Source organism: Notamacropus eugenii, chromosome 1 (genome assembly GCF_028372415.1).
Source record: "Notamacropus eugenii isolate mMacEug1 chromosome 1, mMacEug1.pri_v2, whole genome shotgun sequence".
NCBI lineage: Eukaryota > Metazoa > Chordata > Mammalia > Diprotodontia > Macropodidae > Notamacropus > Notamacropus eugenii.
The window spans coordinates 669,621,181-669,765,359 of NC_092872.1; the positions used below are offsets into that span (position 1 = coordinate 669,621,181).

Genomic DNA, 144,179 nt, shown 5'->3' on the forward strand with positions numbered 1-144,179 from the left:
TAACTGGGGAATTAAGCCGGAGTCTTTTTTGAAAGCGCAGAATCATTCTAAATCCAGGTTCTATCAAGTAAATTTACCTCATAGCCATGAGGCAGGGTTACATACAGAATCAGAATCTAGGAACTGGAAGGAATCTCATAGGCCTTCTAGTAAAAGTCATATCTGAACAAGAGTCTTTTCAACAACTTGCCCTTGCCTTGAGAATACTTCCTCTCTCCCTTGCCAGTCTGTCTGTTGTTATTTGTCTGTTTTTCAAAGAGGACCAAGAACATCAGGAGTAATGTGATGATTTGTTTGTGCATTGAGTTTAAGTGAAACAGAGTAGCACAATGTCATCAACCTCACTCTTTCTTCCTGAGACAGGGAAGTCCAGTGACAAGGCAAAATTCAGGATGACTAACAATGGTCTTGAGATGCAGCAGATAACCTTGGAATCTCCAGTGTCTCACCAAGCTCTAAGAATTCCCCATCCCCTGCTATAATTGCCTTCATGGCCATTGGAACATTTTATTTTCATCTGTCCATTCCCCTGGAGAAAATCTTCACATGCTTGTGGGTAGATATCCCCTTAACTCTGGATGCGTTTGAGGCCTGTCAGTTACCCTCAACGTGGTTTAGCCTATCTGCCAAGATGGTTTACCTGGGTATAGTGGATCTGCATGCTAGTTTCTTGAAGCCACAAGCGAAGTAGATAAAAAGCCCTGAAAAGGGATCACCAAGCCCTTGCACCAGAGGTGCTAGTCCTCTTGCACTCTCCATATACCTCTCCAGTCTGTATGCTGTACAGCTGGTAGCTTTCTAGCCTTGCTCTGAAGACCTCAAATGACTGCCAGCACAGACAGCCCATTGCATTTCATACAGTTGTGATTCTCAAATTTGGGGCAGAAAAAGTTCATTATTCAAGGGGGTAATAAATTGCATTCATGTAGAAATTTTATTATTTTATGTAGGTTGTTGAGCAGGGGAGATTTGTTCACTTATAGGGAAGTGAGTAATAGAGCTGTATTGCAACTTCCTATGTGGTATAGATCTGCCTATTGGCACCTAATTTAAAGGATTAAGAATATTACTAAAACCTGGCACTTGGGATCCCATTCATAACTGACTAAGGATGGGGGATTAAGGATGACTTCATTGACTCAGCTTATTATGGTTCAGAAACACTCCTTTTTATTACAAAATTGTTAAAAATTAGTCTCCCCGGCAAAAAATTACTTGGGAGAGATCATGAGAGAGCTGAACACATAGCTAAGATTGCATTAGAAGCTTTTGGGAAACTGGAAATCAAGGGAATGCCCATCAGTTGGGGAATAGCTGAATAAATTATGGTATATGAATGTAATGAAATGCTATTATGCTATAAGAAATGATGAACAGGAAGACTTCAAAGAGGCCTGGAAAGACTTATATGATCTGATGCTGAGTGAAAGGAGCAGAACCAGGAGAACTTTGTACACAGCAACAACCACAGTGTGCAATGAATTTTTCTGGTAGATTTAATGCTTCATTGAAATGCAAGGACTTAAAAAATTCCCAATGGTCTTTTAAGGCAAAATGCCTTCCACATCCAGAAGAAGAACTATGAAATTCAATTGCAGAGTGTAGCAGATCATTTGTGTGTGTGTGTGTATGTGTGTATGTGTGTGTGTTCGTTTGTGTGTGTGCATGTATTATGTTTGGGTTTGTTATATGATTTTTCCCATTTATTTTAATCCTTCTACGCAGCAAGACTATAGTGAAAATGTATTTAATAGGAATGTATGTGTAGAACCTATATAAAATTATATGCTGTCTCAAGGAGGAAGGGGGGCATTAGAGAGGAACGGAGGGGAAAAAATCTAAGTTATATGGTAGTGATTGTAGAACACTGAAAATAAATGAAATTAATTTTAAAAAAGAAGCTTTTGGGGAATAGGAGAGTCTACACACCCCAAATCTACCTAAGTATGATAATGGAAACATTAGCAAGTCATTGAGTAAAAGGATTCTCTTCTTTCCAAGAACCTGGCCTTCTCCAGGTCTTTCCTGTTCTTTCTCTAGAAGACTGAGTCTATCAAATATACAGGACAATCTGAGCAACATGACTTCACTGTATGTAGGAGTCTCTTATCTGAGGACACATGCAGCTGAAATGTGCTTCTGCCCCAAAGCTTTACCAAAGCTATCATTCAAAGTTTCCATTGTGGAAACTATAAAAATGCACAGGCTTTGTTCCCTGCACCCAACTTTCTTTATATGTCAAACTGAGGTAACCACCCTTTTACTGTGAGGACAAAACTTTGCAAACCTCAACCTCTGTATGCCCAGGTACTTCCATTGATTGGGCAAAATCATAAGTGTGAGCATGGCTTCCAATGGGGCACTTACCATACATGTTTACATGATGCAACCCTTTCCTATGTTGTCCTGCTTTATAAGGGGAAAGCACGAAGTTCTAATCAGAACTTCCATCTGTTAATGATAACAATAACTAATTCTGAGACCATTTAGATGGCATAGTCAGATGTTATGGCATTGGAGTCAAGAAGACCTGGATTCAAATGCTGCTTGAGATACAAGGTAGAGATTGCTACGCAAGTCACTTTTACTCAACCTCATTTTCCTCATCTAAACAGTGGTGACAATTATAATAAAAGCATCAAAAGGTGGTTGTATGGATCATCATAGAATAATATGTGATGTACTCCACATACTCTAAGGTACTAGGTACATATTAATTATTATTACTGTATACTTTCTTTAATATGGACAAGAAAACACTATTGGAAGGTGAGTGATGGTTCTATAAGAGGTTTGTGATTTATATCTTCATGCTTTAACCTGGAGATATAAAGCTCATGGTCTGCAGGCCCACAAAACTCCCAAATACTGCTAAAACACATTAAAATATAAATTAGAAATGTTTAATAGAATTAATAAGGTTAAATAAAACATAGATAATGTTTGTTAATTTGTAATTTTCCTAATCACTATGCAGGCTCTCTCTAGATAGATAGATAGATAGATAGATAGATAGATAGATAGATAGATAGATAGATAGATAGATATTAGGAATATATAATATATGTCAGTCAAGAAACATTTTTAAGCACCATAGTTAAGTGCCAGGCATTGTACCAAACCCTAGGGATACAAGGAAAAGCAAAAGATAATCCCTATTCTCAAGGTACTCACAATCTAATGGGGGAGGGAAAATGTAAACAACTCTGTACTAAAATAAAAAATAAATATGGAAGATAAATTGGAAATAATGAAGACATGAAAGTTACTACAATTAAGGGAACTAGAAAAGGCTTCTTGTATAAGGTGAAATTAAAGAAGGGACCAGAAGTAAGTCAGGAAAGCAAGGAGGCAGATATAGGTAGGGGGAACTTTCAATGCAAGTGGGACAGCCAGTGAACATTCCCTGAGTCAGTAGATGAAAGTTTTCATGTAAAGACCAAACAGAGGTCAGAATCAGTGGAAGGCAGTGTACATGATGGCGATTAGATATAAGAAGATTAGGGGAGAGAGAGAGAGAGAGAGAGAGAGAGAGAGAGAGAGAGAGAGAGAGAGAGAGACAGAGAGAGAGAGACAGAGACAGAGACAGAGACAGAGAGACAGAGACAGAGACAGAGACAGAGACAGAGAGAATGTGTGAGACAGAGACAGAGACAGAGACAGAGATAGAGACAGAGAGTTTGTGTGTTTGGGGATGGTAGAAAGTTATGAAGGCCTTTGAAGAGCAAACAAAAAAACTCTCTCTCTCTCTCTCTCTCTCTCTCTCTCTCTCTCTCTCTCTCTATATATATATATATATATATATATATATATATATATATGTATATATATATATATATATATATATATATATATATATGTATATGTTTGATTAAGAATCCCTGGATTTCATTGAATGGGAAGGGAAGAAAAAAAAAATCAGCATTTATTAGGTGTCTATTATGCATCCGACACCACGCTAAGTACTTTAGAATATAATGTCATTTGATTTTCACAACAACCATGTGAAATGAGTACTATTATTTTCCCCATTTTGCATATCAGGAAACCTAGGCTGACAGAGGTTAAGTGACTTGTCCAAGGTGGAACAGCTAGGAAGTTGTATTCTTTCATTTTCAAAGAGTACCACGATATCAGAGAAATGATAACATGAATTGCACTTGACTTTGTTTTGAGTGAGGAAGGTCACCGGTAAATATCTGAAGCTAGATTCAAACACAGATCTTCTTTACTCTAGGTCCAGTGCTCTACCCACTGAACCATCAATTGGGGGATGGGTGTGTGGATTAACATTGTAAAGGCTATAATGAAATTTCACTGACAGGTAGAGGATAGATTGGAGTAGGGAGAGACTTGTAAAAAGGAAATCAACCAGGAGCCTACTCTAATATTCTAGGTGTGAGATGATGATGTGTGAGATGTAATGTCTTAGGAGAGAACGGGCCATATATAAGAAATCTTATGACATTAAAAATGGCAAGCATTGGCAATAGATTGGATATAAAGATTGAGGGTACAGGATCTAATATTGAGAGTAAAGAATGACACTTAGGTTTTTGTAACCATGTGTGACTGGACTGATGGTGATATTCTCAACAGTAATAGAGTAGTTAAGAAAAGGAAATGATTTGTTGGGAAAAATAAAACTCAATTTCACACATTTTGCACTTAAGATGCCTATGTTTCATCCAATTTGTGTTGCATAACAGGCAGCTGGAGATGCAAGACTTCTGAGAGGTTAGGACTAGCTAAGTAGATCTCAGGGTTATCACAATAAAAGTATAATTGAATTCATATGAAGTGATGATACCATCAAGTGAAATTGCATTTGTGTGCATGTATACTTATTTTAAACTCATATTCACAAAAATATGCATATGTGCATGTGTACATAAAATATGTATATGCATGCATATATACAAGACTTGTGGTCAAGATGACTCAACTTCTTGAGTTCCAATCTGGCCTTCAAAAGTCCTTATGTGATCCTAGGGAAGTTACTTAATCCTGTTTGCCTCAGTTTCTTCATCTGTAAAATGAGTTAGAGAAGGAAATGACAAATCACTCCAAAATCTTTTACAAGAAACCCGAAATTTGGTAAAAAAAAAAAAAAATCAGACATGACAGAAACTACTGAAAAACAACACTTTTGTGTATACATGGGAATGTATGCACATCTCTATGTATACACATGCATATTGGTATACACAATGTACATATATTATATGTATATAATGTATGCATAAAATGTATGTGAGCTGAGTGAATGCTTTATGGGTTAAAGATTACCTTGTCTGTTGTTAATTCTTCAGGTTCTTACTTTAAAAAACCAGATTCTTCCTCTCAGCTTGTGGAAACAAATGCAATGACTTTGCCTTTTTATATAATTTTTATTTTGAGAAGTTTTGAGAGATCATAATGTTGGATAAAACATTTAGGCTTTCATTTATTTGATTGTGTGATCTTCCCTCTTTATTATATGATGCATGAAATAGAAGCAGAGTAAGGATTTGGAATATGTGCAAGGGGGAAAGGATGGCAGTCTGCTAGTGCCAGTTTTAAAGGGAGGGCATCAAGGGCTGTAACATTTTATGCTAACTTTAAAAGAATATTATTTTTCAAAGGGCAAGGCATAATGCCTTGGAAACTCTAACCCCTAATGTACATTGATTTTGCCTAAGGAAAAGATATATTGAAGGAAATGGGGTCAAGTGAGTATTCTCTCTCTCTCTCTCTCTCTCTCTCTCTCTCTCTCTCTCTCTCTCTCTCTCTCTCTCTCTCTCTCTCTCTCTCCCTCTCTCCCCCTCACTCCCTCCCTCTGTGTGTGGGTGTGTACATGTTCTCAAACATAGCCTGACAAAGTTATAAACATCAGATTTCTTAGTAGGCAACTAAAAGTTCTGTAACAATTTCTGTAGAACCATATTCTGATGAAATGATATATGGTAAGCTGGATCATGATCACATTTGGATCTATTCCTTTTCTCTTCCCCACTGTGATATCTGAGGCCAAGACTATTTAATAATGCCCAGTTACAAAGGGTTGGGAACATTTGTTCCCATGGCAATGATGAGGAAAAGAAACAAACAAAAAGAATGACAGAGACAGAGTGACCTGGACAGACAGAGATAACAGCAGAGAGAGAGAGAGAGATAGAAACAGAGACTGAGAAAGAGAGAGATAGAGACAGACAGAGACAGTCTGAAAGACAGAGACAATGTCAGAGGGACAGAGACAGGCAGAGTGAATGACTGAATAGTCCAACTCTGCTACCAGTAGGTCCTCCAAAGACTGAAATAACTATGGATTTTAATTCTCTTACTACTCCTAGAATTAAATATGAACCTCAGACACTAGAGAAAGACTATAGAATAGGAGGATGTATTTATTTATGCTTTAGAGTGACCTGGTATATATCATGTTGAATGCCACTTCGTGGCATGCATATGTATAGTATCCTGAAACAGTAGCTCACAGGGAGGACCAAAACAAACAAAAACCTCACCAGACTTTAGTGTATGAGCATATCTGACACTTTATTTGTGAAAGGGGTCACTGTTCCCAACCAGGAAATTGCCAAGGATATGTGAAAATTTTAAATCTTAATTAATCACTGGAAACTTTCATATTCAACTGAATTCAATAAACATCAAAGTATGTACTATGCACTGTACAAGACTATGGGTGATATACCACCAAAAATTAAATGTTTCTTGATCTCAAGGACCCTATAATATACTGAACATAAACATACATACACACATTTAAATATCAAACACATGAATTGTGTGCTCTTATCACAAAGAAAACGTCCATCCACAATGTAGATGTCAACTAAAGCACTAGTGTACCTTGCAATAAATATACGTCACTGGTTATAGAATGCCATTACCACTATTTTGGGGTGGGGCAGGGAGAACGCAAGTACATACTTCGCAGAACCTGGGTCAGTATCAGTATGTTTATCTAGGATGTTCATTTACTTTGGTAGAACTCTAGACTCCCTCTTTCTTTTAAGCTATGTGAGAAAAAAAAGCAAAAAATAGATCCAACTGAAAGAGATACACAAAGAAGCTCATACCTGCTAAAAGGTAACATAGAAAATAAAATAATATTAATACCAAACATATATGCACCTTAAGGTATAACATCTAAATTTTTAATGGGAAAAGGAAAAAAAGAGAAAATACGCAGTAATGTCATACCAATGGAGATCCTCAACTTTCTCCTCTTAGAAATAGATGTCTAACCAAAAAAATAAATAGCAATATAGGAAAAGATGCACAGAAGTTTAGAAAATTTGTATGCGGTAGACCACTGATAAAACTGAATGGGAATTAAAAAAAGGAATATATTCCTTTTCCTCAGCAATAATGACACCTGGCATCATCAACATAATATTTTCATTATCATCATATTCTTTTTCAAGCACAAAGGACAGCAATGAAACAACATGGCACTTACATATGAAACAAATAACCACTTCTTAGGGTAAAAATTTCAAATTCCACTGCAGAAAAATACAAATATTAAATGATTTCCTTTCAGATAATGATGAAATAAAAATTGCATTCAATAAAAGGTCATGAAAAGAGAAATGAAAAATTGATTGAAACCATGTAATCTAATCCTAAATAATATGTAGGTAGGGCAGTAAAGCCAACAATGAGATCCCTAAAAACAAGTTCCAGATATGTTCACAAGTGGATTCTTCAAAATATTTAAATAACAATTAATTCCAATAGTATATGAACTGTTTGGAAAAAATAGGGAAAGAGTCCTACCAAATTCCTAAACCAGGAAGAGCAAAATCAGAAACGGAAAACTATAGACCAATTTCCCTAATGAATATTGATGTAAATGTTTTAAATAAAATACTAGCAGGGAGATTATAGCAATATATCAAAAAGATCACATACCATAACCAGTTGAAATTTATACCAAAGATGGAGGGCTGTGTCATTATTAGCTAAACTATCAGCAAAGTTGAGCATATTAATAGCAAAAAATAACAAAGATAATCATAGGATTATTTCGGCAGATGCCTGAAATGTTTTTGAAAAAATACAGCATTGATTCCTATTAAAAAAAAAAAAAACAGTAGAGAGCATTGGAATAAATAAAGCTTTCCTTAACATGATAAGCAGTATCTATCTAAAACCATGAGCAACCATATTCTGTAATGGGTATAAACTAGATGCCTCCCCAGCAATGTCAACGGTCAAACAAAGATGTTCATTATCATCATTATTATTCAATATTGCACTGGAAATACTAACTATAGCAATAAGAGAAGGAAAGCAAATTGAAGGGATGAGAATAGACAATGGGGAAATAAAACTATCACATTTTGCAGATGATATAGTGGTATACTTTTTTTTTAGAGAATCAATTGAAAAAATGCTTGAAATAATTAGCAACTTTAACAAAGTTTCAGGATATAGATTAAACCCAAATAAATCATCTACATTTTGATATATTACTAACAAAATCTAGCAGAAGGAGATAAAAAGAGGCATTCCTTTCACTGAGCAATACCACTGCTAAATCTGTATTCCAAAGAAATAAAGGAAAAGGACGAAAAGGTACAAAATAATATTCATAGTAACGCTTTTTATGGTGATAATGAATTGGAAATTGAAATCAGTTGGGGAATGACTGAACAAGTTGTGATATATCACAGTGATGGAATATTGGGACATAGGGAAAAAACGAGCAAGATGCTTGTAGAAAAATATATGGAAAGATTTACATAACTGTTGCAAAGTGAAATGAGCAGAACCAGAAGAACGTCATGCCTATTATATAATGAGCAGTTGCGATTAGCTATTCTCAGCAATACCAAGTTCCAAGATAATTCCAAAAGATTTACATTAAAAATGGTTTCCAACTCTAGAGAAATTACTGATGGAGTCTGAATGCAGATTGAAGCATATTATTTTTTTCATGGCTTTTCTTTGGTCTTTGTTTTCTTTCACAACATATGTAAATTTGTTTTGTACAACTGCACATGTATAATATAAATCCACTTGCTTGTTCTCTCAAGGAGGGGAGATAGATGGGCGAGAGGGAGGGAATTTGTGACTTAAAATTTAAAAAAAAATTTTTATTTTAAAACTGTTTTTATTATGTAATTGGAAAAAAATGAAATATATGAAATTAAGTTGCCTGTCACCTTCTATTTGTTCAATGACATCACTTCCTTAGTTAGTCTCTTCAAAGTTATGGAGATTATCGACAAACATTATAATATGACTATAGAACACAGAAATCCAGTGATAAAGTTCCTTTTAATAAGAGATGTCGGCACTACTCTTACATATGTGGGAGACTGAGGGCATATGGTGCTAGATTTGTGGTCAAAACAACCTAGCCTCAATTCTGCCTCTCATACTTATTAGCTTAATGATCTCAAGCCAATCACTTAATTCTAGATAGATAGACAGATAGATAGATAGATAGATAGACAGATATAGATAGATGTAGACATATAGATATAGATATATCTACAGATATCCATATATATACATATACACACACACATATATATATATGTATATATACATATATATATATATATATGTATATACACACACACACACACACACACACACACACACACACACACACACATATATATATCTTAGGCAACTCCTTAAGACTTCTGTACCACTAAGGCATATATAAGAGTTATGGTAATAGTCTCATAGATTTAGAACTGGATGGGACCTTAGAGACAAGCATGCCCAAGTCCCTTCTTTTATAGATGAGGAATTATTGCTCAGGGAAATTAAGTTTCTTTCTCAGAGTAACACAGCTAGTGTCTGATGATTTGGCTTCTCATAGATGGTTTTGCAAACCAGAAACTCAGTATAATGAAATAACAGATTATTTATGTATGATCCATGCATCAGCATGCTGATTCAATCATCTTTGCCTTCTAGAATCCCACTTTTATCTCATTATATTAAAACACCGTAATGCTGTTAGTTTTTGTTTTTGTTTTTACTTGACTGCAAAGAGCAAACTAAATAAAAGTATATGTTATTCAAGTAAGTCTTTAAGTGTTTAGTTAGTTCAGACACTGCCAATGCAGGAGGCTGGAAAAACGCCTCTGCATTTCCCAGCTACAGTACGTTCTTAATCATATTAAGTATTTTTCCCGTAATGCATTTTTTAATTCTTTCAATTTTAAATGTCAAGTCAATTTTTTTTCCCTGAAAGTATACCTTGTTGTGTTCTGTGGTAAGAAAAATTTTCTCTAAAGTAAGTCTAATTTGCATCCAACATAGTTACTTCACTTTGTCACTTTATTTCTGATTTGCATAATCACCTTCCCTAAGAGGGGGATGCTTTTTAAACATAAATTGAGAATTTATTGTGCCATTTTACACACTTATTTCTCTTAATACATGTGGACAATAGTTAAATAAATTAAAAAGGCTAACTCACTGATCAATCAAGAAGGATTTATTAATTTCTACTATATTCTAGACTATGTGCATAGTGTTGGGGATATGAATATTAACAGTAAAAACAATAGAGATCCTGCCTTCTAACAGTTTATAATCTACCAGGGAAGACAGCAAAGACAAGGAAACTGAAAACAGGGAAGAAGGAAGAGGTACTGGGTGAAGACCAAAAAGTACAAAGGTATTGTAGTTTGGGGGAATTAGGAAGAAAAAACATCAGAAGAAGTTCAGCCTCTGAGTGATAAATCATATCTGGCACAGCAGCTAACAAAGCCCATCAACTAAGGCATATGATTTGCTTCAGTAGGATGGAGTAACCAAGCACAGAATGTCAGGGATGCTATGGTAAACTTACATATATTTGGCACAGTTTCTCTGACTAAATTTAAAGAAGAGGGAATAGTTTGTTTCACCATTCAGCTAGAACGAAATAGAACTACCAGAAAAAAGAAGAAATTTGATGGTCAGAATGACAAATTCAATCACAGCAGGAAAGAGATTTGATTCTATCAAAGAATGGTTTGGGAAAGAATCAAGAGTGCTTACCGTATGATGTGACTATCAACCTAGGTCTAATTGCTAACTCCCCTTCCATCACTGTTGCCCTACTTCTTCCTACCTATGCAAGTGCTCTTTCTAGCAGACCTCAAGACTCTACCAAGAATCTACCATGGCCCTCATCCCTGGAAAAAGTTAATTTACTTAGCTTTCTCCTGCTCTGGTTATGAGCAGTCTTGAGAAACTTTTAAAATAGTTAAATAAGATAATACCTTTAAAATGCTTAGCATGGTACCCGGCACACAGTAGGAACCATATAAGTACTTATTTCATTCTTCCCCCTTCCCTTCTTAAGTGATTGAAACATTTTTATCCTAACATATATAGTAGCATTGCTCTTGGAAAGAGCATTTCAATTAACTATCTATGAAAATGACTCTCCTTGTGATAACTCAGAGTATAACTTCATTCTCTACCTATGACTTCCCCAAATGTTTTGTATTCCCCTATTCAAATATGTAGTCCTTCAAAGAAAAAAGTCACAAATTTTCTATTTTATAGATTGCATTTAGGATAGTGTGTGGCAAAAATAACTCTTTTATCTATCTTTATTCCTTTAGTAATGGAGAGATCATAGTAGTATCCAGAAATTAGAAATGAATAAAAGACTTCTAGCTGTAGATCAGTTAAGGCAACAATGCCACAAATAGGAGAATGGTCTCCCAATAGTGGCTAACACAGTATATAACACACATATTAAGACAGACTTCACATATTAAGACAGACATTCATTTTCTTTATTTTACAGATGAAGTTACTAAGGCTCAGCAAATTTAACTGGCTTCTTCAAGGTCATATGACATATGACAGTGCAACTGGAAAGACCTGGAATTAAAAGTCAATATACTACTAATAGCAAAACCCTTGAAAAAGTTAAGGATAAAATATTTGATTATATAATTAACATCAGGATAGGGCAAAGTTTGGGCTCCTTTGTATTCTTAGTATTTAAGAAGATCTTTATGTAGATAAGAAGAAGATGGTGAGGACATTGACACTAAAAGAGAAATATGTGAATTGTATTGGCCATTGGAGTAGAAAGCAAGTTAAGGAAAAGAGAATGTAACTTGTATTGAGAAATGTTTCTAGAGGTTAGATGCTTTGTGGAATATTTAGGAGGCTCCCTGAATATGTTTATCTGTATCAAACCAAACTTACAGCTTAGGGAAGGGGGTGGAAGTTGGAAAAAGGGAAGGTTGCATTACTCCAGTGTTTCTTTTGGTTCCCAGAAAGCCTATCAAACCAAGTGCAATTTGTTTGTGGATTGGGAAAGAGACTTGACTTCATAAGAATTACTATTTCCACCTACTCACTAGGCTTCATTCACAAAGCAGCTGCTAGCAACAGGATATGAGGGGATCTTTGTTACTGGGACATAATAAATAACCTTCATTCTTAAAAGCAAAACAAAAACAAAGGAAATGGTGCAACAAAACTGAAGTCCCAGTTCACAGAGGGCAATGTGATCTTATTTTCTCAAACCAAGCAATCAGTTACTTGAAAGGTGGTATATAAACCATTTCTACGATCCTGCATTAATCTCCTACCGCCCAAAGCCTTATCCACTGAACAACTTTACGTTTTACTGGGAGAAATCCCTAGAGCATAAATAGAAAGATTGATGTGCTCTGCCTTAAAAAAACCAAACAAACATGACAGCCTTTCCTGTAAGTAGTCAGGTTTCAGAAATGCTAGTGTAGAAAATAGGGGCTAATTTCATGAATCCTGTGCCACAAAATGGGGAATACTGGAGTTTCACATGCATTAATGTTTTAGAAATTCGAGGTAAGGAGCTGGGTTTCAGTGGCTTTGCCATTTAGTCAAGTAAATGGACAAGTCTTTTAACTTCTCTGGGTCTCAATTTCCTCATCTTTAAAATTAAATTAAGAAATTAAAATTAAAAGGTTGGGATAAATTATCTTTTCTAGATGCAATAGTATGTAAATATGGGTGGAAAGAGCAATTTGAAGGGGAGGAGAAAGGAGAGGATGGGAAGAGAAGAGTTTGAACCAGCAAAGAAAAACCTGGGTGGAACCCAAAAATAAATGAATATGTCTGAAGAAAATCAGTTAATAGAAGCATATGGAATCAGTCTAAACACTCCCTGGAACATTCAGTAGATAATTAGCCTAGGAAATAGAAGAAAAGTATGGGCTGAGGTTAACAAATAAATATATCCATTACTAAGGAAGACAGAAGGAAATTGAGAGTAGGGCCATGGGGGGATAAAATGTGTTAATGAGGTAAATTGGTGAAATATGTTGTGCCGATATTTATGAAGTCTAAAATCTAGGACTTTCTTGTCTATGGGAAAACACTGGAATCCAGAAGCAAAATGCAGGACCAAGAATCAAGAGTCAGAGACTAGACTGAACCTTGAAAATGAATAGCTGTGTGAATTCAAGAAAATCATTCTAACTCTTTAGGACATTGAATTCTTCCCCCATAAATTGGGATGTCAATTCAAGTTATCTATCAAAACATTAATTGAGAGCTAACCTTGTACCCAGCACCATGTTAGATGCTTTGTTACTCAGGAGTAGAGAGTAAGGTTGGGTAGACAAAGTGGACAAATTTCATGAGCATCAAAAAAAAAAGAAGTCCAACCAGCAAGCCCATATTTATTTTTGTGTTCCTTAGGTATACATACAAAAGAAAATAGAAAAATTGAGATGACTCCATTTCTAATCCAGGATCTTCTCTCTAATTTAAAGCCAAATTTGGCCCCCAAACTACATTTGAAGCCTCATCATATATTAATATCGTTTCTGCACTTTCTACTCTTACCAAACTGCCTTTCACGTATTTCTTCATACACTATATTCTTTCTCCCACCCCTGCTTTGCTCTTATACCTATGTACCTTTTCTAATTTGAGATGACAAGCAAAATAGCCATCAGAATGGCCCCATTCCTGATTTCATGACAATTCCCAGTTCTCATTTCATAATGAAGGAGGATTAAGTCAGTCCCTTATACATGATACAGTGCCTCATGAATTGAATGTGCTCTTGCCTCACCTTTATATCTTGGAAACCCTGGTTTACTTCAAGATTTAACTTAAGTACCGATTTTGACATGACTTATTTGGATAGCCCCCAGACTCCTTGCTAGTAGTTCTTTACTTCCCCAAATCTTCTTCTACCTAGTAATACATATTCTGCATGTTCTTCTATATGGACAAATAAGATCAGATGATAGAACAGAAGTTTTTTTTAAGGGTAATGACTGTTTTCCTTGTGTCTTCATAACCCAAACACCTAGGCATATTTCCCGATACATCAAGCACTTAATAAATCTTTACTGATTGATTGAGGAGTCACTTCCAGACATCATTTTTTCTAGTCATGTGATGTAAATATCAGCTCAATTTATAAAAAAGAAGTGGTGTATTATACATGACAATTCAGTTAGATTAACTTGGACATTGTTGACATACTTCAGTTAAAGGAAATGGGCCAATTTATAAAAAAACAAAGCAATAAAGAAATCTGTTCTGTAGTGAACTTTTGCCCAAAATTAAAATGTCTAACAGTTTCAAACATGCCAGGTACCATATGCCACAGTGACTTCAAATACTGTAGAAATCCGTAACACTTTTTGATGCCAGTGAAATTTAGTATCTTGTACAATATGGTTCTCACTTTATTTAAGCACTAGCTTTCTTTTGTTATAATACTGCCATGGTGAGGTATGCAATTTCTGAGCAATTGTAGGAACATTGGCTTCTGTAATCTATTGAGCAAATGCAAATGTAAGAAACATAGAATGAAACACTAGTGGTCTGGGATAGATGATGAATGCATCCAGCAATGATGCACAATTTATAGATTTTTTAACTGACAATGACATAGAAAGTATCATAAATCAAGTGTAGTAGGTTTGGCTGCAGTTATTGGGGCCACAGTTTGTGCTACTGCCCACATAATGAGAAGCATCATGAGAATTTGGATTCAGAATGCATACTGCTGGAGGATGCTCAGAGGATACAGGGTCTGGGGTGTCCTAATGTTCACTTGCACCAAACATTCCAAAGGACACACTTATCACCCGAAGGAGACTATCATCTCTTTCTTTTATACCATGAGTAATGCCTATCTTGTGTTTCAACTGCATAGTGGGATTCCCCATCAGCCACAGTAATCAGTCCACGGTTGGGTAAGCAGATAATGTTTAGGGCAACTCATCTAGCCTCCATGCCTCACACCAGGCTTTTGATACTGTTATTTGTGAGGGCTTATGGAAAATTATGTCAAAATTTGATTGCCTGGAGAAGTTCTTCAGTGTTGTACATCAATTTTGTGATGGAATGTTTGCCAGGATTCTGGATAGTGCACAATGTTCTTGTGCCTTCCCAGTCACCAGTGGAGTGAAACAGGACTGTGTGCTTGCCCTCCTGTTTTTTAGCATGATGTTTTCAGCCATGATGTCAGATGATTTCAATGGGGATGAACATGGCATCAAGGTCAACTACCATAATGATGGTAAGTTCTTCAAGAGGAAAAGGCTACAAGCCAAGACCAAAGTGTAGGGAGGGTTGGGGCATGATATTCTGTTTGTAGTTGATTCTGCCCTCAATGCAGACTCTGAAGATGAGATGCAACAAAGTATGAATCGATTCTCTTCTGTCTGTGCTAATTTGGGCCTAATAATTAACACCAAAAAACACAGGTGCTCCATCAGCCACCACCACACCATCCATATGTGGAACCACGGGTTATAACAAATGGCGAAGTTTTGAATACTGTGAATAAGTTCACTTACCTTGGTAGTGTACTTTCGAGGGCGATGCACATTGACAATGAAGCTGATGCATGCATTGCCAGAGCTATCTCAGTGTTTGGGAGGCTGCAAAGAAAAGTTTGGGAGAAAAGAGGAATAAGGCTGACTACTGAACTGAAGGACTACAGAACCATTGTGCTGACCTCATTGTTGTATGCCTGTGAAACATGCAGTCTACCAGTGTCATGCCAGGAAACTGAATTGATTCCATTGGAACTGCCATAGGAATTCTGATTGTGAGGATCACCTGGCAGGATAAGGTACTAGAAACTGAAGTCCTTGCTCGAGCTGAACTGCCAAGCATTCCAACTATGCTTCAGAGAGCGCAACACCGATGGGCTGGCCACGTTGTTCAAATGGAAAACGTACACTTGCCAAAAAGACTATTTTGTGGAGAACTCATATGGGGCAGGCAATTACATGGTGGTCAGAAGAAGCTATACAAGGACACTCTCAAGGTCTCTCTCAAGAACTTTAGATTTGATTGTGCAACATGGGAGACACTGGCACAGGACCACTCAGCATGATGTGCCCACATCAGAAAAGGTGCTGTGCTCTATGAGCAAAGCAGAATTGAGACAGCACAAAGGAAACATAGGATGTGCAAATTTGGAGTAATCACTCCACATATTCACACAAACTATCTGTGCCCAACCTGCGGTAGAGCATTCCAAGCTTGTATTGGTCTGATCAGCCATAGTTGAACACACTGAAATTTCACTTTATCCTGGTGATGTCACTTTGGTCCTCTTTAAGAACAAAGGACAACAACTAGAGCCTATCTTAAAGATAGGTGAAAAAAAAAAAACAAAACACTAGCCATATTTGGATATGATTACAGGAATAATGAAAAATACTTCCCAACTTTTTGCAAAACCTTCTCTTCTTGCTAAATGATATCTTAAATTTTTTATTTAGAAATCTTGATAAAAGACAATATGCATTTTAATGTAGTATGACATATTCATTTGTTTCTCTATTTTATTTTTTAATTTATTTATTTTTAGTTTTCAACATTCATTTCCAGTATGTTTTGATTTCCAGATTTTCTTCCCATTTCTCCCCTCACTCCCCATCCTGATATGGCTTGTATTCTGATGATCCATTCCCTCAGTCTGTCCTCCCTTTTATCACTGCCCTTCCTTGTCTCCTTCCCCCTTACTGTCTTGTAGGGCAACATAAATTTCTTTAACCCATTGTCTATATATCTTATTTCCTTGTTGCATGTAAAAACAATTTTTAAGATTTGTTTTAAAAACTGTGGGTTTCAAATTCTCTTCCTTATTCCTTGTCCACCCATCCACACTGAGAAGACAAGCGATTCAATATAGGTTATATACATGTAGTTATGTAAAATACTTCCAAAAAAATCATATTGTGAAAGATTAACTATATTTCCCTCCATCCTATCCCACTTATCCTATTTTCAACTTTGGACCAGTCTCTTTTCAAAAGTGTTTGCGTCTGACTACCCCATCCCCCAATTTGCCCTCCCTTCTATCATTCCCCACTGTCTTATCCTTGTCCCCCTTACTTTCAATTAGGGTATGATACCCAACTGAATTTGTATGTTATTCCCTCCTTAAGTCAAATCTGATGAGTGGACGTTTCACTCATTCCCTCTCACCCACCCTTTCTTCACCTCCATTATGAAACCTTTTTCTTGTCTCTTTTATGTGAGATGATTTCTCTCCTTTTCTCCTTCTCCCAATATATTCCTCTCTCACCCCTTAATTTTATTTTTTCAGATATCATCCCTTCCTATTCAACTTAGAAAACCAAGGCGTTGGTGCTTTTCTCTCTGGCAACTATGTATATATGTAATGGTCAGACAGTTGGATCTGTTTTGTTGATCTGTGATTTATGTATTGCTTATGGTCAGACAGTTGGAAGCCCTGTCTATTAGTCTTTATTTTTCTGCTTGTATTTTCTCTGTTGGTATATGTGATGAAAGAAGACTGTTGATCCCTAAAAATGTATTTAATAGGAATGCATGTGTAGAGCCCATATAAGATTGTATGCCGTCTTGGGGAGGAAGACGGGTGGGAAGGGGAGAAAATTTAAAATGTATGCAAGTAAATGTTGAAAACTAAAAATAAATATTTTAACAAATTTTTAGAAATTGGCAAAAAAAAATATACCGTAATGAATCATTTGTCTCTCCGTTGTTTTTTTTTTTCACTAGAAGAGCAATATAGTTGTCTGTTATTTATCACTACTGGTGGGGGAGGGCAGTGATCTCAGTAATAAAAACCAAGTTAGCATCTGCTACTTTCCTTCCATGGTGACAGTGGAGTGACAGATACTCAGGCAGCCATCAACATTAAAGGAAGGTAGGTGACTGACTGAACAGCATTATAGAAGGAGGAGTAGAGAACACTGGTCCTAAACACACTATGCTATGATCCCCTTTGTGATTATTTGTGTATAAATATACATTAAGATTTAATAGCTTAAAACTGTACTAAGACTTTTGGAACATCATGTATTTACAGGGGGAAAAGCATTTATCAATTCATTGATGAGATGATGATGATCAAAAAAATAAATCAATGAGAAATCATTTTAGGTACTTAAATGTGGCAGGCATTAGTGGGCTGAATGTGTGAGCTGAAAATACAAAAAATGAGACAGTCCCTACATTCAAAGAGTTTACATTATTCTATAGAGGAATACAATACAAATTGAAGAATGACAGCCAGAGAACAGTGTTTTGGTCTGAGAAACCACTGGGATGATGAGATACAGGGAAACATGGAAGATTTTTTTTAAATGTCTTGCTGCACTATCCCAGTACTATATACACCAACAAAATTCAGCGCAAAAATAAATCAAATAAATTCATAACGATACTTTCATGACTGAGGTAATATGTATATTTTCTGGACCATGGATGATGATTCCTAAATGAAGTAGATGTCTTCCTTTCATCGTGCATCTTCAAGCAGAAGCTAGACAACTATGTGTTGGATATGGTATAGTGGCAACTCCTTTTAAGGTATGGGTAAGACTTGAAGATTAGTGAATTGCTTAACTCAAAATTTTGTAATTTTCTGAATGTATTTTAATTTTCTAAAGAAGACATAATTTTTTTCAATCTTGTTGCCTGCCATAATGGAAACAGTTCTTCTCCACTTGGGTAAAATAAACTTAAGTTAATGTGTTAGTTGGTTGGTTGATGGTTGTCCGCTCTTGAAGAGGAACAAAATGGCATCACTGTAATAAAGTGAAGTTTCAATGTATCTGACTGTGTCTGATCAGACCAATACAAGCCTCTACCACAGTGTGGGCACAGATAGTCTGAGTGAATATTTGAGGTGGATACTCTAAATTTGCACATCCTACCTTTCCTTTGTGCTGTCTCAATTCTGCTTTGCTCATAGAGCACAGCACCTTTTCTGATGTGGGCACATCATGCTGAGTGGTCCTGTGCCAGTGTCTCCCATGTTGCACAATCAAATCTAAAGTTCTTGAGAGTGTCCTTGTATAGCTTCTTCTGACCACCATGTAATTGCCTGCCCCATATGAGTTCTCCACAAAATAGTCTTTTTGGCAAGTGTACATTTTCCATTTGAACAATGTGGCCAGCCCATTGGAGTTGTACTCTCTGAAGCAAAGTTGGAATGCTTGGCAGTTTAGCTTGAGCAAGGACTTCAGTTTCTGGTTCCTTATCCTGCCAGGTGATCCTCAGAATCAGAATTCCTATGGCAGTTCCAATGGAATCAATTCAGTTTCCTGGCATGACACTGGTAGACTGCATGTTTCACAGGCATACAACAATGAGGTCAGCACAATGGTTCTGTAGTCCTTCAGTTTGGTAGTCAGCCTTATATCTCTTTTCTCCCAAACTTTTCTTTGCAGCCTCCCAAACACTGAGATAGCTCTGGCAATGCATGCATCAGCTTCATTGTCAATGTGCATCGCCCTCGAAAGTACACTACCAAGGTAAGTGAACTTATTCACAGTATTCAAAACTTCGCCATTTGTTATAACCCATGGTTCCACATATGGAAGGCGTGGTGGTGGCTGATGGAGCATCTGTGTTTTTTGGTGTTAATTATTAGGCCAAAATTAGCACAGACAGCAGAGAATCGATCCATACTTTGTTGCATCTCATCTTCAGAGTCTGCATTGAGGGCGCAATCATCTGCAAACAGAAAATCATGCACCAACCCTCCCTACACTTTGGTCTTGGCTTGTAGCCTTTTCCTCTTGAAGAACTTACCATCATTACGGTACTTGACCTTGATGCCATGTTCATCCTCATTGAAATCATCTGACGTTCGTGGCTGAAAACATCATGCTAAAACACATGAGAGCAAGCACACAGCCCTGTTTTACTCTACTGGTGACTGGGAAGGCACAAGAACATTGTGCACTGTCCAGAAGCCTGGCAAACATGCCATCATGAAATTGATGTACAACACTGATGAACTTCTCCAGGCAACCAAATTTTGACAAAATTTTTCATAAGTGCTCATGCCTAACAGTGTCCAAGGTCTTGGTTAAATTTACAAATGTTGTGTGCAGATCTTTGTTCTGCTCCTGGCATTTCTCTTGGAGTTGTTGGGCAGCAAACACCATATTGACTGTTCCTTGGCCCTTTCTGAAGCCACACTAGCTTTCAAGTACACGACCATCTTCCACATGAAGGATCAGACTATTAAGGACGATTCTAGCAAGAATTTTGCCAGCAATGACTAAGGGAGAAACCAGCCCTGTGATTGTTGCAGGACAATTCATTCCATTTACTTTTGTAGAGATGGACAATGGAGGCAGCCTTGAACTCCCAGAGGATAACTTGTTGCCGTATAACCAGGAAAACTTCAGTTAACTTTTGTATGAGCAATGGTCCCCCACCTTATCACTAATCAATGTGGCTCCATCAGCACTAAGTAGTTGTGATGCAGCATAGGCTTCCAACTTTCCCTGCAAGTTAGCAACAAACTACCCACACTCAGAAAAGAGCTCTAATTTGTTGACATTAATTCTTCTGGTAGTCATTTTGCCTTGGGGTGGCATTTTCAATGAATGTGGATATTTTGCTTTGAAAGAATATGTCTATGATCAGTCCAACACTCTGCAGCAGACATTGCCTTTGTCACTCTCACATCTTGTCTATCTCTTCTCCTTACAATCACATAATCTATTTGATGCTAGTGTTTGCTGCGAGGGTGCATCCATGAAATTTTATTGCATTTAGGTAAACGGAAAACAGTGTTGGTGATGAGAAGATCATGTGATGCACGAGTCTTCAGCAGTAAATGACCATTGCTGTTACTGTTTCCAACTCCATTCCTCCCTAGGACTCCCTGCCAAGTCTGGGAATCTGAACCTACTCTAGTATTAAAGTCTCCCAGCATTATAAGCTTGTACTCTTTTTGCACATTGGTAATAAGGGTCTCTAGGTCTTCATAAAATTTTTCTTTGACCTCATCAGTGTTTGTCATTGTGTGAGCATAGGCACTGACAATGGTGGCATGGCATTTTGCTGCAAGTGGCAATTGCATTGTCATGAGCTTGTCATTCATTCCTTTTGGCAAGCATACCAATTTGCTGACTAGATTAGTTTTGATTGTGAAACCTACACTATCTTCATGGCAATCCACTTCACTGTGATCACTTCAGAAAAATGTGTATCCAGCTCCAACTTCACTAAGCTGGCCTTCATTTGCAAGTCTTCTTTCACTCAGGGCTGCTATTTAGATGTGATATCTGTTGAGTCCTCTTGCAACAAGAGCAGTTCATCATTCAGGTCTCCTGGATTTTGTGTTGTCTGTAAGTTTGCACATGTTCCATATGCCGATAGTGAGAGGAATCATCTTTGCAGATATTTTTGTACATTTTGTATATTTTTCTTTGTGTTTAGACCAGAGTGGGGTTCCCCTCCTGCTGCAGTAATCAGACCAGGGTTGGGTAAGCAGAAAATTTTTAGGGCACCTTTTCTAACCCCCTTCCTCACACGAGGAGGTGAGAAGTGTGATCCTTAAAAGGTTGCTCAGACACTCAGCGACCTGCCGAATCCCACTGCTGCTTCCAGTGAGAAACGACCCTATGGCCTGGGTTGCCTATGTGCAGGGTTGTGACTACAGCTCCCAGTGTATCTGCACCTGCTGCTTCATCACTCGCCTGTTCCCACAGGATTTTGAGATAAAATGGTAAAATAGTATGGGTGATGTCTTTTGATTCCTGTGTAAATTAGGGGAGGAGTACCTGCTTTTCCAGCTCTCTCTTTTAAACTAGCCCCAACGAGGGCAGATTGGGTGCATTAGCATTTTATAAAGGTTTCTCAAAAACATCTAAATCCACAGGCATGTAACTACAATAATAAACAAGTCAGTACAAAATCTTCATAAATGTTGAAACACAATATACTTGGGCATGTTTAAACTACCTAATTGGTGATTTCTTATGCCAATTTCAGGGCAATGCCACAGTTAGCCATCATTTCCATTAGTAAACATTAAGTAACTGTGCTATAAAAATATTAGTTCATCAATAGATTATCTTTCCTGAAGCAAGTGATAAGGGCAATAGTATGAAATACCAGCACACTGATAACTTCTCAGACCTCCACAAACTTAAATGAATTATAATAACACAGCTATTTACATAACTCACATTTTCTATCCTTTTTACTCTATGGCATAATATTGAGGTTTTGTGACTTCTGATAAAGCATTTTAAAGGATCGAAACTATGACTTTGCACCTTGATAAATTATTTTCTGAACAGTGGAGAAGATGTTTCCAAATTGCATTTAGGATTATGACCTGTTTGAAATGTTTTATGATGGTACCTCACAGTAAAATCTTCATTTACCTCCTAATTAGTATTACCCTTCTGAGATTAGTAATAAACTAAAACCAAAGCTGTTTTCCCTAGCAGCACTGCCAAATTCAGATGGCTAATTAAAATGGAACTAGCATCTCAAACAGATGAAGATGCCAATGGAATTCTAAATAAGTTCATATATGGATAAGAAAAGGGATTTGATGAGAAGACATGTAATGGCTATGTGTATTGTCTCTATGTAATATTTTATGGTTTCTAAAGTATATTTAAACATGGATAAAAGCAAGCAAAAAAAGAACCTTTCACAAAGAAAAAAATATATATCATTTGAGTGTATGAAAAAGCAAAATTTCCATATGTAATTCATTCAGGTACTGAGTTTCTAAATTACAAGACACAAACAGAGTTTTGATATGCAGTGTTCAGACCAATCTAGGAGCTATGTTTGCTCAACTTCAGGTTGTTCATTTCAGAGGTATCATTGCATGAAGGTTGTATCATTGTCTGGGTGTCAGAAGATTTAGGTTCTAGTCATGATTCAATCCTGACTTTATAATCACAGCATCTCTGAGCTGGAAGACACTTTAAAAGTCACCTGCACATCTGTACTGATGTGCACTTAAACAAGAATCCTCTGTGCAATGTAAACTGGAAGTGTCCCTCTACTGTTTTTAGATCTTTGTTTAAAGACCCAAAGAAGGAATTTCTTCCTGAGGTAGTCTACTGAAAGCTCTGTGACTTTAGGCAATGGATTTAACTATAGGGAACACCATTCTACTTCCCTATAAATCAGGATACTAGCATATGCACTACCAACCTAACCAGATGACATTTTGTAAATTTTGAAGAGCTATTTAAGTATGAAATACCATTAGAACTGGATTTTCATAGAGAATCTATATCCATCAATTTTATCAGTTCATCTCATGAAAGTCCATTTAAGGTGTAGATTATTTTTAATACTTAATTTTAATTAAGAAGTACAAACTTTGCTGATTTTAAGAAGGTAGCAAGGAGCAGGGATGAGAATCTATCTTTTACCCAAAAGTGACCCCACCTTAGCTACACAGAAATGGTTATGTTCTTGATCTTGCCATCACCCATATAAGTACCACCTTTATCTTCAAGAATTTCCAAATACCCATATGCAACCATATTATGTTTGCTTTTCATATGTCCCTCTAACTTATTTTTTTAAATTTATCCTCCGCACCATGATATCTAATACCTTGACCTCTCCATTTTCTCCCAGGTCATCTCCCCTTCACCAATAATGCTGTCTTATTTTCCCATGTTTACACAGTGGTGTACCAGTTCAACTCTTTACTACTGTCCACTTAAATTTTGGATCCCTTTATCATATTCTAATTGTGCTGGAACAACTCTCACCTTTGCATGACTCCCATCATCTGTAGTATTTTCTCCTACACATATGCCGCTGAAAGGAAGGTGAATAAAATAATACAACCATCCTGACTAGGTTTCCTTCAAATTATTGTTATGCAACCACAACTGGGCCCTTTCTCAGGAAAAGCAATGTGCTCTTCCAACTTTGTTATACCCATAACAACTCAGTCTCTCAAAATTCACAGCCAGGACACTTAATAAAACATTCAATAAACACCTATTAATCACCTATATGAGTCAGAAAATGCAAAGCACTGGAATAGCAAAGAAAGGTCAAAGATAGATCCCGCTCCCAGGGAGCTTGCCCTGTTTGTTTCAGCAGACATAGTAGGCACTTCATGCTTGTTGAATTTTTATTACCATATTAAAGAATGATATCATAGAATTCAGAATTCTTGCAGTGATACCCAATTCTTCTAAGCTCCTGACAATCACATTCTAATACTACATGCATGTTTGAAATAATATAAGTATTTGATTTTTTAGCAAATCATATTCCTAGTATTTATATCTTTCATTTTTTAAAACATTGAAATAAGAAGAAATATGAACAACTATGTTAGAGGAAATATATCAAATCACTTAAAGGGGGAATTAAGATATTCATCTCAGGTATCCCCTACTCTCCTGGTATTGGGGGGCAGAAAACAGGACTTTTTAAAAATTAAAATACTGACATTCTATATGGAATTAGGAGATATACAATTATGCCATACTCTAAGGAAATTTGATTCAGTTGGTGTGATTATACTTTCACTAATGAAGATTGTAACTATTGCATAAAACAATCTAATCCTCTAATGTTGAGAATTGCTGAAAAAATAGAGGCTATCCTTTAGATAATAAACATTCAAACCTAATCTATCATATCATTTTAAAAGATTCTACCAAAGTATACACTTCTCTGGCATAAATTTCTAGACCTTCTATGACTTGAGGGGAAGAAAAAAGGTTTCATCTCTAGAAGGATGACTACCAGGTGATAAATGTTTTTGGCCCCAGCACTGTGATGAATATTGTCTAAGACATATGACAGATGTATGGGAAAAACACATACAGTGAGCATGAGTAGTTATAATATTTCTTGCTTGAGGGATCTTTTCCATGACTAAAGTTAGAGATACCAACTTTTCTCCACTCAACTTTTCTGGAATTCCTAAAGTCATCTTTGATTTTATTCTTATCATTTGACTCCCATAATTACCAGTTTTCCAATGTAAGCATTTTGGGGAATATATTTCTTTAAAAATAACTTAGATTGCCTCAGGTTGCCACCACAATTGTCCAACATACTCTAACTTAATGCATACGCATTTGTTTGTATTGCTTAGCTTGCCACTTCACAAATATTTTCTAATCTGTGACTGTATTTTATGAATCGTTTTATTGCGTCAAACAGCTAATGGAATATCTTTTACTTACAAGGCAGTGCATACATGCTTGAATTGAAGAATATATAAATTAAAGTCTTAAAGTTCAAGTTTTATTTCACCATAGAGATTCCTCTCTTTTCCCAATACTTACTGCATTCATAATCACTAATCAGATTTCTACAGTTGCTTGTTTTTTAATTCTTTCATGTGCTGATTCTTTCTCTTCTTTGTCTTCAGAATGTCAATAGTATTGCTTCCTCTGTGGTTCTTTCTCCTCTTCTTCCTCTTCATCATAGTAATTAATATCTATATTATTACTTCCTTCATCTAGTTAAGTGATGGATCCAAGAATGTAAACTATATTCAAATGCATCATTCTTTACCAAACTACCATTGTTCCACTCTGCCTCCATGAGTTTTCACATCTGCCTTATATTGTATGCAGCTTGAAGGAAATTAGTGTCTGTTCCTCCCATTGGCAGGGCACCTAGCCAAACATTGGGAACAGATTAAATAATTAGAGAATAACATAAAAGCAAAAGACAATGATGATAATGTTGACAAATGTCATTTAGTAATGGATATAATTGCAGGGTTTTTAAACAAGTATGGTAAAGTCAGCATTGTCATGACTTTTAAGGATAGACCTGACCCTGGTATGGGTTACATGTTGTTATAAAATAAATAACTTAAAGCTCACTGAAAAATCAGCAAAAGAAGTTTACTTAGCACTAATATAAAAATGATATTCAATAAGCATACATTACCTGGACATCCTCATTTCCATATGGAAATGTATGGTCAGGATGACAGTTTATGATATAACTTTGGTACTTAACACCAGATCTGAAGGACCCTGATCTTATGTGGGTGACCTTTTCTTTGCCCTAAAGAAACCAGTTTCATATGACCAGCATCTACTAGAAAACTGTGTCCAATTAGTCACAGTTGTAGTTTTGGCTTATTCCTAAGATAATCAGTTACTTGCTTTGCTTCATCTTAGGGGAGAAAAAGCCCCCCAAAAGGACAAAAACAAACAGAAAAGCTAGAATAACTCATGTTGCACTATGGAGGGATAAATCCTTATATACATCAGTCTTTTCACAGTGGTCAGTTTGCAGGTAAATATAATCATATGTGTCTGAGGAGTTAGATTATGTGTAACAGACTCATGTATTTTCCCCTAATCAATGGAGGATCTCAATTTGTACAACTGAAAATAAGAGCCCCAAGCTTCCCAGAATGACCAGGTTTACCTGCAAAATCATATCCATTCATCTTCCCCATTATATTTTTATTTGTTTACAATTCTGACTTAAAAGACCTTAGTTACTTTCTCAATTCTTTGCCACCTTACAAAGCATTTTACCACCTACCAAACAATAAGAGTTTGGTAGTGGCTAGACCTGTATCTCATTGAGTGAAACTTACTGTGTCTGAACTAAGATACTCAATTATGACCATTTCCAGAATACCATATTCAGTTGGGGTAGTATTATCCCAGAAAAGTCAAAGGGGGTCTGCATGCATGATTAGTACAGGTCTTATTGTCTTTTATGAGACAATAAATGTTCATGATTGATGGCCTGTCATAGCACAAGGCCAAAAGGGGGTCATATTTGATTTCTGTTTACTGTAAAGTCTTATGAAGTGAAATGCCTTGTAGATGAGATGTTCTAATTAAATGAATTACATTAAATTCTATAAAGCTCTTTTTGATCTTCCCATTTCGAAATGATCTTTCCTTTCTTGGACCTGGAACAGCACATTCTTCTACTCTTACTCTTAAGCATTTGTATTCTATTTTATAGTGTCTTTATTGTGCAAGCTCAATGAGGGCAGGAATCCTGTGTCATTTGTATTTTAAGTCCTCAAGTACATTTCACAGTACATTGAATATATTAACTGCTTAATAAATGAATTTTACTGAGGGGCAAACACTTTTGTTTAAGCCTTGTTATTGACATTTTCCTATGGTATATCTGACCACGTTTTAGCTTTAGTAAATAGAATATAAAAGACATAGTTTAAAATTTCTTAAATTACTCTGAATCTAGTCATGCCTTTGAATCTTAATTCAAACTATCAGCACATAGTGAATAAGTCAGTGGGTATAAAAGATTAATTTGCATTTTATATAACAATTTATAATTCATAATCTTACATATTGAGAACTTAAAAGGACCTTAGATTTCACTCACCCTAGCCTATTAATTAGACAAATGGGGAAATTGAAGTCCTATAGTTGTAACTGACTGGTCTAAAGACATAGTTACTTATGGAGTAAATGGAAGAAATAGAATTTAAATTCAAATACTTTGATTAAAAATCTCATTGTCTGTCCACTACATGGTTATGCCTTTTTAAAAGTTCTTAAATACTACCAAATACCTTATGCATATTTTCTCCTTTAAATATTCCAAAAGTCCTGTAAAATAAGTTGTCCCAATAACACGTCTTCATGCTTTGGGGACACTTGAAAATATTAGCAAGTTTTTAAAAATAAAATCCAAATTTTCTTCTCTGTCATTTCTACTCTACTCATTTTTTTTCCATTTTTTTCTGGGACCAAGCAGAATAACCTAATCTTATTTCTTCCTCACAAGAGTACTTAAAAATATTTCATATTAGTCATAATTTCCTCCTTCATATTTTTTTATTATCAAAATCTTTCTTAAATTTAGAAATAAACATAATGCTTCTGATCAGTTCTCACCAGATCTGAATCTTGAGGGACCATTACTCCCATAATGATGGAGGTTATTCTTCTCTTAATACAGCCTACAATTACTAGTTATTATTTTTTTTTTTGCTGTTACATGTCTTTTCTTTTTGTGGCAGTACACTATTGAGTACATTGGGCTTGCCATATGCTTTTTTGGATTTTTTACTAAACAAAATGCCACCTAATCATATTATAACATCTCGCTCATGATGTACTTGTAAAGTTGTTTTTTCTTTAATTCAGATGTTTAGAATATAGTAGCTTATGCCACTATATATGGTACAAGGGGGCTGAGGTGAATAGATCACTTTTGTTTCAGTGTTCTGTGCTTCAGTAGATTTAAATTGATCAGATTTAGATACTGACTTACACATGTAGATACTGATCAGGTGTCTTTGCTAAATCTACAAAAAATATAGTTAGGCATTAAGGAGGTTAGGGATCACAGGTCAGAAATGGAGCAAGTCAAAGCTCCTAGTCTGATCAATAGCAGGATTGAACCTATGAGAGGCTGCTATACTCTAGAACAAGAAAGACAGTTTAAATTAATCATTAACACCTTTCATTTTGACATGATCCAAGGTTTTAGCGTACCAAAATCTTTGTATATCTCAACTTTCATCAGGTATATAGTTATATTTTCTAGCTATCTAATTTTAGTATTTTATAAGCCTATTCCATATACCTTTATCCAAAATATTGATAAAAATGTTTAATAGCATTGGGCCATATATAATTCCCTGAACATCTGACTAGAGACCATTTTCTAATTTTACTTGAAAACTTTAATACCTACTCTTTGGGTCTGTGCCTTCTAACAGTACTGAAGCCACAGCACTTTACTATTGTCTAACCTTTATCTGCATGTTTTCTGGGCCACTAACATGATATATTTTGTCAGACATTTTACCAAAATCTAAGTAAATTACTAGTTACTAGGTTATTTTGCCTATTTTGCAGAAGAAGAAAATTAAGCTCACAGAATTGAAGCATGTCATGCAAGGTCACATAATGTGGAAAAAAACATCAGATTCAGGATTCAGTTCCAGGTATTTCAAGACCCAACAAGGTCAATTGGACCCTATGTTCTTTTCATCATATCCTTTAACATGATAATCTTGCCTGTCCATGCAAAGAGGGAGGGGCTGAGTGAGATGATCTGGACTGTTATGATCACATAACAAATGCCATCACAATGTGATCTGTGTCAAGTTCATCTATATGGAACATACCTGAATGTTTTACCTAATCATGTCCTCCCCATAATTAAAGAAGAACATGGAGATACTTGGATCATCTTGGAAATTTCTTTCGAAAAAATTCCTAGTATGAATCAATTTCCTTATCATTTTTCCCTGTCCCCTAATATTCAGACAATTTGTTATAATTATTTAAATTTTGATGGCTTATTAAAACTGAAAAATAAATTTCTATTAATATTTTCTATTATTTTATCTCACCTTGTATAATGATAATTTAAATGGAAAATTTATCCCATTCATTAGTAAGCCCATGTGACCTACTTAAGCCACATGGAAGCTTAAGTTACATGAGTTTGAGTCACATGAAGTCTGTGGTGGGAGGAGTTTGCTGAATGGGTAGGAAGAAGCAGAGCTAGAGCAGAGCTGAGAAGGAATTGATCAGAGCTAGGAAGGATGCAGGCAATCAGGTAGCTGGCTAGTGTGAGTGAAAGGACTTGTTTCTGATTTTAAGGGGACCTGCTTGTGATTTCTTTAATGGAGCTGGTTTGTGGGAAACCTAGATGAAGGAAGGCTTGGGGATAGTGTTGTTCTCTGCAATGTTACTGTGTATAGATTTTTGATGCTACGATGGATTTGGCTTTCTGGTGTCTGAATAAATGTTTTGGTTTTGCTTTCTGTGTGGAGAGTCTGTTGTATTTAGTGATTCAGAATTGTGCTGTGATATTCATGGCCACCGTAGATGCTGTGAATATTATGTTGGTGCTACATTGGTATCTCACGTTTTCCTCTCATTTCCCCTCTCAGAGAGACATTCCATATGAAACATAATATTTTTGGAGAGGGAAAAATACTACAACTTATCAATACATTGAAAAAGTCTGAAAATATGTGCAATACCCATCTTCTTGAGGGGATAAGTGTGGTAATTTCTGTTGATATCTCTTCATTTGAGACCCTCTATCTGTACAATTTTGTTAAATTTATTTTTGTTTTTTTATGTGTAATTCTTTCTATTTACATTGCTGTAGCTACTGTGTATATTGTTTTCTTGGCTCTGCTTACTTTCCTGTGCATCAAATCATATAGATGCTTCCATGTATTCATCAAATATAATTTCTAACGTCACAGTAATCTCATTGAATTCATGTACCTTGATTTGTTTAGCTGTTCCTAAATTGACAGGCATCTACTTTGTTTCCAATTCATAGCTACTACAAGAAGTTCTACTATAAATGTTTTGGAATTTGTATGGATTTTTTAATTCTGATCAATGACTTTTTTGGGATGTTATCTCAGTAATGGAGTCTTTGTTTCAAAAGACATGAATATTTGATTGAAATGTCTTAATTTGCATGATTCCAAATTGCTTTACAAAGTACTATTTCATAGCTCCACTGAAAACACATTAGTATGCCTATCATTCTAAAACACTTCAACATTGACTATTGCCATTTTTTGTCATTTTTGACAATTTCCAGGATGAGAGGTGAACCATTCCAGTTGATTTAATTTACATTTCTCATATTATTAGTCATTTGAAGAATTTTTTCGTATGCTTGTGAATTTTTGAGACGTGTGATCATTTATCTGTTGGGAAATGACAGCTAGTCATATGTATTCATTGTTTATATAACTTAGATACCAAAGCTTATCAGAGGAATTTGATAGAAAGATTTTTAACTATTTGAACACTTCTCTTCTCATCCAAGATGTATTGATGTTGCCTGTGCAAAAGCTTTTCATTTTCACATTCCCTCTTCTGGGATAAACATATTATTATGTTTCTTTAATTACTTGGTTTTTGTCATTTTTTTAAGTGACTCTGTTCCCACTGGCTCTCTCTCTCCATCAGCCATGAGGCCTTTTCTCATTTGATTATCTCCCTTGAAAAAGAAGGACCCTGACATACATAGGAAGATCTGCAGTGCAGGTTCTTTGATCTGCTTTTATAAAAGGAAAACAACTTTTGAGGGGTCAACAATCACTTTAATCAAGCACATACATCATTCACTTAGTTCAGGAAAAAAAGTCAGCACCCTGAACTTCAGAGAATATACAAGGAAATCAAAATCAACAGACATGGTTTCTAACTGTCTGGCACAAGCAATACATACATCATAAATCAACAGACAGACCCAACTGTCTGATCATTACATATATGCATAGTTACTAGAGAAAGAAGCACCAACATCTGGGTTTTCAAAGCAGAGGGCTCCTTAGGAGCTGCCCAGAGTCTTTTCTGGCCAAACAAATACTTCCAAAAAGTAAGACCCAAAGTAAAACCTCACCACAGAGTATTTGTACATTTTTATTAGACCCAGAGGGCATAATAACCTTTGGGAACCAGTGCCTCATTAACAAAATGTCTGGACCTTCCTATAGATCTTCCCTAGTTAAACTCCCCTTAATGAGCAGGTCCATTAATGGGTGGAGAAGATCTTCCCCTTTAGAAGCAAAATTATATTAACAATATGCAAAAATGAATTGTCAATACACCCCTTCATCCCCTTTCCTTCAGATAATCCAATTTATTAGTTTTTAAATTTTTATATCTAATTTCTTGTGCCCCTTCACACACACAAAAAAAGATTTCTCTTATTCTTTGCATTATTCATCTTCTCTTCCATTTTATATCTTTTTTCTTCTGGTTCATGAACCCATGATTGTTTGGTATTCTCTTTTCTCTGTATTTTTCATGCAGTCAGTTTCCAACATATTCACTCTATGTTCTCCCTTCTAATGACTTACTGCCAGTACTTACTCTAAGGATACCCTTTTTCCATTTTGTCTCATTTTCCAAACAATGCTTTTAGAGTTGTCACATAGGGCATTTTCTTATGTTATGGTCTCATTCCTCCATGCCGTTGATCATATGCCCCACCACTTGATTTTTTTTTGGCCTAAAAATCTCCTCCATGTCTATCATCTCCTTCTCTTCCAAATGCCAGTTGATTCCATGGTTTCTAACTCCCCTGCTTCCAAGAAAAGCAGACTTCAAGCACTAAATCTTCTAGGCCCCATCCAGTATATGGACCTCAACTCCCTTCATCTATCTCTGTTTTCTCAAAGAGGCATTAATCAATGGAATTCACTCTCATGTCCAAAGTAAGTTCTGCTTTCTTTCTTTTCCCTTTTCAGTCTTTCCTCCATTCTCTTCACACATTCCCATGTAAGCTCTCTTTCTGAGACCACAGGTCAATATATTCCTTGCTCCTCTCTGTCCTCCTGTTCCCCTTCTCCCCATTTATGTACATTCTGCTGTTGTAGTGTGGTCCCACAAAAGAAGCAGTCACCTGTGGGCCGTGTGTTGTCAGGTTGTATCCACAATACCTTCTGCCTTTTCATTGTGAACAGATTTTCACATTTGTCTCTCTGTCCTTATGTACATTTAGAAAAAGAAAGTGTCTCACTGGTCTCTATCATTTCTCTTGCTGTCTTTCTCTGATGCATTCATTCATTCTTCCTCTATTTCTGCTGTTTGGTGTCTTCCAAAAATCAAACAATCTCTTCAGTTCTAATTTCCAATCTAATTATGTTTCAAATGTTTCTTTCCTATTTACCATCTTTCATCTGTATGGTTCAGCACAGATTTTCAGAACTGCATCCTGAGCATCACTGTTTTTCAGAATACATTCTTCCATTTTCTTCTTGTACAGAATAATCTTGCATTATTCAAATGTCCCTTTTTTTATTTGAAGTCTTTCTCCTGATGGCTTGTAGAACTAGTTGCTTCTGAGTTGTATTCGTAATATATGTCTTGGATTTTGCAGCCTTTTTTTCTGGAGGTGACTAATGTATTCTTTCAATTGGAATATCATTTTCTATGTTCAGAATTTCTGGTCAGTTTTATTCTTTTATTTCCTTCATTGTGGTATTAAAGTTTTTTGTTTTGTCATTTTTAAAACAAATTTTGGTTTTTTTCCCAATGACATGTAAAAATACCTTCTAACCTGCATTTCTTTTAAGTGTGGAGTCCCAAATTCTCTCTTTCCTTCCCTCCCTTTCTCTCTCCTTGAGATGGTAAGCAAATTTATATAGGTTATATATGTGTAATCAAAGAAAATATATATTCTTTTTAGTTATGTTGTAAAATAAAACTCAGAAAAATATTATTCTTTTGAAAAAGGAATGATTTTTTGATTATCTCTATGCATCCTTTCTTGGAGTTCAATGGGTTTTTGTTTACATAGTGAGCATTTTTTCTTTTTTTTTGCTTTTCTTCTAAGTTGTCCTTTACTTCTGTGCAATTGCAGTGCCGATTCTCTCTCTCTCTCTCTTTCTTTCTCTCTCTTGTGAATTTTGCCATTGAAGATTTAAGTTTATCTTTCCTGCTTATTATTTTTTCTTTTCCATTTCTTTATTAAAACAATTTCTTATACATTTCTCAATCTTGTATAGTGTCTACATATATGTGTGTATGATGGGTATATGGAATGTTCTATACATACACATACAATATGCAAATAAATTTATATATGCATATGAACTAAAGATCTACATTCATTCGTGAATTGCAACTAGATATTTACATATTTGGCAATATATTTCCTACTTGTTTGACTTTAGATAAGCCTAATACCTAGCCTCAGTTTCCTCATCAAGAAACTGAGGGATTGGATTTGATGGTAAGGTACCTTTGAGCTCCATTATTATGACTCTAAAACTTAGAAAATCAAGAAATAATCAGATATGATGGAAAGAGTCCTGAGCTTGGATCCCAAGGAATTTCAATAATGTTCTACTTTCTGCCAGATGAGCTGTTATTTGATTAGAGAAATGAAAGAAGCCAAGGATTCTCAGGAGCAAACGTGAAGGATAGTATTCCAGGGATGGAGGAAAATTAGTACAAAAGCAGAGACATAAAATGAAGCATTGTGTGGGAGGAGAAGCAAAAGAGCTTTGGTTGGAGTAAAGAGGTCATGAAAAAGAGAAATGCATGAGTATACTGTCAAGATAGAAAGAGACAAGGTTGTGAACACATTTTAATGATATAAACAGGGGTCTATGTTTGAAGCTATAAGCAATAAGAAGCTACTTGAGCGTATTTAGTGGGGGAAGTGTGGAATGATCTAGCCTTTACCTTATGAAAGTCATGTTGGTAACTGAATGGAAGATGAGGAGGAGTGGGGCAAGACTTTCAGGAGAGAGAAATATTATTTTTGTTTTACAGTTTTGTTGTACATACCTTGTTTTGACGTTAGCTTGATGCCATGGTGTCAATTATACCTTCTGTTATAGTTCTGTCATTTTGGTTCCCTTTGCCATTATTAGAATTCTGAGCACAAGTAAGATCTGCTGGTTATCACATTTTGACACTGGGGTGGACTGTTAGACTTCCTGCCACTTTGTGATCAGTTATGAAATGTAAGTTATATAGTGACTGGCACACATTTTAATAACGTTTTTCTTTGTACTTGGCTGTCCCTTTACCGTTTGGTCCAGTGGAGACTGAAGGCAGAGGAGAATGAAAACTGGTTGGAACAAAATAGAATATTCTGCAAATTTTTCAAGAGTAAAAAAAAATATCAGGGAAGAAACTGATTGCCATGACGTAAAGAGGTATAACGAGATAATTAAGATGATTTTTTAAAAGGGAAATTTAGTTTGAACAACAGGAAAAAAGAAACACCTACTGAAAGTAAAAGCTATTATGCTCTACTATTAAACAATCTTCTAAAGTAAGTGGGAATACACCAAGCTGAAGACAGCTGAGAGTCACCATAAGACTGTGCTATATCAAAGTTCAGTTTCTACAAATCTGGATGGCTGTTGGGGCCTTTTATAACTAAGATTTCTTCAAATTGTGTTCTTTTGCATTTTAGTTTGGAAAATGCACATAGAGCATTCACTGTCTTTTATGTTTTCTGCTGTTTTCTTCCAACCTCACATAGACTGTCTTATTTCCTGTCTTTGTAATTTACCCCATTTAGCAACAATTCCCTCCAAGTGTACACATTAGTATATAATTCTTGGTTTGATAATTTCAGAGGTGAAATCAGTGGTTGTCAGACAAATAAGAGAAAATTTTATAAGGTTATTTTTATGGGCTTAGAAATTCTGAGCACAGGAAAATGAAAGAATAGGTCAGGAAATTCCAAGCTCTCAAGATTTTCCCCCACAAAAGAGATAAAATAGCACCTTAGGGTGAACAAAGTGTGGATAAAAATAAATAAGAATAGGGGCACAACAGAAGTCTTCCTGGGACAATTTGAGATCAGGAGAAAAATCCCAGGACAAGGTTTGGCCCCAGTAAAGAGTAAACAACTCAAGGTAGGGTCCCCTTAAATGTAATGCAGCAAATTCTGGGGTTCATTGATTTGAGAGGCTGCCTTGGTCCCAGTTTTGGGAACTTTCACCCCCAGATAGTGAGGGAATTTGAGTATCTGAGGCTGGGAAGATCAAGGGAACTTCTACTGACAAGGAACACCAGACCCAGCTGTGCTGCAAACAGCAGGGGTGATAATGAACCAACACAGACACAGTGAGTACAGAAGCAGTAGGGTAGAAAGGCCCTGCTTGTGGGCACTTACAGGAAATTGGAGATTTGGTTTTGGTTCCAAGCTAGAGGGGACAACTGAAGATCTGTGGCAAGAGGCACCATGCCTCATACCCCAGGCTAAAGGTGATTGCAAACATTAAGCTATTACCACTAAAATACACAAAGGAGAAATAATCCAGCTGTAGAAAACTATTATGGAATAGAGAAGAGCAGCATTCATCTTCAGAGGAGGATATGACTAAAGAATCCCCCAAAGAGTAACATCAAATGGTCACCTGCCCAAAAAGAATTCATAGAAGATATTAGAAAAGAACTTAATAATTAAATGACAGAGACAGAGGGGAAAAAATAAGAATAATCCAATAAAATAAGAAGATCATGAAAGAAAAGTCAACCAATTAGGACAGGAGATCCAGAATATTAAGGAAGAAAATGACACCTTGAAAATTAGCAACGGGTAAGGTGAAACCAGGGAAATTATAGAAGATCAAGAAATAATTGGACAAAATATGAATAATGAAAAAATAGAAGAGAAAGTGAAACATAAGAAAAAGAACAGATTTGGAGAACAGATCAAGAAGAGAATACATAGAAATAATTGGACTAACTAAAAGTTATGATCCAAAAAAAAAAGAATCTTGATACAATAATACAAGAAATAATTAAAGAAAATTGTCCTGAAATATTATAACAAAGGGAGAAAATAGAAATAGAAAAAAAATCTATCAATCACCACTTAAAAGAGATCCTATTAGGAAAATTCACATAGGAATATCATAGCCAAATTCCAAAAGCCACAGCTCATGGATCAGTTATTAAAAGCAATGAGAAGAAAACAATTTAAATACAATGGCGCCACAATTAGAAATCACATAAGACCTAGAATCGGAGACATTAAAGTACCACAGGTCTTGGAAAACTATATATTGAAGAGCAAAAGAACTGGGGCTCAAGCTGCAAATATCATACTCAGAAAAGTTAATCATAATACTGGATGAGAAAAGTAGACATTTGATCACCTGTCAGACTTTCAAGACTTTGCTAAAAAAACAAAACAAAACCTGAATTTAGAAAATTTGCCATACAAGATCTAAGATAAATATAAGGTACATATCAAAGACTGATTAAAAGGGAGTCAATAAGGACAGAAAATTTATTTTTTTTATATATAAAATGTGTGTCTAAGATTTTATTAATAATTGGGTAGCTTATAATAAAGTTTGGGGTAACCCTGAGTATGATATGTATTTTAAAAGGAAAACCATTTAGGAACAACTAAAAAGAGTAATTATCTACAAATGAGGTATAAGAGGAATTAGATGGGGAAGGAGGGCTGGTAGTTCTGCTACCCTGCTTTCACTGGGAATGGGTTTAAGAGGAAATAATACATCCGTCCATACATACATATGTGTATAGATGTATGTATATACATATACATACATATGTGTGTATGTATGTATTAGAAGAGTATAAAGTATAAACTGAGAAGAAATAAAATGGTTGGGGCATAGGGAATGGAGAGATGACAAAGGAGAGATCTTTGGAGGGGAGAGCAAGGCAATAGTAAAAGGTGGGTTTAGATTTATGAGAATGGGAGGATAGGGGAAGGATCCTTAGAGGGGAGTGGGTAAGTAATTGGAGGGCAAGGTAGTGTATAGAAATAAAGCAGAGGAGGCAGGAGGAATAGGAAAGAAGAGATATGCACAAATATAAAAATACAGATCAGGAGTAGAATTTCTTTGGGAAAGTATATGTCTATAAATGTGTGTATATATGTACATGTATTTACATACATGTACATATATGTATATGTAAGCTATAGAGAAACATATCCACACTTAATTATAACCTCCTGGGTGGGGAGAGAAAATAAAGTAAAAAGTGCACAGTACAAAGGAAAACTTACTGGGAACCAAAGAAAAGATGGACAGTTCTCAACACAAGCTGTATTACTTATCATACAGGCATTCTTGAAATGAAAATGTATTGTTACGTATTTTGAATCCTCTCTTATATTCTGCTATGCACATGACATTTTTTTCTTTCTTTGTATTTAAGTTCCAATATTAAATTTATGACATTTTTTTCTTTATTTTATTCTGTATTTGTGTTCTGGCATTTGAGTCTAAAATACTATTTAAAAAAAGAAATTCTGAGTACAGGATGGTGGACTATCATGTGTCATTAAAGTTTTTTGATCACTGACACATTCATAGTGGACACTCCCCTCCTCCCCACTCATTTTTTAATGACATTCACTTCATAGCTTTAAGATTAATTTGCCTACAAGTTCATATTTTTCATAAACACATATACATGAACACACACACACACACGGATATACACATACACACCTTCTTCCACAATGTGAAGAAAAAGAGGAACTGTTTTCCTATAGTATGATTAAGCTTATGCTGCTTTATTTCTTTCCATTTTAATTTCCTTGGGGTAAAATGCTAACAAAATTGGAAAGCACAAACATTGGGCAAAAAAAGAGAAAAAAATAAAAGAAATTGAATTTCTGGGTTTGCGTGAATCTAGGGTTTAGGAATCATTGATTCTGAAATCTGAAAGAGACCTTAGAGGGCATTTAATCAAACACATATCTCAAGCAATCATTCCCTTCTACCTTGTGTCCAAGTAGATATCCAGCCAATGCTTGATTACCTCCACTTGTGGTAAAATCACAACTTCTTGAAGCAATGTATTTCAATGATAGAAGTCTTGTACCTGTTTAAAACTGATGGTGCAGACTAAAAATCCACTACATTGAAACTTCCTAATTTCTTGCTTTTGTTGACCAAGAAGAGGATGTCTAATTTCTCTCTAATGTGATTTGTTGTTATTTAGTCATGTCAAATTCTTCATTACTTCATTTGGGATTTTATTGGCAAAGATACTGGAGTGATTTGCCATTTCTTTCTCTAGTCCATTTTGCAGAAGAAATGAGACAAACAAGATTACCTAACTTGCTCAGGGTCACATAGCTGGTAAGTGTCTGAAGCCAGATTTGAACTTATAAAGATGAGTCTTGCTCACTCCAGGTCTAGTACTCTATCCACTGTACCACCTAGCTGCCCCTTTCCCATGTAATTACCCATGAAATATTTTGAAATAGTTGCTATATACCAGCTTTTCCTGACAAAATACTTCCTGGAACTTCTTAACGATATGTGTTTGATTTGATTTCAAGTTCCCTCCCTAGGGATTCTGTTAAGAAATAATGCCATTAGAGATATAGACATTTGGATTTCAAAATTTCTCTTGAAAATGAAAAACAAATAATCTTTGAGAGATTTATTTTAAAAATGCAAATCATTCCTCAGTTGATAAATGGTCAAAAGATATGAACAGGAATTTTCAGATGGAAAAAATTAAAGCTGTCTATAGTCATATTAAACATGCATAATCACTGATTAGAGAAATGAAAATTGAAACACGACTAAGGTACCACATCACACCTCACATATTGGCTAACATGACAAAACAGGAAAATGATGAATTTTGGAGATGTGGGAAAATTAAAACACTAATTTATTGTTGGTAGAGTTGTAAACTAATCCAACTATTCTGGAGAGTAATTTTGAACTATGCCCAAAGTGCTTTAAAACTGCGTACATCTTTTTTATCATCACTGCTAGGTATACCACAAAGAGATCATAAAAAAGGGAAAAGGACTAATATTTGAAAAAGAAAACATTTATAGCTGCTTTTTTGTGGTGGCCAAGAATTAGAAACTAAGACTCTGCCAATCAATTGAAGAATGGTTGAATAAGTTGTGGCATATGAATGTAATGGTATATTATTGTTCCATAAGAAATGATGAGCAGGTGGATTTCAGAAAAAACCTAGAAAGACTTCCATGAATGGATGCTGAGTGAAATGTCCCTAACCATGAGAGCATTGTACACAGTAACAGCAGCACTGAGTAATGACCAACTTTGATAGACTTAACTTTTCTCAGTAATACAATGATCTTTGACAGTTCCAAAAGACTCATGATGCAAAATAATGTCTACATCAAGGGAATGAACAATGGAGTCTGAATTCAGATCAAGGCATACTATTTTCTTCCTTTTTTTTTTCTTTCTCCTGTTTTTTTTTTTCTTTTGTTCTTATTCTTCTTTCACAACAAAACTATTGTGGAAATATTTTGAATATGAATGTACATGTATAGCCTATAGCAGATTCCATGCTTTCTTGGGAAAAGGGTGTGGCATGAAGGGGGAAAAATTTGAACTCAAATCTCTCATAAAAGTGAATTTTGTCAACTAAAAATAAATAAATAAATGAATAAATGAATAATTTTTTAAAAGTATGCCATATCATCTACAAAGAGTGGCAGATTTGTTTTCTCATTCCCATTTTTATTCCTTCAATTTCCTTTTCTTGATTTATCCTCATAGTTTGCATTTCTAATGCAATATTTAATAATAGTGATAATGGATGTTCTTGCTTCATGCCCGATATTATTGGGAAAATTTCTATTTTATCCTTATTAAAGATAATGCTTGCAAATGATTGTAGATAGATACCACTTATCAATTTAAGAAAGAGATGATTGATTCCTATGCTTTCAATTGTTTTGAAAATAAATGAGTATTGTATTTTATAAAAGGCTTTTTCTGCATTTATTGATATAATGTTGTGATTTTATTGTTTTTGTTATTGATATGGCCAATTATTCTGATAATTTTCCTAATATTGAACCAAACCTGCATTTATGGAACAAATCTCACCTGATCATAGTGTATGATCCTTGTGAAATATTGTTGGAATCTCCTTATGGTATTTTATTTAAGTTTTTCCATCAATATTTATTAGGGAAATTGGTCTCTGACTTTCTTTCTATTTTGCTTTCCCTGGTTAATGTATAAAAACCATATTTATGTCATGGAATGAATTTTGTAGGACTCTTTCTTTACCCATTTTTTGAATAGTTCATGTAGAACTAGGTTTAATTATTCCTTGAATTCACTTGTAAATCTATCTGATCCAAAAGATTTTTCTCATGGTGTTCATTGATAGCTTATTCAATTTCTTTTTTCTAAAATAAGGTGATTCAACTATTCTATTTCTTCTTCTGTTAACATGGGGAATTCATTTGTTTTGATTATGAATAGACCATCTGTCATGACACCAACAAAAGCCTTGAACACAAGTTGTAACCACTTGCCATGGATGTAGTTGTAGGTATTATCTTCAGGTATAAATTGAACTTCAGAAATATTGGAATCCTTTCACCTCAGTAATTTTGTGTTTCTAGTGTATACCTGCTAGGCAAGTAAACAAGTGGGCAGAATGGCCATTTATTTTTCCTCTCCCATCAATGTGTACACTTAGATTCCCTGGGATTCAATTACCCCTCCATCTGTCACATTCTGATACAGAGGGTAGCATGCTAGACAGACTTCATATCAGGAAGCCTTGAGTTTAAATGCTTCCTCAGACACTTATTAGACTGGGCAAGGCACAGCCTAAGACTGTCTTAGCTTTAGTTTCCTCAGCTGTAAAGAAAATATAATAATAGCATCTGTGCCATAAGGTTGTCGTGACAGTCAAGTGCAATAATATATGTGATGTGTTTTGTAATATTTGAAGTGCTATATAAAATTATTTTTTTACTCCTCTTCCTGCATCCATTACCACACCCTACACACTCACTTGGTGTCCTCTATTCTGGAGAAGGTTTTTTTGTTTTCGTTTATTAGCTTTTGTTTGCTTTTTATACTTACTGAATCTTTCAGTGGAGGAGTGCCTGACAATACCAACAGATAGCTTCCTTACTGCTACTAGCCTCTAGTGATCTCAGAGGTACTATGGTGAAGGCAGTTTCCCTCTGTTCAGGAAAAATGTTAAAATAAATAAATAATGTTTCTTTTCCCTTTGAATGTGGAACCTCAGACAAATTAAACTGGTAAGACAACTATTTTAAACTTTATTCTGAAGTTTTCTTAGTCTCCACCCCCATATTGTATCCAAAGCACTCACTGATGCAGTTTAACAAGTAACTGTTGTTATAAGAGTATAGAATTTAATTTATACTTAGCAAAAAGGAGTTCCAAAGACCCTGGGTTAGCCAGATTCTGAGGAAGACGGGATATCTATCTCTTGCTAGGAGTAATGAAAATATGTTTGCGTATTGGGGGTGGGGGAGTTCTTTGTTGGGTTACAATTAGCCCCTAAACTAGAAGATACCCATTATCTGTTTATTTTTTTAAACTGCCTGCCTTCAAAATCTGTCCCCAGTATACTCAGATAACATTAACCCATTGTCTGTGCCACAAGGTCAGAAAATAATGCCCAATCTGTTCCTTCTCTCCTCATTATTGTCTGCTGATCGAGTCTGACAGTCTCAAGGAGGTCCTTCCTTCCAGCAGCAGCACTGTCACCAGAGACAAGTCCCTGTTTCCTGTCATGGGAGACTGCCACACCTTACCCCCAAAATATTCACAAGTCAGAAGTGATTGAGCAGTAAAAATATCTCCCTCCAGCTTATTCTTTATCCTAACTCCTCTTATCTGTTACCAAAATATGGGAAAAGAGCATAACAGATTCTGAAATTTGCATCATTCAACCTCCACAACAGGTCTTGCATCTGTTCACTTTTCTCCTGACACAAAATCTCTATCTTAATTCATATCCTTAATACCTCTCACTTAGAATATTTAAATATTTTAACTCATATTCCAATCTACTTATATTTTTTTCTTTCAAACTCATCCAAAATGGAGCTATATTAATACTTTTCTAAAGAAATAGACTTAATTATTTCATTAAATGTATCTACTTGTAGATATAGGTAGATTGATATATCTATACATGCATGAATATGTATGCATATATATATGTATATATATATATATACAAATAGATCTTTGAATATACTCTCTAAATAGTCAATAACTTCTGTACATATTATAACCTCCCATCAGAATGTAAGTTCCTGATAGCAAAGATGATTGCATTTTTTGCTTTGCATATCTAATACCATGATGCCTTGCATATTGTAAATGCTTAATAAATTTTTGCTGAATTGAATTGTATTTAATCACTAAAATGAAAGGATATAATGATTAGAGACACTAGGCTACCCAGATCATTACCAATAAAGGCTAAGAAACTGAATGTATGTATGTATCATCTATGTGCACATATATGTATGTATGTGTTGCATACACATGTATATATGTTTTCATGTATATGCAAACATGATTGTGGTTTTTGTTCACATATGTATAAATGCACATATATACATGTATGTTTTGTAAAATACATATGCATGTGTAATATACTTAAATATGCATATTTGTGTATGCTTGCTGATCTAGATCCAGATTCAGATATGGCATTTCTTCCATTATTTCCCTACCTTTCCACTGCCCCCACCTACCTGGAATTAAAATTCAAAACACAATAAGGAACTATCACCTGCAGGAGATATTTTCTGATCCTTCTAATTACTAATGCTCATTCTTTCTAAAAATGACTCTACATTGCCTTAAATATGGTTTGTTTTTTGGTTGCTTGTTGAACTTCAAACTCCAAAAGAACCCAAATGACATCACCATATTGGGGTTAAGGTACCGTGTATCTGACTGTGGCTGATCAGGCCAACATGAACTTAGAAGACTCTACCACACGTTGAGCAGAAATAGTCTACATGAACCTTTGGAGTATAAATGTGTGCATCTCATGTTTCTTCTGAGCTGCTCTGTATATATAATACACACATATACATACATATGTACGTATATTTGTGCATGTAAATATGTGTATATTCACATATAGAATCTGTATACATACTATATTATATATATATATATATATATTGCTGTGTATATGTAATGGTTTACTCTCCTAGTAGATTGTAAGCTCCTGAAAGAATAGACAATCTCAATTTTACTTTGTACTTTACGTATTGTAGATGCTTAATAAAAGACTATTGAATTAAGTTGTATTTAATCTTGTAAAATATAAAGGATGCAATTACTGGAGATATAAGACTTTTCTCATTGTTACCAATAAAGACCATGAAAGTATTTGTTGAAGCAGAAATCATAAAACCCTTGTAAAAGAGGAGACACAGTGGTTACTTTTCTATTTTAAAAATCATAACAAAAAAAGATAGGACAATTAGTCACATATTAATGAGTATCCAAATAAAGGAAGGCAGTATTATTTGGATTAGTAGAAAGCTTAGTAGGTTCACATACCTTCAGTTTTTCCAAAGTCACTGCAATAGAATGGGGATGGTTTGAAAAATGAAATTCTAAAGATTAAAACAATCCATATGAAGAAAATGAGGAATTTTCTAAAAAAAAAAGATCAATGAGAAAGCATAGGAATATGTTCAGCTCCCTAACCCCACCCAATGCACATCTACAAATTTATGCATAGAATGGAAGGGTAGATAATTTATGATGAACATAGTAACAGTGCAATTATAAGAATAGTATAAAGAGAGTTAAAGATGAGAATATACTGTCAAAATCAGAGGAAGCAATTATAAGAATATAGCATTTTAAAACTATTTTGAATGAAAAGAGGAAATTCAATGAAGGAAAGGGACAATTTTTTAGTTTCAATGGAAAGATGATAATAGACAATGGAGAGGAGTCAGAAATATTCGACTTTAATTTGCTTAAATAATCCTTGACCTATATGCCAAAACAAGAACTATTTATTGAGAACTGAAACCCAATATAAGTAAGGAGATAATAAGAGAATACCCAGATGCCACTGGTAAGTTAGAGCAGTTTAAGTTATAAGATGCTGCTTTAACTCTATTTTTTTCACCATATTGATTGGTGTAATTTCTAGTAGTCCATGAATTTGGTTAATTAAATATCAGTCTCTTATATAGCTTTCTTCTAAGATGCGCTGTCCCACCAACCAGTTTTTATGGTTGTAATGCAATACCAGATAGTTTTCAAAATTATTCCTTTTTTACTGTAATTCTAGATGTGGAGAAACAAACCATCCTAATTTGTAGGGCTAGTAATTTTTAGTTTATCTATATGAATTTGAAAAAAATGCATCGTGATTTAAATTATCTCATGATGATTTTATTAGAATTGCTCAGTCTGTAGAATAATTTGTGTAGTATAATAATTTAAAGCTTTTTAAATTGACTAAAAAGATGTAATCCACCCCAATTTTTAGGAGGTTATTTATTTCCATGAAAATTGAAGCATATTTATATATTCCCTTTATGATTTAAGAAATATATCTTGCTTTTTATGTACAAAAATCAACATTTTCTTTATATAACTTCTTTCTCTTTGTTGTTTTCTAAGCAATTGTAAAGATTGATAATGAATTTTGTTGATTTGCTTTCTATTCTGCTAATTTTCTGAAGTCATTTATCATCACGATTTTTTGTTGGTTCACCAGGGTTTTCAAAGTAAACCACCACATTGCTCCCTAACAAGAAACTTATTGTCCTAGCATTACTATTGTCTTTTCAAATATTATCTTTTTTTGGAAAAATCTAATTTTCTACATTTTAAACATTATTCCTGCCCTTAGAAAATTTCTTTGTTGCTTTCAGTTGTTTGCTTTGTATCATTTCATTTAGTTCTGTATTTCATTGAGTAATGTTTGTTTCTACTGAAACAGCAACATGATCTTGTCACTTTTATAGATACTAATTTTATAGGAACTAATACTATGATTTTATTTTATAGATACGAATTATTCTATTTGTTTTTTAATTCTATATTATCCTCCTTTGTCCATGTAAAGCCACATTTTAATAGTTAGAATAATAATTTAATAACAATAAATATGGACATGCTTCATTAGGCTTTAGTGTAATAATTTGTATAAAATATATCTATGAATATTTACTGTTAATTAATTGGTCATTTGGTCTATGACTACCTGCTTTATTGGTATCTGATTTGGTCATCAGGATCATATTTGCCTCAGAAGAAGATTGGTAGAGTACTTTGAGCACAGTTTATGTATCTTATTACCTGCTCTAAAATTGTTGATAGAAGTCATGTATAACATGATCTGGTACATAATTCTCTCCCTACAAAATAAGAATGAAAAAATAATAACATTGAATTGTATCAGTTTCTGGTTTATTTGTTTGTTTTGCTTATTTCCTCTCCAGTTTGAATGATGGTAATACATTAAAGGATCTTATTGATTTGTTTGTGCCTTCAACTTCTCTTGTCCCCAGTACCCCACATAGAACAAGCTCTGAGACATAACAAAAGTGATGGCCAGGCTTCAGAATAAATACTTAAATAATGTCTGATAATGAAAATATTTCCCATTATGGCAAATGTCAAATTTGGCTTGCTCTTGGTTTGTTCTTCAGTTTCTGAAGTTAGCTGTAATTTTTATTGTGTCCTCTCTTCAAGAAACTCAACAAGCTATTGTAAAGAATTGAAAATACTTTTTTTCAAATTTCAAAGAGACATATTCTCTCAGCATTAGAAGTCTCCCCACAGATGCATATAGCAACCCATTTTTAAATTGAGTAGCTGGTGTTCTAGAGTTTCCGTGGACCAAAGATGTACCAACATCTTCCAATATTTTGGGTGATAAATCTTTTGAAAATGAACACAAGTTATCTTACTGGGTAGCAGATCCATAATCAAGGCTTTTTTTTTTTTCTATTTTGATGATACTTGAAAAGTTTACACTCTCCTCACATAGGCAGAACTATTTCAATTACATTAGGAGAGAGATTAGAACGAATCTTTAGAGGAGGATCTAATGAGAGAATATTTGTGAAGCAGTTATCACATTGCCTAGCAGAGAGTAGGTGCTTAATCATTGCTTCTTCCCCCTCTACCCTCCTATCTCACATTCTAATTTTAACAATAAACACAATACACCTCATTAAGTCAATATTAATACCTCATCTTAGTTTCTCTGAAAATTGTATAGTTTTCTTCTAATACCAGGTTTTTTGTAAACTATACTTGGTTCTTTCTCCAAATTCCAGAGAGAAGGAACAGAATGAGTTTGCAGAAATACTCCAGTGCTTAATTTATTACTATTCTCAGTAAAGAAATATTGTTCCTATCTTATCCTAGGCTGACAGCACAGTGGTTCTCCATGCGCCCAATGCCATGACTGATCAGAATGGAAGCTCTGACCTCATCTGTTTTTTGCTGAACTGGACTGGTTTGGCCTTCCCCAGGCAGGCAGTCCCATGCCTCAGGGGTGCCTCATAACAGTGAACTCATTTTATTGGTTTTGCTTACTGCAGCTCAGAACTCCTATTCTCAAATGATCCAATACCCTCAGCATCTTTGGAGAAAAAATATTAAGTACTCAACATCATGCACGGCTACTTGATGATTTTAAATTAGTCATTTTAATCTTTTTCAATTACATGTAAAAATAATTTGACTTTTTAAAAAATTTTCAGTTCCAATTTTTTTCTCTTCTCTCTTTTCCCCACACTGAGAAGGCAAAAAAAGTAGTTTAGGATATTCATGTTCAGTAATGGAAAACATATTTCCATACTAGACATACTGTGAAAAAAATCACGGGACAAGAAAAATACTAAGAAAAATAAAGTTTGAAAATATACTTTGATCTGTATTCACACTCCATCAGTTCTTCATCTTGAGGTAGAAAGCACTTTTCATCATAATTCGTTTGGAATTATCTTTAGATAACTGTATTGCTGAGAATAGTAAGTCATTCATATCATGTGCCTCCTCTTCTTCAGCCATTTACCAATTGACAAGTATCCTTTCAATTTCCAATTCTTTGCCACTGCTAAAAGAGCTCCTTTAAATATTTCTGTACATTTAGGTCATTTTACTTTTGTTTTTATCTCTTTGGGATACAGACTTAGTAGTGGTATTGCTGAATCAAATGGTATGCACAACTGCACTTTAGAAATAGTCCAAAATAGCTGTCCAGAATCGTTGGATCAGTTTACAAATCCAATGGTACGTTACTGCACCAATTTTTCTACATTCCCTCCAGCATTTGTAATTTTTCTTTGCTGCCATATTAACCAGTCTAAATATGAGGCAGTAACTCAGAGTTGTTTTAATTTGCATTACTCCAATCAATAGGACTTTAGAGCATTTTTACATGATTATATAGTTTTGATTTCATCTGTTCAGCCTGTTTACTTTCTCTTACCATCAATCAAAGGGACAATGACTTGTACTCATAAATTTTACTCAGTTTCCTATACACTTGAGAAATAAGGCTTTAATTAGAGAAATCTGATGCAATTTTCGGTATGTTTACTGACTATTTTCCTCCATTCTATTTCCCCTCCTTCTACCTGTCTTTCTCTTTCCTTTCATCCTGTTCATCCTCAAAAGCATTTTGCTTCTAAGTACTTCCTCCCCCAGTCAACAATCCCTTCCATCATACCACCTCTCATCCCCTTCCCCTCCTACTTCCTTGTAGGGTGAGATGGATTTCCATACCCAACTAAGTGTTTTATTCCCTCTTTGAGGAAATAGATGAAGAGAGTAAAGTTCAAAATTGAATGTCATCTTCCTCATCTTCTCTTTCACTGTAAAAGTTCTTTCTTGCCTCTTTGGTGATATAATTGACCCCATTCTACATCTTTTCCCCTTCTCCCAATACATCCCTCTTTCTCATTCCTGAATTTTACTTTTTTATATCATTCCATCATAGTCAACTCGTATATGGGCACCCTGTCTAGGTATATTTATTCTAACTGCCTTAATAGTGATAAAATTCTTAGGAGTTACATGTATCATCTTTCCATGTAGAAATAGAAATAGTTTAACCTTATTGAATTCCTCATGCTTTCTCTTTCTTGTTTATCTTTTAATGATTCTCTTGAGTCTTGTACATGAAACTTACATTTGCTACACAACCCTTGTCTTTTTATCAGGAATGCTTGAAAGTATTCTATTTCATTAAATATTGTTTTTTTTTTTCTCTTAAGGATTATACTCACCTCTGCTGGCTTGTTGATTCTTGGTTCTAATACTAGCTCTTTTGCCCTCCAGAATATCATGTTCTGAACCATCTGATATGTTAATGTAGACACTATTAAATCTTGTGTTATACTGATTGTGATCTTAGGATAATTGAATTGCTTGTTCTGGCTATTACCAATATTTTCTTTTAACCTGGAAACCCTGAAATTTGGTTATAGTATTCCAGACTTTGTTTCATTTTGGAATCTCTTTGAGGATATGATCAGTGGATTCTTACAATTTCTATTACAAATTCTAGTTTCAGAATATCAGGAAAATTTCCTGTGATACTTTCATGAAATATGATGTCTATCATATTTTTTTCAACCATGCCCCTCAGGTTTTTTGATAATGCTTAAATATCTTCCCTTGATCTATTTTCTAGGCAATTGTTTTTCCATGAAATATTTAATATTTTCTTCTATTTTTTTCATTCATATGATTTTCTTTCTTTTTAAATTTATTTTCAGTTTTCAACATTCACTTCCACAAAATGTTGAATTTCACTAGTTTCCATCTGATCCATTCTAATTTTTAAAGAACTATTAAAATGAAGAAGATGGAAGCTAATGACTATATGAGAACTGAGAAATTATAAAGCAAAATCAAAAGAATGAAAAAAATGAAGACTATGTCAAATATCTCATTGGAAAAACAACTGACTTGAAAAACAGGTCCAGGAGAGATAATTTAAAAAGTATTGGTCTACCTGAAAACCATGATCAAAAAACAAGCCTAGACATCATTGTCTAACAAATTATCAAGGAAAACTGTGTTGGGACTGGAAGCTCAATTCTGTGTGGACGGTCTCGGGCGGGTAAAAGTGGGACTTCTAAATCTTAGAGTCTTACGAGGCCCTCCATGAACAGCGGGGGTTCGAGAAGGTCAGACTGAGCTAGCTCGGCTAGCTCGGATATTTCCGCCTCTCCCCTGGAGATACCTGATGGGTGGAGTCTCCCTGCCCTCGAGGTCATCCCGGATTGGAGCACACCTAGTTACCTAACAGCACGGTATTGAGATGCAAACTGTGTGGCTGAAGATTAAGTAGGATTGAGGAAGCCAGAAAGCTCTCTCTTAGCAGTGTGGAGCCAAGAGGACAGTAGGGCTCCGCTTCTTTTCTTTCCTCTCTCCCCTCCCCCTCTCTCCCCGCTTGTACTTCTACTTCCAATCCCTTAAGCTTAGCCTCCTTAGGAAATCTCCCCCTCTCTCCCCGCTTGTACTTCTACTTCCAATCCCTTAAGCTTAGCCTCCTTAGGAAATCTCCCCCTCTTCCTCCTAAGGAAGACCCTCCCCTGCACTTGTAACCTGGACCCTGTAATAAAGCTCAACCCCTGTTCGACTCTGGAACGTCCTTTCTCTCATACGTTTATCCGGTTTGGCCAACCGAAGACCTGGGACAGGTAGGAAAGACTCGGGTAGCCCAATACAGGCCTCTAGGCTTGGCAAAACTGCCCTTGTAGTCTAGAACCAGAGGGTAAAATAGAAATGTCACTGGTTGCCTCTTGAAAGAATGACCCAAAAGGAAAACCCCTAGGAATAATGTAACCAAATTCCAGAGTTCCCAGGTGAAGAAGAACATTTACAACCAGCCAGAAGGAAACAATTCAAGTATTGTGTAAATACAATCAGGATAACACAGAATTGAGCAGCTTCTACACTAAGGTATCGAAGGGCTCAGAATATCATATTCCAGAGGTCAAAGGAGATAGGATTAAAACCAAGAATCACGTACCCAGGAAAACTGAGTATAATATTTCAGGGGAAAATGGAATTTCAATGCAATAGAGGGCTTCAAAGCATTCTTGTTAAAAACACCAGAGCTAAACAGAAAATTTAACTTTAAAATACAAGAACCAAGAAAAACAGGAAAAGGTAAACAGGAAAGAGAAGCCTTAAGGAACTCATTAAAGTTGAACTGTTTACATTCCTACATGGAAAGATATAATTTGTAACTCATGAAACCTTTTTCAGTATTAGGGTAGTTAGAGGGAATATATGTATGTGTAAGCTGTGTATGGGTATGTATGTATGTGTATATTATGTATGTGTAGGTATGTATATGTACATGTGTATATATATATATATATATATATATATGTGTGTATATGGATGTATGTGTACACACACACACACATATAGAGGCCAAATGATGAGCTAAATATGAAGGGAGAATACCTAAAAAAATAAAATTTACTGTTGAATGGAATGTACTAGGAGTAAGAAAAAGGGAGAGATAGAATGTAGCAAACGAACTCACATAAAAGAGGGAAGAAAGAGATTCTACAATGGAGGGGAAAAGGGGGGAGATGAAAGAAAATAATTGAGCCTTACTCTCATGTTATTTGGCTTAAGGAGGGAATAACACACACTCAATTGGATATGGAAATCTATTTTACGCTGCAGGAAGGCAAGGGGGAGGCAATAGGTGATGAAAGATAATAGAAGGGACAGCAAATTGGAGAAAGGGATAATGGAAGCAAACACTATTGGGGGAGGACAAGTCAAGGGAAAGAATGGAATAAATAGAGGGAAGGATAGGACAGAAGGAAATGTGATTAGTCTTTTTCAACATAAATATTATGAAAGAGCTTTGCATTGTTACACATGCATGACCTATATTGAATTACTCTCATCTTCTCCTTGTTCCCCAACATTGTAAAATCTCTTTCTTGCCTCTTTTATGTGAGATGATTTACTACATTTCACCTCTCCATTTCTTTTTCTCCTAGTACATCCTCTCAACACTTAATTTTCTCTTTTTAGATATCTTTCCTTCATATTAAGCTCACCCAATGTCCTCTCTCTCTCTCTCTCCCTCTTCCTCTGTCCTTACATATACATATGCATGCACATACATACATATACATGTATACACATAGATATATACACACATATCTACATATCCATATATACATTTGAATACATACATATATTTCCTCCCACTATCCTAATACTGAGAAAGACTTCATGAGTTACAAATATTATCTTTCCATGTGGAAATGTAAACAGTTCAACTTTAATAAGTCTCTTATGATTTGTATTCCTTGTTTACCTTTTCATTCTCCTATTGATTTTGTATTAGACAGTCAAATTTTCTATTCAACTCTGGTCTTTCCAACAAGAATGCTTGGAGTTCCTCCATTTAATTGAAGTTCGATATTTCCCCTGAGATATCAAATTCAGTTTTGCTGGGTGAGTGATTCTTGGTTTTAATCCTATCTTCTTTGAACTCTGGAATATCATATTCTAACCCCCTTGATCCCTTAGTATAGAAACTGCTAAATCTTGTATTATCCTGCTTGTGTTTCCATAATACTTGAATTGTTCCTTTCTGGCTGCTTGTAATATTTTCTCCTTGACCTGGAAACTCAGGAATTTGGCTACAATATCCCTAGAAGTTTGCCTTTTGGGACTTCTTTCAGGAGGGGATTGGTGGATTCTTTCCATTTCTATTTTACCTTCTGGTTCTAGAATATCAGGGCAGTTTTCCTTGATAATTTCTTGAAAGATGACATCTAGGCTCTTTTTTTGATTATGACTTTTAGGTAGTACAATAATTTTAAAATACCTCTCCTGGATTTATTTTGAGTTCAGTTGTTTTTCCAGTGAGATACTTCAGGCTGTCTTTTTTGTTGTTGTTGTTCTTTTGGTTCTGTTTTAGAATTTTTTGATTTCTCATAAAGTCATTAGCTTCCATTTTTTCCATTCTAATTTTGAAGGACTTATTTTCTTCAGTGAGCTTTTGTACCTCTTTTTCTCTTTAGCCAATTCTGCTTTTTAAGACATTCTTTTTCTCATTGGCTTTTTGAACCTCTTTTGCCATTTGTGATAATCCTAATTTTCAAGTTTTTTTTTTTTATTCAGCAATTTTTTTTGTTTCCTTTAGCAAGCTGGTTACTCATTTTTCATGATTTTCTTGTATTACTCTTATTTTTCTCCCTAATTTTTCCTCTACTTCTCTTACTTGATTTTGAAAATCCTTTTTGAGCTCTTCCATAGCCTGAGATCAATTCATATTTTTGGAAGATTTTGGATACAGGAACTTTGGCTTTGTTGCTTTCTTCTTCTTGTATGTTTTGATCTTCCATGTCACTGATGACATAAGAAAATATATCTTCATCAATTAAGAAAAAATCAATAGTCAATTTCTTTTGCCTTGTTTGAACATTTTTACCAGTCAGTTAGTTGACTTTTGAGGTCTTTGTTTAGTGGAGGGCTCCAGAAGCAGCCTTTGCTTTCAGCAGTGGCTGCTGCCACCCTAGGGTTAGGGTTGAGGCTGTGGCTGGGGCTGGGGCCAGGGCTGGTTCTGTGCTTGGGCCTGAGGTCAGACTAAGCCCCCTTCTCAAGTGAAAGACCCTTTCCACTGACTTTAGAAGCTATTTTTGGCATTTGTGGGTTGAGAAGTCTGGAAACCGCAGCAACTGCCAGTGATTCAGTCCCTTAAGGCTTGCTCCAGCTCTGTCCATGCCCAGAGCATCCCATGAAGAACTGTGCTCAGTTCCAAGCCTGATATGATAGATCTTTTCTGATTTTCCAGATTGTCCTAGGCTAGAAATTTGCTTCAGTCTATCCTTTCTGTGGCTTCTGATGCTCTAGAATTAGTTTAGAGTCATTTTTGCAGGCTTTTTGAAGGGGTTGGTGGGAGAGCTCTAGCAGGTCCCTGCTTGTATGAAGCCATCTTGGCTCTGCTCTTCATTTCTTTGATTTTCTTTTATGGTTTCTTGATATCTCATGCAGTCATCAGCTTCTACTTGCCCAATTCTAATTGCTAAGGGATTATTTTCTTTAGTAAACTTTTGTACCTCTCTTTTCATTTGACCTATTTTTAAGATAGTACTTTTCTTCCATATTTATGCCTCTTTTATGCAGATGTTTTATTTTCCCAATTCTCTCTCTCTCTCTCTCTCTCTCTCTCTCTCTCTCTCTCTCTCTCTCTGATTTTGAAAATTCTTTTTGAACTGGTCAAGGTATTCTTTTGAGGGCTTAAAACCAATTCACATTTTCTTTGAGGCTTTGCATGTACCTATTTTGATTCTGTCATCTTCTTTTCAGTTTGTGTTTTGACTTTCCCTGCCATAACAGTAACTTTTGTTGGTCAGGTTCATTTTTGTTGTTGTTGTTTGCTCATTTTTCCTGTCTTTTCTTGACTTTCACCTTTATGTTAAATTTGGACTTTGCTCTCAGGTTGAAGGAGGCACTGTCCTAAATTTTTAGTTTTCTGTGTTGCAATTTTTACAGCTAGTCCTAGGGATTCTGTAAGTTTTTAGTTCTTCCAGGGAAGTATGCTATAAGGAGAGATGGGGTCACTGTTCTCCTTGTCTGTGTTCTGCTCTGTGAGCAACCACAGAATTCTTTTCTCACCTGAGACTACGGCAAGGGGCCCTGCTCACCTGTGGCCACAAGATAATTTGCCAGTTATTCTCTTCTCTAGGTGTCTGAAATCTGTAATGTTATATAGGGAAGAAAACAGAGTCCTGCAGCCAGTGCCACCTCCTTTGTAATCATTTCTAACCAGTTGTTTGTCTCTCTTACTATCTGTGGGCCAAGAAATGCAAAAACTACTGCTGTGGATAAAGTCACCCACAAGGGGAGGCAATGGCTTGCCAGGGCATGACCTTCACTAGATTGTGTTTCACTTTCACCCCTGTAAGACAGACATTTTCTGCCAACTTTCTAAGTTACTTTGGGCTGGAGAATAATTTAAAAACAATACTTTTGTTGGTTGTGTCCCTTCAGAACTTTTTTAGACATTATTTTAGACTTGTTTATAGGAGAATCTAGGAGACAACAGACAATTCCCTCTCTTTATTCTTCCATCTTGGCTCTGCCATTAGTGATGTTTTCAATAAACATAATGCATCAGATGACTACGTCAATTTAATTTGAGAAAGTTCTCTACTAAACAGCTGTCTTTAATCTACTACATAAGTTTTTTCATCACAATTTCAAAAGGATTGAATGAGATAATATTTGTAAAGTGGTTATCATACTGCCTGGTATATAGTTGATACATGATGAATTCTTCTTCCTTCCTCCCTTTCCACCCTCCATTGCTTTCTAATTTTAAGAAAAAAACAATAATCTTCCTTTAGTCAATTCTATAATTTCATAATTAGTTTACTTAAAAATGACACATTTTCTTTGAATTTCATGTTTATTATGAAATATATTTTAGTATACCTCCAAAACACACTGAGCAGGTAGCAGAATGAGATTCTGAGAAATTCAACAGTGCCCAATATGCTATTGTTTTCAGGAAAACAAAAACTCCCAAAACAAATCTTATTTCTCAGCATGAATCATAATGTGAAGGCTTATAAAAATTAGCCATTCCCTAAAGAAAACTCCTACTGAAGAACGGGTTACAATTATGGATAATGGCAATTTCAGATAAATTATTCTGACATAGAATTATAATTAAAATATCTGTTTAAAATACAGGAGGAATGACATGAAATATGTGTCTTATGAAATTAAAACATTCTCTATTATCCATTATTTATAGCACTCTGTCAGGAGTCAAAATGTTTAATCCTTTTTGTTTATATATGGCTACAATGGGTACCCACACAAATAAACACATACAGAGAGACAGAGAAACAGAAACAGAGACCTACACAGAGAAACAGAGACCTGGAGAGTGATAGATACAAAGAAGGACAGAGATAGACAGACACAAAACCAGGGAATTCAATGAAAATATTCAACAATTTTGAAAAGACTGAAACAAACATTTAATATAAACATCATCTCAATATGGAGGCTTTTAGTTCCTTTTCCATGTTTGATGCCCACTTATTTATACTGTGTCAATTCTTTAACTGGTAATGTTGCAACGTATTATGATGATCAAGTTCAATCAATTCAATGGTCAAGATCATTAGAGTGCTTGAATTCCCTCCATTTCAAGTTATAGCCAATGAAATAATTGGTTCAAGTGCTTGGAATTCAGCAGATGTATTTATTCTCTATTTATTTATTATTTCAGTGACATCAATAATGAGAGATTTGAAATTCCAAAGCTTGGTATCAAAAATTTTAAAGTTTTAGAAAAAACATTTGAAATGTACTAGTTCTGCAGAAGGTCATTCAATTGGAAATTTTTAAATAAATGGGCTAATGATTATATTAACTTCTGTATACACTGATAAAAATGTGAGACAGTCCTTTACCACAAGGGACTTGCTTTCTATCAGAAAAATTACAGGGGACAGAGCCAAGACTACTGAGTGACAGCTCACCCTCAACTAAGTTCTAAGACAAACTCCTTCAGATACCTCTAAAAAAGAGAATCTGAACAAATTTTAGAATGGCAGAAGCCACTAGGAGACAGAGTGTGACAGATTTCCAGACAAGAACAGCTTGGAAGGTTGACAAGAAGGATCTGTGGCATGTAGTTAGAGGAGTACAGAGTGCACAGTGCACAGGCTGTACCAGCGCAGACCCCATCATAGCAAAGCAGAGCAGGAAGCCCTGGGCCATCTGAAGCAGCAGCAGCACTGCAGATTCTCAAACATATCAGCCTAGGACAGCAGTCCAGTGGAAGTGAGCAGGAGAGAAGCACAAAATCCCAGGTTATAGCACCAGCACTCTTGAGACTATCAGCCCTCAGATTGAATGAATGTAAGTCACATACTTGAATTTCCTGGAGCCAGGATGGTGGAGTGATCAGCAAATGCTATCCCCCTCCCCTTTTTGTCCTTGAAAAACACAGAGAATATTTTCCCAGGAAAAATCCTGGAACAGTAGGATGAGCCAAGAGGGTAAACAGCCTCTTAACTACAGAGGCTAGAAAAATTGTAAAGGGGGTTCCCTCTTCCTGTTGCTGAAGGGGACCAGTGCAGGACCAGAGCTATCCCAGAAAACTCCACTTCAGTGAACCAGGAAATGCTTGAGCCTCAGGGGTGTGGAGACTGTAAGTGCCAACACCAGGACCCCAGATGTACCTCACCACAGCCAGGGAACAGGGAAGACACTAGTTCACCAAACACTGAGCCTGCCTGTGCTCAGGAGAGGAGACCTCCTATGGACAGACTACCCCTCCTCCATACTTAACACAGCTAGCTCCAGGGTAACTCTGGGGAAGCTCAGAAAGACTTCACCTGGCCTGTGCTTTGGCACACGAGCCAGCTCAGCACCAGGTAAGCTGCAGCATTCTAGCTTCTACCTGAAAGAACCAGAGTCCACAATACAAAAAGCCTCAAGATATAAGCACAAGAACTATGAGACAGAGCCCTCTGTGCCCCAGAAGCAGAGATCTACTCTAAAAGCCAGGAAGAGGGGAAATCATCACATGCAAGAAGCAAACCAGAAAAGAAAAGACCATAGAAGTTTATTATGGGTATATGGACCAAAACATGAATACTGAAGAGCTGAGCATTGCAACTGTACTCCCATCTGAAACTTCAGAAGGGAATATGAACTGGTCTGAAGCCAAAAGAGCATTCTTGGAAGAGCTCAAGAAGGATTTGAAAAGCTAAATTAGAGAGGTAAAAAATTGGCTAATGATTTTGAAAATGTGAAAAAAGAATTCATAGAAGAATTTAAAGAGAAAATTGGATAAAGAGATAAAGAGATCCAAAACCTAAGTGGAACAATTGGATAAATGAAAAAGGAGATTAAAAGTTAACTGAAGAAAATAATCTATGAAAAATTAGAACTGGGTAAGTAGAAGCTAATGACTCCATGAGAGATCAAGAATCAGTCAAACAGAATCTAAATAATGAAAAAATAGCAGAACATGTGAAATATCTCATTGGAAAATACAACTCACAGGAAAATAGATCTAGGAGAGAAAATCTAAGAAATATTGGTCTACTGGAAATTCATGATGAAAAAATAGCCTGGATGTTATCTTCCAAGAAATCATCAAGGAAAATTGCCCTGAAGTTCTAGATCCAGAGTGAAAAATAGTGATTGAAAGAATCCATCAATCACCTCACGAAAGAAATATCAGAAAAAAGCAAGGAATATAGTTGCCAAATTCCAAAACTATCAAGTAAAGGAGAAAATACTGCAATCAGCCAGAAAGATACAATTCAAATACTGAGGAACTGCAGTCAGGATCAAACAGGACCTTGCAGCTTCTACATTAAAATATTGGAGGGACTGAAATATGATATTTTGTAAGGCAAAGGAGCTTGGAATAAAGCCAAGGAACAGTTACCCAGAAAAATAGGGCATAATATTTCAGGTAAGGAGATGGGCATTAAATGAAATAAGGAATTTCCAGACCTTCCTGATGAAAAGCCTAGAGCTCAATGGAAAATTTACTCTTCAAACATAAGTCTCAAGAGAGGCATAAAAAGGTTAAGAAGGGAAAAAAACAGCTTGTTATTCAATATGGGCAAACTGCTTACATCCCTATAAGGGAAGATGATACTTGTTTATCTTAAGAATTGTATATTTATTATACTATTTAAAAGAGATATACATAGATAGAGGAAGTGGGTTCAAATGAAATGATTTGATGATGAAATGTGATTTAAGTGTGTAAAGTGATTATAAGAGGAGATGTGAAAAGCAGGACGGAGAAAAGATAAATTACATCACAGGAAGAGGCACAAAACATATTGCAGTAGAGGGAAAGAAGGGAGGGAGATAAGGAATGTTTGAGATTTACTCTCATATGATTTAGTTCAAGGAGGGAATAAAAATAATCAGTAAAGTATAGAAATCTAAATGGTCCAATAGGCAGTAGGAGGCGTAAGGGGAAAGAAGAGTGAAGGGAGGTTGAAAGAGAGGGAAGACTAGGAAAGCAAATGGGAAATAAAGGAAGGAGGGATGATAGAAGGGAGGGAAGACTAGGGGATGTGGTGGTAAAAAATTAAAACTCTATTGTGGAGGTAAATGTAGAAGGGAGAGCCAAAAGCATAAACATGGGGAAATAGCATGGAGGGAAAGACATAGATAGTAATAAAAATTGTGAATGTGAATGGGATAAACTCGCTCATAAAACGGAGGTGTATAAAAACCACAATCCAACAATATATTGTTTGAAAGAAACATATTTTGTACACAGAGTAAAGATAAAAGGTTGGAGCAGAATATATTATGCCTCAGCTGATGTAAAAAAAAAAAAAGCAGGAGTAGCAATCCTCATCTCAGACAAAGCAAAAGAAGAGATAGATCTCATCAAAAGATCTCATCACAAGGAAGGAAACTATATCCTGCTAAAAGACACCATAGACAAGGAAGCAATATCATTACTAACGAATATACACCAAGTGTTATGACATCCAGATTCTCAGAGGAGAAGTTAAGGGATTTACAGGAAGAAATAGACAGCAAAACTATACCAGTGGGGGACCTCAACTTCCCCCTGTCTGAACTTGATAAATCAAACCTCAGAATAAACAAGAAGGAAGTGAAGGTAGTGAATAGAACTCTGGATAAGGTAGATATGATAGATCTCTGGAGAAAACTGAATGGAAATAGAAAATAATATACCTTTTTCTCAGTGGTACATGGCATATATACAAAAATTCACCATGTACTAGGGCATAAAACCCTCACAACCCAGTGCAGAAAGGCAGAAATAGATTCTTCTCAGATCATAATGCAATAAATATTAAATGTAATAAAAGGTCACTGGAAAGATAGACCAAAAATTAATTGAAAACTAAATAATCTAATGAAAAATTAATTGGAAACTAATAATCTAAAGAATGAATGGGTAAAACAACATCATAGAAACAATCAATAACTTCATTCAAGAGAATGACAATAATGAGACAAACTACCAAAACTTATGTGATGTTGTGAAAGCAATTCTTGGGGAAATTTTTATGTCATACCTACATGAATAAAACAGAGAAAGAGAAGGTCACTGAATTGTTCCTGCAGATGAAAAAGCTAGGAAAAGGACAAATTGAAAGCCCCCAAGTAAATACCAAATTAGAAATAACTGAAAACCAAAGGGGAGGTTAAGAAAATTGAAATTAAGAAAACTATTGAAGTGATAAATAAAACTGAGTTGGTTTTATGAAAAAAAAAACAGTAAAATTGATAAACCTTTGGTCAATTTGATTTTTTTAAAAAAGAAGAAAATCAAATTACCAATATAAAAAATGAAAAGGGTGAACTCACCTCCAATGAGGAGAAAATCAAAAGAATAATTAGAAATTACTTTGCCCAACTGTATGCCCATAAATTTGACAATCTAAGTGAGATAAGTGAATATTTAAAAAATATATAAATCACCCAGATTAACACAAGAGGAGATTGAACACTTAAATAACCCCATCTCAGAAAAAGAAATTGAACAAGCCATCAATGAACTCCTTAGGAAAAAATGTCCAGGGCCAGATGAATTCAAAAGTGAATTCTATCAAACATTTCAAGTACTGTGTATTCCAATACTATATGGACTATTTGGGAAAATTGGTGAAGCAGTCCTCCCAAATTCTTTTTATGATACACATATGATTGTGATACCTAAACCAGGAAGAGAAAAAAAAGAAAGAAATTTGTAGACCAATTTCTCTAATGAATATAAATGCAAAAGTTTTAAATAAGATATTAGCAAAAAGAATACAGCAACTTATCACAAGAATAATACATTATTTTCAGGTAGGTTTTATACCAGGAATGCGGGACTGGTTCAATAGTAGGAAAACTATCAACCTTATTGATCATATCAACAGCAAAACTAACAGAAAGTGTATGATTATCTCAACAGATGCAGAAAAAGCTTTTGACAAAATGCAACACCCATTCCTATTGAAAAAAAAAAACTGGAGAGCTAGGAGGAATAGGAACTTTCCATAAAATAATAAGCAGTATCTATCTAAAACAATCAGCAAGCTTTATAAGCAATGAGGATAAGTTAGATGCATTTCCAAAATCATTAGGGGTAAAACAAGCATGTCCATTATCACCATTGTTGTTCAATACAGTACTAGAAATGTTAGCTTTAGCAATATGAAGGAAAAGAAATTGAGGAAGTACAATAGGCAAAGAAGAAACTAAGTTATCACTCATTGCAGATGATATGATGATATACTTAGAGAATCCTAGAGAATTAAGTAAAAAAAAAAAAACTACTTGAAATAAAAAACAAGTTTAGCAAAATTGCAGGATACAAAATGAACCCACATAAATCATCTTCATTTCTCTGTATTACTAACAAAGCTCAGTAACTACAGAAAGAAAGAGAAATCCCATTTAATGCTCTGGTAGATGCCATAAAAACACACCTAGGGACTATATGAAAAAAATTACAAAACAGTTTTCACCCAAGTAAAGTCAGATCAAAATGAGTGGAAAAACATCAGTTGATCATGGGTAGGCTGAGCTAATATAATAAAAATGACAATTCTACCTAACTTAATTTACTTATTCAGTGGCATACCAATCAAACTACCAAAAAAATATTTTCTAGAGCTAGAAAAACAATATCAAAATTCATCTGGAAGAACAAAATGTCTAGAATATCAAAGGAATTCATTAAAAGAAATGCTAGGAAGGTGGCCTAACTCTACCAGATATCAAATTGTATTATAAAGCAGTAATCATCAAAACCTTTTGGCACTGGCTAAGAAATACCAGGGTAGACCAGTGGAATAGGTTAGATACTCAAGACACAGTAGTCAATGAATATAGTAATCTACTGTTTGATAAATCCAAGAACCCCAGCTTCTTTGATAAGAACTCACTGAGATAACTTCATAGCAGTGTGTCAGAAACTGGGCATAGAGCAATATCTGACATTGTAGAGAAGATACAAAGAAGATTTTAAAAAGATTTAAGTCCAAATGGATACATGATCTAGGTATAAAAACTGATACTATAAACAAATTAGGGGAGCAAGGAATAGTGTAGTTTTCAGATTTATGGAGACTGGAGAAATTTATGACCAAACAAGAGATAGAGAACATTATGAAGGACGAAATGGATACTTTTGATTATATTAAATTGAAAAAATTTTGCATAAATAAGCCCAATGGGAGCAAGATTAGGGCAAAGTAGAAAACTGGGAAAGAATTTTTGCAACTAGTGTCTGTGATAAAGATCTCATTTAGAAATATATAGAGAACTGAGTCAAATGTACAAGAATACAAATCATTCCTCAACTGATAAAATGGTCTAAGGATATGAACAGGCAGTTTTCAGAGGAAGAAATTAAAGCTATCTATCCTCATATGAAAAAATGTTCTAAATCCCTATTGATTAGAGAGATACAAATAAAAACAGCTCTGAGTTATCACATCACAACTTTCAGTTCGGCTAACATGAGGGAACAGGAAGATGATAAATGCTGGAGAAGATGTGGGAGAGTTAGAATACTAATTCCTTGTTGGTGGAGATGTGAGCTAATATAACCATTCTTGAGAGCAATTTGGAACTATGCCCAAAGGGCCACAAAAACATGCCTACCCTTTTGACCCAGCAATGTCGCTTCTAGGACTGGATCCCAGAGAAATCATAAAAATGGGAAAGGGTACCATATGTACAAAAATATATACCACTCTGTGGTGGCCAAAAACTGGAAATCAAGGGAATGCCCATCAGTTAGGGAAGGGCTACACATGAGATATATGAATGTAATAGAATTCTATTGTGCAACAAGTAATGAGGAACAGGAAGTCTGCAGAGAGGTCTGGAAGGACTTACATGAACTGATTGTGGGTGAAAGGAGCAGAACTAGGACATCATTGTACATAGTAACAATCACAGTGTGTACAGAATTTTCTAGTAGACTTAGCCCTTCACAGCATTGCATGTATCTAAAACATTCCCAAAGGACTTTTGAGGCAAATACCATCCACATTGTGAGAAAGAACTATGGAATTGGAAAGCAGAATGAAGCAGAGTATTTTCTCTTGTGTTCTGTTTTCTTTTGTTTGGGTTTTTCTCATGCTTCCTCCCATTCATTTTTATTCTTCCATGCAACATGAGTAATGTGAAAATGTATTTAATAAGAATGTATGTGTGAAACCTATATAAGATTGCATGCCATCTCAGGGAGGGTGGAGGGAAGGTAGGGAAAGAAAATCTAATACTTATGGAAGTAATTGTAGAAAACTGAAAACAAACAGATTTTAAAAAAGAATAATTACAACATATATACTGATACAGTGGCCAGAAAGACATGTTTTGGGTTGAGAATTTATTGAGTTGTACATATAATACAGCCTTTTCCATAACAATGACAGTATTGATTTGATTACCATTTCAGGACTTAGTTGGGATGGGTGAGTCAGACAGAATGGTGAATTCAACCAATGTGTAAATAGAGAAACTCCAGTTTTCTGTAGAGTGTAGAAGACAAGGAAGATAGTCAGGCAAGGCAGGGGATAAAATACCAGGAATGGAATGTAAAAGATAAATGTGGCCAACTATATCCTGGAACCGTGCAAAAAACTCACACAATTTACTCATAAACACATTGTCAGCCCCAAGGAAGATCTTCAAGTTCACGGAGGATTGTCTCCCAGGTTGTTCATTAGCAAAACAAATAGCAAGGTATAGTCATTCAGACAATGTCAGAGGAAGACTGTATAAAATGGCAAGATGAAAATAGTGATAACCACAGTTACTTTCTTAATCGTCTTGAACTACTTGTATCTTAATTTTTCAAAATTGCCAAAGTAAGTATAATAAACAACTCATTTTCCTTAATTTTTATTTTGATTTTAGGCTGTTTTTCCATTTAAGCACAAGGCTTGACCCTACTATCTGTGTTATTTTACTTTGAAAGTATCCATAATTACAGTTGAATATCTCTAATTAGGATTACTAAGGATTATCCCTGATGGAAAACTGATTTAGCATTGATAAGATGAATAATGATTAGAAAAGTTGTTGTGAATTAAATAATTCCTAGGGTCAAACTTTAGAAATAAGAGCCACAAAACAATGCCTATTAAGCCTTTGGCTTACCTAAACAGATATAACATTGGCAATGTACTAATTTTAACATGCATACCCTAGACTATGTGACATGAGAATAAGACCTTAATTCATGCAGCCTTCTACATATTCTTATAGTATTTTATTTTTCCCCATTACATGTCAAGAAATTTTTATGAACATTTTTTCAAATTTATTTATTTGTTTTCAATTTTCAACAATCACTTTCATAAATTTTAAACTCTCTCTCCTTCCCTTCTCCCTCTTTCCCCAAGATGGCATGTAATCTTATATGAGTTCTACACATACAATCTTATGAAACACATTTTCACATTAGTCATGTTGCACAGAAGAATTAAAATGAGTGGGAGAAAGCATGAGTAAAACTAAACAAAAACAAATATAACAAAAGAGAAAATGGTCTGCTTCATTCTTCATTCTGATTCCATAGTTCTTATCTGAATGTTGATGGCATTTTGCATCATGAGTCCTTTGGAAATACTTTAGATCCTTGCCTTGCTGTGGAGACCTAAGTCTATCAAAAACAGTCCTTGCACACTGTGACTGTTACTATTTGTAATATTCTCTGCTTCTACTCATTTTGTTCAGAATGAGTTCATAAAAGTTTATCTAGGTATTTCTGAAATCCACCTATTCAACGCTTCTTATAAGACGGTTGTAATCCATCATGTTCACATACCACAACTTGCTCAGCCATTCCCCAACTGATGGGCATTCCCTCAATTTCCAGTTCTTTGTCAACACAAAAAGAGCTGCTATAAATATTTTTGTACATGTGGGACCTTTTGCCATTTTTATGATCTCTTTGGTATACACCCCTAGATTCAGTATTGATGGGTCAAAGGGTATACACATTTTTATAGCTCATTAGAAATAGTTCCAAATTGCTCTCCAGAATGGTTGAATCAGCTCACAGCTCCACCAACAATGAATTGGTGTTTCAACTCTCCCACAGCTTCTCCAACATTTATCATTTTCCTGTTTTGTCATGTTAGCCAGCCTGAGAAATATTATGTGGTACCTCAGGGTTGTTTTGATTTGCATCTCTCTGATCAATAATGATTTAGAACATTTTTTCATATGATTATAGACAACTTTAATTTCTTCCTCTGAAAACTGCCTGTTCACATTCTTTGTCCATTTATACGCTGGGAAATGACTTGTATTCTTGTACATTGGACTCAGTTCTCTATATATTTTAGAAATGAGACTTTATCACAGACACTACTTGTAAAAATTCTTTCCCAGTTTTCTGCTTCCTTCCTAATCTTGCTTGTATTGCCTTTGTGTAAAACTTTTCAATTTATTGTAATCAAATTTATCCATTTTGCATTTCATAATATTCTCTCTTTTGTTTGGTTTATGATCTCTTCAGGCGAAGATATGCCAGTGGTATTGCTGGGTCAAAGGATATGCACAGTTGGTTGCCCTTTGGGCATAATTCCAAATTGCTCTGCAGAATGATTGGATCAGTTGACAATTTTACCAACAGCAGATCATTTACCTACTTCCTCTCCCACATTTTTCTCTTTTTATTATATTATCCAATCTGATAGGTGTGAAGTGACATCTCAAAGTTGTTTTATTTTGCATTTCTCTAATGAGAAATGATTTAGAGCACTTCTTCATATGCCTGTTGATAGATTTCATTTTTTCACCTAAAAACTGCTTATCCATATAATTTTACCATTTATCAATTGGGGAATGACGCATAGTCTTATAAATTAGCTCAGTTCTCTATATGTTTGAGAAATAAAGCCTTTATTAGAGACATATGTTGTAAAGATTGTTTCCCAGATTTCACCCTCCTTCTAATCCTAGTTGCATTGCCTTCATTTGTATAAAGGCTTTATAATATAATCAAAACTATACATTTTGAATTTCATATTATTCTCTATCTCTTATTTGATCATGAGTTCTTCCTCTTCCCATAGATCTAACAGGCAAACTATTACTTTGTCTTCTAATTTTCTTATGATAGTCTAAATCATGCATCAATTTTGAGCTCATCTTACTACGCAGTGTGGGATGTCAGTCTCTACCTAGTTTGCATCCTTTTAAGAAACTTGCCTCAATTTTTTTTCAGTTACTATTGCTAACTACATTTCCCTCCAGCCTATGCCCCTCTTCCTCATTTATGCTATCCTTTCTCTCCTTTCCTCCATCCCTCCTCAGAAGTGTTTTACTTCTTACTACCCCCTCCCCCAATCTGCCTTCCCTATTGTGCTACTTTTGTTATCTCTTTCCCTTCCTACTTTTCTTTAGGGTAATGTACTCATTTGACTGTGTATGTTATTATTTCCTGGATCCAGTTTCAATGAGACTAAGGTTCACTCATTGACCCTGAATTCCCCCCTCTTCCCTGTGTAAAAGATTTTTTTTTGCCTTTTTTATGTGAGATAATTTATCCCACTATACCTCTACCTTTCTCTTTCTTCCTATATGTTCCTCTCTCACCCCCTTAATTCTTTTTTATATCATCCCTTCATATTCAATTCACCTTTGCCTCTCTCTGCATTTACTCCTTCTGACTACTCAATAAGGCATTATGAGTTCCAAATATCATCTTCTCATGTAGGAATGCAAAAAGATTAACTGGATTAAATTCCTTCTTCATTCCCTTTCCAATAAACCTTTTTATGCATCTCTTGAATCATAATTTAAAGTCAAATTTTCTATTTTGCTCTGATATTTTAATCAAGAAAGCTTGTAACCCTTTTACATGATTAAATGTCCATTTTTCCCCTGAAAGATTATACATGGTTTTGTTGGATTGGTGATTCTTGGTTGTAATCCTAGCTCTTTTGCCCTCCAGAATATCATACTTCAAGCCCTGTGATTTTTTAACATAGAAACTGCTAAATGTTTTGTTTTGTTATCCTTACTATTGCTACACCATACTTGAATTGTTTCTTTATGGCTACTTGCAATATATACTTCTTGACCTGGGAACTCTGAAATTTACCTATTGTGTTCCTGGTGGTTTTCATTTGGGGCTCTCTTCCATGAAACCATCAGTGGATTTTTTTTTTCAATTTCTATTTTACTCTGTGTTTCTAGAATATTGTCCTTGATAATTTCTTGAAAGATGACATCTTTTTTGCTGTTGTTATGCCTTCCAGGGAGTCCAATATCTTTTAAATTATCTCTCTTAGATTTATTTTCCAGGTCAGTTGATTTTCATATTTCACATCGACTTCCTTTCCCCCCCATTCTTTTGGCTTTTTTTATTGTTTCTTGATTTCTCATAAAGTCATTAGCTTCCACTTGCTCCATTCTAAATTTTAAGGAATTATTTTCTTCACTGAGCTTTTGAATTTCTTCTTCCATTTGGCCAATTCTGTTTCTTAAGGCTTTTTGTACCTCTTTTTCCATTTAACTTAGTCTGTTTTGTAAGCTATTATTTTCTTCAGTATTTTTTTTCTCCTTTACCAAACTGTTGACTCATTTTTTATGATTTTCTTGCATCAGTCTAATTTCTCTCCCCAATTTTTCCTCTAAATTTCTTACTTGATTTTCAAAATCCTTTTTGAACTCTTTCATGACCTGAGACTAATTCATATTTTTCTTGTAGCCTTTGGACGTGGGGCTTGATTTTGTTTTCTTTTGAGTGTGTGTTTTGATCTTCCTTGTCAGCATAGTAACTTTACATAGTCAGTGGCTTTCCTCCCCAACTATTTGCTCATTTTCCCAGCCTATGACTTGACTTTTAACTCTTTGTTAAAGTAAAGCTCTGCTTCCAGGTTGGAGAGCTCACTGTCCTCAGCTTCAGGGATTTTGCGCATCCATTTTCAGGAAACTTCTTAAAATTCTCTAATTTTTCCATTATTTCAAGGTGGTATGATCCAAAGAAAGATGCTTCCTACTTTCCGGGCCTGTGTTATCATCTATGAGCAACAACAATTACTCTTCTGCCCTGGAACTATGAGGAGGGTTCCCCCTCTACTATGGCTACAAATTCTGCTATCCTACTGCTCATTCTTACCCTGAGACTGCCACTCAGAACTGTGACCTGAATCTAAGTGTGGACAAAGCAATAGAATCCTGCCTCAGAACTTTGAAAGGATCCCTATAATCTCCTTTGGACTTGTTACTGAACACCATTACCATCTGTGCACTGAGAGTCCTGGAAGCAGCTTCTGCTACTGCTGCTGTTGATTTAATTCCTCACATGGCCTGCTCTTCATTTTCTGGGGCTGAGGTTGTGCTGGAACAACTTGTGCTGGACTACTCTCTGCTCTCACCAAGGTGCTACAGACCATTTCTGCTCACCTTCCAACTTGCTTTTGGTCTCTGTGGACTAAGAAGTCTGCAAATTGCCTCTGCTACCAGTGATTCAGTCACACTGAGGACGACTGTGGGTTAGCTGGGGCATGGTCTCTGCTGGCAAAGTTTGCACTCCTCTCTCAGCCTTGTGGAACAGACATTTCCTGCTGACCTTCCAAGTTGTCTTGGTCTGGAATTTTGTTTCTGTCCATCTTTTTGTAGATTCTGCTGCTCTACAGTTTGTTTAGAATTATTTTAAAATGTGTATAGAGGTTATGGGGGGAGAGCTCAGGTGAGTCTTTGCCCTTACTGTACCATCTTGATTCTACCTCTTAAGATGATGTTATTTAGACATTCTGTTTCCTCATCTGTTAATCTAGACAACTTATGTTTTTGTAAATATCCATCTATTTCACTCGGATTGTCAGATTTATTGGAATATAATTAGGCAAAATATTTTCTAACAATTGTTTTAATTTTTTTTTCACTGTTGGTGACTTCACCCTTTTCATTTTTGATACTAGGTGTTTGTTTTTCTTTTTTTTAATCAAATTAGCCAATGGCTTCTCTTGTTTGTTTGCTTTTATAAAACCTGTTCCTAGATTTATTCATTAACTCATGAAATTTTTTTTTGAATCTTATTAGTCTCATCTTTGATTCTCAGAATTTTCAATTGGGTGCTAACTGGAAATTTTTAATATGTACTTTTTCTAGTTTTTGTTGTTGTTGTTATATGCCTTATTCATTGATCTATTGTTTTTCCATTTTATTAATGTAAGAATTCAGAGAAAAAAATTTCCCCTTATGTACCACTTTGGTTGAATCCCATACATTTTGGTATGTTGTCTCATTGTCATACTGTCTAATAAAATTTTTGCTTGCTTCTCTGATTTGTTTTTTACATATTTATTCTTTACAATTAGAGTTATTAGTTTCCAATTAATTTTAATCATATTTCTACTGTCCTTTGTTCAATATAATTTATGTTTCATTATGATAATAAAAATATATTTACTACTTCTACGTTTTTCCATTCAATTTTGAGGTTTTTATGTCCTATTACATGATCAATATTTGTGTAGCTATCATGCTGTGGAGGGAAAAAAAAGTACATTCCTTTCCGTTTTCATTCAGTTTTTTCCAAAGATCAGTCATATGTAACTTTTCTAATATTCTATTTATCTCCTTAGTTTATTGCTTGTTTATTTTTGTATGGATTTATTGAGTTCTAAGAGGGATACTTTTGCCGGCTCTTTCTGAAACTCATTTAACTTCTTTAAGAATGTAGATGCTATGTCACTTGGTGCACATATATTTAGTATTAATATTGCTTCATTGTCTAGGGTACCTTTTAGCAAGCTGTACTTTCCTTCCTTATCTCTTCTAACATGTCTGCTTTGATGATAATGATTGCTGCCCCTGCTTTTTTTTTTTCTTTTTTTTACTTCAGTTGAAATATGATAGTTTCTGCTCCAACCCCATTTCTTAACTGCGTGTCTCTCTACTTCAAGTGTGTGTCTTGTAAATGACATATCTTAGGATTCTGGGTTTTTATCCACTCTGCTATCTGCTTCTGTTTTATGGGAGAGTGTATCCCATTCATATTAACAATTATGATCACTATATGTGCATTTGCCTTTATCCTATTCTTCCTTCTATTTATCCTATATCTCCTTTCACCTTTTCCTTCCTCACCAGTGTTTTGCTTCTACCACCTTCTCTGATCTTCCCCCTTTCTGTCACTCAGCACCTTCACTCTTGCTTAATCTCCTCCTCTTCTACTTTCCTGTTGAGTAAGATAGATTTCTATATTCAACTGATTGTGTATATCATTCCATTTTTGAGAAAATACTGAGGAGAGTAAGGTTTAAGTGATGTCTATTACCCCATATCTACATCTCCCTCCACTGTAATGAATCTTAACACTTCTTCATGTGAAATAATTTCCCCCATTCCATCTCCCTCTTCCTCCTGAATCCATTGTGTACCCACTCTTTCTCATCCCTTAATCTTTTATGTCATTCCCTCAAATTCATCTTACACCTGCACACCCTGTCTATGTACATTTCTTCTAGCTGTACTATTAGTGATACAACTTTTAAGAATTACAAGTATCATGTTCCCATGTAGGGAAGTAAATAGTTTTCTTCTATTGAATCTCTCTTGTTTCCTTTTCCCTTTTTAACAATTTATGCTTCTCTTTAGTCTTGAAATTGGAGTTCAAATTTTTGGTTTCATTCTTGTCTTCTTATGAAAACTTGAAATCTCTCTATTTCATTGAATGCCTGTTTTTACCCCTTGATGTATCATACTTAATTTTTTCTGTTAATGGATTCTTGTTTGTAGTCCTACCCATTTGACTTCCAAAATACCACATTCCATGACTTTCAGTGCTTTAATTTTGCAGCTGGCAGATTTTGTGTGATCTTGATTGTGGCTCCTCAATATTTGAATTGTTTCTTCTTGGCCACTTCTAATATCATTTTCTTGATCAGTTATTGTGAAATTTGGCTATACTATTCTTTGGAGCTTTTATCTTTGGGTCTCTTTCTTGAGGTGATCAGTGGATTGTTTTTTTTTTTTAATATAATTTATTTATTTTTCAATTTTTAACATTCACTTCTACAAGAATTTGAAATCAAAATTTGCTCCCCATCTCTCCCCATCCCTACTGCAGGACAACATGAACCCCATCCACCCATTCCTCCAGTCTGTCCTCCTTTATCTTACCCACCCTTCTTCCATCCCGCTTCCCCTCTGTTTTCTTGTAGGGCAAAATAGTTTTCTATACTCCATTGCCTGTATAGCTTAATTTCCAGTTGTATGCTACAACAATTTTTAACATTCATTCTTAAAGCTTTGAGTTCCATATTCTCTCCCTCCCTCCTCAACCACCCTCACTGAGAAAATAAGCAATTCAATATAGGTCATATATGTGTAACAATGCAAAGTATTTCCATAATATTTATGTTGTAAATGACTAACCACATTTCACTCTGTCCTATCCTACCCTTCATTTAATCCATTCTCTCCCTTGACCTGTCCTCCAACAATAGTGTTAGCTTCTGTTCATCCCTTTCCCCAATTTGCTATCCCTTCTATTATCTTCTCTCTCCTATCCCCTTCCCCCTTGCCTTCCTACAGGGTATAATAGATTTCCATATTCAACTGATTGTATGTTACTGCCTCATTAAGCCAAATCCCATGAAAGTAAGGCTCAATTATTTCATTTTATTTCCCTCCTCTTCCCCTCCATGGCAAAAACTCTTTCTTCCCTCTTTTATGTGAGATGATTTCTTACAGTCTACCTCTTCCTTTCTCTCACTCCTACTACATTCCATTCAACAGTAAATTTTTTAGGTATTCTCCCTTCATATTCACCTCACCTTTTGGCCTTTGTTTATGTATGTGTGTGTGTGTGTGTGTGTGTGTGTGTGTATACACATATACAATATCTTTCCATGTAGGAATGTAAACCGTTCAACTTTAATGAATTCCTTAAGGCTTCTCTTTCGTGTTTACTTTTTCCTCTTTCTCTTGATTCTTGTATTTGAAAATTAAATTTTCTATTCAACTCTGGTGTTTTCAACAAGAATTAATAGAAGTCCTCTATTTCATTGAAATTCCCGTTTTTTCCCTGACAAATTATACTCAATTTTGCTGGGCAGATGATTCTTGGTTTCAATCCTATCTCCTTTGACTTCTGGAAAATCATATTCCATTTTATCCCTTAGTGTAGAAACTGCTCAGTCTTGTTTCATCCTAATTGTATTTACACAGTACTCAAATTGTTTTTTTCTGGCTGCTTGTAATATTTTCTCTTTGAACTGGGAACTTTGGCATTTGGCTACAATATTCCTAGGTGTTTTCCTTTTGGGATCTCTTTCAAGAGGTGATCTGTGAATTCTTTCCATTTCTATTTTACCCTTTGTTTCTAGAATAACAGGACAGTTTTCCTTAATAATTTCTTGGAAGATGATGCTTAGGCTGTTTTGATCATGGTTTTCAGGTAGAACGATTATTTTTAAAATATCTCTCCTGGATCTATTTTCCAAGTCAGTTGTTTTTTCCAATGAGATATTTCATATTGTCTTCTATTTTTCATTCTTTTGGATTTGTTTAATAATTTCTTTGTTTGTCATAAAGTCATTAACTTCCATCTGCTCCATTCTAATTTTTAAAGAACTATTTTCTTCAGTGAATTTTGAATCCCCTTTTCCATTTGACCAACTGTGCTTTTTAAAGCATTTTTCTCCTCATTGGCTTTTTGGACCTCTTTCCCATTTGGATTAGTTTACTATTAAAGGTATTGTTTTCTTCAGCATTTTTGGGGGTCTCCTTTAGCAAGCTGACTCACTTTTTATGATTTTCTTGCATTGCTCTCTTTTCTCTTCCCAATTTTTTTCTCCACTTTTCTTACTTGATTTTCAAAATCCTTTCTGAGCTCTTCCATGACCTGAGACTGTTGCATATTTTTTGAGAGGTTTTGGATGTAGAAGCCTTGACTTTGATGTCTTCTTCTGATTGGATGATTTGTTCTTCCTCATCTGAAAGGGTGGAAAAAATACATTTTCACCAAGAAAGTAGTATTCTATAGTCTTCTTTTTTCCCTTTTTTGGGCATTTTTCCCAGTAATTTATTTGACTTTTGAGTCCTTTGTCAAGTGGAGTGTATACTCAAGGGACCTGTAAGTTCTCAGCTCCTCAAAGGTGACAAAATCAAGAAAGAGGAGTTTACTACTCTCTTGGACTGGGGTATTCCTCCTCACCCCAGGACCACCATTCAGGACTGAGACCCAGATAATCCTCTTGATTCCCCCAGGGTCTTTAGACCAAGGGCTCCAAAAGTGGACAGTGCTGCTGCCCTGGGCTTGGGAGTGGAGCCAGATACCACACCCCTCACCCAGGTGAAAGAGCTTTCTCACTGACTTTTGAAGCTGTCTTCATTGTTTGTAGGTTGCTAAATATGGGAAATGCAGCTGTTATCCATGATTTTGTGCCCTGAAGCCTACTCCAGTCCTGTCCTGTGACATGGACAAGACTGGGCTGTGCTGTGCTCTGACCCTGGTGTGATAGACCTTTTCTGTTGGCTTTCCAGGCTGTCTTGGGCTGGAAATCTCTTTCACTTTGTCGTGTTGTAGCTTCTGCTGCTCTATAATTTGTTTAGAGTCATTTTTACAAGTCTTTTGTGTACGATGAGGGGAATTGCTAAAGCCAGTTCATCTTTCTACTCTGCCATCTTGGTCCTGCTGTTCCCCCCATCAGTGGATTCTTTCAATGCCCATTTTGCTCTCTGGTTCTAGAACATCATGATTTGATAATTTCTTGAAAGATGCTGTCCAGATCCTCCTTTTGATCCTGGCTTTCAGATAAACCAATAATTCAGATATCATCCCTCTTAAATCTATTTTCCAGGTCTATTTTCCAGATTTTCCATGAGGTATTTCCATTTTATTTAGTTTTATTATTTTGATTTTGTTTGATTAATTCTTTATTTCTCTTAGATTCATTAGCTTCCATTTCTCCAATTCTAACTTTTAAGGTATCATTTTTCTTAGTAGTTGTTGTACTTTCTTTTCCATTTGGTAAATTGTATTCTTTAAGGAATTAGTTTGTTCAGTGTACTATTGTATCTACTTTTCCATTTGGCCAATTCTACTTTTTTAAGCAATTTTCCAAGTTGTTGACTCTTTTTTTTTCAAAATTGTCTTGCACCATTTTTGTTCTTTTCCTGATTTTCCTTCTACCCTTCTTTTATGATTTTTGGCTCTTTTTTGAGCTCTTCTATAAGTTCTTTCTTGCCTGGAGGCCACTTCCCATTTTTTCTTTGGGGTTTCTACCTTAGTTTTTTTTTTGACATTTTTGTCCTCTTCTGAGTTTGTGTCTTGGTCTTCCTGATCACCATAATACCATTCTATGGTCAGATTCTTTGTTGTTGTTATTTCTTTTATGCTCATCTTTTTAGGGCCATTTTTTTCCTTTTAAATTTAATCTCTCTTCCCCATGGAAGTGGCTCTGTCTCAGGCTTCTTGTATCAGAGGCCAGAGGACCTGGCCATTTACCTGGTGCTCCACTGATGTTGCCTAAAGTCCATGGGGTGACCCTTATATCTGATGTGTTAAGGGAGTGTGTGTGGCAGTGCGGGGGGCTGGTGCTTTTGGAGGCTGGAGAAGTCTGAAAGCTTACTTGATGCTAAGTCAGAGTCCTTGTAGTGTGTCTGACATGTGCTCAGGTCTAGAGGGTATTTGGAGCATTTCTCGATGCCTACACTGAAGCCCATGTGGAGGTCTGGATGCTAAAGGGTGCCTGTTTGCCCTACACTGTCCTGAAGCAAATGGAGGTCTGGCCTACTTTCTTTATGGGCTGAAGGATGCCTGATTGCCCTGAGCTATACTGAATCACAGTGGTCCTAAGAACTGGAGTCTGCAGATTCCGCTGGTTATGATACGACCCACGGGAAGTCCTGGTGTTGGCACTTGACTGCTTCACCACAATGGGGCTCAGGAACTCTGACTACTTTGCTGAGGTAGGGCTTGCTGCTGACTTGCCCAGATGCTTTCTCTTTTGGACTGGGCTCCCTTTTCACCTGAGATGAATTTTTCTTATTGATCTTCCTAGTCTCCAGATTAAAGACTGCTCCATTCTGTCTCTCTACTGTTCCAGGGTTTATTCTGGGGAGCTATTTTATAGTTGTTTGGATGTGAATATGGGACAGCTACAATGATTTACTGCTTACTCTGCCATCTTGGTTCCCAGAAGAATAATGTCCCTTCTGCATATTTATAAGCCCTTCATTAAATCATTAGCTTCTTACAAGGGCTGATACCTTTAAAATGTGGCTAATCATAATTGCCTCCTTGCTTCACAAATGGTCTCCAGGGAGTTCTCCTTCTTTTAAAGTCACAGACAATGTTGTCATGGCTAACTGTTTTCTATAAACATCTTAAACTTGACAAGACTAAAATATACCTCCCCAAAACACGTCCCTTTTCTGAACTTCCCTATCTCATCAAGGACAGAAGGATGTCTTCTAGTCATTCAGGTCTATAGCTTTAGTTTTGTCCTTATCTCATTATCCTTTATCCAAGCAATCCAACCACTTTCTAATTCTTTTTGATCCCACAACACTTCTTAAATCTATTCTCATTAACCTTTTATTGATATATCCATAGCTTCAGTCCAGAACATTATCATCTCAGAACTTGAATATTGCGACTAATTTTTAAATTATATCCATGCCTTAGATCTCTCCTCTATTCTATCCTGAACATAGCTATCAAAGTGAATTTTCAATAGCACAATTCTGAACATATAACTACCTTGCTGAATAAACACTAGTACCTCCCTATTACTTCCATGTTCAAATAAATGATTCTTTACATAATCTGGCAGTTATGACCTGAAAGCTTGCTTATAAACTACCCTGCATGTCTGATATATTATTCCTTTTCTTCCCTCTATGTTCTTGATAGACTGGCCTTTGGGCTTCCTAAGACGTAGAATTCCATTTTCCATTTCTGTGTCTTTATACAAGATACTTCTAGTACCTGGAATTCATTCTTGGTATCCTTAGCTTCCTACAAAGAGCAGTTCAAAATTTATCTTCCATATGTTCCCTTTCCCAAACACCTTGTGATATGACATCTAAGATACCTTGCATTTATTACAGATACACTCTACTTTATATATGCTTAAATATAGAAATGTGGTTTTCCTTGATAACATGGAAGTTCCTTCAGGACAGTGAGTACTTCAGTAAGTCTTTTTATCCCCAGCTTATAAGAGAGTACATGAAATGCAGCATTTAGATGTTATATCAAGTATTTACACTATTTACCATGCAAAGTTCCCATCTATTTTCAATTTGAATGGATAAATAGCCTTTCTTTCCTTGGCTATGGGGGAACTGAAATTAGTAAATTAATATTACAGGAAAGAAAAATTTAACTCAATATGAGGAAAGAAAACCCAACAAATTTTTCGGAAAAATTGAGAAACAACCTTGGACTTTAAATCAGAATACCTGGATTCTTCCATAAAATAGCTAACTTTTTACCTTGATTTAGCATTGTCAAAAGACACATCTTAGAAATGATAATTTTGTTAAAGAAATGACAACAATGAAACAATATTCCAAAATTAGTGGTATGTGGCCAAAGTGGTAATTAGGGGAAAATTTTATCTCTAAACAAATATAGCAATAAAAGAGACAAGATATTGATCAATGAATTGAGAATACAACCAAAAAAAAAGCTACTGAACAAAAGAACAAATAAGCAACATTCATTCCTACTGAAATCATATTTTTTCTCTTACTTGCTCATTTTTCTACCCTATGTCTTGATTTTGAACTTTATATTAAAGTTAGTCTCTGTTCCTGAGGGGGTGTGGATAGAAAGGCACTGTCTCAAGTTTCAGATATTTTCACACTGCTATTTTCAGATATAGTTGTGGCAGTTTGGAAGGTTTTAGTGAATTTCAGGTGGCATGATTTCATGAGTGGTGTTGCCATTTCTTTCGTGTTCTATACTCTGGTCCTTATCATACAGGTATCTCTTCAAATTGTGATCAATACTGTTCCTAAAGTCCCTGATTCCTTGGGACTGAATATTTTACTTCTGCTTAGGAGCCCTTTGCATTTGACACTAGAAGTGATGCTGTTATTCAAGGTCCTTTTTCTCGTTATCAAAAATTATACTACTTCTTAGGGATCTCTCTCCCTCTTGACTAGAAGTCCTCCTCCCTGCCCTTGAAATATGACCTAGAACTTGGTACAGGCAATAGATTTGCCAAACACCATTTGATTCTGCTTCCAGTGCTAGCACAGTAATCTAACCCTGGTAATTTGTTAGGTCCTCTTATTGTCTAAAGTGTGAGGATTCCCTAAATTCATGCTTCTTCTTTTCTTTCACCACCCCTCCTAATCCCATCACTCATGTTCCACTCATATGGGCTTCACGTGTTGTCTTGGGCTAAACAATGTCCCATCTTGACTTTCTTTTGGCTCTGTCACTACAGTTTTTAATTTGAGGTATTTTAAAATTATTTGGAGAGAAATGTAGGGAGAGCTTGGATTATTGCCTCCTCTATTCCCCAGTCTTCTCTTTGTCCCTGGAGGTTCTCTGTTTTTTAAAGAGGCACAGTATTAATAAAATGAATTTAAGGTGGTAAGATCCTTGGTTTCTTGTCCTCCCTCTGCCGCTTACTGGTGTGAAATCTTAGTCAAATCACTATAACTGGCCTATTCTTAGTTTCCTCAAATATAAAATGAGGTCAGATTAGATGATTTGAAGTTTTTTTTAGTTCTCAATTCTTCTAAAAAGTACCTGAATAAAGTATAATTATGTGAAAATAAGTAATGAAATACAGAGAATCCCTTCAGGGTGGTCTCATATTGAAGTAGACTGAAAAAGGAAGAGGAGCTATTATGTGGTCTAGCATGATTAATTATGAATCAAGAACTGTGAGATTTGTTCTTGCTTTGCTTGGCATTTTGGAACTATTTTTTTAAAATTTTGTTTAAAAACCATTCAGATCATTCCACCTCTTGATTAGATATACTGTTTGAGTTCTCAGCATTATATTAGTTCTTTGAGAGACTCAGCCCATTAATTTGGCACTTGGCACAAAGGGACATTGGTTATTTCTTCTATCTCTAATTTCTTATACTAAGATTCCATTAACAGTGGATAACCTTATTTTTTTTCAACTTTGGCTTTTTTACCTACCAGCTGAAACTGAGTCGAGATTTAAAGTCAATGAATATAAAATTTGGGGTTGGGAGCAAAAGATAATTATGGCTTAGGAAGATTCTTGTCGAGTGCATAGAGGGAAAACAACTGGGTAAAAGTTCTCCAACATTTCAGTGGCTTGGCTTAATAGTGAGATGGAAAAGTAAACCCAGCTAGAGCCAGTCTATGTAATTATAAATTAAGGGAAAATTTGATTGTTTTTCCATGCATGAAATATTTAGAAAATTAAGTCTTTTCCTTTTAGTGTAACTATTGACTGTAATTATAGGTAGTAGGCAGTCAGTAACTATAAAATATGGAAGTGCTTTCTATTTCCACTATTTGGTTTATTATTGACAGTTTGCTGGAAGGCTCTAATTTAATGGAATGCAATTTTGTAGAACAATGGAGGAAAAACCATTGCTGGAGAATATTAATGCCTTTTCTATCATGAGACTGAAAAGGCTACTCAAAGAGTGACAAGCTTCAAATAGTTTCTCTACCCTTGTAATTTTAAATTTCAAAGAATTGCTCTATCACTAACTAATCTTTCATAAATGGAAGGGAAAAGACTAAGATTTTATATTGAAATTTATTAAATGTTTAAGTTTCTACAGTCTAGATATGTTCCAAAACTCTTTGATGCAATAAAAGGCAAAAAAGAGTTTATCTGAATTACACATTTGCTTCAAAACTGAATATAAACCAAAGGGAAGATGAATACTAAGAGAAGGTTGATTTTAAGAAATAAAGAACATATAATAGCAATTAGAAGTTAAAAATAGAATTTAGTTAATTAAATCTTGAATGATTCCAAGAATACATTCTTGCACTATCAGTGATTGTATTCATAACAATATTGCTAGCTTTCCAGAAATCAAGTGAATGTTGTGATAAATCATTATATTAGGAATGGTCCTATTGACCAAGAACATTATAATAGGGTTTGGGCTAGAAATCTTCTGGTGAAAAAAAAAGACATCCAAAGTAATCTAGGAACAGAAGATGAAAAGAAATAAGAACAACAGCAAAAATAGAAATTCCTAGATTCATTCTGTCATGCCCCAAGTCAATTGTGATATTTTCAAAGGCAGTATGCGCAAAACAAAGACGGCTGAGTATAAGACAACATGTCTGAATTCAAATTCCAATGGTTGTATATTCTATCAGTGTAATCTTGAGCAAGACTCTTAACCTCTCCAGACTTCAGTGTTAGCATGCATTTAATATATAATAAGATTGTAAAATTTGATTATTGAACCAATTACCTCTATGATCTGTTCCAGCACAAATATGCAAGTCATTTAAAATTTCTGAAACTTAGTTTCATTGTGTCTAAAATGAAGATGTTTGAATTGGTGATCACTGACTCTCTGGCATCTTAATTCCTTAACTTATTGAATTCTTATGTCTTCTATCTCCACTTTGCTTGCAATATCCATTGCCTGTATGTTCTCTCATTCTCTATGCCTTTCTTTGATCTTAGAGGTTAGGTCATTCCTCTTTGAAAAAAGGTTAAAATTATATATAATCAGGATTCTATTTCTTCCTATTTTTGTGTCTTCAGTTTCTTAGTCACCTCTTCTCTTTCAAAGATGTGATTTAATTAATTGTATAATCTCTTTTCTCTTGGCCTACAAATATGTGCATTTCTTCAAGTATTAAAAGTATTATCTTCACCTGGCTAGCCCAAGATTCCTTAGATCTTTATTCCTCCTCTGCTTATGAACTTCTAGAAAGTGCTCACTTTATACTTTTACTAATTTTGGGGGAACATTTTTCAACTTGCTCCTTAAGCACCTACAATTAATTGTCCATTGCACCACTGAACTGAAACTTTCTTCTCAAAGGTCAGCAAAAATGTTCTTAATATTCTTATACAATGGCATTAATTTAGCTTGCAAAATACTAAAGCTTTTTGTGGTATTTGACAATCTTGACTATCTCTTCCCTCTACCTCTATGATACTGGTCTCTTTGGCTTCTTCTTCTGCCCCTCTCTTTTTATTAACTAAAAGTTGATTTCTGATTTTTTTTTTGTTTTGCTTCACATTCATTTATGAATTTACCCTTTACTATATTATATTCTTTACATATTTTTTCTTAAATTAAGCAAAACTAATTATTCAACCAATATATCAGCTTCATGCCTCAAAACATAGTGTTCCTGCTCAACAGCATACACCCTTCAATAAAAAGAGGTATATGAAATTTTTACTCTATCCATTGATATGTCCCTTTGTATCTAAGCCACCTTGTTTCTGTTTGTGCATAAACCTTTCAATTACATGTAATGAATGTTTTTTTTTCCATTTTGTCCTTTGTGATTGCTTTTATTACATTAAGCATTTTCTTACTTACCATAGTTGTGGTATTCATTTTTCTCAATGCTTTATGTGAACTTTTGTATTCAAGTGGTGTATTCATTTGAAACTTATTCTTTTTTATCTGAGAAGATGGTAATTAAAATCTATTATTTGCCAAACTACTTTCCAGTTTTACTAGAATTTTTTTGAAGAATTGAACATTCTTCCCCAAAATATATGCATATCTATATCTAATCTATCTCTAATTTTATATATAGAGAGATATATACACACATATAGAGATACACATACATACATACATATATACACAAATACATACATATCTACATACACACATATGTACATATATATGTACATATATATGCACATATATGTTTCTCTTCTTGCTCCAAAAGTCGGCATATTCCTTAAGATTCTGAACTGGATCCTTTTATCCTGTATGTATACATTCTTTCCCTTGGCAATGTCAGACTCATTAGGTTCAGTTATTTCTTCCATGTGAAAGATCCCCCAAATTCTATTTTCATCCATATACTCTTCCTTAGAATCTAATTAACCTTTTCCAAACGTCTTCTGATTATTTCCACATTTCAAATTTACCGTGTCTAAAATATATATCCTCTTTTCAAATGGCTGTCCCATTTCTCTTGATGGCATCATGATTTCCCCTAGTAATCCAGGTTAGAAACCTTTCCTTTCTTTTCTCTCACTATATACTCTTTCCATAAAGTACTCTATGACATCAGACAATTAAATAGAATTTGTTCCTCCATCTGGCAAATGTTTTGGCCATGTAATTAATACTTTTAAAAAATTTTATTAGATCTATTTATTTTCTTCCTTTCCCCTACTAGATTATCATGTACTGAAGAACATCAGCTAGTTTTTCTTTCCATCATTATTTCCCTTGTGCCTAAAATAGTACCTTTAACTTCACCCACGTGTGTATAGTCATCTTTATCATCAAGATCAATAATAGCTCATTATATTATATATATACATATATGTATATATATATGTATATATACATATATATGTATATGTGTGTCTATGTCTTCTAGTAGCCCTTATATTTTTAACATCATTGTTACTACTTTCCAATGATTATGACACCATGCAGTCAGAAAGGGTATCATGAAGGGTTGTTGGGGTGGGGCAAATAATGTGTCACAAAGAACACATATATCCCTTATCCATCTCACATATATTTTCTAAAAGCTGGGGGAAACAGTGATTAAGACGTTGGACCTGAAGTCAGAAAGATCTAAGTTCAAATCCAACCTCAGACACTTATAGCTTTGTGAATCTAAAAAAATCATTTAAGCTCTGTCTGCTTAAGTTTCCTCATTTCGAAAATGGAGATAAAAAGAGTATCCACCTTCTAGTGTTGTGAGGAAAAACTAGCATTACATATGGAAAATGTTTTGCAAGATGCTAAAATGCTGTATAAGTAATAGCTATTCATTCACATTGCTCACTTAGTCCTACATCTTAAAAATGTTTTGATCTCTAATTTAATATTAAGTATGTCTATATGGTAGAATAGTTAACTCCACATGAGTGTTAATTGTGATTAATAAATCTAATCTGATTCTTTTGTCAAGAATTTGCTTCTCAGAATGATACAAACTAAGAAGGGCTTACTATAATATAAAACTCTAAACTTGTAAACATTTCTGTATTCTGAAAGTCCTTTTCTACAATATAGAATTCTGTGATACATATTCTATAACAAATGGGCATAAGACAGTATTGGTAAAGACAATGTTTTATTCTCTCTAAGTAATTTTTCTAATAACATAAAAGAGAAGAGGGCTTAGAGTCAGGACCTATAATTGTAGCAGTACCTTTCCCATTTCATAGGTGTGTTTTTGTGTTTGTCCTTCATTCCCGAAGAGGACCATGACATCACAATGATGACATGACTTGCAGTTGACTTTGATTTGAGTGAGAGAGGGCTGTACAAGGTCATCAATCTCACTTCCTTACGTGTAAATTTATGGAAATGACTTCATTTTTCTCAGTCCCATTTTCCTTAGTTATTAAATCTAATCATTCTTTTCCTATTTTCTTTACAGGGATATTTTGAGAAAGAAAATATATGATTGTGAAAGTAACATAAAATTAAAAACAATGTATAATTAGAAATTTTCAGTATTTTATTGTTCTTAATATAAAAGTAAAACATGATTTCTGATTTGAAAATCTTACTTTTGCACAGGAAGTTTTTAATAAGGTGACTACCAAATTTTCTGAGTAGCAGAAACACAAATGGCACCATTATGTTGCCATTTATAGTTTATAGTTCAAAGTAAATTTTGTGTTTTTAATGAATAAAATAGGTCTAGTCATGTTATTTCCTTATTCATAAATTAGAACTTGACACACAAAGAGGTTCAGCCATGATATGGTCACATCACATGATAACTTAATTTCAATTTTGATTAGAGATTTCAACCATATGACAAATTTTTGGCTATCTGTATGATGGTGGATCAAATTCTTCTCCAGAAACTACCAGGCAGACCTCATTGTTCTCAATCGCCAAAATATATACCATACTTTGCCACTTTCACAGTTTTTACTCTCACTGTTCCTTGTGCTAGAATACCTTCCTCTGCTCATCTCTACCTGTTGACATTCATTAAAGCAATAGCTCAAATAACATCTTTTCTTGACATATTAAACTCCCTATGTCCCATTTCCTCACCTGTAAAATGTTGGGGTTGACAAAATGTGATGGCAATAAAATTAGGATATTTTATTGTTTTTGTTTTACTGAAAGTGCCTCTAATTAAATAATGTGATTAAGGAGGATCTTTCCCACCCATTGATGGGCCTGCCCATTGTGGGAAGCTTGATTAGGGGACTTGTTTTGCAGGAGGGTCCCACATACCTTTTCTTTTTTCTGTTGAGGCACTGGCTCAGAGCTTTATTCCCTCTGGCTCTAAAAAGTATATAAATACTCTGAGGGTAAGGTTTTACTTTGGGGCTTACTGACTAGAAGTGTTTGCTTAGCCAGATGAGCACTCTAGGAAACCACTAAAGGAGCCCCCTGGCTTTGAAAACTCAGATGTTGATACTTCCCTCCCTGGTAACTATGGTCAGACAGCTGAAGTTGTCTGTTGAATTCAAGCAGAGGAAGCCTTGTCTGGTGATCTTTGATATCTCTGTATTTTCCTTGACTCCCCTGAATTAGGTGAATGATATGTGTGCTTTATTAAAGTGATTGTTAACCCCTTGAAAATTACTTTCCTTTTACGAATGCAGATCTAAGAACCTGTGATAGCAGGCCCCGCTGTGTATGTTGGAGTGCTTAATGTTACACAGAAAGGTTCCTAATATCTCTTACAATCCTTAAAGTGTAATCTAGGATACATTATACTAGTGAATTGCTGCTGTAACAATTTTCTTTCTTGAATATGGTACTTATCTAAAATGATACAGCTGGTTAGTCAATATCCAAGTACTGAGTACTGGTAAAGAGAACTAGGTAAAATGAAAAATCATCAAAATTTGTCTCTTGAAAATGATTACAAAGCACTGAAACAAATTTGGCTTAATCTGAAGTAGATTCATTGAAACAAGTATTAAAGTGGAAAGGAGGAATAAAAAGAGAAGGGATAGCTCAAAAATCCCATGAATGTCTCAATATCTTTTTTGAATTAAATTGGGTACAGTGGTATGGTTAAGAAAGTGTGCATTAATTTTATCTCTCTACATAAACATTGCCCAGAGTAAAAAAATCTCCAAAGGCATAAAACTATGGCCTATTTACTTGGGGCTAGATGAAGTATGGTGATCACATATTGGCTCAGATTGAAATTCATAGACTTCCTAGAATCAGTGGAGAAACTTTCATTGAGATAATTAAATGGAACAAGTAATTAATTCATATTTTTTCCTATTGACCTTCTGGCTAATTTGCTATGACAATTGTCACTATGAATATATGTTTGTATTTCTTTTCAGACTTTGTGAAAGGTGGAAGTTTTTCTTTATTCATTCGATTCCTCTAGGTTGGTTTTTTGATCCTTTATACTTCGAATAATATTATGGTACTAAATTATTTGATTTTAAGAATCATTGCTGCTATACAATAAAAAAAAACATTGTCCATCCAAAGACAAAGTTTCTATACAATATGTAATGTAATGTAACAAAATATATGACAGTGCTTTACTATATATAATATGTGATATGGTAAAATAGAACATAATATGACATGATATAATGTTATATATTATATGTATGTATGTATGTGTACGTATGTTCATGTATGTATGTGTGTATATGTGTGCATGTATACCTGTATGAATGAATCCATGATAACAAGATGGGATATTTCCAAATGTCTAACTTTTTGCCATTGTGTAGGCAACCTATCTAGACCCCTGAATATTTTTTTCCTCTGGGGGTAGACATCTCAAAAATATAGCCAGTGGCTAAAATATGTCAGAAATATTAGTCTGCTTTTTCATTTTTATGCTTCTTTTAAGATAGGTGAGTGAATAATTAATATATAGACAGCAAGAGCATTCATTAACTGACTAGTGTGTTCCAGGCACTGTGCAAATACTAGGAATAAAAATGCAATAAAAAAGATAATCCCTATCTTCAAGGAAGTTATAGTTTAATGAGGAAAGGGAAGATTAAAAAGACGATGGGAAAAGAAGATAAAGACAAGGCTGCTAGAAAAGGAGATAGAAAAATTTAGTGAGTCCAAAGTGGAACCAAGAAAGACAAGAATATTGATGATCTGAGCATTCTATGAAATTATGGCCAAATGCAGGCATTCACCAATCAAAGATAGTCAGAGGAGTGGAGTCATCTTCATGGTGAAAACATATAGTGTTTTTCTTTTAAACGATGAAGACCTTAATCTGGGAACAAAGGTCGAAAATCAAAAACATAGATAAAAGGGTTTACTTTTAGGATTGGCCACTCAACTTAACTTCTCAGGAGACATTGTTACATGAAGAATTTGGGGATGTCAGGATCCCATTTATCCTGGTGACTTTGTAACAGCAACAAAATCACTACTTTCTGAAAATACATGTTTTGTTTTGTTTTTTTAACTTTCATGGAGAAAAGGCCTTAAAATTTCACTATAAAATAACTCTTTTGTTCTCTTAACAGTAACAGGAATATTTTCCTTTCTGGAAGAAGCAAAATACCCCTTATTTCTCCAGAGAAATTTTAACTAAACATAGAGCTTACATTAAAAAGAGAATAATCTACTGTAAACTTATACTAATAACCTGACTGTGGGCTTTCAGTGAGTGTTACATGGCAAGACAATTGTCTTCTTGCAACAAACAGTAGAAGAATAGAATGATTTCACTGTTTAAAAGAAACACTCCATTTTGAATAATATCTATCATATGTCATGTGTGTTCTAAAGTAATAGCAGGAAAAATATAATCAGCTGTTGTTGACTGCAGGTCATTTGGTTTTAATAGCCTTCTGCTACATTTCCCTGTCATGGTATTCATTGTTGGGCATTTTCTAATTCCTTATTCAGATGGATAAAGATATGTATGTATATATGTGTATTATGTATTATACTAAGAATGAAAGCAGCATGTATGCATATATGGAGAAATAAAGAAAAATATATACATATATAATCTTACACATATTATATGCAAGAAAAGTAATTATATTGTATTACATAGACACATATAATATACACATATATAAAATCTTGGGAATTGGGAAGTATATAAAGAGCTACTTAAATGAAAGCCCACTTCAGCTGCATGAAAGAATTGTCATGTTATCTTGCCAGGCTCTTTATTAAAAACTTTGATCTTGCTCTATGTTAGGCTGTTTATTGTGGTCTGCTTTCTGCCTTTGGGGATAGTCATCAGTGGAGCTGTCATTTGGAACAAGATGGGAAAACAGCATAAAGGTGAAAAGAAATGAACCACAGCTATTTCCAATATGGTTTGTCTCAGACAAAGGCCTCCCTCCTGAGTCCTCTCCTTTGCTAGTGTCTCCCGCCTTCATTATTACAAATGCCCTTTGGGCATTTTAGATTAGATATTCTGTTCTACATCTGACCACCATATTTCAGGGACATAGCTCCTTGGGACCACTTCTTATCTGATAATTCATTTAATTTTGTTGATGTAGCAAACAAGAATTGTATCTACAGAAGAGTGAGTCCATTGTTCTGTATCTAGTTTTGTAGAACTTTGATGACAGTTCTATAAGAGTAGAAATAGGATTGTTGGTCAATATACATTCAGTAATTTAAAGTTTATATACATTTCTTATAACACATGTGTTTTACTACTTGCCTACTAAGAATTTTTCTTCTTCAATGGCACAAAACAGATATGTATGTGTATGTGTATGTTTATGTATGTATGTATATATGAGCATTACCAAAAAACATCATGATTTACATATGATAAATGTGAGTAAATTTTTGTTAATTAATTCATTCCTGTATTATATTAAAATAACTTTCAGTATTTATTTTCAGAGACAGAGACAGAAAGAGCCAGAGAGAAAGACCTGGTAAATCATTGTTTTTCTAGAAGTAAAATAATTCCTCAATCAACCAACCCTTGGACACTTTCTGCAAGTTGAGGAGATCTCTTATGCCTGTCTGCTTCTATCTACTAGCAACTGGGGCATACAAATATATCAATCACCCATCTTCTAACAATGATACTAATCAGGGAACTACAGGAACGGGCTATTATCATAAGACACAGTAGGTGTGTTGGTTACATTTGCTGAAATACCTTTTTTTTTGTTCTCTATAAAAATAATCGTTGTTATGAGAGATGGCTCACTGGGTAGGGGAAAATGGAAGGAACATAATCAGAAATGCATGAGATATAAAAAGAAAAGATAACCATAAAATCAAGATATAATTTTAATGAATAATAATGATTGCAGAGCAGGCTATATCAAGTTTTACTAGAGAGTGAATAGATAAAAAGTCACTTGAGTGGATTCCTGTTTAAGTAGTGGAAGAACTAGTTACTTTCTGAGATGTCCTCCAGCCCTAGACTTCTCTGACACCTTAATGCTTCCAGTAAGACAGGAGGATAGTTGTTTATAGCTTTAAAAGCATTTTCACTTGCATTATGTTTATGTCATTTGACTCTAAGAAAAAAATATGAGGGATGCCATCCAGATATTGGTAACCTCATTTGACAGAGGAGGAAATTGATGCTCAGCAGGGTGGATGAGCAAGAGCCTTTTATGTTCCTCTTATATTCAGTTTCATCTCCTGTCTGTGAGTCTTTATAGTGGCTATGCCCTATTCCAGAAAATCCCTCTGCTCTTACGTTTTTTCAGAATTCTCAGTTTCCTTTAAAATTCATCTGAAATGGCACCTTCTAACATGGAGCATTTCATGAAAGACACCCCCCCCCCAGCTATCCAGATAGCTATATTTTCCTTCCCCTAATACACCTTATCTTGTATTTTTGCATGTATGGTGCACACACATACAGAGACATGGGTGTGCATATATATTGTGTGTTTATGTATATACATACATGCACACATATGTGTATGTACCAAAATATGTTTTCTTTTCCCTGAAAGTATATAGGCTGCTTAAAGATGTGAACCAATTTTGTTGGTCTTGTGTGTGTATATATCTATGTATGTATGCATGCATGTATATATATATAGACATTCATATATGTAAAATCTATATGGTCACATATGTGTTTATATAGACAGGTCTATATGTTTACATATGTGTATAAAATGACATGAGCATGTATAAGCATTGTTTATACATACATATGTGCATATACATAGACACATACATAAAGACATATCTCTATCTCTCTGTCTCTATTTCTGAGACAGATACATATATACATAAATATACACATATGTATATATGTATACTTATGTAATGTATATATGTGTGAATGTATATGTGTGTTCATATACACACATAGAACAAATATGTACCTATGTAAGTATGCATACATGTATATATGTACATGCCAAAACATATTTTATGTCCTGAGAATATAACCTCTTTGATATTTTTTCCCTGTTTTTCCTCCAAGTCTAAAAGAGTTTTTGGCAAAGTACATAGCTAATAGATGCTTGCTGTTTGGATATTTAACTGATTGTCAGGCCCATGCCCTTTTTCCATTATTTTCTATTCAAATAACTTCCTAAGTAAGAGATCTAAAGATATTTATAAGTAAGTACCTAATGAGAAGCAAATCTTCAAAAGCATGAGTCACCTATTATGAGTCAAGAAGCACATGAATTCTGTTCTTAACAAGGAATAAAACAAAGAAAACCAAAGCAGTGCCATTTTTTCCCTTTTGAAGGACATAATCTCTTTTTATGTCTTCTTTTGAAAAAAGTTTCTGACACTTCCCCTAAAAAAGCTGAAAACTGAAGAGTAGGGCCTACTCCCACTTTAACTCCTTGGAAAGTAGAATTGGCCAAATGCAAAAGGATGTACAAAAGCTGCCTGAAAAAAATAATTCCTTAAAAATGAGAATTGGGCAAGTGGAAGCTTGAAAAATTGTATGAATGAATTTCTACTTAATGGCAAGTATTCTAAAAATACATTTGGGAGAATATGGAAGAAGAATTGCCTGACTAGAAGAGGAAGAAGATTGAACCCTAGTTCTAGAGTTTCATTAATCTAGGTCCTAATGACAAATCCCACTTAAAAGATAATTTAAGGTAATAAGAGACAAGAACTAGGCTGAAGCTAACTTAGTTTTCACTTCACAAAATGGTGCGTTTGTTATTGTAAGTAATCTAAACCCTTGCGTGCTCAGGGAAAACAAAATACAAACTCATTATCTTCTTCATTTATGCTGGGCAGTGTGGCTAGGACTTTTCACTGTACTAACCTGAAATATTCCTTCTAATCTCCAAATTCCAAAGAATATGTAGCTCACACTATGAGAATAAGTTTTCCTTGAAATGGAATTACGTAAATCATTCCTGTTATAGAACTTTTGGTTGTATGTCTTTCCAAATTTTATCACAATCACTGAACACAAGACTAAGTGAGAGACTCTTGCTTCTAATTGCAGTGTTTATGATAATCATTTAGCGTTTTAAGATTCACAATAAATTTTTCAAATAATATCTCATTTTGTTCTTACAACAATACTGAGTTGCTTGCTATTACTCTCCTCATTTTATAGACAATAAAACTGAGGCAGAAAAGTTTGTGTGATTTGCCCAGGGTCAAACAGTAAGTATCTGAGGAAGTATTTGAGTTCAGGTCTTTCTGACTCCAGTTCTAATGTGTTATTCAATGTACTTCCTAACTCTTCCTCTTACTTACTTATATATTATTTAAAATTTAATTAATTGATTTGTTTTCAGCCATCACTTCCAAAAGTGTTAAATTTTCTCCCCTTCCCTCCATTCCCCCTCTCCAAGATGGCATGCAATATTGTATGAGTTCTACACATACATTCTTATTAAACACATTTTTTCACATTAGTCATATTGCATAGAAGAACTGAAATGAAAGGGAGAAATCTTAAGAAAAAACAAGCCAAACCAAAACATAACACAAGAGAAAATGGTCTGCTTCATTATGTGTTCTGATTCCATAGTTCTTTCTCTGGATGTGGTTGATATTTTACCTCAAGAGCACTTTGGAAATGTTTTAGGTTCTTTCATTGCTGTGAAGGGTTAAGTCTATCAGAAACAGTCCTCACACACTGTGGTTATTACTGTGGCTATTATAATATTCTCATGGTTCTGCTCATTTCACTCAGCATCAGTTCATATATGAATTTGAAGGTTTTCCTGAAGTCCAACTGTTCATCATTTCTTGTAGCCCAATAGTATTACATTACATGCACATACCACAACTTGTTCAATCATTTCCCAATTGATGGACATTCCCTCAGTTTCTAGTTCTTAGCCTAACTCTTCTAAAAAATGAATCTGGGGATGGAATTATTTTGAGGGTAACAGGGACATCAGAATCTTAGCAATGAAGTCTTGCAAACTTTTTCCTAAAAAGATGAATATAAATTTAAGGAGTAGAATGTCAACTTTTTAAATTATTCATGGCATGTTTTTACAGTGAATGAGAAAGAATGAAGGAAATTTATGACATGGAGATCAATAAGAATATTGACCAGTACAAAATTTCTTTGGTATCAATAAGTGTGGTGTTCAGTCTCATGATGTGAGTTCACCTTCTTATTCTGTACCTCATTTGTTCATCCATCCATTCACCCATCCATTAATTCATTGAGCTATCATTGATAATCCTAGTGTCAGACACTCAGAATAGACATAGTGGAAAAAGACTCGAATTTGCACTTAAGTCAGTGCTGGGAATTTCTGATACTTAATTATTTGTAACCTTGGGCAAAACATGTCATTTCTCTCAGTCTCAGTGTCTTCAATGCCTGCATTTTCTTTAGGAATGTTTAAAGGGGTAGAGCCAAGATGGCAAAGAGAAGTGAGGAAGCTGCCTGAGTTCTCCTTAGTTTCACTCAGGACAACATTAAATCAAGCTTCTAAAAGAATTTGGGAGTGACAAAATTCACAGAAATACAAAGTATAACAATTTTCCAGATGAAGAGAACTTAGAAAGAATTCAGGAAAGGCATGTATCACTTGGATAAAAGGAGAGCATAACCCATTGCAGGCAGTGTCTAGGCAAGCCAGTAGAAAGCTTTTAGCCACAACATAGATCAGATACTGAGGGCCCTCTGTCCTGACCTATCGGGCTAATAGCACAGCAAGACAATTGCTAGGCCTCCAGGCCCAGTGCAGAAGGTGAACCAGAACCTAGGGGACAACTTGCATAACTAGGCTGGATCACTCCAGTGTAGTGGACCTTTGAGCACAGGAGACCCATGGTCAGAAAACCAATCACCAGATCCCTGACCTCCAGCATAAGAATTTTGGGACAATGCCTTCTGTGCCCCAAAACAGAGCTCAACTTAAAAAAAAAAATGATCAGATGGATTCACAAACTACTTCTCCCAAATATTTAAGGAACAACTAATTTCAATACTATCTAAACTATTTTGGAAAATAGCCAAAGAAAGAGTCCCACCAAATGCCTTTTACTACACACATATGCTACTTATACCTATACCAGGAAAAACCAGAAGAGAGAAAGAAAATTATAAACCAATTTTCAAAATGAATATTGATGTAAAAATTTTAAGTAAGATATTAGCAAAGAGATTACAGCAATTTATCATCAGAATGATGCCCTATGACCAGGTGAGATTTATCTCAGGAATGCAGGAATCGTTTAATATTAGGAAAACTAAACATAATTGATCACATCAACAACAGAACAGAAATCATATGAGTATCTCAATAGATGCAAAAAAAAAGCTTTTGACAAAATACAGCACCCACTCCTATTACAAACACCAGAGAACATAGAAATAAAGGGAGTATTCCTTAAGATGTTAAGCAGTATCTATCTAAAACCATTAGCAAGCCTTATATGTAACAGGAATAACCTAGAAGCTTTCCCAATAAAATATGGGGTGGAAAAAGGATGCCGCATTGATAATGCATTTTTTTTGCTTATTGTTAATATAATTTTCCTTCTTAATGGGTAGATCTTTCCCACCCATTAATGGGCCTGGGAAGATGTGTAGGAAGGCCCACATCTTTTCTTAATTTTCTAATGAGGCATTGGTTCTCAAGTGTCGTGATGCCCTCTGGCTCTAAAAGGTGTATAAAGACTCCGAGGTCTTACTTTGGGACTTACTGTTTGGAAGTGTTTGTTTGGCCAGAGGAGACTCTGGGAAGCTGCTATGGAGCCCTCTGGTTTTGAAAATACAGATATTGGTGCTTCTTTCTCTGGTGAGTATGTATGTGTGTATGATCAGACAGTTATCTCTCCATCTGTGATGTATGTCAGGCACTTGGAAACCTGTCTGTTGATTTTGATTTCTCTGTATTTTCTCTGAAGTTCAGAGTACTGACTTTTCCCCCTGAACTAAGTGAATGACACATGTGCTTGATTAAAGTGATTGTTGACCCCTTGAAAGTTGCCTTTCCTTTTAGAAAAGCAGATCTAAGAAACTGTGATAGCAGGCCCTCCTGTGTATGTGGGATGCTTTCTGTTACATATGACCATTATCACCACTAGTATTCAATATTGTGCTAGATATGATAACTTTAGCAGTGACAGAAGGAAAAGAAAATGAAAGAATTAGAGCAGGCAATGGGGAAAAAAAGCTATTACTCTTCACAGATGATATGATGGTATACTTAGAGAACCCTAGAGAATCAACTAAAAACTACTTGAAATAATTAACAACTTTAGCAAAATTGCAGGATACAAAATAAAGTCACATATATCATCAACATTTCTGTACATTACTAACAAAGTCAGCAGCAAGAGATAGAAAGAGAAATTTCATTTAAAATAACTGTAGACATTATAAAATGTCTGGGGTCTACCTGCCAAGAAAAACCCATGAATTTTATGAAGATAATTACAAAACACTTTTCATACAAATAGAGTCAGATCTAAACAATTAGAAAAATAATAATTATCCATGAATAGGCCAAGCTAACATAATAAAAATGACAATTCTACCAAAATTAAATTACTTTTTTCAGTGCTATACCAATCAAACTACCAAAAACTTATTTTACAGAGCTAGAAAAATAAAAGCTAAATTCATCTGGAAAAACAAAAGGTCAAGAATATCAAGGGACAGAATGAGAAAAATGCAAAGGAAGGTGGCCTAGCCATACTAGATCTAAAACTATATTATAAAGTAGCAGTCATGTAAAATATCTGGTGCTAGATAAGAAATAGAGTCATGAATCGGTAGGATAATTTTGGTATACATGACACAGTAGTCAATGACTATAATAATCAACTGTTTCATAAACCCAAAGATTCCAGTTTCTTGCATAAAAACTTACTATTGGACAAAATTGCTGGGAAAACTGGAAAATAGTATGGCAAAAACTAGGCATAGATCCACATCTCATACCTCATACCAAGATAAAATCAAAATGAGTACATGATTTAGGCATAAACAGAGATATCATAAGAAATTTAGGAAAGCAAGGAAGAGTAAACCTGTCAGAGTTATTGAGAAGAGAAGAATTTATTTTCATAATTTTTCCCACTTAATAATATTTTGTTTTTTCCTATTATAATATAAAGATAGTTTTCAACATTCACTTTTATAAGATTTTAAGCTACAAATTTTTCTACTTCCCTCTCTCCCCTCTCCCATCCCAAAGATGATAAGCAAACATATATAGACTATACATATATAGTCATGTTAAACATATTTCCACATTAGTCATGTGAAAGAAGAGTCAGAACAAAAGGAAAAAGAAACATGAGAAAGAAAAGAGAGAAAATAGAATGTTTTGTTCTGCATTTGGACACCATAGTTCTTTCTCTAGATGTGGAAAGCATTTTCCATTGGGAATATTTTGGAATTGTCTTAGATCATTATATTAATTAGAAGAACTAAATCTACCAAAGCTGATTGCAGTACAGTGCTGCTGGTACTGTGTACAGTGTTCTGGTTTTACTCATTGCACTCAGCATTAGTTCTGAAAGTCTTTCCAGTTTTTTTTCTTCTAGAGAAATCTACCAACTCATCATTTCTTATAGTACAATAGTATTCCATTACATTTATATAGCATAATTTGTTTAGCTAGTCCCTGATTTTTGGACTTTCCCTAAAATTCCAATTCTTTCTCAACAGCAAAAGAACTGTTATACATATTTTTGTACATGTTATTTGTTTTCCCTTTCTGAATCTCTTTGAAATATAGACCTATTAGTAACATTTCTAGATGAAAGCTAATGCTCTTTTGGGTAAAGTTAAGTCCTTTGGGCATGGTTCCAAATTGTTCTCCAGAATGGTTGGATCAGTTCACAACTCCACCAACAATACATTACTGTTTCAATTTTCCCATATCTTATCGAATCATTTTCAATTTTTGTCACATTAGCTAATTGAATAGATGTGAAGTGGTACCTCAGCACTGTTATAATTTGTGAGTCTCTAATAGATAGAATTTTGAGCATATTTTCATATGACTATAAATAACTTAAATTTCTTCATCTGAAAACTGACTGTTCATATCCTTTCACCATTTATCAACTGGGGAATGACTTGCATTCTTATAAATTTGACTCAGTTCTCCATATATTTTAGAAATGAGGCCTTCCTCAGAATCCATGTCCAAACTCAAGATAGAGAACATTATAAAATGCAAAATGGATAATTTTATTACATTAAATTAAAAAGGTTTTGTACAAACAAACCAATATAACCAAATTTAGAAGGGAAGCAAAAAATTGGGGAAAAAAGTTTTAAAGCCAACATTTTCAAGAAAAGCAGATTCAAATAACTCTGAAATACCACCTCATATCTATCTAATTGGCCAACATTGACAGAAAAGGAAAATGATGAATGTTGAAGAGGATGTGGAAAAATTGGAACACTTGATCTAACCATTCTGGAGAACAATTGGGAACTATGTCCCAAAAGAAACCAAACTGTGGTTTTCTCACACTGCTCCTCCCTGCCCCCTCCCCCCCCAGCAATTCCAATGGTAGGAACTTATCACAAAGAGATCATAGAAAAGGGAAAAGGACCCACATGAAGAAAAACAAATATTATAGCAACTCTTTTTGTGATTGCTGAGAATTAGAAATTAAGGGAATGTACATCAATTGGGCAATGACTGAATAACTTGTGGTACATGAATGTAATGAAGTATTACTTTGCTGTAAGGAATGATGAGCAGGCAGATTTCAGAAAAATCTGGAAAGGTTTACATGAACTGATGCTGAGTGAAGTGATCAGAAGCATGAGAACATTGTATACAGTAAAACCGACAACTTTGTGTGATGATCTACTTCGACAGCGAAGCAATGATCCAAGCAAGACAACTGCAAAAGACTAGTGATGGAAATGCTATCCATGTGCAAAGAACGAAGTATAGAGTCTAAATGCAGATCAAAGAATACTATTTTCACCTTTTTTGGGTTTTTTTGCGTCGTGTTTTTTCCCTTTTGTTCATAGTCTTTTCACATTATTAATGCAGAAATATATTTAATATGATTGTACATGTATACCCTATTTCAAAATTGATTGTTGTCTTGGGGAAGAGGAAAGGAGAAGACTTTGAACTCAAAATTTTAAAAGTCAATATTCAAAACTATATTTACATGTAAATGGAAAAAAATAAAATACTATTAAATGAGTAAAATAATGTGCACACTATTTGTTGGAAAAATATGAAAATTAAAGATAACTTTCATACATGTTGCGTTTTGGCTAAGCTCACAGAGTGGCCTCTTGTAGATAAGCTTAATCTGTGTAACTCTGTGTCCCAAAATGATGATGATTAGATTATATTATCATATATTTAATATATTTTACTAATTTATGGCATAAATATTTAAATGGAATAGTAAGTTCTACATTGTAGATTTTCCATTTCGTGTAGAATCATCTTTTCCTTAAGGACATCCTTATTTTATTCCTCAAATAAAAAATATCATGCAACAATTCAGTGATTCTTCTAGAACAGTCCATATGTTCAATTTTACATGTGCAAGCAGTAACCACGTCTCTTGGGGTTGGGTAAATATTCCTGGGCCCTGTGTTCTTCCAGGGTCCCTCAATAGAAGCTCTAGAGAAACAGAAATACATTTCACAGTTGAGGGTAAAAGGAAAGTCACTTGGTATGGAACTTTTCCTCCTTAGTTGAGATGAATTCTCTCCCTTGCATAAGGAGCTGGGCAGAATTTGCAAGACAACAGAAGAGCCCAGGCTTCTTAAGGTTCCTTTGGAACTCTTCGTACTTTAAGTCTTCTTCAACATTCATTAACCTGTGAGTTGCTTTGGGTGCCCCTGGCTTCCAACTTGGAGATACAAGATCGAAGAGATCAACCCCACTTCAGTTTGCTTGGAAAAAAAGACTGGGAAGACATGAGAAGAGCTCCATATTGTCTGGCAAATTTTCTCTTGTGTATATCTACTTTACTTTCTCTTTGGCTACCGGTTTGGATAAATGCATTTTCTTTGCTTAAAAACAATAAATAAATACTTTATTTTGCCCAGTTCTTCACAGAGAAAAGGGAGGAGGAAGTGGCAAGTATTGTGGCGCTTGCTAAACAATCAAGAATTTTTTCTTAAATTAGATAACTAGTTAAATAGACTCATAGACAGAAACAAAGATAGATAGTAGTATGCCAGGTGCTGAGGGAATATAAAAAATTCAGCTAAGATATAGCAACTGCCCTCATGAAGTTTACTGTTAGGCTCTAGCCTCCTCATTAAGAATTTGAAGCAAGATATTGTTCACAGGGGAAAACAAGTCCGTAGACATCTACTGCCAATATGGAAAGATGAGTTTTGATGTAATCTAAACAATAGAATTTTATAATAATAATAACAATATATTCCCTCCAACTATTCTAATACTGAAAAAGGTCTCATCAGTTACAAATATCATTTTTCCATGTAGGAACATAAACAGTTCAACTTTAATAAGTCACTTATGGTTTCTCTTTCCTGTTTACCTTTTTATGCTTCTCCTGATTCTTGCATTTGAAAGTAAAATTTTCTTTTCACCTCTGATCTTTTCAACAAGAATACTTGGAAGTTCTCTATTCCATTGAAGTTCCTTCCTTCTCCTGAAGCATTATTCTCAGTTTTGCTTGGTAGATGATTATTGATCTTAATCTTATCTCCTTTGACCTCTGGAATATCACATTCCAAGCCATCTGATCCCTTTGTGTAGAAGCTGCTAAGTCCTGTTTTATCCTGGCCAAGGCAATATTTACAGCACTGGCGCTGACTATGAATATGCCTGCATGGTTCTCAATTACAAAATACAAAAATCTCTCTATACAGAAGGCAGAAGAAAAACATTTATTTAGACATCAGAAGGCCAAATTCCAGAACCAGAAAGCAAAATCTGTCACAGTGTCCCAGAAATTAATAAACATGATCACTGCAGGGAGCAAAGCCATTCTCAAGCCTCTGTCTCTGCCAGGACCTTCTCACAAGTAAACATTTATGAGTCTGAGCCTTGCCATGCCTGCCTGCCTATGTCCTCTTTCCTCTCACCCAACTATGTTCACTCTCTTCCTCCCAGTTCTGCTCCACCCTTCCTGTTCCACCTGTTCAGCAAGCTCCTCCCTCCACATGTGACGTAGGCTTCCAGATGATTTAAGCAGATAATACGGGCCTATTAATGAATGAGAAAGATCTTTCCATTTAAATTACTATTATATTTGGCCCCAAGATCTTTCCTATTCATGACATAGGTTAGTGGGGCAATTGTTATTAACAGAACTTTAAGAAGGGTAACAGAAAATAAGCACATAAAACAATATCTTAGGAAACTGGTGTCAACAGAACTTTACAGCAGTATAACAGGGATCACACAAAAGGAGCACATAAAACTATATTTTAGGATGGGGCTTGAGCACAAGTACCCCATCATTTCTCCTCAACAACTGGTGCCCAAAATCTTGGGGTAAGGGATGAAGGTCTCTTCTTCCATAACTACTTTCCACTGGGATTGGATGTTGAGCTGTCCCTTCCCTAACAGGTCCCATTTCAGAGACCAGTTCTTTAGTTGTCATTTGGAGTTTGGTTGACACATCACCATCATGGATAGGGGGTGACATTTGGCTCAAGCCATCAGGCATCTGCAGGTGGAGGGTACTAAGCCTACAGGAAACAAATCTAGCAAACAAGTTTAACAGAAGAAAAGTCAAAAACAAACAAGGAAATAATAACCAGAAGCATGGTAGATATAGGGTCAGCTGTGGTTCTGGAGTCCATGAACCCATTATCATAGCCTCATTCACAGTAAAATATATGAGTTAAAGGTATAATCTGGTAATCATTCTCTCCTGAATAAACAACAGTTACAGTATTATCTTTCTTATGTGCTATAATTTCTACAGCCTTTGGAACATCATCTGGTTTTCATTTTACTCGTACTTTAGCTTCCAATTTTATTTTATCAGTAGAACTCAATCCTTCAGTTCCTCTGTTAGTTATTTCAGAAAGAGGGTCAGTTTTCACAAGGGGTATTGTTTCACAAGGAATGGTAATCACTTGAACTATTCTTTCCTTTTTACAAAACTGTATGAGTTCATCACTTAAATTTTGGAATGTCATAATAATTTCTGGCATGGTGAGGTCCACATGAGCATCTACATGAAAAATTAGTAAACAAAGATATGTCCCATATACCTTTCCATAATTCTTTGTCCCAGATTTGTTTGCCATGAATTTCCCAATTTTGATTTTTCCACATGGACATCCATGTAGCTAACTTATTAGCTACTGCCCATGAATCAGTGAATATATAACACTGTCCTCCTTGTTCTAATAGCTTGGTGTACTGCCATAAGTTCAGCATGTTGACTACTTCCACTTATTCTAGTACTTTCTACGGTCTGCCTAGTGTATGGGTTATAGGCTATTGCTTTCCAATGTCTTTTGTGGCCCAAATATTTTTCTGCCCCATCAGTAAACCATGCATGTCTCTTTTGTTTTTCAGTTAATTAATCATATGCCTCATTCCATTTTACCAAGGATGGCAACAACTCTTGCTTTAGTGTAGAGGGTATATCATTTTCCTCAGTATCTCAGATTCATGAAAAGAAGAAATTCCACTTTTGCCTGTTTCAGATTTATTTTGAATATACAGTTTCCATTTAATTATGCTAGCTTCCTGGCCATGTTCAATTTTGTGAGAAGTTGGATTACTCATTATTCAGGTCATGATCAGGACTCTAGGTCTTACTATTACCTCATGGCCCAGAGTCAGTTGTTCACTCTCTACCATAGCCCTATATGCAGGTAACAACTGCTTTTCAAAAGAGGGATATTGAACTCCAGGTGAAGGGAGTTTCCTAGACTAAAATCCTAAGGGTAAATTTCAGTTTTGTTATTTTTGCCATGAACTCCAAGTGGCATATTCATCCTGTCACTTATAATTCCACCAGCCACTTTGCATAGGATATAAATATGGGCCAATTTTATAACAGCCTTTGCTTTTTCAAAAGCTTTATTCTGTTCAAATCCCCAACCAATTTCATATTTATTCCTAGTTACTTCATATTAAGGTTTCAAAATTTGTCCTCCATATGGTATGTGATGTTGCCAATATCCAAATAAACCTATAAACTTTTAGGCCTCTTTCTTATTGGTGAGGATAAGAAAATCCTGAATCTTTTGTCAGGCTTGCAGGAGAATCTCGTGCAGCCCCTTATTCTATTGTATACCCCAAAATTTTATGATTTGAGCTAGCCCTTGAATCTTTGCAGGGTTAATTTCCCACCCTTTGTTTTCATGTTTAAGTAAAAGCATCAAACTCTTCTCCACTTCTTTTACATTTTTCCCTGTATCATAATATGATTTATGTAGTGGGTAAGCTATACACTAGGTAGCTCTAATTCATCCAAATATTCAGCCAAAATTCTATGACAAATAGTGGGGCTATGCAGATATCCTTTTGTCAATCATGTAAAAGTACATTGTCAGATCTGCCAAGTGAAAGCAAATTGTCCTCATTATTTCAAAGCTATTAGGACAGTAAAGAAAGCACTGGCTAAATCAATAACTGCATACCAAATCCCATGATATTTCTGGATATTTTCTATTAAGGTAATGGTATCATTAACAGCAGCATACAAGGAAGGAGTGACATTATTCATTTGTCTATAATCCACCGTCAGCTTCCATGTCCCATCTGACTTTTGTAGTGGTCAGATAGGATTATTCCATCAAGTGGCTGTAGACATTAAAACTCCTGCCTCAACATATTCTTTTACAGTATTGGTAATATATCTTGTCCACTTGGCACATGATCCTGCTTTAAGGAGATCACTTCAGAAGGTTCAGGTAAAGTGATTGGGTCCATTTTTATTTTACCCACTAAAACTGTATTAATTCATATCTTCCATACCGCAAACTGGTATCTCTTCTTAAGTAAATTTAAAGTCATACATCTCAATATATCTATTCCAATGATGTATTCAGGAATGGGTACAATTGCCACAGTATATTCTTTCTTAGGTAACTGTCTAATTTTCATCATTAGGTTGACTTGTCTGATCTATATTTCAGCTCCTCCCAGTGCTGTGATGGTGATAGGCTTTCCATGTTTAAACTTATCATGATTTCCATAAATAAGGGAGGCTTTCACCCCAGTATCTATTAATGCCCTGTTTACAATATTTGATCCATTTTTCCAACATATGGTCAAATTGATATGAAGTCTGTAATCATGTCTATGTATTTCTTTAACCTGAGTTGAGGTTTGGACAACTTCCTATTCTCTCTGCAGGTGTGGCAAACTTGGATACAAGGGTTCAGGAGAATCTGTAGGGGTAGTTCTTACTTCTCTGTTTTGATTAGTATCAAGTCTCTTTTCTCAGTACGTTCTGTATAGTTCATTAGTTGGAATACCATCTGTGCTTCCAAAATTTATTCTTGATCTCAATGGAGCAGTAAACAGTTTTCTCCTTGTCAATTTATTCTGATTTTGAATCCACTGGCTATTTACTTTTCTCTCTCTAGGAATTTTGTCTTTTCTGCAGTCCCTTAAGTCACTTAACTGTGAAATCTTGTCCAGCACTTCTGAAAAAGGATGCGCTATTTCCCATTATTAGAGTCAAAATCAAGTGCTTGCAAGTAGGAGAAGCCATCTTCACTATTACATTTGCATGGTAAACTGCAAAGGGAGTATAATAGTATGCACATGCATTTCCAATGATTATGGCAGTCTTCAATGCCTCCTCCTTTAAATTTCTTTTACATTTCCTAAGTGAATATCAGGGTCTGTTTCCACTAGGCTGCTTAGTCAGTAGGATACTGCCTACTGCAGCCTTCTTCATCCAAAGCTAACAGATTAGTTGTATTGTTACCTTCTTGCGTATTGTAATCTCTAAAAGTTTGCTGTATAAAAGGATTCTGATTAATAACTATATTTTTTTAAACAGTCCATGTATCTTTAGATAGTCCTCCAGCCCCTTCATCACTAATTTTCACCATCCAAGATATTAACGATTCTCCCATCTTTTGGGTCAATTGATTCAAAATTTTTGTGACCTCCTGCTGAGTAAAATCCTCAATTATTTCCCTAAACATTGTGTTACCTCCTTGGTTCTCCTATTTCTGCCTCACTATTGATCATACTTCTGCCTGACAAACTCCTCCCTCTAAAATTATTTCCCTTCCTTGTTCACTGTGGCAACTAGACTGATTCTGTACAAAGGTCATATGAGTATTTATCTTGTCAGCCTTCAGTTCCTTCTGAGCTGAATGAACAGCATTTCCTTCTGCCTTGAACCCACCAGACTGCTCTCGTAAAGGAGATCCTGAAGGCTGAGAATTCCCATGCAGACTAACTAACTTTTTCCATCTGAATTTTTTTCTTAAGCAGCTTGTCTTTGTTTTTACACATAATATGGTAACCCTTTAATAAGATCCAGCCTCTCTTACTTACCCGTGCCAACTCCTTCCCTGGTCTTATTGGTATTCCTTGCAAACACTTCTCCACATCTCCCTCCTATAACCTTGCTTTCCAGCTCTCACAGGGTCCTGTGCCTTTGGACCATTCTCTGGTTACTAATGAAAAAGTTAATTCTTCCCAACTTGGGACACTAGTTTCTTCCTCTAAATCTTTTCTGCCTCCAAATAGAGATTTTATACCCTCTGATCCTGTTTGTGACACCAAATGTATCACCAAATGTATCACTGATGGTGACTATGTTCTCAGTCACAAAATGTAAAATACTCTCTAAATAGATGGCAGAAGAAAAACATTTATTTAGATATCAAAAAGTTAAATCTCAGAACCAGAAAGCCAAATCTCAGAACCAGAAAGCAAAATCTGTCATGGTGACCAAAAAGTTAATAAATAATATCACTGCAGGGAGCAAAGCCAGCAAAGTTATTCCTAAGCCTCCCCCCTCTCCCCTCTGCCAGGGTTTTTTCCATTTTTTTTTTTATTAATTTTTTTATTTTTTTTAATGTTTAACAATCACTGCCATACAATTGCGATTTTATCCCTCCCCACCCACCCCCCACTACCTCCCTCCCTCCCCACGACTGCATACAATTCTGTATAGATTCTACATATACTTTCCTATTGAGTATATTTTCACTATCGTCATGCTATGTAGTCAGACTAAGATAAATGAAAGAATCCGTATAACAAATCAGAACATGATACACAAACAGATACACATACACAAACATGATCTGCTACATTATGTGAGTGACTTCCATATTTCTCTCTCTGAGTGTGGAAGGCTTTTTGCCTTGAGGTCCACCATTGGGATTTTTTTTTTTTTTTCAGAAGTTCTTGTGTTATTACAAAAATCTAAGTCTACCAGAAAAAACTCTCACACACTGTGGTTGTTGCTGTGCATAAAGTTCTCCTGGTTCTGCTCCTTTTACTCAGCATCAGGTCATATAAGTCCTTCCAGGCCTCTCTGAAGTCTTCTTGTTCATCATTTCTTATGGCACAATAGTACTCCATTACATTCATATACCATAATTTATTCAGCCATTCCCCAATTGATGGACATCCCCTTGACTTCCAGTTTTTGGCAACTACATAGAGTGCTGCTATAAATATTTTTGTACATGTGGGACCCTTTCCCATTTTTATGATCTCTTGGGGATATAGTCCTAGTAGCGATATTGCTGGGTCAAAGGGTATGCACATTTTTGTAGCCCTTTGGGCATAGTTCCAAATTGCTCTCCAGAATGGTTGGATGCGCTCACAGCTCCACCAACAATGAATTAGTGTTCCAACTCTCCCACATCCTCTCCAGCATTTATCATTTTCTTGTTCTGTCATGTTTGCCAATCTTATAGGTGTGATGTGGTACCTCAGAGTTGTTTTGATTTGCATCTCTCTAACCAATAGTGATTTAGAGCATTTTTTCATATGATTATAGATAGCTTTAATTTCTTCCTCTGAAAATTGCCTGTTCATATCCTTTGACCATTTATCAATTGGGGAATGACTTGTATGATTATACATTTGGGTCAGTTCTCTATATATTCTAGAAATGAGGCCTTTATCCCCGAGCTTAGCTGTAAAAATTTTTTCCCAATTTACTACATCCCTCCGGATTTTGGTTGCATTGGGTTTGGTTGTGCAAAAACTTCTCAGTTTAATGTACTCAAAGTTATCCATTTTGCATTTCATAATGCATTCTATCTCTTCTTTAGTAAAGAATTCTTCCCTTCTCCATAGATCTGATAAATACACTATTCCTTGCTTCTCCAGTTTATTCATGGTATCAATCTTTATACCTAAATCATGTACCCATTTGGACTTTATTCTTGTGTACGGTGTCAGGTATGGGTCTATGCCTAATTTCCGCCACACTGTTATCCAGTTTTCCCAGCAATTTTTGTCAAACAATGAGTTCTTATCCCAGAAGCTGGGGTCCTTGGGTTTATCAAACAGAAGGTTGCTATATTCCTTGCCTACTGCATCTTGAGTGCCAAGTCTATTCCACTTGTCTACCTCTCTGTTTCTTAGCCAATACCAAGTGGTTTTGATAATTGCTGCTTTATAGTACAGTTTAAGGTCTGGTAGCGCTAGGCCACCTTCCCAAGCATTTCTTTTCATTAGTCCCTTTGATATTCTGGACCTTTTGTTTTTCCAAATGAATTTTGATATTATTTTATCCAGCTCTAGAAAGTAATTGTCTGATAGTTTAATTGGTATGGCACTAAATAAGTATATTAATTTGGGTAGAATTGTCATTTTTATTATATTAGCATGGCCTACCCATGAGCAACTAATGTTTTTCCACTTACTTAAATCTGAGTTTATTTGTGCAAAAAGTGTCTTGTAATTGTGTTCATATAGTCCCTGGGTTTGTTTTGGCAGGTAGACTCCTAAGTATTTTATACTGTCTACCCTAACTTTAAATGGGATTTCTCTTTCTATCTCTTGCTGTTGAACTTTGTTGCTAATATATAGGAATGCAGAGGATTTGTGTGGGTTTATTTTGTACCCTGCAACTTTGCCAAAGTTGTTTATTAATTCAAGTAATTTTTTACTTGAATCTCTGGGATTCTCTAGGTAAATCATCATATCATCTGCAAAGAGTGATAACTTAGTTTCTTCTTTGGCTATTCTAATTCCTTGAATATCTTTATCTTGTCTAATTGCTACAGCTAACATTTCTAGTACCATATTGAATAATAGTGGTGATAATGGACAACCTTGTTTCACCCCTGATCTTATTGGGAATGCATCTAGCTTATCCCCATTGCATATAATGCTTGCTGAAGGTTTTAGATAGATACTGCTTATTATTTTATGGAAAGTTCCCTTTATTCCTACATTCTCCAATGTTTTTAGTAGGAATGGATGTTGTATTTTGTCAAAAGCTTTTTCTGCATCTATTGAGATAATCATGTGGTTTTTGTTAGCTTTGTTGTTGATGTGGTCGATAATGCTAATAGTTTTCCTAATATTGAACCAGCCCTGTAGTCCTGGTATGAATCCTACCTGATCATAATGTATTAATCTCGTGATTAGATGCTGTATTCGTTTTGCTAAAATCTTATTTAAAATTTTTGCATCTATATTCATTAGGGAAATTGGTCTATAATTTTCTTTCTCTGTTTTGTCTCTTCCTGGTTTGGGTATCAAAACCATATTTGTATCATAGAAAGAATTTGGGAGGACTCCTTCTTCCCCAATTTTCAAGAATAGTGTATGTAGTATTGGAATTAACTGTTCTTTAAATGTTTGATAGAATTCACTTGTGAATCCATCTGGCCCTGGAGATTTTTTCCTAGGGAGTTCATTGATGGCTTGTTCAATTTCTTTTTCTGAGATGGGGTTGTTTAAGTATTCAACTTCCTCTTCTGTTAATCTGGGCAATTTGTATTTTTTAAAATATTCATCCATCTCGTTTAGATTATCGAATTTGTGGGCATAAAGTTGGGCAAAGTAGTTTCTAATTATTGTTTTAATTTCCTCCTCATTGGAGGTGAGTTCACCCCTTTCATTTTTAATGTTAGTAATTTGGTTTTCTTCTTTCTTTTTTTTGATCAGATTAACCAAAGGTTTATCAATTTTATTAGTTTTTTCATAAAACCAACTATTGGTTTTATTTATTAATTCAATAGTTTTCTTTATTTCAATTTTATTAATCTCTCCTTTGGTTTTCAGTATTTCTAATTTGGTATTTACTTGGGGATTTTCAATTTGTTCTTTTTCTAGCTTTTTCAACTGCAAGCCTAAGTCATTGATCTCCTCTTTCTCTATTTTATTTATGTAAGCATTCAGAGATATAAAACTTCCCCTAATAACTGCTTTTGCAGTGTCCCATAAGTTTTGGTACGTTGTCTCTCTATTGTCATTCTCTTGAATGAAGTTGTTGATTGTTTCTATGATTTCTTCTTTAACCCAATCCTTCTTTAGAATTAGATTATTTAGTTTCCAATTGATTTTTGGTTTCTCTTTCCATGGCCTTTTATTACATGTAATTTTTAATGCATTATGATCTGAAAAGGATGCATTGATTATCTCTACCTTTCTGCACTGGATTGTGAGATTTTTATGTCCTAGTACATGGTCAATTTTTGTAAATGTTCCATGTACCGCTGAGAAAAAGGTATATTCCTTTCTATTCCCATTTAATTTTCTCCAAAGATCTATCATATCTACCTTATCCAGAGTTTTATTTACCTCCTTAACCTCTTTCTTGTTTATTTTAAGGTTGGATTTATCTAGTTCAGAGAGGGGGAGGTTGAGGTCCCCCACTAGTATAGTTTTGCTATCAATTTCTTCCTTCAACTCCCCCAACCTCTCCTCTAAGAATCTGGATGCTATACCACTTGGAGCATACATGTTTAGTAATGATATTGCTTCATTGTCTATGGTGCCTTTTAGTAGGATATAGTTTCCATCCTTATCCCTTTTGATTAGATCTATTTCTGCTTTTGCTTTGTCTGAGATTAGGATTGCTACTCCTGCCTTTCTTACATGAGCTGAAGCACAATATATTCTGCTCCATCCTTTGACCTTTATCCTATGTGTATCCCCCCGTTTCAAATGTGTTTCTTGTAAGCAGCATATTGTTGGATTATGGCTTTTAATCCATTCTGCTATCCGTCTCCGTTTTATGGGAGAGTTCATCCCATTCACATTCACAGTTATGATTACAATCTGTGTATTTCCCTCCACCCTCTTTCCCACCATTTATGCTTTTAACTCTCCCGTATCCCTTCCCCTCCTCAATAGTATTCACTTTTCTCCCCCTCCTCCTGCAGCCTTTCCCTCCTTCTTTTAGCCCCCCTCCCTTTTGGTCCCCTTTACTCTTATTGCTTCTTTCCTCCCTTTTAGCCACCCTCCCCTTTCTTCCCCCTTCCCCTCCTACTACCTATATAGCTAGTTAGGATTATCTGCTTAAGGTTATTGTTCCCTCCTTTGAACAAATCAGATGAGAGTGCCTCTCAAACAATGCTCATCTCCCTCCCCTCCTTCCCTCTACTATAGTTTTGTACTTCTTCCTGTGATGTAATTTGCCATTTTCTGCTTCCTCCTTTTCACACCTCCTATTACAATCCCTTCTCATACTTAAATCATATTTTTGCCATGACATCATTTACTTTATGCCCGTTCCCTCTACATATATCCCTTTTATCATAATAGCTGCACAGTTCTCAAGATTAACAGGTAGCATCTTCCCTTACAGGGAGGTAAACAGATTGCCCTAATTGAGTTGCAAGTTTTTGTTTTTGTTTTTTCCCCTCTGTTTACCTTTTTATGATTCTCTGGAGACCTGCATTTGAAGATCAAATTGTCTATTGAGTTCTGGTGTTTTGGTCAGGAAGCTCTGGAAATCCCTTATTTCGTTGAATGACTTTCTCCTTGCCTGAAATGTTATGCTGAACTTTGCTGGGTAGTTGATCCTCGGTTGGAGTCCCAACTCCTTTGCCTTACGGAATATTGGGTTCCAATTCTTTCGATCTTTTAATGTAGAAGCTGCAAGGTCCTGTGTGATCCTGACTGTGTGACCTTGATATTTAAATTGTTTCTTTCTGGCTGCTTGTAGTATTTTCTCCTTCACTTGATAGCTCTGGAATTTGGCAACTATATTTCTTGGGGTTTTGAGTTTGGGATCCCTTTCCGGTGGGGAACGGTGGATTCTTTCGATGACTATTTTGCCCTCTGAGTCTAGTACTTCTGGGCAGTTTTCCTTGATGATTTCCTGGAAGATATTGTCCAGACTCTTTTCTTCATCATGGGTTTCTGGCAGGCCAATAATTCTTAGATTTTCTCTCCTGGATCTATTTTCCAGGTCAGTTGTTTTTCCAATTAAATATTTTAGATTTTCTTCCATCTTTTCATTCTTTAGATTTTGTTTGACTGACTCTTGTTGCCTCATTGAGTCATTAGTTTCTACTTGCCCAATTCTAATCTTGATCGTATTGTTTTCTTCAGTTAGCTTTCGCATCTCCTTTTCCATCTGGCCAATTTTTCCCTTTAAGGAGCTATTTTCTCCATTTAATTTTTGTACTTCTTTTTCCATTCGACCAATTTTCCCAGTTAGGTTTTGGGTTTCCTTTTCCATCTGATCAATTTTCCCTATTAGGTTTTGAGTTTCCTTTTCCGTTTGATTAACTCTTCCTTTTAGGGAATTATTCTCTCCAGTTAATTTTTGAACTTCCTTTTCCATTTCTTCAATTTTCTTTTTCAGATTGATGTTCTCATCAGTGAATTCTTTTTTTATGGTTTTAAAATCATTGGCCAGTTTTTCTTTTATATCCTTCTTCAGACGTTCCAGGTAATCTAGTTGTGCTTGCGAGAAATTCATAGTCCCATCTGAGGTTTCAGATGGAAGTACAGTCTCAGCTCTGACCTCTTTGGTGTTTGTGTTTTGGTCCTTATCCCCATAGAAAGATTCTATGGTTTTTTCACTTTTCGTCTGCTTTTTCCGATTCATGATGTTGGCTGAGTGTTGTAGCTTTTGGTTCTTTCAGTCAGACGATACAGATCTTTTAAGTTGAGTTGATGTTTGTCTAGGCTAAAAGCAGGCTTTTTGTTGTTGTTGTTGTTGTTGTTTCCCAGATCAACCCTGGGTTTAGCTTGATAGGTGTGTGGGAGGTGTGGTCTGGTCTCAGGCTATCTCCTCAGCTGGCCTGAGGCAAAGGCAAGGTCCGGGGGGATGGTGATCCCAGCTTCCCTATTGTCTTCCCTTTTCCCCTGGAGGGCTGGGGCACGCCTAGAGGCTAATGCGTGTTCCCGCCCCTCCTGGGGCTTGTCTCCCGGGCTGAGGCTTGCTTGGGTCTCAGTGCGAATTTTTCTCTGCCCTGGGTCGTCTGTCCCTCCAGACAGCCTCCACCACGGTAGGAAGAATCCCCCTTTGCCACCTCTCCAGCCTCTGGTGTTACGAGACCACTCGCCCCTTTCTGCTGCTCCCACTGATCCAGGATCAATCTGGGGAAGAATTTTATGGTTCCCTCACGGTCATCGGGGGGGAGGGGAGAGCACTTACTGATCACTCCGGCATCCCAGCTTCTGGATGTTCAAGTAGTGAGCCACTGAAGTCCCGTCTTTAGGCTGAAGATTTCAAAGGCTGTTGCGCTGATATCGTTGGCTCGGCCTGGCTTATCTCCTGCTCCGCTGGTCTCGCCCGCCACTCTCGGGCCCCTCGGGTCGCCTCCGCCCTGCCGCGCCGACCGCGCTGCGCTGTGCGCCGGGCTCTTACCCCCGCGGAACAGATCCCTCCCGTGGACCTTCCAGTCCAGCCTGGGCTCCGAATCTGTCAAAGTCCGTCTCCCACTGGATTCTACACCTCCAAAGTCTGGTCAGACTCTCCCCCCAGAAATATCCAAAGGAGTTTTTCCAGGAGCTTAGGTGAGTTGTTGCTTTCACTCCGCCATCTTGGCTCCGCCTCATGCCAGGGTTTTTTCACAAGCAAATACTCACAAGCCTGAGCTTTGTGGTGCCTGCCTGCATCCTCTCTCCTCTGACCAAACTGCACTCATTTCCTCCTGGTTTTGCTACACCTTTCCTTTTCCACCTATAAAGGCTTCCAGGTTATTTAAGCAGATCATGCAGCCTATTCATGTATGAGAAAGCTCTTTCCATTTAAATTACCATTACACCTGGGAATTCTGGAATTTAGCTATAATATTGCTAGGAGTTTTCCTTTTGGTATCTCTTTCAGGAGGTGATCAGTAGATTTTTTTTTCCATTTCTATTTTCCTCTCCGATTTGTAGAATATCAAGGCAGTTTTCTTTGATAAATTCTTTTTTTTTTTTTTTAGGGGGGCTTGAAATTTTATATCTCAATAGAAATTGCCTTACATAGAAAAAAAAACTTTTGTTCCAAATTCAGGTGTGAGGACATAAATATGAAATTATTCAGTGTCAGTTAATATTTATACAAAATATTCCAATTAATACAAGAATCCGTATTAAATCTAGTAAATTCTGGGGCATAAAGTGATTTTTTTCATTTAAAATGTTTTCAAGTAAAAATAATTTTCCCTGTTGAAAATTGTGCTTTTTGAATTTTCAGACAATATAATGAGGAATGTAATTTCCTTAGTGTATTTTGGTTTTTTTGGTCAGGTGATACTTCTTTTTAAAACATTTACAATATGGACCACAACAGAATTTTTTTTTTTGAACATTAACCAACTGAGACACAAATAATATTTATGTTGCTAACTCCACAAGTTCTTGACCTAATTGTCTCCACAGTATTACTAAGAATTAAAGGACCCTAACTTATTGTTGTTGTTCTAAAGTCTTATGCCTAATAGCTTAATTTTAGACTTAACCTCAGATGTTCCGCTATCAATACTCTATAAGTGAATAGATCTAGTATTAAGCTTGCAAACCTTTTGACTATAGGAAATTGCCACCAAGAGTAGGGACATTGCAGGGATACAATATCTCCCCAAAATCATGTCAATTTCAGCAGGAGTACATTGTCCACTTGCATTTTCAGTCAGGCTTAAAGTCTGCCACGTGTCAGTGGGGAAATTGTGTCAGGAGAATCCTACCTCAGCCCAGGCTGAACAGCCTCTCTCCTTCCATTCCCATGAGATCATCTTTTTCAGTTCATACCAGCATCTCTCCAGCTTACTGGCATCATGGATTTGAGGCTCAGATCACCTTGCTTGCTTTCCATACCTGGAGTTAGAAGAACAGTCACTTAATAGTTCTATAGCTTCTAAAAATGAAACCAGGTTTCAAATATGATTATAATTTCACTTTAGCTAAGGAACATCTTTTGAGGCAAGTCTTAAGCGGCTTACATGCCTTTCTACACCCATTCTAGCTCCTGATTAAATAGCAATCATAAAATCAAATTTACCATTAGAATCTTAACTTTTCCATCAATGCCAAATTTTACCCAAAGCCACCTTCCTCTAGGAAACTTAGACTGAAATTCTTTTTCCCAAACTAAAGATGTCGTTGATTTATTCTTAGTAATTAATTCAGTCAATTGTTTTAATACTAATTGCTTTTACCTCACTTTGTAACATGTCCAATTTTTCTCCCCATCACTCCCCTCCCCCAGCTTCCTAATACCTTGCATTCTGATTGCTTCTTCCCTCAATGTACCTTCAGTTGTATCACACCCCACCCTTCCCTTATCCCCATCTTCTCTCTTTTCTTGTAGGGAAAGATATATTTCTATACCCCATTCCCTATATTTCTTATTTCCTGATTATATGCAATAAAAATTCTCAACATCCGTTGCTAATACTTTGAATTCCAACTTCTCTCCCTCCCGCGCTCCCTCCCTAGCCTCACTGAGCAAGCAAGCAATTCAATATAGACTAAATATGTGTCTTTTTGCAAAAGACTTCTATAATAATCATGTTGTGTAATACTAACTATATTGCCCTCTGTCCTACTCTGTCCCTGCTTATTTTTTCCACCACAATTGACGTTGTCCTTCTCAAAAGTGTTTATTTCTAGTGACTCCCTTCTCTCATTTGCCCTCCCTTCTTACATTCCTCTCACCCCACTTGCCTTGTCTCCCACTTTCCTGTGGTGTGATATAAGTTTTCATATCAAATTTAGTGAGCATGTTATTCCCTCCTTCAGTCAGCTATGGAGAAAGTAGCTTCATTTTTCCCCTCTCCCCTTCTCCCTTTTCTCCTCCATTGAACAAGATTTTTCTTATCTCTTTTATGAGTTATAGCCTGCCCTGTTCCGTTTCTCCCTATCTCTTCCCAGTATTTTCCTCCTTCACCCCTTAATTTTTTTTTATTTTATTCTTTTTGTGTGTGTGGATATCATCTCTTCTGATTTAACACACCCTGTACTCTCTATCTATATATGTGTATGTATGTGTGTGTGTGTGTGTGTGTGTGTACGTACAATCTCTCCATCTACCCAAATACTGAGAAAAAGATTCAAGAGTTATGTTTTCTTTCATGTAGTAATGTAAATTGTTCAGCTTTAGAAAGTCTTTTATGATTTTTCTTTCCTGTTTACCTTTTCATGCTTCTCTTGATTCTTGTATTGTGAAGTCAAATTTTCTATACAGATCTGGTCTTTTCTTCAATATGAATGATTGGAAGTCCTCTATATCACTGAATGACCATTTATTCCCTTGAAGTATTATACTCAGATTTGCTGAGTAGGTGATTCTTTGTTTCAATCCCAGTTCCTTTGGCCTCTGAAATATCCCATTCCAAATCCTTCAGTCCCTTAATGTTGAAGCTGCCAGATCCTGTGTTATCCTGATTGTATTTCCACAATACTTAAATTGTTTCTTTTTAGCTGCTTGCAGTATTTTCTCCTTGATCTGGGAACTCTGAAATTTGGCCACAATATTCCTTGGAGTTTCTCTGTTTGGGTCTCTTTCAGGAGGTGATCAGTGGATTCTTTCAATATTTATTTGTCCTCTGATTCTAGAACATCAGGGCAGTTTTCCTGGATAATTTCATGGAAGATAATGCCTAGGCTCTTTTTTTGATCATGACTTTCAGGTAGTCCCATAATTTTTAAACTGTTTCTGCTGGATCTATTTTCCAGGTCAGTTCTTTTTCCAAAGAGATGTTTCACATTATCTTCTATCTTTTCAAATTTTTGGTTTTGTTTACTAACTGCTTGGTTTAACTCACAGTCATTCATTTCCCTGAACTCAATTCTCTCTTTCAACAAATTATTTTGTTCAGTGAGTTTTTGAAACTTCTCCTCCTTTTGGCTGATTCTGTTTTTTAAAGCCTCCTTCTCCTCACTGACTTTTTAGATCTCTTTTTCCAATTGAGTTAGCCTCTTTCCAAAGCTGTTATTTTCCTCAGAATTTTTTTGGTTCTCCTTTAGTAAGCTGCTAACTTGTTTTTTAAGGTCTTCTATTGCTTGAGCTCAGTTTAAGTTCCTTTTGGAGGCCCTGGAGGCAGAGGCTTTGACTTCCTCTGACAGTATGCCTTGTTCTTCCTCATCTGAAAAAATGGGGGGAGACACCTGTTCCCCAAGAAAGTAACCTTCTATGGTCTTATTTTTCCTCTTTTTTGGACATTTTTTCAGCCAGTTACTTGACTTCTGAGTTTCCTCTCCACATCCACCTTGCCTCCTGTTCTGCCAAGCCAGCACTGGGGACTGAGATTCAGATGAGTTGCTCCAAAGCCGTAGGGGCTTTGTGGTGGCAGAGCTGTCACACAGGGTTCAGTTCCCTCAGGGTGTTTACGATGAGACCTTAAGCAATGAATGCAGGCTACTGCCTGCTTTGGGAGCCCCGTCTGCTGCTCCCTCTACTGCTGCCACCTGAGGTGGATGAGTTATGGGGACACTCTGCTTCCTTCTTGGCCAGCCAAAAAGACCCTCCCACTGATCTTTGGCACCTGTGGGTTGAGGGATCTGTGCTGCTGCTGACGATTCTGTCCCTGAAGCCTGCTGGGATCTGCTCCTCTCAGTGCCATGTGGCCAAGGCTGGGCTAGGCTCTACTCTACATCAGGTGGGACAGTCTTTTCCAATAGGTCTTTCAGGTCACTCTGGGATAGAAATCTCCTCCACTCTGTTGTTCTGTGGCTTCTGCTGCTCTAGAATTTTTGAGAGTTCTTCTTTACATGTATTTTATGGGCTGTGGGGTAAGAGCTAGCGTGTGTGTGTCTTTCTACTCTGCCATCTTGGGCACCCCCTGAAAATTTCTTGAAAGATGATGTCTAGGCTCTTTTTTTGATCATGGATTTCAGGTAGCCCAATAATGTTTAAATTATCTCTCCTGGATCCATTTTCCAGGTCAGTTGTATTTCCAATGAGATATTTCTTTTAGTTTATAATTTCTTGATTTCTTACAAAGTCATTAGCTTCCATCTGCTCCATTGTAATTTTAAGAAATTATTTTATTCAGTGAGCTTTTGTACCTCTTTTTCCATTTGGCCCATTCCGCTTTTTAAGGCATTCTTCTTCTCATTAACTTTTTGGACTTCCATTTGGGTTAGTGTAATTTTAAAGGTGTTTTTGTCTTCAGGATTTTTTGGATCTTTTAGCAAGCTATTGCTTCAATTTTTATGATTTTCTTGCATCACTGTCATTTTTCTTCCAAATTTTTCCTCCACTTCCATTACCAGATTTTCAAAATCCATTTTGAGCTCTTCCATAGCCTAAGACCAATTTATATTCATATTTTTCTTGGAGGCTTTGAATGAATAAGCTTTCACTTTGTTTTCTTCTTTTAGTTGTATGTTTTGATCTTTCTCATGACCAATGATGTAAGAAAATATCTCTTCACCAAGGAAGTAAGAATCTACATTCTGTTTCTTTTTCTCCCTTTTGCTCATTTCCCAGGCAAATATTTGACTTTTGAGCTCTTTGTTAAGTGAGGGGCTATAGAAGCAGCTTCCTCTTCAGTATTGGCTGCTGTCACCATGGGGCTGGGGTCACAGCTGAGGGAGGAGCTGCTGCAATGACTGGGGCAGGGGCTGTGCTTGGGACAAGGGCTGGGCCATGCCCCCCTCTTAGCCAGGTGAGAGATTCTTCCCATTGACTTTGGAAGCTGTCTGGTGTTTGTGGGTTGAGAAGTCTGCAATCTGTAGCCACTGCCAGTGAATCAGTTCCCTAAGGCCTGCTCCAGGTCAGTCTGCACTGGCATGGTCCATGTCGCACTGCACTTCACTCCCAGTCTGGTGCAATAGATCCTTCCTCTCTACTTTCCAGGTTTTCTTGGGTTGGTAATTTGCTTCATTTTGTCATTTTGTGGCATCTGCTGCTCTTGACTTTGTTCAGTCATTTTTACAGGCTTTTTGGTGGGTTTGGGGGCAGAGTTCTAGCAAGTCTCTGCTTCTGCTCTGTCATCTTAACTCTGCTCCTCTTCATTGTCTTTTATTGAATGTAATTTTTATTGCATTATGAGTGAGAGAGATAGAGAATTTTCTAGGCACATTTTCCAAGTCAAGGAAGGAAAACAAATGAAGATATATGTTTGCTCCATGTTGCCCACATGCAGTCAGTCAGTGTAGGCAACTATCATTTGTTAAGCACCTACTATGTACTGGGAACTTGCTTAGCACTGGGGATATAAACAAAGGGAAAAAGCAGTCTCTGATTTTAAGGATCATCAGTCAAGCGGTGGAAGCACCATACAAATTGCATTGGACAAGGAAAAATATATATGGAAGAAAATGAAGATAATCAGCAAAAGGGAGGGACTAATATTAAAGGAGTTAGAAAAGATTTCTTAAAGAAGATGGGACTTTAACTGGGACTTGAAAAAATCCAGGGACTTTAGGAATTAGAGATAATAAAGGAGAGAGTTTGAGCCAGGGGGACCAGTAAGTGAAAATGTCTGGAGCAAGGAGATGGAGGATCATGTACAAGGAACAACAATGAGGACAGTGTCACTAGTTCACAGAGTAATTGAGGGGGTGTAAGGTATAAGAGGAATGGAAAGGTAGGAAGAGACCAAATTATGAAGACCTTAAAAAGTCAACGGGAAGATTTCATATTTTATGTTAAATAGAGAATAACTGGAATTGGTGCTGCAGAAGGAATATAAAAACTAATGGCCACAGGCATATTGTTGACAGTGCTGATGAAGCTGAACTCTATCGATTTGAAGAGGCAGATCCCTGGAGACAATAGTTATTACAAGAAAGCATTTGCCTGTGCCTCCCACCTGGCCCCACACATACACACATACACACATGATGAAGGGAATGTACTGAGCAAATACCTCCTTTCCATTATCCACGCAGGTAGCCCTTTTCTTTCCTGGAGTCACAGAAATCATAGCCTGCTATATTTTCCCCGTGCAGATCAACTTCTCTGCTTTCCTTCTTTGTTGAGTGTTCTGTTCACTCTCTCCTTTCATTATAATCCATCCTTCTTGACAGATGAAAACTATTTCAGCTTGCTAGCTTTGGTTATGTGACCATTTGAACAATGCTAGAGATGGGGGTGGGGAAAATAAGCCATGAAGATTTAGTCTAGAATAATTACAATAATTTACCCAGGGCTTGGTTTAGGAGCTAGCCTTTGGGACTAAACTAACTAGGAGATCAATGAGCTTCCACCAGGAAATATGTTTTAAACTAGCCCAAGGTGACAGACAACCAGGATAAGTGAATCAGAGAGAGTCTTATAATCCACTTGGATTCTCCTCTAAACTATATGAGGCTAATAGTATACATCTGGTGCTCAAAATGGGTAGAGTAATACTTGTAGATGATCATATTGCCTGCATTTCCTCCAGGTTCCTCTGTCCCTCACACTTGACTCTCCATTCAATACAAGTGAGCTGCTAAACCTTCATTATAAATGGAGCACTCTCATGCTCCATTACAGGACTAGGACAGTGGCAAGAGAAATTTATTTTGTACTTGGAAAAAGACAGGAAAGAGATAAATGGGAGTCAGGGGAGAAAGCAGATGTGATGTGGACCAATAGAAAGGGGTAACTGGGGCATTTTGACAGCAATCTCTTCTTTACAAGGTCCAGCATTGTGGTTAGAAAGTGAGGCAGCTAGGTAACATGATGGATAAATTGTCAAGGTTGGAATCAGGAAACCTGCATTCAAATCAGGCCTCAAATACGTACTAGCTATATGAGCATGAGTAAATTACTTAATCTCTCAATTCTAATTTACTCCTTTACAACAGTTCTTATTACACAGGGTTATTTTGAAGATAAATAATATACGTAATGTTCTTTACAAACTTGGAAGTTCTGTGTGAAAGCTGTTGCTTTTAATGAACCTTGGCTTTTTGAAAACTGTGCCATCCACCAAAAGATAAGAGATGTCAGTTTGTTTCATCCTAGAAATACTTAAAAGTATTGTTCTGGCCACAAAATATGTTTGCTTTACAAAGATGAACCTAGTTAAATAATATAAGAGACCACATGTGGTAAGACCTCATATATGGCACAAATATTTTATGGTGGTGCACATATCTCCATAAGACAATGAAAGCAGGGATATATTCAAACTGCATGGGTAAACAGTATCACGAAATTATGTAGAAATACTTAGCAATCAGTAAGCACTTTAAGTGACTACTATGTGCTTTGTTTGTTTGTTTGTTTGTTTTTAATATTCAGTCAATCCAATTATGTCTGACTCTTCATGACCTTATGAACCGTAATGTCCAAGGTGTCTTCTTGGCAAAGTTACTGGAGTATTTTGCCATTGCTTTCTCCAGTGCATTAAAGAATAGAAATGCTATTGCCCAGTGTCATACATAAACATCTGAGGCTGAACATCTGGCTACAGACCCTGCACTCTATCCACTGAGCCATAGAGCTGTTCCTTCTGTGAGTAGTAATGTACTCTTTATTTGGAATACAGATATAAAAATGAAACAGTATTTTCCTTCAAGCAGTTTATATGCTGTTGGAGGGATACAGCATATTAATAGGTAAGAAAATATAGCCTATTTTCACAATAACTACAAATTCAATTAAGGAGGGGTAAATGGTACAGTATTAACAGTATGATCAGAAATCATTTCTTTATTTTTGGAGGGGGAGGAGTGAAGACAATTGGTGTTATGTGACTTGCCCAAAGTCAAATAAGTAGTGTCAAGTGTCTGAGACCAGATTTGAACTCAGGTCCTTCTGACTCCAGGGCTAATGGTCTATTCACTGCACCACCTAACTGCCCCAGAAATTGTCTCTTGACAGAGATGGCACTGCTTTGTGGAACCATCCCACAAAGGGAATCAGCAATTTCAAAGTGTGAAGGTTGGAGAAAAAAAAAAAAAGATTGCAGGAGTGAGAACATTTGCATAGGGTGATGGCATATGAAAAGATTTAGAAAAGGTAGGTGGAATGTCATGTATGTCATGAAGGGAATTTAGTTTGCCTGGAAAGAATATATGATAGTAATGTCATATGAATCACCTGAAATAATAGGCTGTATTTAAATTATGAGGAAGTTTCATGTAAGAGTTGGCATTATATTTTAGGAACAAGAGGTAACTACTAATTTTCCTGAAGTGGTCAAGCCTGTGTTTTATGAATATTAATTTGGCAGCTTTGGGGAAGTTGGATGAATTAAGGAAGAGAAAAGATAAAGGAATGCCTGTTAGGAGACTATTACAATAGTCCAGGTAAGAGGAAATAAGGAAAAATGTTTAGAGAAACTGAAGAGGTAGGGAAAAAAGAAGCTGATTTTAAAAGGGAGGATGAATGAGAAAAAGAGTTGAAGATGGGGATGGGAACTTGGATGAATGGAAAGATGGTGGAGTCCTCAACATTAATAGAAACATTTATTTAGGATTAAAGGTATTCAGTTGAGTTGCAGAAGTGTTATACTGGACATTCAGAGAGAGATATCTAGCAGGTAGTTAAAGATTTGTATTTAAAACTGAAGAGAAAAATGAGGTGTTGATATGTACTTCGGTGAGTAATATGAATTTGAATTCATAGGGGTTCATGAAAGAAAATGGAGAAGAGAGATAGAATTTTGATTCAAGCACATGATTAGGAGACATTAAAAAGATAATGATCCTAAATGTGGGGACCTTGGAACTGTATGCATGTAAAGAACAAGAATGCCCAAGGTACATGTGTGGGAGGGTCAACTTACAAAATGCAGCAGTTTCACTCATATCTTCTGCTTCTGTTTAAGTCTTCTGCTACTTATCAGGCATGTCAAGAAATCACTTTTAAGAGTGTAGTTTTTGCTGATATTACTCTTTTTCTGAGGTCACAGTGTCATTGTTGGACAATGTTCCATGGATTCCATGGTGACAAACTATTTGCTGTATGTTGCTCTATTTGACATGCAGTTGTAGAGTTTCTCTGTTTCCATTTGCTGGCTTTCACTGGAGTCTTTAACTTAGATCACCTAATCCTGTAGAAGTCTGTCTAAGAATTGAAGTTGAAGAAAAGGTTGAAACCTGTACTGGAAAAACATATCCTTCAGTTCCTCTCATTCATTTATCTCTATATCAAAGAAATAATAATTGAATACCTATCCTTACCTCAATTATTATTATGTCTAAAGCAACATAGGTGTCTTTGAAGGAGAAAATATGGAAAATGACTTAATATTCCCTTATTGCTTAATACTCCTGCTGTTTCTGCACCAGGTCTTCACTTCTAGATTTGGTACGTGTGAAAATGAGGATTCACATTCCTCAGGCTACAATTGATTTTACGTGTAAACTAAATTATTGTACAGTAGCAGGATTACAAATGAACTACTTAACATAATTATGAAATATAATCATTGCAAAAATAGAATTCATTACTTTGCATGGGTTCAGGAGAATGACTTAAATGAACTTTAGAAATCTTTCCCTGATTGAGGAAGAATGTGAACTTTGATTTTGGTAAAAGTAAACACACACACACACACACACACACACACACACACATACACATACATAGACCTATGTGGGACATTTGCATCATTTTCCTATGCCCATACAAAATGAATAATAAGGTTGCTAGAAGAAGGTATTTAGACCCTAAACTTCTTTCAAAGTCCTTGAACCCCTGGAATTTTTTCTGCTCCCACAGAAAAGCCTACTTTGTCCTCTGAGAGGAAAAAAAATCAAATACTATGCAGGCTGAATGAAAAGAAAAGCCGATTATCTCTGCAGGGGTATGGGAATAATGTGATTTTAAAATACTGTACTGAGTTTACTTACTAAAAGTGGTCTTTAAGTGTGGGTTGCTGGCAAAGACAAGTCTATTCATCTTTTCTCCTTTCAGATATTAACTCTATAAATGACTCTATAATAGTACATGTTCCAAACTACATATATATATAATCAGGTATTGGTCAGGAAAGCAATTGAGTAATTAATACATCAATGAAGACTGTAACTAGTTGATATTCTAAGATAATTTAAATTCTAATAGTAAATATGGTAACAAACTTAAATATGTTTAATGTAACAAAACCATATGAGAAACCAAACTGTAACCCAATGAGAAAATCGATTTAAATAAAAAATAAAGTACTTTCATAAAAAGGAAATGCATTATCTCATTGATTTGGGTTCTCCTTTCAAGTGTTTAGCTTTCCACTCATTTTTGAATCTTTTTGTAGAGATCACTTAATTCAAGTCCATCATTTAATGAATTAAAAAACTGAGGCTCAGGAAGACTAAATGACCTGCTTAATCTGACAAGGCAGCAAGGAGAGCTGATACTTGAAGTCAGAATACTAGTGTCAAGTTTAGAGCTTCTTCGACCTCGCAAAGTTGTCTCTCATACTTGTCCCAACGTTCCACCCTCCAAGAAGCCAGCCAATATACTGTAGAACTTCTGGTATTATTTAACATTTTGTTGATGCCAATAGAATGTTAGAGAGGCAGATTTGCAAGAAACATTTAGTTCAGCAAACAATTATTAAACACCTATTGTATGGAGTACACTGTTAGCATCTAGAGGAAAAACAAAATTTGGATGAAACTAAGTCATTGCTTTCCAAGGTCTTCCATCTGCACTACTAGAATAATAAACCATCACAAATAACCACATTTGACAGTATGGGAAGATGATGATGGTGATAAAGAAGAAGGAGGAGGAGGAAGAGGAGGAGAAAGAGAAAAAGAAGGGGGATGATTAGGAGCAGGTGGTGGTGGGGATGATAATGATGGTATTTAATATATCACCATACCAGTGAGCTACATGATTTCATGATTTTTTAATTATATATGCCTAGTAGAGAAATAAATGCATGTGAAAATAAGATAAAGTGTACTTCGTCCCTATTATCCTATACATACACACATATATACATATATATGTGTGTATGTATATACATATACTTATATATGTACATATGCACACACACACACATATATATATATATATAAAATCTGAAGATTTTCTCAATGACCTGACAAACTGATCCTATATTCCAGTACTTCTCTTTTCAATAACAAAAACAATCAAAAATTATATATTATACACCTGTGAAACAATCTGAAAAAGAACATTAAGTAACAAATAATTGTAAGAGAAGAATGACTTTTCTCAGAACCTGACTCCCAATGAGAAAAAATACAAAATAAGATGAATAAAAATAATAACCATAAAATACCAATTGACATTTATATAATATTTTCAAGTCTGCAAAGCAATTTGCAAAGCAGTCCTGTATTATCAGTAGTTTATGTGTTATTACCCCCTTTTGACAAAGTGCATTGGAGAAATGCAAGGCAGATGTGCGTGATGTAGGATGATACTGGAGACCAGAACTGATTCATGCATTTTTCAGCTTTTCAGGTTTAGAATTGGAAGAGGCTGAGAAAGTTATAGGCCATCTACGAGGGTTGGGGAACCTGCAGCTTTAAGGTCATAAGGGGTCTTCTTTGCTCTCAAGGGCAACCCTTTGATTGAATTTCATTGAAATTCTCTTAATAAAAGAATCTATTCTGTAAAACTTGGACTCAGTCGAAAGGCCATATTCAAGGACCTAGAATTCTATATGTGGCCTTGAGACTGCATGCCCACACCCGATCTAGCCAATAACAAAAGGAGATTCAAATAAACTGTAGCATGGAAAGTATAGTTAATAGAAATATATAATTAATTCAGTTCAGAATACATATGCAACTTCTTTTTCTCTTCTTACCATGCTAGTGCCCAGGTCACCCTTGAGGGAAGATCTGGGACAAAACAGAAACTTTTCAAAATTGTTCTAAGTCTATGGGATATGAATTATATCCTCCTGAATATACTAGGGATAATTATGTTGATTTATATGAGATCTATTGACTGATTTATTGATTGACATCATGAAATCAGAGGGCTGCAGGCAGGTGGTGGATCCTTAAAACCATTTGATCTTTATTGCATTATATTCTCATTAAAGAGAAAACAAATCACTTGAAGAAGAGCACATTTGAGAACTTAGCCTCTGGAGAGAGAGTTTTCCAACTCAAAGTTAAATTCATTCTTTCTGTTTCCAGGAGGGAAAGATTAGGGAAATGTGAGGGGCTGGATGGAAGGCTTGACAGATGGGAATTCCTTTTTGTGACAGAGAAAAGAAACTGTAGTTTTAGTCTAGATAGTGAAAAGAAAAATGGGATTAAGAAATAAATGATAAATTTATTATTAGTCTATAGAAATCAACAGATGAAAATATTTTAATGTCAGTCTCCGTAACCTACAAATCATAATTCTTAAGATTGTTTTATCTCTCATTGGAAGATTTGATTGTCATTTTTCTCCTTTCAATATGGGAAAACTTCATTAATCCATGTGTACATGTGGGGAGATGTAGTAGAAATGGGATATTATCTGTGTCTCCCTTCCTTTGGGGGAATCTAGCTTGAATACTGAAATGTTTTGTTTGTTGGACTTTGCATAAAGATCATGGGAAATGAGAAGTCTCATTATTAGACCTCCAGAGATCACTATTAGTATAGAAACCCAGTCTGGAGAACATCAGACTGTGAGTCATTTGTCATTTCTACTTTCAGGAAAAGGCAAGCTGGGTAAAGTCTTAAGAGTCATATAAACAATATAGACTCCTTTGAATCCATGGGGTTCATTTGTTTGGGTGGAGGTTTATCTTTGTTCCCCCTTATTTACAACACTTTTCCAGCATTATCACATGCTCTTGGATGCTTTCTCCTTTCCAGGTTTTTGTGCCATTTTCTCCTTGTTCTCCTACCTGGTTGACTACTTCTTTTCGTTCTTGTTTTCTCAATCTTCATTCACTTCATACTCAGTAACTGTGGGAAAGGCAAACCTTTTGCATTGGTCCTTTTCTTCCTTACTTTCTAAGTCAGTGATTTCATTAGTTCCCAGGAATTCAATTATCATCTTTAAAGACCCCTTGATCTATATATCTGAGCAATGACTTTCTCTATTGAACTGTATCTCTACATCAAACTTTTTCCCATATCAAACTACCTTTTGGACATTTCCCATAGGCATACCAAACTCAACATGTCCAAAAGAATATTAGTCATGCTACCTAGTTTCCTCCCTTCTTCTGAAATTTTTTTTTTTGAGGACATCACTATCCTCCCAAGCACTCACATTTTCAACCTCAATGCCATTCTCAATTCCTCATTATCATTCACTCATCATATCTGATCAACTTCTACATACTGTATTTTCTAGTTTTATCACAACTCAGCTATGAGTCCCCTTCTGTCTGTTCATGGAGTCACCACCGTAATTCAGGACCTTATCACCTTTTTTCCAAGAACAATGAGTGGAGGGAGTTTTAAAGGAGCCAAGTTAGACTTGATATCAAAAGAAACAACAACAAAAAAATCCTTCCTAATAATTACAGCTGTCTAAAAGCACCATGGTTTATCTCTAAAGGTAACAAATACCCCCTCCTTGGAAGTTTTGAAACAGAGAATAGAAAACTACTTTACAGAACTGCCGTTTCAGCTGAATGCTCACCTTCTACAGAGAACCTTTACAGTACTCCAAGTTACTAGTGTCTTCCTATCTGAGATTACACCAGATGGATACAGCTTGTATGTATCTTTTTACTTATATGTCCTCTTCTCATTAACATGAGAGTTCCTTGTTTCTTGAAGTCAAGAACTACCTCATTTGAACCTAGCATATATGAATCACTTATTCATTTTTCTTTTCACTTATAGATTTATATTTCACAGATAGATTGAATTATATTATTTAATTACTTAGTTAAAGGCTGAATGACCATTTGTCAATATGTTGTGGAGAAGATTTTTGTTTAGGCACTTGTGATGAACTGACCTCTCTAGTCCCAAATCAGAAATTCTGAGAATTAGTGATTATATGAAAATGAGGGAATTGAAATGAATGCCATCTAATACCTCTTCTAGTTCTTGAGTTCTGTGATCCTATTCCAGGCTATTGGCTATAGCAGAAACTTCTTAGCTATCCTAGATTCTTTGTAGTTTCAGTAAAAATCATACAATCTATAAGAAGTCTTTTCAAATATCCTTTATTTTCATTGCCTTCACTCTTTTGATTATTTCCAATTAACTCTGTCTATATCTTGTTTCCACATAGTGATTTTCATGATATCCATTAAACTTTGAACTCCATGAAACCAGGGACTATTTCATTTCATTATGTTCTCAGTACTTAGCACAGTGGCTAAACCATAATAGGTGTTTAATGTTTTTTTCCTAAGTATTAGAGTATTGACTTTCAAAAGAACATAACCAAAAAGATACTTCCTTTGGAAATAAAATTATTACTCATTCAAATCATGTCTTCTCTGTTTTAAATTGGTAAATGTAAGTTATTTAATGCTATGAGACATTTGGGACAGCTAGCTGGCTTAGTGGATAAAGCTGACAGACTTAAGAGTTAGGAATTCTTGTCTTCCTGAGTTCAAATCTGGCCTCACACTTTTATACTAGCTGTGTGACTCTGGGCAAGTCACTTAACCCTGTTTGATTCAGTTTCCTCATCTGTAAAACAAGCTGGAGAAGAACACGGCAAATTACTCCAATATCTTTGCCAAGAAAACCCCAAATGGGTTCACAGAGTAAGAAATGATTGAAAATGACTGAACAACAACAAGAAACAGTTGATAATTTCATATAGCAATATCTACCACAAGTCTTTGCCAAAAGACATCCATGAAAATCATCTATTTGTGTCCCACATGAGTTGCACAGAAAATAGAAATTTTATTTAATAATTGTTGAAATCCTCCACATTGTTACACTTTGATACCCCATGACTTCAGCATAAATTAGATATAGATGTATATGGTAAGAAATATATTGGAAAGCATGAATCATGATGAAATAATGAAAGAGGCCCAAAACTAGCAGACTACTCAGAAACTTCATACCTTTACACAATGGGTTCTTACTCTGAGAAACATTTTGTTAGGTACTATGAGAGCCACAAAGAAAATATATTCGAGTGCCCTTGCCTTAAAAGAGCTTATAAAAAAAAAACAAAACCAAAAACGTGGGTTTTCATGAAAGATTATGATTTTGAGGGGAGTAGAGAAGTATGGTGGTGGTGAAAATTTATGAAAAAAGATTCTTTATTAGAGGAGGATACAACACAAGTTTCTTTTTAAAAAAGTAAAATAAAAAAAAGGATGATCTAATTTGCAAATACTTCCTCTAACAGACTTCCTTTCAAGGAATTATCAATCACAAAAAAAAAAAAAAATGAAGCAAGCTAGTGCTAACAATCTCTGACCTATACTCCTACATCCTATAAACACTTGGATCTTCCATAATCTCCTTATTCTCAGTCTTAAATATTTGGAAAAATAAATATTATCCCTCTGGAAGTTTTTGCAGATGCTTTCTTTTTTTATGGAAATGCTTTGCATGCACAGTACTTTCAATTTTAGCATGAAAATGTAAGATCCATGAATGTCTTTTTGAAGTGAAAATACCCCACATTCCTGCAGCATTTCCCTAAACCTTAAATAGCTATCCACATATTTACAAATATCTATTCCATTATACACACACACACACACACACACAGAGACAGACATTCTCTAAAATACTAATTTTAATGGAATTTGTTGTATTTTGCCTCAACCTTAATTGCTGAACATATCTTTCTCTTTTTCCCTATCCAGAAAGATATCCCTTGCTATAAACATTGTAAATGTAGGAGAAAAAAAGGGCAGTTCATCTAACACATCAACTATGTTGTCCGTTGTATTAATATCCTAAGCCCCATACTTCTTTAAAGGAAAAAAGGAGATTCATTTTTATCAGCTATTCCCAAGAGACAAAATTGACTGCTGAAATTTGAGTGTGCAGTTTCTTTGTAGTTGGTTGTTGTTTTCACCACTTATATTTTTATTTATTATACATCAGTTCATGAAATTGTCCCATATTTCTGTGGATTCTTCATATTTGCTGTTTTTCACAGTGCAACAGCATTCTACTTCTTTCATATGCCGCAATTCATTCAGCATTTCCCAAATGATTGTCATATGTTTATGTTCATGGACAGCTAGGTTGTGCAGTGGATAGGGTGCTGGGCTTGGAGTCAGGAAGACTCATCTTCCTGAGTTCTAATAGCAAACTACTTCAGTGTCTTTGTTTAGAAAGCCCAAAATGAAGTTACAGAGTGAAAACAACTGAAAAACAACTTTATTTTCAGTTATTTGATACTACAAAATGTTTTTCTTTATCTGAATATATTGTTATATATTGATTTTCTCTCTGTGTCCGTGTCTCTGTCACTTTCTCTGTTCCTGTTTGTCTGTTGGTGTCTCTCTCTCTCTCTGTCTCTCTGTCTATCTCTCTGTCTCTCTGTCTATCTCTCTCTCTCTCTCTCTCTCTCTCTCTCTGTCTCTCTCTCTCTCTGTCTCTCTCTCTCTGTGTCTCTCTCTCTCTGTGTCTCTCTCTCTCTGTGTCTCTCTCTGTGTCTCTCTCTCTCTGTGTCTCTCTCTCTCTGTGTCTCTCTCTGTCTCTCTCTGTCTCTGTCTCTGTCTCTCTCTCTCTCTCACTCACTCTCTCATCTCCTGGGTATAGAAGTCTAGCAACAAAACTCTAGGGAAAAGAGTATGGTCATTTAAGTCTTTTTCTTTAATGAAAATAAAATATTTTTAGTAGCCTAAGTTTATTTGTTATTATTCCAGCCCTTCTTTAACTTAAAAAAACAAAACAAAACAAAACAAAACAAAAAAAATCTGTTCCTGAACATAGAAAGTAGAAATGGTTTCCAAGTTTGTTTGGTACTTTCTTTCTCTAATTCTTCATTTATCAATTAGAGGGAGAAAATTCACTCTGTGGCATAGCTAGCTTTTTCTCCCATTTCTTTTTCACCAATGTAACTCACAAATTAGAGTTAGTTTTATTAAGAAGAATCAAAAGATCAGGTGATGCAAGGGTAATGGTAAGTTTCATGAAGTTGGCAGACAGGCCTTATTGAGAATTTAAAGAAAGATAAGTAGGAGACTAACAGAAGACGTGAAAATATCCATAGGCTATAATCTGTATAGATCAAGGGAGTGACATACATCAGTAATATTAAGGATTGAGCAAAATATCTAGAGAACTCAATAAATCCCTACTAAATGAGTTCCTGGCACTTACTATTGTCCATTACCTATTGTACAACCTTATCTTCATAACTCATTTGTTCTGTGATTCTTCACTCTATAACCCAAAAATTCAGGTACTGCTTTTTTTATTGTTATTGCTGCCCTCACCCCATCCTTCAGAACCTTCTTACCCCTGGGCTATTAAATGAGAATTACTCTACTTGCCAGAAGAAGTAACACTGGATTGTATAAGAAAATTCACAATAAATTATCTTCTAGAAATGTGCCCTATTCTCCTAGGGCAAAAGGATAATTTTTTTCTTGTATAAGTAACAAGATCTTGCAGGAGGAATGTTTTTTTATCTTTATCATTTGCATCTATTCTCTTCTTCTTTCCTTATAGCCACCATACAGATTTAGACCCTAATTACCTGTCACCTGGCCTGTTGATGTTTCCTGATTGTAACCTCTGTTTCTGGTATCTCCTTTACAATTTATTTTCCTCATAGATATAAAATAATCTTCCTAAAGCATAGCTCTGCCCATTCCTCTCCTCAAGAAACTTTAGTTACCCCTAGGATGAACTACAAATTCTTCAGTTTGGAATTTTAATCCCTCCAGAATCTTGTTTTCCTAAATCTTTTGAGTTTAATTTCAAATCACTCTCCCATTCAGGAATGTCAGGTTCCACCCAAATTGACCTCTTTTGTTTTTCAGCTTGCTGATGGAAGATGGAATTCCATTTTCAGTTCCATGAATTTACACAAGCAATATTCTAAGTGTGTAATGGAGCAGTTCTTTGCCCCCATCTCTGACAATCCTAACTTCCTTTGAAGTCTAATTTAGATGATAACTCCCACAAGGATGGGTTTTTTTGATGCACCTAGTTCTTTTCTTTCCCTCTCAAATGATGTCTATGTATATGCCTAGACAAATACAAATTGCTTGAAAACTGTTATTTAGTTCTGATTTTGATTTTGTATTCTGTATCTAGGAGAGTATCTTGAACATAATTAGACAATCTTAAGATATTTTTCAAATTTACTAAAGATGCTTTGGATTCATCTCTTGTAAAACGGTGTAATGGCAAGTAAAATAGAATCTTTTGCTGTTTTTATTTTAGTATAATCAAGAAGTGGAGGATCTTTTCCACCCATCTATGGGCCTACTCATTGTGGGAAACTTGATTAGGGGAGTTGTTTGTAGGAAGGTCCCAAGTGCCTTTTGTTTTTTCTATTGTGGCAGGATAAGACACTGAAATCCTTGCTCAAGCTGAACTGTCAAGTATTCAAACTATGCTTCAGAGAGTGCAACAGCAAGGGGCTGGCTATGTTGTTTGAATGCAAAATGTACGCTTGCCAAAAAGACTATTTTATAGAGAACTCACACAGGGCAGGTGATCAAATGGTGGCCAGAAGAAGTGATACAAGGACACTCTCAAGGTCTTTCTCAACAACTTCGGATTTGACTATGCGACATGGGAGACACTGGCACAGGACTGCTCAGCATGTGCCCACATCAGAGAGGGTGTTGCTCTCTTTGAGCAAAGCAGAATTGAGACAGCACAAAGTAAACGCAGGATGTGCAAATTTGGGATATTCACCCTAGATATTCACATGGAATATCTGTGCCCCACCTGTGGTAGAACATTCCAAGTTCCTATTGGTCTGATCAGCCACAGTTGGACACACTAAAATTTCACTTTATCATGGTGATATCATTTTGGTCCTCATCTAAGATGAAGGACTACAACCAACCAACTGGTCAGACAGCTGTACCTATCTGTTGAGTTATGGTCAGACATTTTGGAAACATGTCTGTTGACTTGATTTCTCTGCATTTTCTTTGAGGTTCAAGGTGTTAACTACCCTGGACTAGGTGAATGATGTGCTTTGTTAATGATACGTGTACTTGATTAAAGTGATTGTTAACCCCTCAAAAGTTTCCTTTCCTTTTATGAAGGCAAATCTAAGAATCTGATAGCAGGTATATGCTGGGGTGCTTACTGATACAAATAGTCTTGAGATGGGTGGAAAAGCAAATGGAGAAAAAATTTCAGGTAAGGCAAGTCTTAGGAGATAAGACTTATTAAGTACCTATTATGTGCCAGGCAATTTGCTAAGCACTAGGCATTATGGAGTGCAAAATCATCCAATTTGCAAGGAAAAAATGCTAAGACAGAGCTCTGAGCCATTAAGTATTTGTTAAAGGGACCAGACCACTTCAATGAATGGACCTCATTCTTCATGAACTGAGATGCCCACTTTCCTTAGGGCCTTATGTTTATAGGGCTTGACACCTAGATACTAAAGAAGCAAAGTAAAATACAGCTCTTGGTTGAGATACCTTGCTTTTGACCATCTAGGAAAGACAGAAATGATGCATTATCATGAGTGGTAGCAGGATGGACAAAGCAAAGGTCATCTCTCCTGATTAAGTGGTCATAAGATAGTCCCCTCCTCATGTTGGATAGTAGAGGTTGGTCCAGAGGTACAAAAATAAATAAATTTCATATCACATCAAGATATTTCATTCATGCTGGATTTGGTCATCAGCATTCTTATGGTTAGGCAAGTGAATTTTAGTGAACAGTGAACTCATAGCTTACAAAGTTTAGAGCCTAATATAAGACTCTATCAAACTTTATAAAATTAGTCCTATGCCTAAGATATATAAAATGTTTTCATATATGTAATTCCCATACTCACATTAGTTGACTAAATCCACTAAATATATAATATATTATATTATATATATAATATCTAATAAATATATAATATATAAAAATAAATATATAATATATGCATATATTATATATAATATAAATATATTATAAATGTATAATATATTTTTATTATATATAATACATGCATATATTATAAACATATAATTCATTTATATTATATATATAATATATACATATACTATAATATATAATATATAATACATAACACTACAAGAGTATACACTAGTAAATACTTAAATTATTACCCATGTGAAATACAAGGAACTGATCATTACTGATTGTAATAAAATATGAGTCCAATAAATAATTTATCTCAGGATAAAAGAAAGGCAAAGTACTTTCCGTGATTCAAGTAAATCACAGTCTAATGAGGAAGATAACATGCAAGCAACAATATACAAACAAGCTATACACGGAGTAAGCTGGAGATAGTTATCAGAGGTAATGTGTTGGGATTAAATGTCTAACTAAAAACAGTTTCTAAATATTTCATAGACAACTTAGCCTCCCTTCTTATCAACCGAGAGTGGAATATGGACTTCTTTTTACTTCTATTTGATTGTGTGGTAATAATGATGATAATAGTAATTACAGTAGTAGTGGTTGTGGTATTGATGATGGTGGTGGTAGGTGAAGGAGGAGGAGTAGATGTAGGAAGAAGAGGAGAAGGAAGAGGAGGTAACATTTATATCACACCTATGTCTCAGGCACTGCGTTAAATATCTTAACATTTCTATCTTACTTTATCTTCACATCAACCCTGTTAGATGTATTAATATTATCCCCATTTTACAGTAAAGAACCATGTGACAGAGGTTAACTGACTTGCCCAAGATCACATAGCTAGTAAGTGTCCAAGGCCATATTTGAACTCAGGTCTTCTTGACTCTAGACCCAGCACTCCATGCACTAAATCACTTAGCTATCTCTAAAATAGCATTTTAGGGGGGTGGAGTATGATAGGGGAGGAAAAGTGCCATCCCTTTCCTCTGCTCTGGAGGAAGTCAATTCTGAATTTAGGGTCTTAAGGTCTGTGCTTTGCATTGAAAAGTAGACACATATTCCTAGGCATCAGGTTGGACTCCAATCTGGAAAATTATGCTATCAGCTTTGAATCCCATATTTCGGGAAGAATTTCCCTAGTATTATATCAGTATCTGACATCAAAATAGTGAAGGACTAAAGAATATAGAGTGTTAGATTGAAAAACTATAGTGACACCCTCCCAGTGCCTTCCTTTATAGAAGGCAGACTTGTCAGCTCTCTCTACTCTGTATCTGCTGCTCACCCAGGTTTCAACTCCATGGAACAAGCTACCCCATAGAGTTATCTTTCCCACTGCCGGTTTTCTTACCTCCCTTTGTGATTGCTTTTCCTCATTAGATTATAGCTCCTTAAGGGCAGGGACTGTCTTTTATTCATTCATTCATTCATTCATTCATTCATTCATTCATTCATTCATTCATTTATTTATTTATGGCATTGCTTGTGTCACAGCTCTTACTTCCCTGCCTGGCACATAATAGGTGGTTGATAAATGTTTCTTGGATTGCTGCATATTTTTGAAGAACACAGAGCTCAATACCTAGAGAAATGAATAGAAGGAACTATGAGAACCCAAAAGAAGACCAAAGCAAAGTGTGGACGTTCCCTTCAGAAGTACAAAAACACTAGACCTACTGCAAATTCCAATATCAGGAAGAAAAAGTTAGACAAATAATCAACCAAATAAATGAATGAATGAATGAATTAGTAAATCCAGCATGAAGAGTTATTATGGTAACAGGGATGCCTAAAAAATAGATCTAGAAGAAAATGATGCCCACACAATCCAAAAAAAACCAAAACAAAACAGTAATTTAAAGAAAACCTTACATATAACTTTAAATATAATTCTTGAAAGATATTAAGCAGAAATTTTCAAACAAATTAGGTTTTTTGTGATTTAATACATGACAAAAAAGTCAGAAAAATGGAAAATAAATAAAAGCAACTAAGGAATGATGTGAAAAGACAATTAACAGAACTGACAAGGAGAAGCTAAATGGCACATTGTGGAAGAGTGCTGGGTGGGACTCTGAGTCATATCCACTGAAATTCTGCTTTAGATATTTACTAGATGTGTGAATCTGAGTAAGTCTCTTAACCTCTCACAAACAAATATAGAAAAACACAATTTTGAAACACATTTTTACTGATCACAATTAAATTAATTTATATCTATAAAGAATTTATGAAAATAATTACAGATTAATTGATTAAACAGCTTAATTCTTAAGAATGAGTATCAAAAAAAGAATCAATGAACAAAACTTTAAACAAATTCATTAAAAATAACAAGATTGAAACAATATATCAGAAGTTTGGAGTATAGCTGAAACTGACTTAAGAAGAAACTTTATATTTCTAATCACTTATATCAATAAAAGAGAGGGTGGAAAGGATTAATGATTTGATCATGCAACTAATAAATTGAAATCAAATAAATTTAAATAAAAAAAGAATTCAACACAAAAATAAAAATCTCAAAAGTAAAATAAAAGTTTGAGAAAATTTAAAGGAAAAATGAATTAATGATTAGAATTAAGAACTTTTTAAAATATATTAGATAATTGGATTTTTGAAGGGAAATTAAGTGACTAGTGTCCACTAGAAAAATGTGAATTCACAACTAATTGGCAACTGAATAAAGTAACAAGAATAGCACAATTTATACAATAAAAACATTTTAAAAACAACTTAATCAACATTTAATAAGCATTTACTATGTGCCAGGCACTGCACTAAGTTCTGAGAAAGCAAAAAGGGGCAAAAGACAGTCCCCTTCCTCAAGGAGTTGACAATCTATTGGAGGAGACAACATGAAAACAAAATATGTAAGCTTATAAGCAGGTTAAAAAGGAAATGATCAACATCAGGAAGACCATAGTATTAAGATTGGCTGGGAAATGCTTCCTATAAAAAATAGGATTTTATTTGAAACTTAAAGGAAGGCAAGTGTATCAAAAGAAAGAGGTGAAGAGGGAGAGGGCTTCAGGGAGATGGGGAGACCAAAGAAAATGCCCAGAACTAAGACATGGAGAGTCTTATTTGTGGATGAACCAGACCACGTCACTTGGTCAAAGTGTATATGGCAGAGACTAAGGTATAAGACTCAAAAAAGAACTAATTTATTAAGGGCTTTGAATGGCAACCAAACATTTTGTATTTTATTTCCTCTGTGTGTGTGTGGGGGGGGGGGGGGGGGGGTTCAACTCTTCTTTGTCCCTTTCAGAAAACGGGAGATTCATTTAATGATCAGTTTTTCCACTTGTTCCTCCATGTTTCTCAAACTTTCTTCTCATATATTCCATTTATGATAAACAGTGAGTTCCATCCTTATCTTCCTCCTTGCTAAGCTAACATCTTGCTTTCTTTTTAACCCTCATTTCTCTATGTTTTCCATATCTCAGGGTTGGCATGAGATTCAGGGCATTCAATTCGTAGGACCTTCTTTGGTATCCCAGTACAGAATGGCAGGTTCCTCAGAACCTCTTCATCTCACCCCTCCTAGTCTGAGTGATGTGACACTATTCTAATCAATGTATACATACTTACGGGAATGCACATAAAGACCAGAAAAAACCCATATTTATGTATATTATTTACTTAATTTTAATTTTAAATTTGACTCAATCACAAAAAAAATTTCCATTAAATATCTGAAAATTGAGAAATGCAGTGTGTTTGTAGGGCAATGGGGGTATACTTTACGTTATAGGATTAAGTGGAAAATGGGGCAGAGATGGAATGAAGTCTTCTTTCTAATGTTCCAAAAGAACTATTCTGATATATCAGAGGAAAACAATGAAAATTTGTATTTTTCTTTTCCTTTTATTTCTGTACATTTAATTATATTTAGATTTCCTACAATAAGCTTAGATTGAAGGATTGTTATCTGTAAGAAGGATTTGGCATGTTTTGCGTGGCCCTGGAAAAACTAGGGGCAACATGAGTAGTAGGAGGAGAAAAAGAAAAGAAAGAAAAGAAGCTTGTTTAACAATTAGAGTTTTCTAAAATAGAATGAGCTGACTCAGTAGAAGTGTGTTCCCTGTTGCTGAAGGTCCTTAAGTAAAGAAAGAATCATCAATTTTTTTCTTTTTGTTCTCATATTCACAGTGACCAGCAGAGTGCCTGTCACAAAGTATGTATTGACTGATTCCAACTCACAGATTGGGTGACTATTGTGTGGGTCTGAGACCACCAACTCAAATAAAAATCAGAGACTTCTCAAGGTAGAAGCAAAGCAGCAAGATTTTATTACAATCTCGTGAGAAAGGGCGTCTCCTCTCTGACAGGTAGGCAGGAGAATGAGGTAATTACAGAAGGCAAAAATAGAGATTATATAACCCTAATGCAGATTCCACCCCCTATTGGCCTTTTACTCCCACTGGCTGGGAGACAGGCTCACAATTTAAACGTGACAGTCTACCCTGTGAATAGGGGACAAGGAAGCAGTGGAATAACCAATAGACATTATGTTGATGTGGATGTTGATGTTGCATCCCAAGTGGGGGAGGGATGTTGTGTAATGCTGATATGACAACCCAAGGGGGCAAGGGAGGTTGTGTTATGTTGACATGGCAACCCAAGGGGAGATGTGTTATGTTGATGTGGCAACCCAAGGGGGGGGAATTTAAGTTTCATATTCCTAAAAGTCACATGATTTCTGGGAAACAGAAACTAACCGTCTACTAAAAGCCTTTTGTTAAGCACTGAGAATTCTTCACTAACTTCATTCTATTCACTGTGAATGTGATAAAAGCAAGAGGTAAGTATATAGCAAGTGAAAGAATAGGCATGAACTACTCCTAGGATCTACATTGGTTCTTCAAACCAGAAGGTAGACAGCATTCTCACTCCAATTTTGTTTGTTTGTTCAGTCATTTCAGTTATGTCTGACTCTTCATGACCCTGTTTGGGGTTTTCTTGGCAAAGATGTTAGAGTGGTTTGCCATTTCCTTCTCCAACTCATTTTACAGATGAAAAACTGAAGTAAACAGGGTTAAGTGACTTAACAAAGGTCATTTAGTTAGTAAGTGTCTGAAGCCAGATTTAAACTCTGGAAGATAAGTCTTCTGACTACAGACATAACATCACCCATCTAGCTACTCAGTCTCAGTAAAACAAAAAAAAACATAATGAATGTGGATATTCCTGGTCTGTCTCTCTCTGTTTTATTTTTCTTGGGGGTGGGGTGGTAGTCTGCTGGGTGACTCTGTAAAACCTCTTGCGGCTCGACTATTCTCTTTCTAAAGCCTTTCTCTTCAAGTCTGGAGAATTAATATAATAGCACTTATACTGAAGCTACTTACTAAAAACATCTTGGAGAAAATCCAAGATTGTGGAGGAAAAGCAGGGACTTCACTGAGCTCTCCTCCAACACCTTCCAATACCTGTAAAAATGACTAAACAAATTCTAGAGCTTCAGAACCCATAAAATGACAGAGTAAAACAAATTCCTAACCCAAGACAACTTGAAAAAGTCTATAGGAAAGGCCTTTCATAATGGGCAAGGAGTGGAGCACAGTCCAGCATGGGCCACACCAGCATAAAGGTCTGGAGCAGGCCTCAGAGGACTGAATCATGGGCAGCTATGCCAGTTTCCAGACTTCTTAACTCACAAATGCCAAAAATGTCAGTGGGAAAACTCTGTGGGACCTGGGTGAAAGAGGAGTGCACAATCTGGTCAGGTCCAGCCCCAGCCCAAGGCAGGTGGGGGTGGTGGCTGCTGCATCCTTGGTGGCAACAGAAGCACAAGCAATGGCAGCTTCTGGAGCTTGGGCCCACAGACTGTGGGGGTTCAAGTAACTGATAAAAAATCACTGAAACCTGGGACAGTAGAGCCACCCCCACTCCCACTGGAAGCAGAGTCCTGCCTTGACAAAGAGTTAGAAAGTCAAGTGTTTGACCAGGAAGATGAGTAACATTGTAAAAGAACTCAGATTGTAGAATCTCACTTTGGTTACAAGGAAGATCAGGGCATACAACCAAAAGAGGACAGCAGAAGCAAAGCTCCTACATCAAAAGTCTTCAAGAGGAGTATGAATTAGTCACAGGTCATGGAGGAGCTCAAAAAGGATTCTGAAAGTCAAGTATAAGAAGTAGAGGAAAAAATGGGATGCAAAATGAGAGTGATGTAAGAAAATCATGAAAAACAGCTTACTAAAGGAACCATGCCCCCAAGTACTGAAGAAAATAAAACCTTAAAAATACACTAACCCAAATGGCAAAAGAAGTTCAAAAAACCAATGAGGAGAAGAATTCCTTAAAAAGCAGAATTTGGCCAAATGGAAAAGGAGGTCCAAAAGCTCACTGAAGAAAATATTTCCTTCAAAATTAGAATGGATGAAATGGAAGCTAATGACTTTAAGAGAAATAAAGAAATTATAAAACAGAACCAAAAGAATGCAAAAAAATAGAAGACAAGGCAAAATATCTCATTTGAAAAACTACTGACCTGGAAAATAGATGCAGGAGAGATAATTTTAAAATTTTTAGATTACCTGAAAGCCATGACCAAAAAAGAGCTTAGATACTGTCTTTTAAGAAATTATTAAGGAAAATTTTCCTGATATTCTAGAACCAGAGGGTAAAATAGAAATGGAAAGAATCCACTGAGTGCCTCTGAAAATAGATCCTAAAGGGAAAACTCCTAGGAATATTGTAATCAAATTTCAGAGTTCCCAGGTCAAGGAGAAAATATTGCAAGCATCCAGAAATAAATAATTTGAATATTGTGGAAGTACAATCAGGATAACAAAAGATCTACCAGTTTCTACCTTAAGGGATCAAAAACTTGGAATATGACATTCTGAAGGTCAGAGGAGCTAGGATTAAAAAGAAGAATCATCTACCCAGCAAAACTGAGCATAATGTTTCAGGGGAAAAATAGATATTCAATGAAATAGATGACTTTCGAACATTCTTGATGAAAAGACCAGAGTTGAATAGAAAATTTGACTTTCAAATGCTAGAATCAAGAAAAGTATGGAAAGGTAAACAGGAAAGAGAAATTATAAGAGATTTATCAAAGTTGAACTGTTTACATTCCTACACGGAAAGATGATATTTGCAACATATGAGACCTTTCTCGGAATTAGGAGAGTTGGAGGAAATAGGTAGATAGAAAGAAAGAAAGATAGATAGAGAGATAGGTAGATAGATAGATAGATAGATAGATAGATAGATAGATAGATAGATAGATAGATAGAAAAATAGAGAGATAGAGGGCACAGAGTGAATTGAATATGAAGGGATAGAATCTAAAACAATAACAGGTTAAAGAGGAGTATATTGGGAGAAGGTAATGGAGTGATAGAATGAGGTAAATTATCTCACATAAAAGAGACAAGATAAAGGTTTTACAAGAGGAGGGAAATGAGGGAAAGAGGAGGCAGATGAGAAGGAATGAGTGAATCTTACTTTCATCAGATTTGATTTCAGGAGGGAATAACATATACATGCAATTGGGTTTCTTACCCTACAAGAAAGTGTGTGCTTGGGGGAAAGGTGGTAAGAGAAAGTGATGATAGAAGGGAGGGTAGATTGGGGTAGAGTGAGTCAGAAGCAAACACTTTAGAGAAGGGATAAGGTCAAAGGAGAAAATAGAATAATTGGGAGGCAGGATAGAATGGAGGGAAATATAGTTAATCTTTAACAACATGACTATTATGGAGGTGTTTTATATAATTCCACATGTATAACCTATATTCAATTGCCTGACTTCTCATGGCGGGGGCGGGAGGGGGAGCGGTGTGGTGTGAGGAAGAAGGGAGAGAATTTGGAAATCAAAGTTTTAAAAACAAATGTTAAAAAATTATTTTTACATGAAACTGGGAAGTAAGATATTCAGGCAGCAGGGCATAGAAATCTGTCTTGTCCTTCAAGAAAGTAAAGGAGAAGGAGATAATAGGGGTGTTGATAAAAGGGAAGGCAGAGTTGGGGAACGGGTAAGCAAAATGCATGCCATCTTGGGTGGGGAATAGGAAAGACAGGGAGAATATTTGGAACTCAATCGTATGTAAATGAATACTGAAAACTAAAAGTAATAAATAAATTTAAATCTTAAAGAAATAAAAATAAAAGCATCATATACATCCCTATGAAATGAAACAAGTGTAGTGTACATAGAGCTGGACTCATGTAGAAAGACTTGGATTCAAGTCCTGAATTTAATTGGTAATGACTGTGTAATTCTGGATGATTCACTCGATCTCTACTGTCACAGCAACTGTGACACTCACACGATTCATTTTAGAGAACTTGATCAGTAGGAACTCCCTACACTCATGAAACTGCAGGCATTCAAAGATAACCCAAAACCCAAGTAACTGAAAAAAAATTAGGTAAACCTTTCTTTCTTCCATGTTGATATCTTACTCTACAGATGACTACCTCATTCTAAATGTTCAAGTGGTCTATGGAATGTATATACTGTGTATATACAAGGCAGGAAATACAAATATATTATAAAATATACTGCAACAGTATGCTAATATAAATACTCTTTTATAATATTAATATTTATAGTAATAATATTGTTAATATGAAAGGCATGTGTTAAAAAATTTAATACTGAAATTAAATACCTAAACAGCCATAACATTCACATGAAAAAAGAAAATAATTTAAAATTTAATGAAAACTGATTCTCCCCATAGAATTACTGAAGATCTAAACTCTGACATACAGGTAAAAGGACCAAGTTGAATCTACATATACATGTATAAATTATACAGAATATGCTACATTTAGTACATAGGCATATATATATACATATATATATTACACACATATACATATATATATGTTTGAATATATAACATATTAGTATTTATGAATTTTAAAGTATAATGTTATATTAACAGGACCTATCAATGGCTCACTGTTTGATCTTCCTTAAGTGAGGCTATGTCTGTTTAATAACTGATACTTCTCTACTTTTCACATTTATACATGAGCCTTACCTAACCCATTAAGATTATTGATTAAAGAAGTAGGATATTTTAATATAGCTTTCCCTGCTTAAAACGGAATACATACAGACTTTTATATTCAGCATAGGCTGTTGGAAGAATATAATTGTGTAAGCTATTTTTAATAAATGGTTGCTGAATGAATGAATGGTACCAAGAATAGCTCTAAATATCCCAAGTTCATTAAGTCAAACACAAAGAGGATGGTTTGCATAATCGTTTTGATGGGAGTTAAAATACAGAACTGAATTGAAAATTATTAATCAATCTACACTGATATGGATTCCCCTTCCCCATCTCTGACCTTATTTTTTGTTTGTGTTGTTTTGCTTTGTTTATCTGGGTTTTTTTTTTTTTTCGGGGGGGGCGGTGCTGAAGAGCAAGACAGGGTACTTGAAATCCAGGAGAGTAGGAAGTGTGAGCTGGCCTTTGTTATTCAGCACTACTTCAACTAGCTACCTCCCTTCATTTCCCTGCCAGAGTCTAATTAAAAGAAATACTGTTCTCCCTTAATTGCCTCCACTTTCTGTCTAACTCATTTCCCAATGTTAAATATTTTGTCTACTTATTGCCTCAGTCAGCTAAAATTGCATTTTCCTGGTCCGACTCTTTCATAGTCAACTGATTCTTTGCCATCTTCTTTGGAGTATCATCACCTGTATCTTCCATCCTAGACAAAGGATTGCTCCAGGCTCTGTCCTGGGACCTTTTCTCCGATCCAACTTTCACTAGTAGCATCTACTGGTACAGTAGAGAGCTGGGCTTGGAGTGAGGAAGACCTGAATTCAAATCCAGTCTCAGATAATTACTAGCTATGTGACCCTGCACCCTTAACTCTATTTGCCTCAGTTTCCCAAACTGTAAAATAAGCCTAATAATAGCATATGTCTTTCAGAGTTATTCAAGATCAGATGAGATAGGAATGACAGGTAGGAAGTGCTTTACGCATACCTCTCAACGATCTCTTCTCCCACATTTTCAATTATCCTCTCTAAGAAGACAATGTTCAGATCTCTGTATCTAGCTTGAAACTTTGTCCTAGGATACAGTAGGTGATCAGCAACTACCTTTTTGACATTTCTAATTAGCTATACCCATGGGCATCTATAATTCAATATGTTCAATAAGATGCCATTGCAATTTTCTCCAGGTGACCTCCTCAACATCATACGAGTAAGCCATAGGTGTGTTAGGATACAAAGCCTTGATCTATAATGAAAAATTCAGTGTTTACTGGTCAAAATATCTTAAAGCAAAACATATTCTAAAAAAAGAAAATTAAAAACTGTCATAATAAAACATATTTTATTTAAATTTTGATGATTAATATAAGTAATTATTTCCTTACAAATAAAATCATGCACATTTTAAAAAATCACATAATTTGAGATTTGATATTCAATAAAACAATTTTGCATAGCCTTAAAAATATTCATTGTTTTACAATCAACAGCATATGTATCATGTTCTCTTCTTATTCCTCTTCGGTGGGATGGGAAAGAAAAAAAGAGGAGTAAAAATATTGAAATCTCACAAAATTTTGCAGTTTGTATTATCATAATTACACATATATTTTAAAATTTAGTTATTCTCTACAATAGATTAAAGGCATACATGATACATTTAAATATTCTGAATTATATTTTCTCTTAATTTTCAAATGATAAAGATATGTCAAAATTAGGAAAGCAATTGAAATAATATTCTAGAACGAGACAGTTGCATTTCATGAATATTTAATATTAAATTTAAGGTATTATATAAAAAACTATAATTTCAAAAGTTAAATTTTCAAAATATTTAACAAAATGTAAATTATAAAATGCAATGCATTAGAAGTGACTGACTTATTTTTAATGTGTTCTCCAAATTTTAATTGTATTTTTCTTTGAAAATATTTTCATGTTCCATGATTTATGATTTGTGTATGCATGTATGCAATCATACTCATATGTTTATATGGACATATAAACATAGGCATATGTATATAATACACCTGCATATAAACATATGCAAACATATGTGTGTGCATGTGTGTATATATGTTATATATATATTTGTAAACACATACATGTATGTATAAATGTTATGTGAGGATCTTTTACTCAGTCTCTCTTCCTGTTATCTCTTCTTCAAGCCCTTTTGCTTTATATCTGATGAGGAATTAGGAATTTTTGAACTTGATGATGGCAGTTTTTTCTACCTTACCTTCGAAACAACCATATTAAACATTCTGAACATAGTTCCCATATGATGCTAATTGAATGATACCTCTAATCTTGAAGAATGCTCAATACATATAACAGTGGGTTTAGTGATTTTTAAAAGTGCTGATGATAAGTGATTATAGGTAATTTGCATTTGGAATTAATTTCCAGCTTGTAGTGACCCCTGGTTTCATGAATATTGCTGCAAATATTGCATTATTCTGATACAATATTGCATTTACCATTTGACCTCTAAATAATACATGATTTTTGGCAATTTAGTGTCAAGTGAATGAATTAGATCACATGGTAATAGCATGTGAAGCATTTGCTAGTAAAGTACATTCGATTTATTCTGAAGGAGGTCAAATTTCATATGCTCTCAGAATGCCCCTTCTTGTTGAAAAATTTGCATTGTAAATCCATTAGTCCATAAGCCAAGGGCCATTACCTCTGCAGACTGTGCAGTAAAATTTCATTTGCAGATATATAGAGAAGGCATTTACTAGGTTCTGTAGATTTTGTTGGGGGATTTCTGCCTTCAAATTATAGAAATTTGATGGTACAGAAAATGCTTCTTCAATTTCAGTGATATTTAGAAATGTAGTGTCACTGGCTAGCTACACTCTCATCTTGCACCATGATGAATGTCAAATTTGTTTTAGTCATAAGGTGACTTTGGAGGACTTCATTATAGAGCATCAGGTACACTAAAGCTCAAAATGAACCAAGGAAGGTGATAAATGTTAAGTGCAATGAAGTATTTAGCTTAGTTTAGTTTTACTCTAAACTATATTGGGGGATAAAGGAAAGACAAACAAGGAATAGGAAAACTGCTCAGATGGATGGAATTTTGATTATGGATGTCAGTAACCAAGCAAAATAGTTCAAGGCTTATTTTGTTTCCTTTCTTGCCCAGGACATCTAAGAGTGGAGATAAAGAAAGCTGCAAAGGAATTAAAACGATAGCATATGTAAAAGAAAGTAAGATAGTAGAACCAAGTAGTCCACAGTGAATTCAAGTCCCTTGGCTCAGATACCAAAAGAAGTGAGGAATATTTGTGAGGATGGGAATAATCAAGACTCCATGGAAGGAAATTATTTTGGTGTTAGTTGGTCCTGGAAAAATGGGTATTATGTACCCATGCATAGTTGGTGGGGGTGAGGATAGGACATTCCAAGGAGAAGAAATATCATGAAGAAAACACAGAGAAAGTGAGTCATGGAAGATCAAGGTACATTTGCGGAACAACAACTAGTCATCCAATGTGTTTAGCATTTTATATACAATTAGACATGAGTGAGAGACACAGGTTAGAAGGCAGCAGGTCCAGAGTGTAAAGGTCCTTGAATGCCAGGAAAATGGCATTCTATATGATGTGGAGAGTCTTTGAAGTAAAATCCTTATTTAATGGGTGGGGAAATGAAAAATAAAAGCAGTCCTTTAGGGTTATTAGATAGTTGGTAGAAAATAGGATTTACTGAGAGAGAGAGAGACAGACAGAGAGAGAGAGAGAGAGACAGAGAGAGAGAGAGACAGAGAGAGAGACACAGAGAGAGAGACAGACAGACAGACAGAGACAGAGAGATAGACAGACAGACAGACAGGCAAACAGAGATAGACACTGGGCATGTAATAATGATTATCAATCATTCCGCTTAGCCTTTCCTCCAGATTCTTCCTTACTGAACACTATTACTCCCTACCATACTGACTGCTTGCCCAAACCAATCAATCCTTTACCTACTCACAGGAATACATAATCCTTCTCTTGTGAAATGAAGTGGCTTGGAATGCTACCAACAATCAGTCAGTGTTGTCAAAAAACTCCTTTAAAACTATTCTTTTCAACCTTAACAAAGAACCATCAGAGTGGCAATCTGGCTTCCTAGATGATTGAATGAGTCAGGATGAGTCAGCCTGGATCACTTAGGTTCAAGTGGGCTCTAGCCATCATTAGGATTAGTCCTGCCTGGTTTGATTTCAGCAGTTATCTATACCACAGTGCATCAAACTCTAGGGTTAATAATGTAGCATGCCATCATCTATTTCTTTGGTAGATAATACCTATGGAGTTTCTTTGGATCAAACTGTTCTTTCTGCAAAAGAAGTTCAGAAGGAGTTTTATTCTCTGCTTTTATGACAACCTCATCATTCAGGATCCTTTTTGAAATCTCAGATTCTGAAAAAGAGATGCAAAAATCCATGGTAATTGCTCTAAAGTACAAAGAAGTACAAAGGGAATATGAATGTGTTGAGTTGTCCTCAAAATAACCTGATCTAGGAATCTAAAAGCCTGAGTTCTAGGTTTGCTTTTGACACTTGGTAATTACGTGACTTTGAGCAGTTCATGAATTCATGATATCCCAGAGTTGGGATGCATTTAGGGGTAATATAGCCCAAACCATCACATAGTTCATAAATATCCACCCCAATATCTCAGATAATGACATTCAAAATCTACTAAATAATCCCAGTTATTTAAAATAAAAAAAACCTTCACAATTAGACAAAGAAGAATTCCAATTTTGAAAAATCTCTTAGACAAAGCGTGTCTCTGCGTCATTCCCATCCAATTATCCCTCATTCATGTTCTTGAAGTAAAGAAAGAGATTAATTCCTCTTCTCAAGATTTCATATAGTTGAATCACTTTTTGCCTATTACTCTCTCTTATTTTTCTCATTTGTCAAGTGAGAATAATAGTTTGTGCCTTGTTTGCCTCAGTATGCTGTTGTCGGCATCTGAAGGAAATGAAAATGGTTTATAAACTATAAAGCGCTATATTTTTCAGGAGGGATGTTTATGGTTAGCTGATGTCATTTCATGAGAACAGGAAACTCATTCTACCATAAAAATCTACAGCCGTGCTTTGTCTTATCTTTTTTAGAGTATTGACAGAGAAACAATAAGTGTAGATGTCTTGTCCACAGTTACAGAATCAGTATGTTTAACAGATGGGATCTGAATCCAGGACTTCTTGAATTTGAGGCAAACTCATTTTCTACTATACCCTATTGCATATCAGTCCATAAGCATTGATTAAGCACCTACCGTATGCCAGGGACTATTATAAGTGTTACTAATAATATCATTTAGGATGTTACTATTACAAATATAGATTGAATTTACCATTTTTAAAAGAAAATATCCATTTCCACTATTTGATCCAAAGGTCTTTCTGAATGGCATAAACCTCAAGGAGGTTATAAAGAAAGGAAACAAAAGGTCCTATATATACAAATATTTGAAACAGCATTTTACGAGGTACCAAAGGACTGGAAACTGGAAAGTTGATACCTATCAGTTAGGGAGAGACTAAGTACATTTTGAAATGTGAATGTGACAGAACATTATTGTTCCAGAAGAAATGATAAACAGGAAGAAATCAGAAAAGAATCTGTTCAACAATATATAAAATTCATACCAATTAAAGTAGCAAGTGAAACTGAATTTATAACATGAAGCCTGACCCTAAAACAAAGAGGAGAGAATGCATCTCCAAACCTTCTTTCTGTAGGTAGAGAACTATGGATATAGAAGACTTCATTAATGTTATTAAATTTGCTGAACTATTTTTAATCTTTTGTACTTTTATTTTTGTAATTAGGGAAAGTTTCCGTGTTAGAAGAACAGGAAGGATATTTTTTAAAATAAAGGTGACATGAACACATTTTGTTTTCTAAAGGAGGAAGCATTAAAAAAAAAAGAAAAAGTAAAGGAAATACTTCCATACTCCAAGAATCGAGCTTCATTTATGGGGGTCCTCTCTAACTGACACAGGTTACACTTCTCCATGCCTCAGTAGGAGGCTTTCCAAAAGTTGCTTTCCTGAAAAATGCATCTGGTGATTCACCTTC

The 144,179-nt window shown here is 35.4% G+C and overlaps 1 long non-coding RNA gene across 1 annotated transcript; it reads right to left on the minus strand.

Moving 5' to 3' along the window:
• Positions 1 to 25,228: 25,228 nt before the first annotated feature.
• LOC140521097 (uncharacterized) lies at positions 25,229 to 118,094 on the minus strand. Its single transcript, XR_011972793.1, has 3 exons — positions 117,981 to 118,094; positions 109,998 to 110,127; positions 25,229 to 25,874 (listed from the first exon to the last, which is right to left on the minus strand). It is a non-coding gene; the product is annotated as an uncharacterized lncRNA (long non-coding RNA).
• Between the last annotated feature and the right edge of the window lie 26,085 nt (positions 118,095 to 144,179).